This window comes from Zootoca vivipara, chromosome 3 (assembly GCF_965207765.1).
Source record: "Zootoca vivipara chromosome 3, rZooViv2.hap1.1, whole genome shotgun sequence".
NCBI lineage: Eukaryota > Metazoa > Chordata > Lepidosauria > Squamata > Lacertidae > Zootoca > Zootoca vivipara.
In genome coordinates this window covers 65069282-65209369 of record NC_142586.1, presented here as the reverse complement: position 1 = coordinate 65209369, position 140088 = coordinate 65069282, and the positions used below count along the sequence as shown (strand labels likewise).

The 140088-nt window shown below is 41.7% G+C and overlaps 1 protein-coding gene and 1 long non-coding RNA gene across 6 annotated transcripts; one reads left to right on the top strand and one right to left on the bottom strand.

The window, feature by feature from the left end:
• Nucleotides 1-18883: 18883 nt before the first annotated feature.
• On the bottom strand, nucleotides 18884-83765 carry SCAF8 (SR-related CTD associated factor 8). 5 transcript variants are annotated; one of them, XR_015948996.1, is made up of 22 exons: nucleotides 83283-83765; nucleotides 74453-74536; nucleotides 73499-73543; nucleotides 71449-71610; nucleotides 69247-69403; nucleotides 68087-68217; nucleotides 66408-66584; nucleotides 65240-65319; nucleotides 64479-64593; nucleotides 62705-62836; nucleotides 62158-62270; nucleotides 61842-62035; nucleotides 61351-61451; nucleotides 59973-60086; nucleotides 59219-59375; nucleotides 57539-57669; nucleotides 54728-54872; nucleotides 53040-53093; nucleotides 52242-52454; nucleotides 49721-51374; nucleotides 47262-47371; nucleotides 19864-20158 (listed from the first exon to the last, which is right to left on the bottom strand). XR_015948996.1 is itself a non-coding variant. In XM_035108674.3 (21 exons), the coding sequence occupies exons 1-20, from the start codon at nucleotides 83310-83312 to the stop codon at nucleotides 49735-49737; spliced, it is 3978 nt and encodes a 1325-aa protein (XP_034964565.3). In that variant the 5' UTR covers nucleotides 83313-83765; the 3' UTR covers nucleotides 18884-20158; nucleotides 49721-49734. The 5 variants fall into 5 exon arrangements, 3 of the variants coding, with proteins under 3 accessions (XP_034964565.3, XP_034964563.3, XP_034964566.3); XR_015948995.1 differs by having other exon boundaries at nucleotides 19884-20158; nucleotides 65240-65322; XM_035108674.3 differs by lacking the exon at nucleotides 47262-47371 and having other exon boundaries at nucleotides 18884-20158; nucleotides 65240-65322.
• A 29753-nt stretch (nucleotides 83766-113518) lies between these two features.
• Nucleotides 113519-114878, top strand: LOC148686279 (uncharacterized). The gene is made up of 2 exons (XR_015949336.1): nucleotides 113519-113770; nucleotides 114338-114878. It is a non-coding gene; the product is annotated as an uncharacterized LOC148686279 (long non-coding RNA).
• Nucleotides 114879-140088: the final 25210 nt, after the last annotated feature.

Genomic DNA, 140088 nt, shown 5'->3' with positions numbered 1-140088 from the left:
GTGGCAGATAATGCTGGGAAGTCTGAGCATGCTCCTTTCGTTTTTAGGTTGGAAGGAGTAGCATCCAAACCTGCAAACTGTCACCTTCAACCACACAGTGCAGAAAAGAGTCTACCCTCTTAATCCTGCTTGAATGCATAAACTGGGAAGAGCTTTGTTTTCTATAGATACAATTTGAGGTCCAGCTCATATATGCCACACAGGGTGGGCTGCTGTTTCATGGTGCAGTAGTAATACAACAGAAAATCACATAGCTTGAGTGGATCACGTGGAATGTTCCCACCATGCTGCAAGAATACATATAAGCTTCCCCAGTGTGGTATAGTGATTAGGGCAGGCATCCCCAAACTTCGGCCCTCCAGATGTTCTGGACTACAATTCCCATCTTCCCTGACCACTGGTCCTTTTAGCTAGGGATCATGGGAGTTGTAGGCCAAAACATCTGGAGGGCTGCAGTTTGGGGATGCCTGGATTAGGGTGTTGACTAGGATTGGGGAAATACACATTCAAATCGCCACACAGCCACAAAGCTCACAAGGTTGCTTTGGGCCAGATACTCTGTCTTGCCCCAACCCTGTGAGGACAAAATGGAGCAGATTGGAAGAACCATGTATGCCACTTTAGGTGCTATACACCTTGAGAGCCTGGCTGGATCAGGCCACTGGCTCATCTAGTCCAGCAACCTGTTCCCACAGTAGCTAACTAAGATGCCTATAGAAAGCCAGTGAGCAGAATATGGCACATGAGCCCTCTCTCCCCTCCGGTGTTTTCCAGCAACTGATATTCAGAAGCATGGCTACTTCTCACTATGGCACTATGGAGGTGGAGCATAGCCATCATGACTAGTAGACACTGATAGCCCTCTCTCCCCCCCCCCAATAATTTGTCTAATCCTCTTTTAAACCCATCCAAGTTGGTGGCCATCCCTTCCTCCTGGGGGAGTGAATTCCATAGTTTAACTACTCACTGTGAGAAAAAGTACTTTGTTTTAGCTGTCCTAAATCTTCTAACATTCATTGGGTAGCCAATGAATGTAAAGGAGGGGGAAAAAACCTTTTCTCTATCCTCTTTCTCCATGCAATGCATAATTTTGTAAACGTCTACCATGTTACTTCTTGGTTGCTTTTCCTCAAATCCTGCAACTTTTCTCTCTCCATCCCCTCAATTATTTTGGTGGCCCTTTTCTTAACCTTTCCCATCTCTACAAGTTCCTTTTTGAGGCGAGGAGACCAGAACTGTAAACAGTACTCCAAATGTGGTTTCACTATAGATTTCTATAACGGCATTATTATCGGCAGTTCTGTTTTCAATTCCTTTCCCAATGATCTCTAGCATGGATTTTGCCTTCTTCATGCCCACTGCCCACTAGGTCAACACCTTCATCGAGGGATCTACTCTGACCCTGAGGCCTCGCTCCAGGTCCATCACCTCCAATTCAGACCCCATGAGCGTGTCTGTAAAATAAAACCTTTTTTGCTCCAATATGCATCTATTTGCACTTGTTTACATTGAAGCTATGGAGGAAAGGGGTGAGATATATATATATATATATATATATATATATATATATATATATATATATAGGCAGTTCATAGTAAGAAGCAGCTTGCAATATATTTCAGCTGGAATACAAAAATCCTGAGAATCCACATAGTTCTGCTGTTACACAACCGAGGGAGGGAGGGAGGAAGAGGATGATCAGAATGACTGATGGGCTAGGATGAAAAAGTTATGGGAGGTTAAAAGGATTAATCATACAGGACTCATCCCAATGACCTATTTATTGAGCATTCATTCAGATTTGTTTGCACAGTGTTTGTATATTCTCCCATTATCCATTCATTTCACACTTTCTGGAGCATTTCCCAATTACTTTTACAACTACAAACATCAGTTTATTTTTTAATGGGTATTTTTGTGCAAGGCCGATAGAACGTTTTAATTCACTTCAATTGGACAAACCTAAATTTCCTCATATGCACTTGAACTCATCGCTCCACATACCAGCAATCTGGAGGCAACTGTTCACTGTCTAGACTTAGGCCAAGTTCAGTCTGACCTACCTCACAGGGTTGACATGACAACTAAAACACATTTTATTCTAGTCTTATCTCCACAGAGGCAGAGAAAAACACAATAACATAAATGTACCAGCTTATTGTTCTGCTTTACCCCTTGAAACACGGAATTACTTCCTCTAGTATTTTTAAAGTTATGCCTACTTTATTTAAAACCATTTCCTTTAGATAAAACCAATGCTGTCCTAAATACCTCTTATATCCTACCTGTCCCACAGAGCTGGTGTCTAAATGCCAAAAACTAGTAGTCACTACAATAGCAGAATAAGAGTTTATTTTGGAGTTGAAGTCAACCACACAAGGGGCAAAGGCAAAATGCTAGTTGAAGGGACACTCTGGTGTGTGGACTTCACACGCATTGTGCTGCATTGTGCCACATTTGCATTGTGTCTGCTTCACACCCACCCCTTTGCTCGCTGCCCTGCTTTGCTGAAAGGCGAATGATTTGAAAAACAAAAAAGGACGCTTCCTGAATTTATTTATTTTTTAAAAAAACCCACACAGAAGGCAGATGCTGGGTGATTATGGTTTTTCCCACACATTTTTGAAATGTCAGTCATTGGATTCACACTTCGCTTGGAATCAAAGAAGCACAATGCCTAATAGGCAGCAACCTTCCAAATTGCTATTAGGCTAATTACTTAGCTAAGACAGCTGGGCGAACTGTTGGACGGGACCCCCCCCCCTTTTTTGTGTGTGGCATGCGCAGCCTTTGCTGAGAATGCTGAAGAAAGCCCCCTCCTGGGGAACCATTTTTATTAAAGTTTTGTGCAGTCGAAAGCAAAATGTGCAAAATGGGAGAAGAAAAACAGCCCCTTTAGCAAACATAAAATCGGGTGCATCTTCAGCAGCTTTATAGTTGATTAGCAGCGCCATTGCAGCGTTATCATCTTTTCTCTCTCCGTTTTTTCCCCTTAAAGGAGCAGCATGGTAAGAGAGAGAGAGAGAGAGAGAGAGAGAGAGAGAGAGAGAGAGAGAGAGAGAGAGAGAGAGATGCCAGTACTGCATTCCCAAAAATATACTTCTCTGAACGCAGGTAAGATGCAAAAACACAGAATGAAGATGTGGATTTTAACATGCCCTTACTACAGTGATGCTGCCATTTTATTTATTTATTGGGTATGTGAGGCATTGGTCTCAAGGTGCTTGGCATTATTTTAAGGCTACAATCCATTGTGGCCTTGGTTTGGTTTAAGCCTCACCAAATGCAGCAGAATTTCCATTTGAGTAAACATGCATATGCATAATATTGGACTTCCTGGAAACCAGTGCTTTCACCATTATGCCTCTGAAGACCAGTTGCTGAGAATTGCAGGTGGGCAGGGTGCTGTTGTGCTCATGTCCGGCTTGCAGGCTTCTCACAGACATCTGGTCAGCCACTGTAAAAAGAGGATTCTGAGCTAGATGGGCCATTGGGCTTGACCCAGCAGGCTCATCTTTTTATGTAAGTCACAAAGAATTTGTATACCTAGTAGAGGGCATCTTCCCCCACCTTTCTTTCTCTCTCACACCCCCCCCCCCAAAGGCTCTTAGACGGTTCTACTTTTCTAATTTTTAGATATAAAAAAGCTGGTTCCCACAACATGGTAAACCTAATGATGACTTAGCAAGACATGTGAAGTTGCAGCTTTCTGGAGAGAAACTCAAAGCTGCTTTGCTCCTTCTCAATCATTTTGCGTTACTGGGTTGTGCAAAGCAGTTCACTGTTGAGCTGCCATCCCAAACACACTCACGAGGAAACAATTCCCGTTGAATTCTGAGTAAACACAGGCTTGCACCGAGAGGACATAATCCAGCAGTTCTGTGTGCTTAAGCCAAAGCCACTGAAATCAGTGGGCTTAAGTGTGTCTATCTAACTCTGCTAAAGGCTGCCTTCCTTTTCTGCCCGAGGGTCAGACTAAGCATTATGCTGAATGCATAGTGTGCAGAGATGTCTCTTGTTTTTCTTAAATTAATTACAGCTGTCAGGGGGTTGATCGTTATTGAGATTGCAGTGAATGGGGAAGGGCGTTTTATTCCTTCCCAGCTGCTAGCCCTCCCCTCCCCCTCGCCCCATGAGGCTGTGGCTGTATGCACTTAGTGTGTGTGTGTGCACATTTAAAGCATATTACCCCCCCCCCTACACACACCAAGAATCCTGGGAGCTGCAGGTTGTTAAAGGTGATGGGAATTGCAGCTCTGTAAGGAGTAAACTACAGTTCCCATGGTTCTTTTTTTGGGGTGGGTGGGTGTTTACATTTAGAATGTGTTTGGAGCCTATGATATTTAGTTGGGTGAGATTTGGTTGGGTGAGGCTAGCTTCCTGCCAGGTGGGTTGCTGTAGTGTAGCTTACTGTGTGGAGGTGGGGTAAAGTGTGCTTAATAGTGCAAAAGTACCAGCAGGAGCACCATATTGGCTTCTGCCAAGTGGGTTTGCACTGCACTAACCTTTCCAGACCACCTTGCTCCTCTCCCTCCCAGTAAGCAGCAGGGACCCACATGGGTTGAAGTCAGCCTAGTGGCACTGGTGGAGGAAGGGGGTGCGGGGGTGCAGTTCGCTCTGGGTGTCATTCCTGAGGGGGAGTGAATTGCCCCCCCCATCCCCTGGGACGCTCACCACGGGCGGCACCCCCCAGGATGCTAGCCCCGCCCCTGGGTGCACTGTATGTGCGCTGCTCTGGGTGCTGGAGCAGCTAGCTCTGCCTCTGTCTAGTGCATGCATGTCAAACCTGCGGCCCTCCAGATGTTTTGGACTACAATTCCCATCTTCCCCAACCACTGGTCCTGCTAGCTAGGGATCATGGGAGTTGTAGGCCAAAACATCTGGAGGGCCGCAGGTTTGACATGCCTGGTCTAGTGCAAGCATCCCCAAACTTGGCCCTCCAGCTGTTTTGGGACTACAACGTCCATCATCCCTAGCTAACAGGACCAGTGGTCAGGGATGGTGGGAACTGTAGTCCCAAAACAGCTGGAGGGCCAAGTTTGGCCATGCCTGGTCTAGTGGCTCTGGTTTACCTGGTGAGCCACTTCTGATTAGGTTTATTAAATATATATATTGCTTCCTACATTAAAAAAAGTCCTAACGTATTTTGGGTATAATATTGAGTATGATGCGTGGTTGAAATTATGGAATGAGTCATTGAAATTCACTTTGAAAGAAAATGTAATGAAAATGATGTATAGATGTACAGAAGCTGCCACTCTGGGCGGCTTCTGTTGGAAGCCGCCCAGAGTGGCTGGGGAAATCCAGCCAGAAGGGCGGGTTATAAATAATAAATTATAATTATATAATTATAATTATATAATTATAATTATATAATTATAAATAATATATTTATTTATTTAACACCGGTAAAATTAGCCAAAATGTATAGAATAAGTAGTAAATCTTGCTGGAAATGTAAAGATAAAGATGGTGATTTCTATCATATGTGGTGGACATGCGAAAAAGTAAAAAGATTTTGGGAAATGATATATAATGAATTGAAAAAGATGTTTAGGTATACCTTTCCCAAAAAAACCTGAAGCTTTTCTATTGGGACTGATGGGAGAGGAAATAGCAAAAGGAGATCAGAGACTATTTATGTATGCTACAACCATGGCTAGGACTTTATTGGCCCCAAAATGGAAATTACAAGAGACACCGACGATTGAGGAGTGGCAGACGAAAATGATTGACTATGCAGAGTCAGCAAAGTTGACCTGTGGGATCCGAAACCAGGGAGAGACAAAGTTCCAAAAGGAATGGAGTAAATTTGTTGATTATATGGAGAAAAACTGTAGAAGTTTAAAGACACTTGCAGGACTAAAATAAATCCTATGAATTGGTTTTAACTACGTGAGCAAAAAGGAACTGCGAGATAAGAGTGGCAAACAAAACCGAATGATGGGAGAGGGAGGGAAGTCACAGCTTGGCAGAGCAAAATGAACTGAGATGGGCGAATATAAGATGAAGTGTAAAAAACGAACAAACAAATTGTTTGGGTTTGTTTATTTGGAGAATTTAATAAAAATTATCTTTTTTTAAAAAGAAGAAGTCCTAACGTGATTTACACAACTGAGTTTTTTAAAATGCAATGATAACAACCACCTAAACCTATTAAAAAGTACTAAAACATAGTTTAAAAGTTCGCTTTGGCACCAAAGGGAACTTTTTTTTTACATACTGCAGGGGAGAAGGAGCAATTTTTGGAGAGGTCACACATCTGGGGATGGAAGAGATAAACACAGGCAGATTTAGGGAAGCGCAACTGGTTCAGTTGCACTGGGCACAGAACCTCGGGGGCCCCATAGGGGCTGCCACAACTATGATTTAGAATGGAGCTTGGTGTTGCACTGGGCGCCACTGAAATTTGAGACCCTGAGGTCTGCCACTGGGTAAATCTCCCAGTCCTCTGCATTGCAATCCTGGTAACCGTCACCCACTCTGCACATGTAATAAGAAAAATAAGACACACAGCTTCACACTATGCATTAAGTGCACTGTGTAGCTTGACCCCTCCCCCCCCCCGGCTCTGTGTGGGTGAAGCTTTTCCCATCACTTCATGGCTGTCCCCATGAAGTTTCACCTGCTACAGTTCTACCTGCCAGGCGGCTGTTAAAAGCAGAAGGATGGGAACGGAAAGGCAACTCTCAACTCTCAAGCTTGGTATGTATTTGATAACAAGAACCAGGACCTAATTCTCCATTCAGTCACACCAGGTTTACACTGACAGAAGTCACTTGAGGCAAATGAAATTACACCAGCATAAAAATCTGGTGTAATGGAGTGGAGAATTAGACCCTCCGACACTAATTTCTTCTGACAGAACGGGGCAGAGCTATTTGCCTGATGTTTGCTTCTAAATTGTTCCACTGATGAAACTTGTCAGGGGCAAAAGCCCCTGAAATTCATGACTTCTTTCTCCTCCATTAACTAATTCTGGAAAGGTAACTATAGTGCAGGCCACTCTCTCTGTTTCCTCACAGAAATGCTCGTAAGCCCCGAGTAAGATATGGCATCTCTAGTGAGACAAGCAAGGGGTTTTTGTTGTGTGTGTTTTTTGCTTCTATGCCCATTTGAATTTTTTGGATTTTGACAAAGACTGCTGAAGGAGGCCACAATCTGTGCCTGCCATAAAAGTGTAACTTATGTATCCTGGTCACCTTTGGCCATGAAACCTTCAGAGGGACCTTTGGGCCAGCCCTTCTCTGTTGTGTGGATTGGGCACAAAGGGAGATGACAAGAGAATGGGTAGCAGCAGTGACAGTGGCAAGGAGGACATGAGGGGCAATTCGGGGCAATTTGCCCAAAGCCAACCTGCATAACTGGAGGCAACCCTACTTCCTTTCATGGGACAAGTCGTTTACAGTTGTGCAATCTGAGCAGAAATTGAACAAAGGAAGCAACTGGAGTATGCAATTGTACAAATCAAGCCATGCCCTTACAGATGAATGAAAATACTTCCCCCCAATGTGCAAGATCCTAAATACTTCATCATAACAGGAGCATAAATAATGAAGATTGGGTTCCATAATGATTTCCCCCTGTTGTATTTCACCACCTGGATTTGCTCTGGGCTTCATCCTTCACTCCCTCCCTCCCTCCCTCCCTCCCTCCCTCCCCCCCTCTCTCTCTCTCTCTCTCACACACACACAAGGCCCATTATCTGAATGTGACTTTCTACAAGCAATTTTTCAAAGTTTCGGTCTTTTGTACATTGTATCAATCTATAATTTGTTATTAAAAGACCCAGCTAGATAAGTAGAAAACACATGTTTCAGCTGTTTAGGAATTATGTACAGTATATGAAGTGGTATAAAAACACCCTAAACCAGGCATCCCCAACCTTCCGCCCTCCAGATGTTTTGGACTACAATTCCCATCATCCCTGGTCCTGTTAGCTAGGGATCATGGAAGTTGTAGGCCAAAACATCTGGAGGGCTGCAGGTTGGGGATGCCTGCCCTATAAATAAATAAGGTTGGGAAGCTTTTTATTGCAAGGTTGTCATGTGCAACCTTGTTTCAAAATCCCAGGTCAAACCCCCCCCTGAATAAGGTATTTAAATGCCACTATGGCTAAGGCTGGGGTGGGGACAAAAGAAACAGGCGATACCTTAGGAATTTGATTTATTGCTTTTACAACACTGTCACACACCCAGGTATTCTGCATGAGCCAACACTGATGTGTCAGCACACTGCAGCATGTGCGTTTCTCAGCAAGTTTGCCAGCACATTTTCACAGTGCATTTTAAAGCAGAACATGAAAAAGGGCTGTTTCCCATTAACCTCTTCTGTACCTTCTGCATCTACTTTAAAGGGTGGGAAAACTATGCAAAAGGCATATATATACAGTACTTTTATTTCTTTCAGGCTTTCTGTATTGGGACTGATTTATGTGATACATAAATATCACATAAATATGTGATACATATACAAGGTCCTTTCCACCTAGCCTAGGGGGCTGGGTCCACACTCACCAACCCTACTGAAGAGGCTCCTCATGAGGCTAGATGAGCATTGCCCGGCTATTGTTTAATTGATTTAATATGCTGTACACTGCTTTGAGGTTTTTATTTAAAATATAAAGGGGTATAGAAAATAAATAAATAAATAAATACGCACAAGGTTTGGTCCTTGCGTACTGCTGTATCTAGCAAAATGTGAACCACACGAAATCCTTCTGTGACCACCTGAGTGCAAAATACACACACAGCTCTTGCTATTACTCTCCGTATTCTAGGAACTTCTGCAAAAGGAACAGCCATTCACAGATATGCAGCCATTCAGCAGATGGCTGTTTTGCAGTTGTGTTGCAGAAAACGCTAAAACAAAAATCACTTTCCTGGGGGGGAAAAATTCTTGAAATAGGACAGAAACAAATACAGTGGTACCTCAGGTTACAAATGCTTCAGGTTACAAACACTTCAGGTTACAGACTCCGCAAACCCAGAAATAGTACCTCGAGTTAAGAACTTTGCTTCAGGATGAGAACAGAAATTGTGCTCTGGCGGCGCGGCAGCAGCAGGAGGGCCCATTAGCTAAAGTGGTGCTTCAGGTTAAGAACGGAACGAATTAAGTTCTTAACCAGAGGTACCACTGTAGGGTCATTCATATGAGTAAAAATAACTTTCTGTTTTGATATTTTTCAGTTGTTTTTGCCACCACAAGGGCAAGTTGAGGCAGACAGCCAAATGAGATGCGAGATCAATTGTGTGAAGGACTCATGGGGTCACGAAGAGTCGGACACGACTAAACGACTAAACAACAACAACAATATATATGGTAAAAAGGACCCCTGGACACTTAAGTCCAGTCAAAGGCAACTATGGGGTTGCGGTGCTCATCTCGCTTTCAGGCTGAGGCAGCCAGTGTTTTGTCCACAGACAGCTTTCTGGGTCATGTGGCCAGCATGACTAAACCGCTTCTGGTGCACAGAGGACCGTGACGAGTGCCAGAGCGCACAGAAACGCCACTGCAGCGATACCTATTTATCTACTTGCCCTGGTGTGTTTTCGAACTGCTAGCTTGGCAGGAGCTGGGACAGAGCATCAGGAGCTCACCCCGGCGCAGGGATTTGAATCGCCGACCTTCTGATCAGCAAGCCTAAGAATCTCAGTGGTTTTGACCACAGTGCCACCCGCAAATAGCACATGTCACACCATCATCAGGTCCCGAGCAGCATCAGTATTGCAGGAATGGGAAGGAACAGTTGAACTATCCCACTCCTGCTCCCAGATACTATTTTTCATTGAGAGGAGAACCTCCATCAGCACCCACAGAGGTTTCCCTCCCAAGGCAAGTAGCAGCTGTGGGGGGAGAGGGATTTTTGTTGGGGTCATGACAGGAGGAGAGGGTTAAACTCCCCTCCCCCCATGGTGCTGATGCTGCTCTTTTTTTTTTAATGAGATGCATCAAGGAATATACAAGGAACTTGTAGCTTAATCCTAACCCTATGTGTCACATTGACTGCCATGGGACTTACTCCCAAACTAATTTGCTTGGGGTTGCAATCGGAAAGTTATAAAACCACTAGATGTGGAAGAGTTCCCCCCCACACACACACATAATTGGGATGTGCCCATTAGCAACAAGCAAACACATTAGTCATGCGGCTTAGGTTTTTTTAAATAAATAAATAAATAAATAAATATGCCCTTGATGTGAGTCAGAAGGAAAACTGGCTGAACGTGAGCCAAATTAAGCAGAGGGCAGGGAGAGAATGTGTAGCTTGATCCTAACATCATAAGCATCACATCAAAAGGCAGAAAAGCAGGAAATGCATGGGCTTAGAAAAATGGAAGCAACTGGCAACAGAAATATAAAAGAGAGAGAGAGAGAAAGTATGTATTTTACTTTAACATGAGTATCTGACCAGGGTCTTTTTTCTTTTTAAGTTACACACAAATTACTGTTTAGTATTCAATAAACCATGCCCATGTTTATATAGTGGGAAATTAAAACAATGCATGAGGACTCAATCTTCTCATAGCCATCTTTGGTTGATTTTGATTGCACATTCCAGAACACCCCATATTTTCCAAAGGCCTCATCTACATTATACATTTAAAACGCTATCATACCACTTAAAACAGTCATGTCTTTCCCCAAAGGAGCCTGGAAACAGTGGTTTGTTAAGGCACCCAACACTGTGTCCATTGCATGACCAGGAGGCAGTTCCTCCAAACCATGCCCACGTGCCCCACACCTGACTTCATAAGTAACATCAGGGGTGGATAGGTAGAGATGTGTCTGCATTGGCTTCTCATGCAGCTCATCCCTGAAGAAAGCAGGATTGAACCCCTCTTCACCAGCTGCTGCATGGAGGGGTTCAACCCCGCTCGGTGCAAGTGTGCACACAAGCTTACCATGGTTGAGCTTTGTTGTCTCGTGCTTTGATTTTATGGTTTTACATTCTAGTTTGGATTTAAATGGTTCTCATACTTACCTACTGTAAGTTGCTCAAAGAATGTAACGGTAGTGCAGCATACAAATGTTTTCAAAGAAATATACTTCTGCTGGCATTGCTGTAGTTGACCTGACTTGGAGGCAATGGTTTCCTATTATAGACAAGGCAAAGGGGTCCATTGCTGCAGTTGCACTTGCGGGCTTCACTTGTCACATGGCGACCAATGTGTTGTTAAAGATCATTTTCTCAACGTTCAAGTTATTATCTCCTTACTGTTGTCACCAGATTTGTTAACTGATCAACGAAGCTGTTAGAACCCAACCCAACCATGGAAAACCCAACTAGTTGGTGACCTTCTGCAAAAAACATATAGCAAACCATGTCTTGGTTCACTGTTTTTGGCAGTGGTTAAGCTGGTGTTAAATCTAGAAATAAATTGTTGTTTTTAGAGCCCTTTCCAGAAAATGGTTGCAGGGTACAGTCTTTGTGATGTGGGACAGAGTCATATGCAGATTCCGGGAGCTTTGCCAAGTTTTGTTCCAACCCAGAGTTTCAGGTATTCTGCGACGTCGGCACAGTGTTCCTGCACATTGTGAGGGCCGGTCCCTTCATCCACACACATAAAGGAATCTGGTAGAGAACACCTCAGGTGTCATAGTTTTATTGTTGAGCAACAATGTGCAGAGCTCAGTGGAGTGGGAGGCCAGAAGAATCTCTGAGGTGTATTTGCCTGGAGGCATCTGACGTCTGGCCCAGTTCTAGGGGCGGGCAAACCAGCAACCTGTGTGGTCTGGGGTCAAGGAATCTGATGATCATGAGGTCAAAGGTCAAGGCAAGCAGGAAACAACAAAGTAGGGCCAGGAACCACAACTGTTTGTTCCAGTGTCTGTCTGCTGCTAGAAGCTCTGCTTAAGAAGGCTGAAACCAGCTGGTTCTCATCAGCACCTTCTCCTCTATGTCCTAGAAGGCTGATCTGCTGCAGGTGGACTAGATGACCTGTTGGATCCCTTCCAACCCTATGATTCTAAGTATCTGGGACACTTTTGCAATGCTGTGTGCCTGTAGCCATTTTCTGCCACACATGCTAATCCCTTTGTGTTCAGAACTAGCTCTTCTTCTTTGGAGTCATAAGCTGTTCGCCCCCAAAAAGTCATATCCAAGTTGGAGATAAGTTACCTCACAACACCAGATAAATTATAGAAATATATATGTATATTCCACAAATGATTCATGGACAGCATAGCAGTTTCCATAACTTTCCGCCCCAAACACAAGATAAGAGTCAAAGAGAATGGTTGTGTTCTACCTCATTTCTCCGCAGCCTTCTAAAACTAGAGACAAATGCTGAATTTTTCCAGATGCGTACCATTTAATTATCTCAAAAATACATGGACATTAGAATTGGAAGAAAGAATAATAGGAAGCCGCTTCCGACCATGACAAATTGGTTCCCCTCTAACACAGGATTCTTGTTTACAGTAGCTGGTGATGGGTCTCCCCACAGACTCAGGAGGGGGCCTTTCTTATCCAGCCACCAGAGATTGTTTTGTCTAGAGATTCTGTGGAATTGAACCTGGCACCTTCAGCACACAAGGCATGAACTGAGCCACGGCTCCTCCCATCTTTCCATGACACACAAAAGTTCTCTTCAATGCCACTGCAATGAGTGAGAGTTGCTGCATGAGAAAATGCCTGTTAGCACTGATGCTGTTTTTACAGTGACAGGCCTTCCGTGGCCTTTTCTTCTCTACATTTCTGAACCCACTCTATACCTGAAGATTTCTCAGCAGTTTACAAAGCTAAGAAAATACGTGTCCAGAGGAGGGCAACCAAAATGGTCAAAGGCCTGGAAACAATGCCTTATGAGGAACGGCTTAGGGAGCTGGGTATGTTTAGCCTGGAGAAGAGAAGGTTAAGGGGTGATATGATGGCCATGTTCAAATATATAAAAGGATGTCATATAGAGGAGGGTGAAAGGTTGTTTTCTGCTGCTCCAGAGAAGCGAACATAGAGCAATGGATTCAAACTTCAAGAAAGAAGATTCCACCTAAACATTAGGAAGAACTTCCTGACAGTAAGAGCTGTTCGGCAGTGGAATTTGCTGCCAAGAAGTGTGGTGGAGTCTCCTTCTTTGGAGCTCTTTAAGCAGAGGCTTGACAGCCATATGTCAAGAATGCTTTGATGGTGTTTCCTGCTTGGCAGGGGGTTGGACTGGGTGGCCCTTGTGGTCTCTTCCAACTCTATGATTCTATGAAATAGAAACAGAATGAAAAAACCCCAATACAAATGTATGTATATGTGTGTGTGTGTGTGTGTGTGTGTGTGTGTGTGTGTGTGTGTGTATATATATATATATATATATATATATATATATATATATATATATATATACATACACCCTGAAAAGTGGCAGGTAAAAAAGCGCAATGGTTGGCCTGCTGATGGATTCACCTGTCTGGCCTGCAACCCTTAATGGTCTATTAATGAGTGATAACGTCAGGTATGACTTTAGTGATCGGTTAGCCATATCACTTTTTCCTATGCAGAGATATCCATGTAATATATCTATAATGGTTGCATCATCTGGATGGTGGTGATACTTTTAATCTCAGAAACAGCCACTCCCACATTCCCTAATTTTCCCAGATGCTCTTCTCCTAGTTGGGTTCCCAGATGTTTGTAACAGGCTTTGTTTCTATATCCTATCTTCTCAAACAGGGATGGGGAACCTTCCAGGTGTTTTTGGACTCCACCTCCCATCAGCTCCAGCCAGTATGGCCAATGACCAGGGAAGCTGGGAGCTGCAGTCCAACCGCACCTGGAGGGCTTTGGGTTTCCGACCACCCCCCTATTGCGCTGGACCTTTGAGTGACCTCTAATTGTGGTACCCCACATGTGCAAGAGCCTTCCACTTGCGCAGACTGGAAGGAAGAGAAAAATATTACATCCACTGATGCAATATTGGATTTCGGCCGTTCTGAGGCAGTGGGAAAACAGTGCCAGGGGGAAAGGAGAAGACGTAGGAGGGAGAGGTTCAGGGCCCCACTATTGGGAGAAGGCTGTCTTATCACCTGCAGTTGTTGCCCTCTTGTCTGTCATGGATAGCCTGCTGCCATTCCTGGCCTCTTCACATGTGTACTATATTCACATGGCGGAAGGAGCAAAAAATAGGGCTGTGGCAGTGCTAGTGACAAAGTGTGGAAGCATCAGTTAGGGAAAAGGGTAGCAGGAGGGAGCCACATTGCTGCAAATGCCAAATGGAGATGACTGGTCCCAGACTCTCGCCTTCTTGGGCTTGGGGTTTTCCTTCCCAGTTGCGTCTTCTAGGGACAAAATGAAGCCATCTTGCACACAAAAATCTCAGGGACCTGCTTTCTGGCCCGTCCCACCATTAAATCTGTAATTTGTTTCTCCTCTGCCCTCTCCATCTCCCTTATACTTTGCCAAGTTGAAGTACGGTGGTGTGTTAGTTCAGCCCTCACCTCTTTTCCTCGCCTCAAAGTGTAGACAGAAGCAAAATAGTCACTCAGGGTTCCCTCTCCTTTATCTATGCCTACCGAAGCATGACCTTTTATTTCACCGTTCGCATTTGCGGTTGTACTTTGGCCTTCTCTCTCCTTGCATATCTGCCCTTCCCAAGCATATAAATCAAGTGTCATAAGCAAATCCCAGCTTTATTGCTAGACTAGCACTTTCCGGTTTTTGTGGGCTTTTATTCAGTTCCTTACCAACAGGTGGTACATTTAGTCAGCCCTCAGACACACATCCCTGGGACTGGGGCTTGGGAGACTGGGTGCCTGTTATTGTATGGCTCTGCTTGTAGATATTTCTGTTACATCTGGGCCCTCTTGTATGCTGGGATGTGCGTTTTAATGAGTTGAGCAGAATGAGTGATTCTTGAGGCCATGTGTTTGGTGGGGTGTGATGAATGTAATAGTGTTTAGCCTACTCCTTTGCTTCTGTCTTGTTCATATTGTTTTATAGATTAGAATTGCGTAATCACTGATTTATTAATGATACTGGGACTTGGTAGAGTCAGCTGTTATTCACTCAGCCACTGTAATTGTGATTTCTCAGCTGAGACTGATGTTCTATTCTGTTTTTATTGTTTTACGTATTTTATCATTTGCAATGGTTTTGGCTTAATAAATAATATTTGTATTTGTATTGATGTTCTGTTCACGTTGGAGTTAAATCATGCAATGTTTTGTTTTGTTTTGTTTTGTTTTTTAAAAAATCAGCTATACAAATATTCTGAGCTCTGGAAAGCATACTGGAAGCAACTGTACAAAGAAATAAAAAGAGCTGGATATGTGGGCAGTGTGCTTTTGTTTCTCATGACTATTAAAATTATGATCTAGTTGCTACTCTGTAGATATGGGCCTGTTGGTGAAAATTCAACAGCAGTAGTAGAGTGTAAAGTGGACTTGTGAGGAAGAAGAGTGGAGGAGAGCTCCCCCTAGTGCTAGTAGAAAGCACCACAACCGTGCATAAGAAATACAACTCTATGAGAGCATAGCTGCCAAGTTTTCCCTTTTCTCACGAGGAAGCCTATTCAGCATAAGGGAATTTCCCTTAAAAAAAGGAATAACTTGGCAGCTATGCTATGAGAGGTTGCAGATAGCTGTGTAGAAGAAACTTCAGCTGTGTAGAAGAAACTCCATGTAGGAGGACCGGTCTATTGACAGCTAACATCTGTAACAGACAGGTTGAACTTTCCTGTCCAGAGGCAATCTTCTTCTGAGTGATAGGTGCTTAAATCACAGGGAGAAAGCCACCCCATCATCTTCATACCCAGTTTTTGTGCTTTCAGAAGAGACATCTGGGCTGCCCACGATTCAAGACAGAATACTGGGCTTAAGGGACTGATCCAGTACAGCAACATTTCTGTTCAACTGCAGGGCTCACTGAAAATTTTTGGAACTCAAGCCTAAATTAAAACTGAGTTTTCTTTCTTTTTATTAAAAAATAATAACCACATTGCATATTGTTCTTGTGGGTTATGAAATGAGGCCATTTTGATGTTGTGTGGTCTCTGTTTATTTGCTTTATAAATTAAAAATAGTGTGCTTCATACTGTACCCCCCTCCCCTGAATACATGACTCTATGTGGCAAAGCTACCTTATCAATATGGGACTCTTACTTCTCAAATGTCCCTTTGCAGGGTCTATTCTATTATGACGTCTGAAGAAGTGTCTAGAACCTTCTGCTCATTTTACTGTCCTGAAACTTCCAGCATTCAGCTTGACTGGATGGCCCTGAGTTCTAGTATTAAGATAGAAACTTAGAACCGTAGAATTATAGAAACATAGAGTTGGAAGGCACCCCAAGGGTCATCTAATCGAACCCCCTGCAATGCAGGAATCGCAACTAAAGCATCCATGACAGGTGGCCTCTGTCCAGTTTCTTCCTGTCCATTTCCTCCACATCCTGCATAATCATGTTTATTTCAAAACAAAGAAGTCCCAAGCTAACAAAAAAAATCTCCCGTACAATAAAGTTTATATTCACTTTTTCACAGATTGATTTCGTGAGGAAGATTCAGCATGAAAGCAGGATCCTTGTGATGGCAGAACCCACGGAAATATTTTGTGGTGGAAAAGGCATCAAAGCATATTTATGAACACGTGGCTAACTTCTGAAAGTCACTGAGAAACATTAAACTCTACTTCAAACAATACTAGTGGTTTCTTCTCCTTCTGATGATAGAGAGGATCTAGTGCCAGAAGCCTTTGGGGGTTCCAATGCCTTGAATAAGAAGATTAGTTAAGAATGCCTCATGTCCAGTTATTTTGAGAAATAGCAGAGGAAAATTGGGGGAGGGGCTCAAAATAGGTATAGGTCTGCCTGGTTTGGGATAATTCCTCCCACGCCCAGGAGATTACTAAGAAAATGTATATTGAAATATGCATTGTATCATTTGTCTGTATGTCAACAAACTTAAGGCAGCAATTGGCAGCCTTTACTTTCTGAAAGCAAGAATATCACTCTCTTTGCTTCTTACTGGCTAACGTGTTCATTATGGCAAGCAACCTTTGCAATAAAACAGCACCACAATTGAGCACTCAGCGGCTTCTTCCCATAATGAGCAAATTATGCCATTGGATTAAGTGTGGGCTTTTAAAAAATAAAGCCAATGCCACGCGTTTCAATGTGGGAGCATCATTTCTGGAGTTCCCACTGCAACCTTGAAGGCTAACTGGGCACAACAACTCTCATATCCAAACAATTCTGAATCAACCGGCTGCCTTAATTTAGATCCAAGTCTAAAATTATGTCAAAACAGATGTTCTTTTTTGAGGGGGGGGCATGACTGCCCATTAAAGAATTGTTCAAAGGCCACCCATCTCATTTGAATGTGAACATAATATTGTTCTAATTGTGTAGTATTGAGTTGATTCAACTCGTCAAAGTCAGCTGATATTGTGTAGAAAGCTAGCCCTGCCTTGCATCAGAATGTCTGAAGTTTCCACAGGACAATGCTGCTCGAAAGCTTGTTGTTGAAACTTCAGGAAGGGAGGGGTGGAGGCCAGACCTTGTAAATATTCATGGGCATTCACAAAGAGAGGCTTGCCAGATGCTGGGGGGGAAGGAGTGAAGGCTTTTGAAAAGCAGATTTATCCAGAGAACAAAAACGCCCAACCTATGCCCTTAGAATGCCATGGGATTTTCTCTTTAAAAATGATTTCTTCAACAGATGGAGTCTCCCTTCTGCAGTTCCTGAAAATCACCTCCAATAGCACAGCTTGACATACAGGACAGCCACAAAAATAAGGGGCGTAACTATTCCATGTACCAGAAAAATGAATGCTAGTAACACGAGGAATGCAATGAGCGTGATCCAAAGTTAAGCGCTCTGAAGTTTCACCGACTAAAGCCTCCCCGACTGAAATTAGTCAATTGACTTAAAAGTGCTTGGTTGGATCATGATCTAGGCTGTGTGTCAGAAAGGAATTTTTGTAGTCCTACTAACATACTTCCACAATACTTTTCATTTGTAACATTGAGGTCTGTGGGCCAGCATCTGCCCAACAAAGAACCTACTTAGCTGCTAAGGAACCCCACTGCATTGCAGATGATTCTAGGACATGGTCTAGGGTGGATGTTTTGGACTACAACTCCCATCAGCCCCAGCCGGCATTGATGATGGGAGTTGAAGTCCACAACACCTGGAGGGCACCAGGCTGACCACCCCGATCTACAGCACACAGTTCACATGCAGTACTGTCCAGGTGTTCAGCTTCAACATTGAACTATCAACCACCTAGAGCAGCCTCCCCCCACCCCAAACTCCCCTGCAGCTGTAGGTCTTTGGGGAAGATTGGCAGTGATGGGCACGCTCTTTTTCACAAAAGGCATAGGGTGCTCTGTGTTGGTGTGTCAGAAAAATAAAATTCTAAAGTAGGGCAACACCATTACCAGCATTAACTAAAGTGTCACAAAACAGCGAACAAAGACATTCTGGATTTTGTGACATTTCCGCTGATCCTAATAAAAGTATCGCCCTACTGTGGCTCATGGGGAAAAGGTTATTGTGGACCATTTTTCCATTGCTAGAGAAATACAGCACCGTATGTCATCTTGCAACTGTCTGTCTGTTTCCTAGCCTTAACATGGTACTGGCCCTGTAAGAGTAGAAGTTGAACACAGACTCAGACAGAAACAGAAGGAGCCATGAGTGTATCAACCACAGCACTGAAAATATAACAGAAACAGCACAGACCTGTTTCTGTGGAGAGTGGTAGTAGATTGGGGGTGTGCAGATGATGTCTGCCCTTTGACTGCTCACCTATTGAGAGTGGCAACACACCCTAGGTGATCTATGTTCCAAAGCTGTGTTGGACGCAGCATGGGAAACTAAACACAAGGCACACAGTAAGATTTAAAAGCCATGCTTTACAAGATGCAGACAATGGTGAAATAATAAACTGTGCATCTAAACTTTTCTTCTTCGTTTATTGTTATACAGGTCCAATGCTGCGGTCACCATGCAGGTGCAGCATAAGGGGAATGATCTTGCTGAACGATTCTGACTAATCAGATTTCAAGAGACCATGAACTACAACATTCCAAGTGACTGGCCCTTTCATTCTGAGAGAACGAAACACAAATAAGCAGATAGACAAAAATTACCATTTCACATATGGCTTATGATCATGCTTCTCCCCACCCCACCCCCCACCCCACCTGAGTTGATCATTAAACCAAGTCCACATGTTTGAGCCTGAAATGTAGAGCTTTTCTTTGGGTGCTTAATAAGGAATATGAAAACTCTTGCCTGCCGAGTGCATTTTAAAATTACTTCCTTCCCACCCTTTCCCAGTTTTATCATTACTTTTCTTTTTAGAACTTAGTCTTCTGGTTATTAATAGAGAACCGAAGGACGAGACTGGCCAAATTTTAATTTCCAGTTCTTCTGAAACTCAGAAGACTTTTCAGCTCACCAACCTGAAAATACCCAAATGTTCTCTGGGCCTTAAACCCTGAGCCCAAGACTTCCTGTGCCAGGAATTAAGGGCTTAGGAAGTGGATCACAAAACATGATGCTACTTTGGCATTACACCTTTGCCAGTGCAAACGCCCAGAACTGAGGGCACCAGTCACAATTCAAGGTCTACACAATGATTGCAAATGTGGTATTACATCAAATGGAGCCTCCTAAGAACACATGTAGAGACATGTCCTGAAAGAAAATGGAACGCCTTTGACACTGTAGCATTTTTGTTTTCTTGCAACCTGTCCTTCGATGACTAGCACGAGAAGATGCAAGTGGGTTTAAGTTTATGATTTACAGTCCAGTTTTTTCTTCTGGTCCTGCAGAAGAGCCTCTCTCTGTATTGGATGCAACCCCCCCCCCAAAAAAAAAACTGTTCCTTTGAGCAGATCATCCTCAAAAACACACACAAAAGATTTCTTTGTTGTTGTTGTTGTTGTTTTAAAAAAACTCATAGAGTTTATTGCTTTCAATTTATAAAATTAAGCCTGCCTTGGACAGGTAATACTGGTAGGTACATTCGTAATCCTTGGTTTCTACTGGAAAGTGTGTTCTGACACACAATGCTTCCTCAATATAGAACGCCAGGTTCCTTCCTTCTAATACTTCGCAACCAAGATCCGATGTGATTCCCAAAAAAGAACACTGAAGTTCTTCTCATTGAACTCTGCCAAGCTCAGCACCCGGTAAGCTGCCACAACATCCTTCATCATATTGCCTGTTGACAAAAGGAATAATTACTAATTGTCACTGGACGCATGTTTTGAGCTTTTTTTAAACAAATGAAAAACAGATTCAACATTCAAAAGCAAATACAGAAAATTCCCTAGGTTAGTATTTAATATTTTCAGCAAGCTAATAATAATGTCTGAAGTCGCGTACAGTCTTGTGTTTAAGCCTCGCTTCTGGTTGCTATAGGTGACCAGAAATTGCATGTAAGCGAGTGCATGGAATTCTATGTAAGTGAATGAGTGGGTTGGCAGAAGAGGGCTTGGTCACTCAGTCCTCCCTCTGTGACCACAAGAGAAACCAAGCTGTCTTCTAGAGCAGGGAAATCTGCCCCTCTTGGGCCTGAAAGCATAGTTCAACAGGGTAGGGGTTGGTGAGGGCTGGCAGGCTAGTAAATTTTGTGGATTTATTTACAAGGCTGGTCTATGTATTGATACTATTCGTTTTCTCTGTGCTTTCCGGACTAAACTGAACAGTTCTCTCTTCTTGCTTACTTTGACTGCAGGATTGCTACACATTTTTTAGAAGCCGCACTTCTAAGGGGTGAGCTTAAATTGTTTCCAAAACTTTCTGTTATTCATACTTTAATTCAGCAAAGAACAGTAGATTATTATAAAGAAGACCATCATACTAAGAAATGAATCGTCCAAAGAGCTTGAAAACACACCTATCACAATTGTTCCCAAAATCACTGATGAGGCTGATGAGCCTCCTGCCTCACCTCATCTAGGTACTGCAGTAACTCATTAAATGGCATCTGCATGTAGATTTTTTTATTATTTTGTCTCTTCTACGAATGAATATGAAACAAATTACAGTATCATCTTTGAACAAAAGCACTCTGTGTGTATTGGGAAGGCATGTGATAGTGGAGTTTATCTGTGACACAAATCCTGGGACCTTGACTTAAGGTTACTGTGCTCTAAACCAGTCAAGAAATGTCCACATTCAGGGAGAGGGTCCTGTTACACTGGTCCAACACATTCAAAGCTTTAATACACCTTGGCCCACCAGAAACCTACCTGGCAGGCTGGTAGCATCAGCAATGAACAGGTAGGAGTCTGAGCAAATCCTATATGGTATATATTGCATACCTGCGTGGAGAGCTTCACTCATGGGAATCAAATGCGGTTCCCCATAGCTCTATATCTTGCCTGTGGCATTCTCCCCAGGCCCCGCCCATCATGGGTCCTGCTTCAGATCCTGAGTCCTTTTGATTGGCTAAAATCTGCCCTTGAACTCTGTTAATGACCCTTGCTTCCCTGGATATAGGACAGAGTGTGGGCAGAACCGAGCTTATTGTACAATGGTAAAATTTACATTTGTTGGTCTGCCCCCCTCCTCTGCCTCTGGCCCTGCCCACCACAGGCATGTGGGCCCTGGAAGTTTGCCCAGCAGGGAATGAGGTCCTCAAGATGATGAAGGTCTCCTACCCTTGCTGCATAGCCACAGTTCCGTTGCTCCCACATCACTGGAACCACCCCACAACCCCTTTTTCTTTTGTGGTTGCTTAGAGGGAGAGGGTATCCCACAAGTTATAACTCCACTCAAGGAGTTCCCTATAACCCACCCGCTTTGCTGGTCTGATAGGCTACACGGTAAGTGCTTCAGAATCCATCCTTTGAACTAATGCAATGTCAACAGAGCCCTTGGAATCAGGCGGGGTAACAGCTAAATAGACATGCATTCAAGAGCCTAGCCCTTACGTTGTCAAAAGATATTCCAATGTAAATCAGAAGGCATTTCCCGTTCAATCAACCTCAGAGTGCAGAATAAAACGTGCCAAGGAAGCCCTTGACAGAATTGCTTTGAGACTGGGCAGGGATAGACGGCAAGGAAATAATTCCCCTTGGAAAGTTTAAAGTATCTGAAACATAATCTAAAGAATATGTTTAAATAAACAGGAATCTGCTAACTCTCCAAAGAAAATTAAGATCTATTAAAAACCCATGCACTTAGAAGTAATGCTGCACAGCACATTAAAATGTTTGGGTTAATTTCCTGTTCTGAAAAATTGCTCCATAATGACAGCTTACGGTCTTGCTTGACTCCATAAAACTAGCTCAAGAGTGCTTTTGTCAGCCTCTTTATTTCTGCATATTTCTGTACATATGCAACTGTTTTTTTTTTTTTTTTTACAGTGGGGCACCTACTAGCATGATGTCCTCCTCCTTTCTACCAAGGCCATAAAGCTGCTACAGCCCTACTCTTGCAACATAACCACCTGAGACAATTGACCTGGCACAGTCCTTTGGCTCAAGGGCTGTGAACTGCCCTGAAACTACAGAGGAAGGGCGGTATACAAATTTAATTAATAAATAACAATAGAGGCCAGTGCCTCAGCACCCAGGAAGCTGAGAGGAGAGGAGCTCAGAGTTCCTTGGCTTGCAGGAAGTCAATAGTAAATTAGCAGGTCTGCAATCCCAACTTGTCTCCCACGGAAATCCATGAACCTAAGTTAGTCAGCTCCGTTAATTTCAGTGGGTCTGCTTCTGACTAGAACTAGCATTGGATTCAACCCACAGGAAGTGCTCTATTAAATAGGACCGCATATAGTACCTGGCATGCTATGGTCCATGGGGTCACGAAGAGTCGGACACGACTAAACGACTAAACAACAACAACACATAGTACCTATGCAGAATACAGGACAGGAATATGGTATCGCACCAATAAAAGAAAAAGGTTGATGCTTCTTCTAAATACTACCGAACCTGTAGGAACAATTGATGATATGGTAACTACTAAAAGCTTAACTACTAAAATGTTCTTTGATAGTTCTTGGAAGGATACATCCGTTGGAAGGATACATCTGCTGCAGAACTCAGAGGTGTACATCCTTATGTACAATACACCATTGTATCCTTCTGGGCATAATTAAAGATGCTATATATATATATCCTTGAGGACCAACATAAGTAGCTCTTCCCTTGTTTTAATGATCTCTGTGCAGGCAGATTCTTGATGATGCTCATCTTGTAGTAAGATCAAAAAGTGAGGGCATGTTTTAGAGAGACAGTTGTTAATCTTTTTTTAAAAAAAGATCTCACTCCCTCCAGAGGCTCTGCAGGGTGTGGCCTTTCATACCTTCCAGAAGATTATGAAGATTATTTTGGGGGGAGGGAGCCTGACAATGATAAGCAGAGAATTGCTTTAATGGTGGGTTCATATTTAAGTATGTATGTTATATGTTAAGAGTTAACATATAATCACTGTGAAGAATTGGGGGTGCCTGTGGCAATTGCTCCAATGCTACTGTATGACCCTGGACTCACCAAATAGGCACTCATTTACCCTAGCTTTGGAAACTTGAAGTGTATTTTTGGGACCCGCCTCAAGTTGTTTTAAACTGTTTTTAATACTGTGTTTTAATATTGCAACTTGCCCTGGGACTTTAGTGCAAAGGGTAGAAAATTATCCGATGTAAAAATTTAAAACATTTTGTGGTTTCTATTGGTTCATTCTGTGGCCTACATAAAATATTTCTCTATTCCCCTCGAGCTGCAGGGGTGGCTGCAATTAAAAGTGGCATGATGGGTGGAGATAACTTTGTAAATAGGATTTGCATGTTCAGGGCTAGGAAGAACTGAACTAGTAACTTTCTGGAACTATTTCCTGCAGGTAAAGAGACTGCACCTTGATCACTTATGTTCTGTTTTACACTCAGATTAGTCTGCATTTGCTTAATATTTATATCCTGCCTAATCCAATGGAAATTGTTAGTTTTCCAGGCAGTCTTCATCAAGGTTGCTGCATCATGGCAAAATAAGGTTCAATGTAGGAGTGCAGACCCTTGGGGTATATCTTGACTGGAGGGTTTAGATGTGATGACTATAATTTTGTGACAGGCTCCTTCCTCCTATTAAAACAGCGGTGAGAGGATTCTAAACAGAATACAAAATGTGCATTGCCTAAGCTACTTAAAAAATTGGTTTCCATGTATTTTCTGCTGCTGAAAATAGAAGTGATATGAATTGAATTGAATTGGAAGTGATATAATCTGGTTCCTTTCCAGTGTAGAATTAACAATAATGGTTTTAACATATCAGAAGAAAAATGTGTTAGGAGAGTCCAGTATAAAATTGTAGCAAGTATGTTTTCCTCTGCAGACAAGCCACTGTCTGTCTGCATCCAACACTGAAAAGAGATGGATGTGTGAATTCAAAAAGTAACAAAATGCTTACCATCTAGCTTTTTTCACGGTACGTAGCATATGTAAAGTCTGTATCCTCAGGGGATGTCAATTAGGGTTGCTACTTATACATTCCCAAATATTATTAATGGCAAATTGTATGCTTATTTATATTTATGGATATACATAAATTGGGAAATATTACTATAATTTAAATCAAAATGCATCCTGCCCGAAAAGATAAGACTGTGATTGGGTGACCTGTGAGCCTCCTCAGTTTGCTGTGTCAGATTCTAACCATTGATGGGCACCTTTAAGGTCCTCCACTTTTATAACCAGACTTGGACAAGACAACCCGGCAAATAGAGGACCATCCTCTGTATGTAAGATACTTGGCCACCCTAATAACACATTTGAGGATATACCAGTTGAAGCAAACGTGAACAGCATTTCTGCTGAGATGCAACAAGTGGCCACTGTCTGTACTCTCCGCAAACATTTGAAGACACTTTTGTTTCAACTTTTCCAGCTGGATTAAAAGGTCTCTCTCTCTCTCCCTTTGGTTTCCATCTTGTTTTGTTTTTAAAAATCTATATTTAGTCATTCTTCCATACTGCTTTCAAAACTATTTTTAGTTGTTTTAAGATATTTGGAAATTGCTTCGAGAGGCGAAACTTTCCTAGCTTTTACATGAAACTCTATAGTGGTCATTGTCAATGAAATAATCTTACTCATATTTGTCATAATTACAATCTGTACAGTGTCGGATTACCAAATAGGCAAAGTAGGCAACAGCCAATGGGCCCCACTCCTTTTAGGGGCCCTGTGACAACAGATCAAAATAATATTGATTTGGTTTATGAAAATTATTGGTTGGTAAAATCAAAAACTTATTAGAAGATCATTTGTGAAGGCCCTCCCCACCTCCCTGAAGATTTCAACTGCCTCGGGGCCTCCAATACTGAATCTGTACTATCAGAAATACTGACAACAATATAAAGAAAATGACATTTTTAGGATTATAACAACTGTGCCATCTTAAAGTTAACAGCAGACCTGGAAGTGGTAGAGAAACCTCCAATGAGAGTCATTGGTGGAATGCAATGATTTTCAAATAAGGAAATACTATTTTTATTAGAAAGGAAATGACTAAGGGGGAACTTAGCAGGTCTTAACTGTAGCTGAAGGCGTAAGTGCAGGACGTAAGCCTCTCCCTCCCAGAAACCTCAAGTGTTGGGAGATGTCTGATTAATTGCTGACAGGTAAGTTTTAATGAAAGCCAAGTACTTATTCAAAGAATGAATAGCGAGCTTGTTAAATTTAATCCTGAGGGATGTTATTAAGAGAAATAGTTCTACAGGGAGAAAAATAAAACCAAGTCAAAAGGAAAGAGCTCCGGTGATCTTGTAGGGTTGTTTATCTGGTGTTACAGTGGTACCTTGGTTCTCGAATTTAATCCGTTCCGGGAGTCCGTTCGACACCTGAAACAGTTCGAAAACCAAAGCACAGCTTCTGATTGCCTGCTGGAGCTTCCTGCAGTCAACTGAAAGCGGCAGAAGCCGCGGCAGATGGTCGACTTCCAAAAAACGTTCGCAAACCGGAATACCCACTTCCGTGTTTGTGCCATTCGGGAGCCAAAACGTTTGACAACTAATCCATTCAACTTCCAAGGTACCACTGTACTTGTATTCTCCCAAAGGAAAAGCATTTCACTACTCTTAACAAATATACAACTTACAAAGAACAGAGTTAAAGTAAAACATTCCATTATAAATTTCATCTCTATTCTTTCTAAGGCATTTGTTTTCAAACTAGAATCACACTAAGCTTCCAGGAGTTCCTAGGAATAAAGCTGATTGACTACCACTGTAGTCTATTAATATCCTTGATATTAATATTAATATCTATTAATATCCTTGATATCCTTGATTGTCAAACAGGGTAAGAAGTCAGGCCACCATAAAGCTGACAATATATCCCAGATTGATTAATTTCTGGTTGCACACTTTATAGTTCCTGCTGTAATTGTATCTGTATTTCGATTTGGGTTCACTCTTTTTAAAAAAAATAAAAAGAGCTCTAATTGGTTAATTATTTGGGTCAGCTGCTCTGAATTTCATTATGATGAAAAGGCAGCAAGATGATCTTTAATTAGAAGAACCAAACCCTCCCCTGCTCCTGCCAGCTAATGCCACTACCGTACTTTTTACATATGAAAATATTCACCCATAGCTTTTTGTTTCTGACATTGGCTGGAATACTAAAGGGTAAAATTACTTTACTACATGCTTAAATATCTCATGAGTCTCTGCATGGAATCAGTTACTTTGAAGTAAGTTTGCTTCTTTTTAAAAATAATCAAGAATGGCTACAAAAAACTTTGAACTCAGAAATAGGCAAAAGTTTAGCTATGCGTTGCCATATTTCAAAAAGCAAAAACCAGGACAGCCCCCCCCCCCCAAATTGCAAATTTTCGATTGACTTGCCTAAGATCCATGACAAAGTGCCACCTTTTGGAAATTTCCTCTGGACATTAATTCCACCTTTGAATTACCGGTACTTTTCTGCATATGTGCATACTCGGAAGTAAGCCCCACTGAGTTCTATGGAGCTTGCGCTCAAGTAAGTGGCCATAGGACTACTTCTAAATCGATTTGCATTCTAAATTAATTTGCAGATTAAACCACACCAACATACTGCACTAATAGTAGAGAGTAGTACGGAGAACATTCTGGGAATGTGCTCAGACATAACGTTGAGTGAACTGGGGGGGGGACTTCAGGGAGGGAGGACCTAAGGAATGTCAGGTGGTGACATGGAACAGGGCCTTTTCTGTGCCAGCCCCATCTCTATAGAACTCCCCACACTGGTGATGGTGATTTGGTGCCGTCTTAAAATACTTCTATTTCATCAGATATTTGGTGGCACTTCTGAGAGAATATATTGTTTCATGTTACTATTTTTATAGATGGCATGAATTTGTTGTAATTCTAACTGCTGTCTTACTGTTTTGTTACATTTTTATGGCTTTCAGCAATGTTGTTAGCTGCCCTGCGCTCTAATCAGGATGAAGGACAGGCAATCAGCCAACCAACACATTATGACAGAAAAACTATGTAGCAGATGCAATTAACTTGATTCTAAACATTTCAAATAATTTATAGTCAAGGGAAAGAGCTCTGGCACACCTGCTTCACACCAGACCAATTACACCTGCCTCTGATGGAATGGGGTTTTCTCTGCTACCATTAGACTATGGACTTTCTACACTAGCAAGTTCTTATATGGAAGAATGTAGTCGCAGAGTATGCTTTAAAGGGTATGATTTGAAAGCAACTTCCTGAAGCTAAGCAGGTCTGGGACTAGCCAGTGCTAGGATTAGGAGCCACATGTAAACTATCTTGGATTCCATGATGGAAGAAGGTAGGGAAGAAATGAAAAATAAATAAATGAACGAGTGTGCGGGCAAGCAGGGCAGCCTGCACTGACTTTGCTTTTCTCACCAGTTATTATCAGGCATTTCCTTTAGGGGTATAAGATACTCCTAGAACCTTTCTGGTAATGCTGATGCAGAAGACTGAACTATCATCATGGACGGTTGAAGTCAAACCTCACACTACTGAAGCAATCATGGATTCAGATAACCAGGGTGAGTGAAGATTATGACAGGTTATATATGTCATATGTTTCTCTTCTCTTGCAAACAGCTTCTGATTTCATGACATACAAAAATATCTTGCTCCGCCCACATTCTTAGGCAAACCGTTCTCTATTTTGCCTGAGAGATACTGTTCCTGGCAAATCACTGGCCGGGAGGATGATTTAGACTGGGTTTAGAATGCTTTTAAAATGTTTTTATATTGATGTGTTTGCAGCCCTGGGCTCCTTCAAGAGGAAGGACAGGATAGAAGTTGAACTACTACTACTACTACTGCTACTGCTACTACTACTTATTATTCTAGGGAAGATCAGACTAAACTAGGGTTGGCAACCTTTTAGGACTAGTGGGGACATTTTGAATTTTGACAGCATGATGGGGGCACCAGTCACAAATTGGCTGCCATGGGGGACTGGCAGAACACAAATAGATTGGTTTGGAAAGCATGGCATTACATAAAACTAGAGCGAGTAGTCCTAGTGAAACTTTTCCCATAACTGTGTTTCCATACTATAAAAGGCTTAACCTGTTTGATTTAGTCCTGCCAGACAGCTATTAAAGGCATAAGAGCCCTGTTTCCTCTCAATGCTAAACCCTAGGCTGCTATCCTGTACCCACTTACCTGAGAGTAAGCCCCATTAAACACAAGGAGTCTTACTTCTGAGTACACGTGTAGACCATTGTACAGTGAAATCTCAACAAATGCCTAGTCTTTTGTTCCTGCAGAGCAGGATACATGCTTGGGCTTCTTTGCAATGCTTTCACATTTGCCCTTTGGGGACAAGGGATATTCTTTAACATCTACTCACACATATTTTGTAGTAGTATTTGCAGAATACAACTTCCAGGGAGTACCTGATCACAGATGAACCCTCCACAGAAAAGATGCATCCTGGTTGCTGGGAAAAGGGAAGGGCAAACTATGAAGATTCCAAGAGCTAGGCAATAAGACAGAGACAGGAAAATCACACTAATTGAGAGGGGGAAACAGCAGCTCTGTGGGACCCCAGGGACTCCTATTGCCCGATCTCCTGGCAACTCACTTATCAACCACAGCTCTGCTGGTTGGCCACAAAAACTGGGGGCAGCCAGGATAGCTCATGTCCCAAAAACCCCTCAAAAGAAAAACAGCATATTTTGCTTTACTTTCTAAGAGGGCTAGAGCCTTACTTTTTATTTTTAAAAAATGAAAGGTCCAAGTCTCTGGTTCCTAATCAGGCATGCCAATGAAGGCCTTCACAGGTGTCACAGTACCCATAGGGGGCTAGGCTGGTGACCCCCATCCTTAATATTTGAATAGGACCTTAATATCTATTCCAATCTGATCCGTAGTAATAATATTTTACTGAATTTTGGGTGGTAATGCAGGTTGAGTAACACACCATTCATAACATTTATACTATCTTAGCTGCCAGCAGTGCTGGTACAATATCACTGAACTCTGCTATAACATCACATTACACACACACACATTATTGTATTGGTGTAGCTGCTTGCTGGCCCCAACCAAAGCACTTCTGTACTGGTAAATAAAGCTTGGGCCAAGACCGTTAGCATTGGGCCTGTAACCCTATGCATATTTAGCCTCTTTGTTAAGTGTCACTGAACACAGAGATTATTTATTAATAAGCATGTATAAGGGTAAATATCCTAAGCACATGCATTTGGGAACACATCTCAGAAACATCAATAGGATGTTTCATCAATAGGATGTGTGCATTTATACATATTTACTCAAGTCCCACTTTGTTCTGCAAACTTGCTTCCAAGTAAGTATATGTATGATTAGGTAAAATTGTCAGACATTGTCTTGTCTTTTGTGTTAAGAACGGGATTTCTAAAGTGCAAAAGTTGAAATGGTGTTCATACACCGTACAAAAGAAAAGATGATATGTTCCAACAATTGAAGTCCAGTTTTATTGAGACAATACATTGGTGTACGCAATTCAAACTTTATTTTTACGCACCATCTATCATACATATGTTTTACAAAGTTCAATAATACAATTTCAGTGTTGATGTAAAATGAAAGCAGATGGCATATTGATTCAATGTATGATGCCTTTTAAAAATGTACACAGATTCAAAAGAACTCTCATAGTTCTTAGAAGCCCACTTCGTTCTGTCTCAGAGCTATGAACCTCCTCTAGGTCAACTGTGAATTGTTCTAAATTGAATTGGGATTAGATCTCTAAGGTCCTGCCTGAATGGCTAATCAAAACCTACATTTCCAACTCTAAACCAAAATAAATATAATGATGCTTTATAGCATACAGGTGGAAAAAAGGCAAGTTGTTAGACCAGATACCTAAATCCTCTTGCTGATGGCACATTAAACTCTCAATTGTGTAGTATCTATACAGAATAAAGTGAGGAAGGTTTCACAGCTGGTAACAAGACTAGGCAACCCATTGGGCCGTCTTCAGTCTTGATCACTTTTACACTAAAATACACATCACACTAAAGTCAGAAGATGACCCTCCCTTATAGGGACTATTCCCAACCTTCAGGTTTTGAATGCCATTACTTATGTAAGAGAAAGGCACCAATCACAAGTGGGAGACATCACTAGGGGCAGGGGGCAACAAAGCTCGTAAAAAGTACAAAAAGTTTAGAAAAATTGACTTATAAGGGGAGAACCCTCCCCCATCGTGAAGCCTGAGCACACTCAAGTGGACATGGAATGCTCATTGGCTGTTGGAGAGATGCTGAAATATTGTATCCCTTTTTATATACCCAGTTGATCAATGTGCTCTGCAAAAGAGGACCTCTTGAACATGCTATCATGAGATGCACTACAGGAATTGGCCATTAGTGTGGTGTCAACAATTCTTCGGGATACCCTCCTATTGCACGTTAGGTGCCATGTCCGCTGTCCTTTTGGTTCCTGCTGAAGACCTCTCTTTTTCAACAACTATTTTATCCCAGTCTGCATCTGTCCTGGAACTATCTTTATATAATGAATTGTTTCGGGTGTTTTTACGCTTTCCTTGTTTTATGGTTGTTCCCATCCCACTTTATAATCACATAGTTTATAGTTGTAATCTGCCCTGGGACCTTATATGGTCCCACAGGTGTAGGAAATTTGTGGTGCTCCAGATGTTACTCCCATCAGTCCCAGCAGGCGCAGCCAATGGCCAGGGATGAGAGCTTATTTCAGTGATATCTAGAGGGCCAAAGATTCTCCACATCTGTGGTAAAGGGTGGGTGAGAAATCAAATACACAAATAAACACTTTAAAAAAATAAATAAAGTTCAAGGGATTTCAACAATCTTTACAGCTGCTCTTTAAGATAGGCCAGTATTATTATCTCAATATTGCAGGTGGGAAGACTGATACTGAGAGAGTCGCTTGGCTAACACCACCAAGGATGTTCTCATGAGCCAGGGATGCCTGAGCATCCAGTCTTCATCACACCTGCAGCAAAAGGGGGACATGTTCTGAAATGAATCTGAGTTGTGTTATCTCAACACTTTGAAGATGAGACGAGGTAGATAAGATTTGTATAGCCTGAAAACGTCTCAACTTTAAGCTTTCTTGTATCAGAATATTTTGTGACAACAGGAGCTGTCGTACTGTAATTGTAATCAGAGGCCTCTTCTATGAGACCTCTTTCATATTAAAGGAGCATTTAAATGTTTTGACTTAATGCTGAGTCATGTTGGGGTACCCGACTAATGACTTCTTCTAAAACAGGTGCAGCCAACCAGGTGCCCTCCAGATGTTAGACTTTGATAGCCAATATTCAGGCATGATGGGACTATATTAATTTGTGGAACAAAGTAATAAAAATAAATGGAGAAAAACAATGTGCAAAAATTACAAAATTATGTAAACAACTTAACAACAAAATAAATAACAAATTAACAACTCTGTTTGTCCAGCAACATCAAGAGTACAATATTGACTCTCTTTGTTCTAAAGTGTATGTTTCAAGCAGTTTTTAATGTACAGGGTAGCAAAAGGCTGCATTTGCAACATAACTGAAATGTGATAACCTCAAATAAGTTAAATTTTGAAAAAAAAACATTTTCTAACTGCAGGCACATCCTTTTCATCATACATATATTAAGTGCACTTAGCGAAAGTCAGTTTCTTGAACTGAAGCTACATTCAAATACACCTTTTGCAGCAGAATCCTGGGCATGCCTACTCAGAAATGAGTTACCCAGAGTTCAGTGGTATCTGTTCTCAGATTAAATGTGTAAAACTGATACTTCTGAGCATCCATGCATTGGATTACATTGTTTAATCTCTGCTCTTCTCATTCTTGTTTCCTTTCTCCTTTTTTTGCCACCTCACACATATTTCCTACCCCAGGCAACCGCTTCGATGTTGAGGGACAGCCATCCTACTCTGTGGTGACACAGCCTCTTCTGGGCTCAATCTGGCCTGCTTTCTCAGTGGTGAAGGGGGATGCTATCCTGCTACCAGTGCTGAAGATTCAGCTGTAGTCTAGTCAGCGTCTGTATGTGGACAAATGCCACATGTCTTTGCTCACCTCTGTGAAAACCTGACAGTTTGTGGATAAGACTGGGGCCAGGAAATACACTGATTTTGGCCAGACCTGCTTCTGGGCTTGTCATCTAAGGCAAAGTACTGCTACAAGGCCTTAGGAAACCACAAAGCACAGCTATGTGGTCCCAATGTTAGACCTGGGATTTCTAGTGAAGCCCAGCTGTGAAGCTCCGACCATCCTAAATCCAGTGGTTTTGACTGGGTTTTTAGGAGCTTGAAGTCCATTGTATGGCAAATATTAGGCCCAACTGCATTTGTGACAGGTTAGTCTAGCTAGAATCAATTATGCACACAGATCTTATTGTGCAACTTTGTTTGAAACAGAAAGCTTCTTCTTACATCTGTAGTAGCATGTTGAGCATGCAATAAATTGACCAATGCTACATATTCACCTACTGCTCAACATGTAGTACCACTTCATATTTTTGATTAATATTTGTCCTCCAAAATATGTGTAACATATATGAGAGAAATGCATGTATGGTTGATTCTTGGTCTCCGCAGTGAATACACACACATGGCACACATCATATATGAAGTAGCTCTCAACCTGGATCAATAAAGCTGCAGTCATAAGAACTACAGGTTAAGTTGTTATGAATCTGGTTATAAATACCCTTTTCCGATGCTTCTAGGCTAGGGTCCACTGTAGGGCTCTGAGGCTTAAATATAGCATCCACATGTGGCAATCCAGATGTTAATCTGGAGGCAAAACATCGTATGTGAGAAATACAAACTTTTAAAATATTCCAAAGGCCAATCATTTATTAGTTGCATCAAAAGAAAGAACCACTGTAGCTGCCTTTGAATGTCATTTTCAACACAACATAACTATGTGTTGATTCAGAGATAGTTGCAACTTTTACATCAGTGGCAGCCAAGAGGCTTCCCTCCAGATATTGATTGGACTGAAACTCTCATCATTCCTGATCATCAACCTTGCTGGCTGTAGCTAATGTGAGCTGCAGTCCAAGATGTGGAGGGCACCTCAGTCTTATGTATGCCTCTTCCAGGGTCATACCAGAACACAATTTGTCTGTAATGGAGGATAAAAAGAGTCCTTTTCAATGACAATTGTAAGATTTCTTGTAAACTGCTTAAGAGGTTTTACTACGACCAAGTGGTATAAACATAGTTAATGAATGAATGAATCAATTAAATTGTACTGGCATAATGTATGCACTTGGTTCATACCCAGCCCTAAGCATCAACGGGGTCTAGATAATGCTGTGAAGGGCAGCCAACTGTGAACTGGCCCCACCTGTAGAGTGTATAGCAGCCGTCCCACCATTACAAATCTGTATTGGATGACCCAGACATCAGAGCCTCGTGACATTCCTGGTGTCCTGCTTCTGAACAGTATTTGTTTCTTGCTTGCTGTTTTTCTTTTCTTCCTCTTCTCTGATGGTGGCAGGCTTCAGAATCTTGGCAAGATGATGGGGAGCAAAAAGAAAGATTCCAAATCTATCCATAGCGCAGTTTGTCATTTGCTGGGTGCCCGTGTGTGAAGAGAGTAATAATTCCTTCCAGTTAAAAAGCTAGTCAGATGCTCTAGTCAAGCCACACTTGCAGTTTTTCCCCTTAAACTAGTCTGTAAAGTAGATGAAATATGTGAGAAATGTGATTTCCCCATGTTAAACTACTGCAATTAATGCTTACAAACCATTTATGAAACAAACTAAATGTTACAAGTCTCTACAAAAAATGATGGTGGTTAATAAATGCACCTGCCACTCGCAAGCCCACCTGAAATTTCTGTGTATTGTTGGAGGCCTCAGGAGAGCAACACTTTGTACCAGAGATTGGGGTCTAGATGAGACCTTGAGGAATGACTGTGTCTAGCCTCTCCAGTCTCATTTCGTGCAACATGACAAAAGAAGCCTATGTTATTAATCCCACAGAAGGTTAAGTATTAGGATCCTAGCCCAAGAAAGGCTAACAGCTGAAGCTGAAGAATGGGTACTAAGAGGCTTGAATTCAAAAACATGAAGCGAAAGATTAATAAACTGCTGGGAATGCTAGCACAGCAACCTTTTAATGAGGAAGTGGAATGAGAAGTCAGCCATTTAGAGGTTTTAACCAGCTAGTCCCATTAAGGCAGGGATGGGGAACCAGTGGCCATCCAGATGTTAATGGACTACATTGGCCATGCCAGCTGCAGCTAATTGGAGTTGGAAATCCAAAAATATCAGAAGGGGCACAAGTTTCCCATCCCGGTCTTAATGCAAAATGGAAGTTGGCATTCCTCAAGAAGAGGAAAACACTGCTCTCCGCACATGGTACAGCAAAATAATAGACCTTTAGCACCTTATTGCTGATATCGAAGGGTGATATCATCTTAAGTACAGGATGAAAGAGCATCAAGTTGCAGGGACCATCTTCCTCTAGTTGTGGCAAAAAGGAAAGACGCAAAATTGCTAAGATCAGTAACAGAAGCTACCAATTCTACTCATGTTTTAGTTATGTGTGGCTGCATTTTTTAAAAAAACAGATATAACCTGATGTAAAATTTGCTTTTCTGGCTTTTGGCAAGACTGCATGCACACAGGTAACAAGCAAATGTGATCCGTAAAGATTCCAGACTTCTGACAAGCTGTGTGGCAGACCACTGCCACTGGGATAAAAGTAGGGGAACAAGAATGAGCATTGCAAGACTTCAACTACTATGCTTGCCTACATTTATGAAGTATTTGAATTATTAACATTACACTAATCGTATATGCAACACCGTCCAGAGTTACATAAACAGAAGAGACTAGTCTTGCTACCAAATTGCTTACAATCTTAAATACACAGTGGGGATACTGTCCTCAACTGTGGCTTGGGTGGGGGTGGGGGTTAGAGATATATAAAAGTGTTGGGTGGGTAGAATGTATGTAAATTGTCATAATAGCTGCTGAAAGCTTGCTTACAGGCGAGGATGTGTGAAATACGTATTACATACGTATATGTAAAAATATGTTATTTCTGACTTGGAGAAACATGCCAATGTGGTGCCCTCCTAATGTTCTGAGACTGCAACATCATCTCTAACCACTGACCATACTGACTGGGGCTGCAGTCCAACCATGTCAGCAACCCCTGCCCTACATCTTTTATCTAACATCACTCATCTAAAGCAAAACGGAGTGCGTGCACACACACACCCTCATAGAAATGGGACCTCTCTCCTGTACATCAAAAATAAAAGTTGCTGCTATTCTGCACTGTGCACATAATAATTTGCTAGTAAGATAACTAGAAAGCACCAAACTGCCTAGCAACATCAATTAAAGAGGTAAATAAAGAAATCTTAATGTGTGGCCTTACACCAGGCAGTCTTTCATTCAATCCATTTCCCACCTTCTTTACCATCCTCCCTTTGGTTGCCAGAAACCAATGGAAGTAATAAGAAGGTACTGCAAGATTTTTAGGAAATGCTTGGATTTGGGTTTGGTTAATCTTTTCAGGAAAGTGTTTCTAGAATCTACTGGCAGCTACTGAGAACTCCTCATTGGCCCCCTTGCTGTCCTAAAACATGATAGATAAATAATAAGTTTAACAGGATGCTTTGTGCTGTGTAGATGTGTCTCATAGAACAAAGGATTGAGCTTACAGGTTCCCTCCCCTTCTCCTATATGCCTGGGAGGACTTCTGCCACATTTACTTTGTGGCGACTGCTGCCCCCTGGACCTGGTAGGATGGCTAGGAGGTTATGGGGGTTTGGTCAATGGGGTCAGGAAGTTTCTCCTCATATCCATCCCTTACAAAGATACTGTGAGCATTTAATAATTGCATTTTTACAAACGCTTAGTACCTAACTAAACTATGTGCTGTGATGAGTTACGAGACTCACAAAAATCCACACATGCATGCACACACGCACACTGGTATTCAAGTAGATTTTTCTCAGAGTAAACCCACTGAAATTAATTAGTTAGGGCCATTAATTTCAATAAGTCACCTATACTGTGCTGTGAGCATAATAATGATGTTAACAAAACATTCATTCTGCAACACTGAGTTGAATGAGGATGATATGGTCCAAGATGATGGATAACAAAAGCATGAAGCAGAACACCCAGGCTGCAGTCCTGACCCCGGTGCTACTACAGTGATGGTGGTGATGATGATATTGGCAACAACAAAAAATCTCCCCTGAAGTAAATGGGGAACTGAGCAACCAACACACTCTTAGGCTACATTTCTAATCCCACTACTACCGGTACAATGCTGCTGCTGCTGCTGCTGCGGATGGTGATGATAACATTGTTTAAAAAAATCTCTTTCAAAGGAAATAGGAAATTGTGCAAAGAGCATGAGAACAGCAGAAACACTTAGCAAGTCATACCTGTCTCTTATTTCAACAAAAGCCTCCAGAATTATACCCCCTCCCAACTATCAACACACATGTATTCTAGCATGTGGGTGGCATTCAATGCTAGCTCTTCTCAGAGTACAGTCCTGAAAGCGCAATGCCACACAAAAGAAGACCGTTCCATTGTGTCTGGAAGCAGGAATCTTGGTTTACAATGAATGATGGTTAATTGTTGAGTCAGGCAATTTTAAACCATAATTTATGAAGCTGGCTTGTTTAACAAACCAACGTTGTCAACCAGTATTCCTGGCTCATGCAAGATTCTTTGAAAATAAATAAATTTGGTAGAAATCAGCTTCCCATCTATACACAATACAAAACTGAGGAGGGGTTGGAGCTTACAGAAATCTGCTGGCATTAGCTATGCTATGAAGCTCCTGGTGGTGAACACCATTGAACTGCTGATCGCTGCTGGCTTGCTGTCACCGCCAATCACTTCAGGCCTCCCTTGCTAAGACATAACAGGGAGCACTTTAAGGCTCTTGATTGTTCATTGGCAGCTGCATTTCTGGCTGTCATCACATACGACATCAGGTGTGGGGCAGGTTACATGGATTGGGGGAAATAGCCACGCCAGCCAAATTGGGACCCATGCCAGACCTAATTAGGCCCACAGGCTCTCCACCTGTGTACCAAACCATGATTATAGCATTATGTGCAAACAGACCCCATTCTGGAGTCATTTATACACTGTTTTAGCTGCACAATAGCCTCTATTTCCACAGCCACTCCTAAGCTGCTCCTGGTGGCATTAACACCTCCTACTTACGTGGCAATAGTGAATTGTATAGTTACATGCAATGGTAACAGTATCTGACCCATTAAGCAGATGTGTAAAAACAATTAACAGTGTCTCCCACTGGCCCAACTGGTGGTGGCATGGGGATAGGCCTTCTCTGTAGTGGCATCCTGACTGTGGAACACTATCCCGACAGAGATGTGCTTGTGCCCCACACCAACATCATTCCACCAAAAGCTAAAGATCCACTTGTTTATCCAGGGGCTTTGGGGAAGGGTGGATTTGACTGATGACCTGTTATTCTTTGAAAGCTGCACTGCAAATTCTGTATTTTACTGACGCTATTTCAGGTTTTCAAGGTTGTAATTTTATTTGTATTCTTTGCTGATCTACGCACCAGCCTGGGATCCTAATGGAGGAATGGCAGGGTATAAATATGAAGAGTAATAAAAAATGAAAGATGTAATTATTCTGGAGGGCGGTTTGGGAGCAACCACAGTAGTGGCAGCAACCACACAACTCTTGAGGTAAGATATAGAAAGTATTAACAGGACATGATTGGAGTTTTGGGGGGATTATATTATCATGAACTAGATCACTGGTGAAAAGCTGTTGTACTGTTACCAAAGCATTCATTAGGCACTAAAAAATCTTTATACAGTATAAAATTTGAAAGTTTGAGGGTTCAACAAACTGACAAAATTTGTGACATAGCATGAGGTCCAGAATAAACCAAATAATGCTTTCTAAAGGAACTGGTTACTTGTCATATTATTTATTGTCCATTTACTTCAATAATTTATATATTGCTTACTCAGCAATCTCTGAGCGGTGTTGTCACTAAGCAATTTTGAATTGCTTTCAAGGAGACAGTAATTGTGATTTTATTTTAAAATCCCTCATGTGTCAATGCAATTTGACAAATCAAGAAATAATTAGCAATGGTCTAATGTTTTAAACTACTGTTTAAATCTGTGATCAGATTATCAACTTTACTGTTATACAAACCTGATATTAAAACCCCACACCACCAGTATGCTGCAGAAATGTAAAGTCTTTTTTAAAAAGGCAAAATGGATGTTACCGTATTATCTCCTATCTTACAACCAAAGCAGAAATTTGCTAATAATAATGTGATCATTGCAAGTCACGTTGATCAGAGACTAAACCTACAGAATTCCTGGAAATGTTTGTTAGAGTGTCTTACAGCTTTGATTTTGTTCAAGTCACATTAATCCAATTTTAATCTTATTAGTGCCTTTCAATGCTGACAGAAGTAGTGATGAAATTTGTCCTCCTAAAAGATTGGCTCACCACTTACATCCAACTGTTCACAGTGCTCTGAAGGAGGCATCCTGCAGAAATCATCTCATCAGGAGGTTTGTTCCACATGTTGTTGGAATCAGGTTTTCAGTGTGGCGGCACCTACCATTTGGAACTCCCTCCTCTTAGATAGCAGACCAGTGGTGCCTTTTCTTGTCTTTTTAGTGAAGACCTTCCTATTTCAAAAGGTCTTTAAGGGGAGATTTTTTTCAAGGTATTGGATTTGATATATATTGTACTGTGTTCTTTTATCATTGATATTCTTTTTGCTCCAAGGTGTTCCATAAGATGCACTTCACAAACAGAATGAAATAAAATGAAAGAATAAAAAGAATCTTCCAAAAAGAGAGCACAAAGGAGTCAAGGGTTAAGCCCTGAAAACAATAAAGTACTTGCATGAGAAGCTGTGTGTTGATACTGCCAGCTTTTCAGTTATCTCAGTATCTAATTGGATAACACAATGAAGTGATTAATTTACAGCTGAAGTTAGCAGACAGCATAAACGAAACTCCATGCCCCTTAGCTTATATGGAGCTCAAAATTCAGTGCAAGCATACAATGATCCACTGTAACTTGAGGTGTAACTTTAAAGAACCCCGACAGACTGGCTGCTTATATTGATCCAGGATAATTTTAAATCAACGTCTGATTAACTTGAAGTGGGGAAGAGCTACGGCTCAGTGGTAGAGCATGCCAAAGCTTCACATTTCAATCCCCAGCATCTCCTTGTTCAACTGAGAAAGGCTCTTGTCTGAAACCCTTAAAAACTTCTGTCAATCAGTGGAGAGTAACAAGCTACATGGACCAATGGTCTGATGTGGCATAAAGAAAGTTCTTGTGTCCTGGGTCAGACAGCAAACTAGTTTGCTGTCCATTTTCTTTTTCACCCCCTTACACAGCATCAAATGTGGCTGAGAAGAATCCACTAAACTTCAAGAGCAGAATTTTGGGAGGTTCATAGGGAAGGAGTAGCCTGAAAAGTTCTGGTGCATGTGCAGAATGTTGCTTTCAAGCCTTTGGCTCCTGGTTGTCTTTGGTATCTATCTAGGACAAGAGCTGAGATACTGGGTGCTACATTATACCAGAATATTCAAAATGTCCTTTATTCAACAATCACACCTCAAAATGTTAGTGTTAACCTGGGTCTTGCTAGATCAAAGGAACCAACAATTTCAGCAAACATGAGAGCAGCCATGAGGAACTAAAATGGATGACAGCAATGGAACAATCCTGCTCTTCAAAGGCTGCTTGGAAATGCTGCTGAATATAGTGACAGCCAACACATGACTTTGGTATCTGAATTGGAGAGGAAGATTTTAAAAAGGTGTACAATGATGCCGAAGGATCAGCAAGTATTACTGCATACATATGGTGAAACACTTGGGCTATTTTGGAAGAAGATACTGATATGGGACGTGTCACAGTGACCTGTGTGAAGCCAATGGTGAATGGCAGGGATACCAAGTGCACCTTCCACTAGATCAGGTTGTTAATGATAAAAAATGATGCAGAATGATTAAAAGATTAGAAGAGGGTGTACAGCTTTATTTGCAGTTTACTTTTCTTCTTCACACTACACTACAGCTACCTTTCTTTTCTGTCCTTATGGTTTTATCTCCCTATCTCCTTTCTTTTTTCTGTTGTAAAAAAAGAGGAGGAGTAGATAATAACTTTTCTCTACAATTATAAGACAGTGTAGAACAGCCAGAAAAACAGATTATATAGACTGGAGTGAGTTTTAGATGCAGGCATTGGATTATTATTCGAACTGCTTTAATAGCTTGGACAATGACGTGCCATTTCTTAGATATTATTCTGTTAGTTGCCATTCTATGCTTTTTACACGGTACTGCCTTTTCCATGGTACTGCCTGAATAGGAGGGATAATTCTGCCATATCACAGTAACCTCAACTGAAACCCCCTCCCCTTAATTAGACAGTGTAATTCCATATATTAAGAATAAGACACCACCAGTAAATCTTTAGGTAAGCTGCAGATACGCAGCTATGAAGGTCAATTTCCTTTTGTAACTAACACACACATAATTTTAGTAAACGTCTCTTCCATGAAATTGTATCATTGATACAATCATTTATATAGTCTAAAATCTCTCTTGCCATAAATATCCCATTTTCCCACAACTGAACCAAGGGTCTCCTCTTTATACCTGATTCTTTAAAATGATCTTTCCTGCTGGCCCCTGCTTCTCATTTACAACTGTGAGGTGAATTCTATTTTACTGCACAGAAAATATTTCATGAAAACGTGAAAGGCAATTAGGGGCAAACTCTACAGCAGCTGTATTTCAAGAAGCAATTGAAAACTTAGGAATTGCTTTTGAGATCACTTTCAGGCTCTATTAGAAGAGATTTTTCCCCTTAAGGGATGACAGTTTAATGCATACTTGGTTTGATTATAATGCTAGGCTATGCACACTGTGGGCGGAAGGGGGAATGGAAATGTAAGAAAAGGCATATACCATTTCTTGGCTGCCTATCAAGTTTCTTAAAAAAATTAAGGTACAACAAAACTAAGCTCTTTTACTTCTATTTTTAGCCAAACATTGTACAGGTGGGCTGGCATTAACCTACCTCTTGCGTTTATAGGCTACTGTGGTGAAAATTTTGGTTCCACTTTTCACAATGAAAGCAGCACTCTTAGTGGGTAGACAAACCCTTTACATTTTCACCTTTTTTGATTCTGTTCTTTACATGGACACATCAGTTTCCCCCCACTCTATATCAATATTGCATGTGTTCAATCATAGGTCCACCCATCCCAGATTTGTACATTTTAAAAAAACCAACCAACCATGAAACTCTTAAACTGGTCACATTATATAGGCATTTTGCATGCAGTCTTCCTCTTTTTGTATACTTTCTAATGCATTTCCCCGCTAAAATGGATGTTTTTTTGACTCAAAACTGCAGCACAAGAACCAAAATCTATAAGCAAGTCTGGCAATTTAGGTCACTGTGCTTCAGTATTTGGACTAAATGGATTACTCATCCATCCCTGCTATCCACAGCCACTATCCCCCCCCCCCCCGGGCAATATGATGCTGCTTCAATACCATTTATGGGTGCCTCCCTTCCAGAGTGATCCCAGCCAATCAGCGATGATGTAATAAACACAATGATATCAATATGCTCTAATCCCAGTTTCGGCTACCTGGCTACAAAGCCAGCTGATGGAGGGCAACAAAACTAAGCTACATACGGCAGTACATCCTGAACTAGTTATATTACATGGGTTATCCTGGTCAATCAGAAAATATGTCACTGAGGGAAAATGGGAGTCCCGTTTAGGAAGTCCTTCCTGAATAGAGGAACATTTGTTGCCTTTTGTCTTTCCCTAAAAAACAGTAAGAGTGTATTCTTTCAATGCTGATTGAAGTGTCATAAAAGCTGCCCTTTCTTTTGGTTCAGACACAATGATGACTTGTAGGTCAGCGAGTAATGGGAAATGGTTTGCATGCACCAGGAAGGGTGTATCAAAATGGACAATAGCCCTGAAGAATATAGCATAAATACACATGGCCATGGTTGGTGCTGTGGTCTAAACCACAGAGCCTAGGGCAGTGATGGGCAACCTTTTGAGCTTGGTGTGTCAAAATTCACCAAAAAAACCCCCGAGCATAACTCGGGTGGTGTGTCGCTTCAAGAAAAAAACCCATAATTTCGCGATATTTATAGTTTAAATAACAAAAATGTATAATTGGAATATATAACTGTATTTAATAAACCAAAAACTAATTTGTCAGTCGGTTTCTTTTTGGTCTTGATATTATTTAACTTGTGTGGGGTGCTGTGAACTAGCATATTATTTTACTGGGGAGGCAGGGGAAGCACACACCCCTCCAGTTTTAAACAGGTATTTTAAATACTTTCTTTTTCTGGAAGAGATGAGTAAAGGGGGGGTGTTGGGTGTTGGTAACAAAGGGGGGTCTATGTATTAAAGGTGGGAGTATTGCCAGTAAGCTCAAAGGTGTCATAGGTTCGCCGTGGCCTAGAGCTTGCCGATCAGAAGGTTGGCAGTTCGAATCCCTGCGACGGAGTGACCTCCCGTTGCTCAGTCCCAGCTCCTGCCAACCTAGCAGTTCGAAAGCACGTCAAAGTGCAAGTAGATAAATAGGTACCACTCTGGCGGGAAGGTAAACGGCATTTTCATGCGCTGCTCTGGTTCGCCAGAAGCGGCTTCGTCATGCTGGCTACATGACCCGGAAAAACTGTCTGCGGACAAATGCTGGCTCCCTCGGCCTACAGAACGAGATGAGCGCGCAATCTCAGAGTTGTCCACGACTGGACCTAACGGTCAGGGGTACCTTTACCTTTACACATGGCCACCAGAATGCTAAGTATAATGAAGCCAGATAAAGAACCAAAAGCAAGCTCAGATACCTTTTTTCAAAAACTCCCAACTGTACACCCACGTTAACTGCTTCACTTCTTCAGCATCTACACACACCTTTAAAGAGCAATTTGACAACTTTCATTAGTCACCTTTCATGTCCATCTCGTACTAGGGAATCACTGCTGTAGTTATCCACTGTTCCCTTGTATTGATGAATCAACTAGAATTCCTGGTATCTGAAGAAGTGTGCATGCACATGAAAGCTTATACCCAGAACAAACTTAGTTGGTCTCTAAGGTGCTACTGGACAACTTTTTATTTTTAAAATTTATTTCAACTAGAATTCCTAACAGCTTACATGCTTGTCGTATGTCTCCCAACAATCTGACACAACCAAATTTACACACAGTGGTGGATCTTTTGTGCACTTCTTGTGGGTATGATGCAGATAGCAGATGCTATTTCCCAAATAGCTGAGGTACACTTTATTCTTACATTTGAAAAGGTTTGTTTTCAGGTTGTGTAAGAGCCAGAATACCCTCTAAGGAGCTTAGCCCCACAGGTTCAAGTGCATCTGGAAGGGAACATAACTCAGTGGCAGAGCACATGCTTTTGCAGGTCTCTGGTTCAATTCCTGGCACCACCAATTAAATAAAAGATCAGGTACCAGATATGGAGAAAGCCACATGGATCTATGGACACAGGATAAGGAAGCTTCCTAAGAAAGCAGTCCACACCACAACACTGACCTATATAGATGCAAAAAGCAAATGGGCATGTATTTGGCATCAACTTAATTGCAATATTTTTAGTCAGATGAGCAACACAAAGACTATAGTATATATTTCAGGCGCCTCAAATGAATAAAATTACCGCCATTAAATGTAATTCAAATGTTTTACTCCTTCCAATACTGAACTAGGTAATTAAGCACCTATCAGTCGGGAAGCAAAATGAGGCCGCCCAAAAATAAAATAGTGGTTTCCCTGTACTTGGGGAAACAGGTATGCAGAAGTATATTAGTTTGCATGTTTCTTTTAAATGGTCCTGAGAGTTTCTAGGACATACAGAATGCTGAAGGCTGAAGGCATACAGGCTAAAACTTAGTAACTATTTTCCTTTCCTTCCCATCTCCAAGTCTGAAGCACAAGTGTCTTGATTCACACTGACTGGAACCCTGAACAATAGCATTTCAGCTATCAACAGGGATATTGCATGTTTTCTAAAGCTGGTGTCCACCTGTCCTTTCTTAAAACAAAAACCGCAGAGGAAAGATTGACTCTAAATTCTACTAGTGATTTTTAAAATCTCAAACTCTTGAAGAAAAACTATAATTACTGATGAGAAGTTGGTGACATGGTGAGTGAGAATCTGATGATCTAGAGCTTTTATCTGCAGTTTTACTAAACTTTAGCAAAGAGGAAACCCAGGATTTTCGGGAAAAAGAGAGACATCTTGGAGAATGGATCCTCATTGCACCAGTGATCACAGGATACTTTTTCAGGTCCTCAGTGCTCTATGATATCTAAAATCTGCCAAAGCATATTATTTGCCTGCACATCAAAATTAAAATCTGAGCAACTGGATCATATTTAAACTTCTTGTGTGCACTTTCAGGATCGAAAGAGGAACAAGCCTTGGTAATGGGGAAACAAGAAAAGATAGAAAAACGAACCATCTATAGTGCTGGAAAGAAAAAGGTTGTGGTGATAGCAAAGCAAAGGGACATAATAAAGAGCCAAGAAGTTCATATGGAGCACAGTGGGGAGAGACCCACTGTGCAAGCTGAAGTCCTTCTGCTGACTGGACCTATCAGTTGAATCACATTCATTACATTTATAGTAATTATTTCTGAAATTCTATCTATACATATACATTAGCATATGCTAATCCATGCGGGTTTTTTTTTTAATTATTAACAATGCATTAAGTTTCAGAGGGGACCAAGTTTCAGAGGAGGGCTAGGAGACTAACAAAAGGCTCAAACATCCTTTCAATCCTACATGCTTTTCTTCAGGAGGGGAGCAGCAGCCTCCCCAGCCCCCACATTGCCTAGAAATGGCAAACACCCCCACAAGCAATAAGCTTATTTAATACCAGTACTTCTCAAAACCATTTAGAACGGAGGCACCATGTTCTATGCTTCTCTAAGCACATAGCTCCAAAACTGCCCCTTACTGAGAAGCAACCGCCCCTTCTTTCCGAGGTTAAATTTCTTTGAATGTCAAGACTGCAATCCCCACTGAACTCAATGGAGTCAGTTCTGAACAAAGAATGCTATAAGAGTAATAACCAGGAAACAAAGAAAATCAAATTTTATGCTTAAAGAATCTGACAGATGTCTTAAAACAGCTTACATATTTTTAAAAATAAGTCTACTGGCTTACTCACTTGTGATTTGAAACAAGAGGTTTTAGATTAATAATCCAAATACTGTATACGCTTTGTTTAAAGTAGTTCTGATTATGAGGATATATGATTTTACATTAATTATAGGAACTATGCAAAGTGTTACCGTACTGATGACTTACAGGTTTATGAACTGCAACAGAATCAGAACCGTGCCTATGTCTAGAAAATTTATGTATGTTCAAATGTAGTCACTGAATGAAGATCAATTTTAACCAACAGAATTTACTTTCCGGGGATTGTCAATGCATTTTCCTAAGAAACTGCAAAATACTGCATGAACTGTCAGTTGTAATATTCCATGTGTATTCGTGGTCAATATGAGTTAGCTTATTTTAAACAGAATGAAACAACATATTTAATTAAACCTCATGCAGTGCTGTCAAAGTATTGAGTTCTAGGAAAATAATTTTATTGATCAATTAAATTTGCAAAATATTTTCTCTACCTATTTGGGAATCTGGAATATATTTCCTATTACAATATAACACCACATCACAGTCAAAATTAACATGCTAAAAGCCATTATACCATCAGTGAAAGAATACTGCCAGTTGCTTCACTTGACTGTGTCATATTCCTAAAAGAAAGCCCTTAGCAATTTCAACCTAAAATGCAAAGTATCTGCTATGTGTGGGTACAAAATAACAGCAAAATAACAGGGAAGAAAGATCTGTCCAGCAACACTTCCTCAACGTTACTGAACAATCTGAGTGGAAAACTTTAGTTTGCCATTAAAGCTGATGATCTAATTGACAGATTAGTCACTATATAATTCCAGTTACAGGTAGGTAGCCGTGTTGGTCTGAGTCGAAACAAAATAAAAAAATTCCTTCAGTAGCACCTTAAAGACCAACAAAGTTTTAATTTTGGTATGAGCTTTCGTGTGCATGCACATGAAAGCTCATACCAAAATTAAAACTCAGTTGGTCTTTAAGGTGCTACTGAAGGAATTTTTTTATTATATAATTCCACTTACTAAAGCTATTGACTCTAGCTAGCATCACAAAGAACAAAACAGATCATTTCAACTAGAAGAGTCAGAGAGCAGACTTGGATCCCAAGTTTTGAATTTTGTCTTAACAGAATGCTACAGCTCAGACTAATTTAAACATAACTAAAACCTTTGGTGGAAAACATACATATTGTTGAATAATAAAAGGCAGGAGTCTTGTCTTTCTTACTTAGCCTATTCTGATAATAAGCGACAGTACTCAAAAATATACCATTCTGTATGCAATTGTATTAATGTATAGATTCTAATCAGTTAAATACTAATAATACCAGTGTTGCTACATTCATTATTTTAACTGTTAAAGTCTTAAAGACCTGCAGAATTGCCTAACACGGCTCATCACTTAGGCCAAACTTTCTATCCAGAATATACCACTTGACAAACACCCAGACCTATGGAATCTGGATAACACCAGTTCCAGCAAGAATATTTAACAATCTTTCTCCCAAAATACGGAAATGCAAAGACATTCAACCTATTACATTATTCCAGATTTGCACACAAAAACCCTTCAGGATTACATGCAGGATCACACTGGTGTGTCAATAAAAATGACCCAATTCCTTCACTACAACTTGAAAATTACCTTAAAATGTGAAAGTCCAATGAATCTGAATCCATTTTAACAGCCAGACCATCAACAGTCTGGTGCATTTTTAATGTATATCAACAGACAATAGTGTACAGGTTTCCGTTCTGGAATGAAAGATAGAGAACTCAAGTTTCCTAAGCAGCAATGCAACTGTAAATAGGACTGCCCTTCCCAAACAGCAATTACTAAACATCATGGCAACAAAAAGATACCTTCTCTTAATGGCTGTGTTCTAGCTATTCATGAACTCTTTTCAAGTACTGCATTATTTCAACTTCTTAGGGAAATTTCTTAACTTTGTAAGACCTGACAGATAAGCATTGCTTCTCTCTCTCTATATAAATTATTTTCTACATACAATGTTAGTTTATTGCAACACTCTCCATGTTATTATTAAAAGGTGGGATCCAAATAGCATTGCTTTGCTAATAGAAGACATCTGTCAGCCAAATGGAAGACAATTTGTGGTGGTTGCTCTTCCCCCCCCATCAGCCTGCACTGCCTCCCTAGTTTGGTCTAGACTCTAGAGGGTTTCCCAATCTTCTTGAACATACTTTAGGATTATGCAGGAAGGGGGAATTACCTCAAATAGCCTTCCATTCTACTGATAAATGTCAGTGGAGTAATACTGAATTCCACCCATATTCTTTTACCAGGTTGTATTGTGAGAGGATGAATAAGAAATGTAGAAAATAAAGTTTGCTTTTTTTAAAAAGAGAGGACCACATGACAGCATGATGCCAACCTGTATATTTTTTAGCAACTAACAGGTCCTAAAATATTTTCATCTTTTAGTACAAAGAATCACATTTTTGGGGCTGCATTAAATTTTTAGAAACTAGTCTGCTAAAAATATAAACTAGTAGATGGTAGTACCTAATATTTCAGGAGTTCAACAACCAGATACCTGGGATTTTTTTCCCCAGCCTCATCTTACAGACATAAGATGCATAACTAATCAAATGGACATATTAGTGTTAATTACTGGCATGGTAGCATTTTATTAATAGAGTAATCTTATGCATGGCTACTCAGAAGAAAGTTTCACTCCTAGGTAAGCATGTATAGGATTGCTGCCAGGATGATCTGAAGTGGCCAGCTATTTGTTATAAGCTAATATCATTTTGTTTCATTTTGTTCTTAAAGAGGTTCAATTATGTTTTGGGCAACAACCATGGACCAGATATTCACTGCAAGAAGATAATCACAAAGTATTTTAATGCTACCACTTTCTATCCAGAACACTGTAACTATTACAAAAAAGGACAATTCAAACATTTTCTTCAATATTTGCTTCAAACATAACCACACTTTTTTAAAAAACAACAACAACTAAAATCTTACTTTACACCCTCCCTTCAGAGCATATTGGACTCCACCTTCCAAAGCAATCAGAATTTAGAAGATCAAATTTTAATTTGATTTAACTTGTCACATCAGCTTTTATCATCTTCTTGCTATCTAAAGAAGGTGAAAGACAATTTTTCATTTTATAACCTAATTCCATTTCAGTTTTATTTAACTGTCTACATTATTCTGTGAGTGTGTGCACATACACAATCACACACAGAAGCAGTGGTATCTACATACAGTTTTACACAAATATTTACATACATATGTTATACACAAACTAATGCGATTCCATGATTTATTTACTTTTAAGTAGAAAGGCATATGCTTTTGTAGCATACTTAATTGTTGCACTGGTCTTACAAGAGTACTATAAACCTTTTGCAACAATTAGCTAAAGCACAGGTCATTCAGGATTTTATAGATTGTATATAAAAAATACAATACCTAGAATGCTTATCAAACAAATAATGCTTTATTGGCATCTAAAAAAACATTAAAATGTATGTTATTTTTTCAATTTTTTAACCCACTGCAGTACGAGGAACAAATCACAGACACGTACTTTTGAGAAATAAGAGACTATAATGCAGAAATATCAAGAGCACACCATTCTCTGTATTATTTATGCTCCTTTTTTCCTTTTGGCCAAACTGTAGGAACATACAGTATCACACCTCTGCCTATGCTTTAAAATTCTGCAGCAGCCTAAAAACCTGGACAAGATACACCAGCACCTGTTTTCAAGTATAACAATTTCCATGGCCAACCTAATAGCAATATCTAAAAATTTCCATTTCTTCCATAGGAAGTCTTTGTTTGTTTGACAAGCTGTTATTTATCCTTGTGAAGTAAAAGCAAGTGGGGCAAGTTTGCGTTTTGTCAAAAAAAATGAAGAAAGAAAGAAGAAGGAAAGTTTACCTACCATGTTCAAATTAAGAACAATTTTCTATACAGGTCAGTTGTACAGCTATTTAAGTGAAAGATGAACATGAACATTAGATTAACTTAATTCTGGCAGACAAAAGTGAACTACTAAGGTCCAGTCAGCAATTCATCTATTACAGAGAGAGATGACAACTTTACAAAAGGTATCTTTTTACCTACTGAGTGATGATTATGTCCCCTCAGTTTCTGTGCTTTCTACCACTGGTTCACTTTCTAATTCAGCTTCTGTGTCACTCTTCTCTTTTTTTGTGTCACTTGAAGTTGCCAGCTTTTCATAAAGTTCTGGTTCACCCTGTACTTGGGCTGCAGGTGGTTGACTCTCTGTCTCTGCATTTTCACCATTAACTTGGGGCACACTGTCAGTTTTTTGTTGAGAAGTGCCACCTTCAAAAAATTCAAAAGCTCTTGGATGTGGAGGGGGTATCCAGTTGTTCTGTATTCTCTCTCTCCCAAATCTGTTTCCATTAACTTCTCTGCCAAAATTAAAATCTCTGTCATCCCTGTCCCTCTGCCTTTCCCAAGGTCTTCGGCGATCATCAAAGTCTCTGTGAGTGTCCTGTTCAAGTCCCCGGTTCCAAGTTGGGCCACTTCGATTTTCAAATCTGTAGTTAGTTTGACGATACCTTTCTCGGTCTTCCTGGAAGCCTTTAAGACCACCAAATGTAGGAAATGCATGATGCTCTCTTTCATCATAATCTCCTCTTTGTCCCCAGTGCTTATCTGAATTGAAAGCAAAATGGTCTCTCCTACCAAGGCCCTCCATGCCTGGTCTTCCAAAGTTCTCTCTTAAATCTATGTGTGGCCTGGCAAGATGTTCTCTTCCATCTACTGGAGGTCTTCCTAGACTTTCTCTTGGATCTAGTGGTGGCCTTCCAACTGAATCCCTCATATCCACTGAAGAGGTCCGATTAATGTTCTCCCTATTTTCCACTGGAGGAAAGCGATAGTCTCTATCTCCTTCTTGCTGAATGCTGTCATCTCCAAGTGCCAACCTTTTATCTGGATTAGACATGTTATCAACACCTTGTCTACCAGAAGTTCCAAATGGTCTCTCTGTTTTAGTAAACAAATCTCCTGAAAGGAAAGCTCTAGGTGGAGGAAGGGATGGGTCAAGGATTGCTGGAGGAGGAATGCTATGCTGTAGTGGTATTCCAGGCTGCAGGAGAGGAAATCGTGGCCCAGGTGGCTGTGACATTAGTCCTGAGCGGATATCTACTAGAGGCATTCCAGGCAACCTTTGACTAGCAAGAGTTAAATGGGGTACATTTTGAATTCCAGTGGGTGGCTGTAACCCTAAAAGTCCAGAGCCACTTGAAATATTTGGTGGTGGTAATCCTAATAGTCCAGAACTACTTGAGACAATCGGTGGTGGCAATCCCAGAATCCCAGAGTTGCTTGATACAATAGGTGGTTGGAGTGCTGCCAAAAGCCCAGAACTACTTGACACTATAGGTGGCTGGACTCCTGACAAAATTCCAGAGTTACTTGACACTATGGGTGGCTGGAGTCCCATTAGAAGGCTGGAACTGCTTGAGACAGTCATGGGCTGGAGTCCTGCCAGAAGACCAGAGCTGCTTGAGACACTTGGAGGCTGGACACCCGTCAAAAGCCCAGAGTTGTTTGAAGCATTAGGTGGCTGAACTCTTGTCAAATGTCCGGAGCTGCTTGACACACTGGATGGCTGCACAAGCCCAGAACTACTTGAGACACTAGGTGGCTGTATTCCCCCTACAAGCCCCGAACTGGTTGAGACACTTGGTGGTTGCACTCCCCCAATAAGTCCAGAACTGCTTGAAACATCATCTGGAACTGAAAGGCAAATACAAAAATTTAAGTCAGCAGAAAAAGAGAGTACATACTATAAAATAGCTAATTTCTTTTTTTTAATCAGCTACTTGTGTTGCTTGAAATTGTAACAGTTTCATCTCCGAGTTGGAGATGAAACATTTACCAACATTTATCGGTTGCTTTCTGATCTGTTTGAAATCATATTTGTAAAAAGTAAATCCAGCCTCTCAAATTTGGGGACAGACTGAATTAAGCAGGATTTGAAATAATAATAATAAAAATACTCCTCAAATATTTTAACTAGGGTGTCACACAATCAAAATCAAAAGAGGAGATATTTCCCTGTCTACCTAGCCATGTGGGTTGAGATAAAATATAAAAGAATACAGAAAGAGATTTAATTTTTTGGTGCCATTCTTTGTAAAATACCAACATGGAACAACAAATACACATGAATGCTACTGAAAATTAATGAAAGTAACATGTACTCTGATCTTATTGTAGAACACTCCAGAATGTAGGAAACAACAGGAACTATGTTCCATATGAGATAGCATGGAGCTCTAGACATTATGAATCCATCTTTTACTCCGCCAGGGAAAAGATGCAAAACGTTTCTTGGTCTCAGAGAAACACAGTTTTTCAGCAGCTGTATCTGCATCTGTTGCACATTCAAAACCAACATGTCACATAGAAAGCTAAGCTATGTGTGAGTTTTAAAATCAGGGGACATTTAATTATTTGATCAAGTACATCAGTACCTTACAATATGTGGCATTGGCTCCAGTAGTTACTCCAATAGCTACCCCTTTAGAATACCCATGTAGTTGGTAAATGACCACTCTAGTTGTACAAACTTTATGAGTAAAGTTTCACTGGGCTACTTACCAGCTCTATTTTCACTTGATGAAATCTGAAGATCTGCAAGATGGGATCCCTTTTCATCTAAATCTGACTTGTTACTTGACAGAGGAGTAAAAACACTTCCAGCAGATAATGTTGGGGTAGTAAGACTACTAGAAACAGTGCCAACTGGTAGAGCAAGGTTGCTATAATCTTTCATTGACTCTTGAGCAATTGGTAGCGAAGACTGTACAAGAGCTGTAAAACAGAACACACATACAACTTCTTACAATCCTATGCATGCCTACCCACAATGACGTTCTGGTATATTCAATGGGATTTGCTCCCTAGTATAAGTGTTAAAGATTGCAGCTTATGTTGCAGTATCACAGTGAATTCTTTTCACGTTGTATGTGCATATGATGTAATAAAAAAATCTGGTAATCCTAAACTATAGATAGCAATCACTAAATATACTATTTGCAGTATTATCAAGCTATCATTTACAGCAGCAGAAAATGAACACACGTTAACTTTGCCTTCACCTTACAAGCAAACAAATCATTTTAAGAACAGTTTGCTGTCACAGTAGCTATAATAGAGGCTGGCAAGTTTCTCCTGAGCTACAACTATTTCCATTGTTCTGTACAATTAAAAACAATTATATTATGTTCCAATATAAATACACAACACAGTTAATGTTTTTTTTAAAAAAATTCTCATCAGTAGCTCCCTCCAACAAACACACCAAATGTATTTTAAGTTGTCCTCTAAATTTTGGAGTTTGGTGAAAGAGCACTGCCTAACGGGAGACACAAGAAGGAAAGCTATAAACTAACTTACGGGTTGGAACTACCGGCGGTGGAACAGGTGGTGGAACTGGGGGAGGCAAATAACCTAGAAGAAACAAAGAATAATAAATCTGAATAAACAAAACTAGCAAAAGTTTTCTGCATAACTTATTTGTATAGAAGACAGTATTCACTGCATACAGTCGTACCTTGGTTTTCGAAATCTTTGTCTTGAACATTTTGGCTCCCGAACACCACAAACCCGGAAGCGACTGTTCTGGTTTGTGAAGTTTTTTGGGAAGCTGAACGTCCAACATGGCTTCTGATAGAGTGCAGGAAGCTCCTGTAGCCAATCGGAAGCCGCCTCTTGGTTTTCGAACATTTTTGGAAGTTGAACGGACTTCCAGAACGGATTCCGTTTGAGAACCAAAGTACAACTGTATTTGCAAATTGGGGAATCTGCAAGTGCTCAACTGAATTAAAATTATGAGCAAGCAGTATTATATAAACCAATATATTCTGTTTTGCATCTTAACCTTTTGTGTTTAAGATTGCAGTTGAAAGGTTTTATTTTATTTTATTGTTTCATCTTCTTGTAAATTGCTTTGAGATTTTTACAATCAAGTGGTATATAATTTTTTTGAAATAAAATTTAAAAATGAAATAAAGGAATATCATTTAAGCATTGTAAGTTAAAATAAACATAGGCCAGTTAACTCCAATAGCCCATCCTATGGATGTATACTTAGAAGCAAATCCCAAAGGATACAATTAGGTTTACATCCAAGTAAAGGTAAAGGGACCCCTTACCATTAGGTCCAGTCGTGACCGACTATGGGGTTGCGGCGCTCATCTCGCTTTATTGGCCGAGTGAGCCGATGTACAGCTTCCAGGTCATGTGGCCAGCATGACAAAGCTGCTTCTGGCAAACCAGAGCAGCACACAGAAATGCCGTTTACCTTCCCGCTGTAGCGGTACCTATTTATCTACTTGCACTTTGACATGCTTTCGGACTGCTAGGTTGGCAGGAGCTGGGACTGAGCAACAGGAGCTCACCCTGTCACGGCAATTCAAACCACCAACCTTCTGATCGGCAAGCCTAGGCTCAGTGGTTTAACCCACAGCGCCAGCCGCATCCCTCTAGCCCATTCTATGTATGTATACTTAGAAGCAAATACAAAAGGATACAATGAGGTTTACATCCAAGTATGGATCTTTTAATTAGAACAATCTATGTGAATTTATGCATAAATTTATGTCTAAACTAGCTGGACCTGTCACGTGTTGCTGTGGGTTATTTGTGTGATTTCCCCTACCCTGTGCCGATCCATGACGTATCCCTGTGATTCCCCCCCCCCATCCCTGTGAATCCCCCAACTCTGTCCTGATCCATGACCTATTATGCCCCCTCTCTCCCCCCCAGCTTATCCCTGTGACTTCCCCCCTCTCCTCCCCCTAACCCCCCCACTTACCCCTGTGATTTCCCTCCTCTCCTCCGTCCAAACCCCGCCCCCGGTTATCCCTGTGACCTGTTCATTTTGCACACGATCATTCCCCCAATGCGTGTGTTCTGTAAAATTTTGCCCTGTCCCAACCCTGACTCCCCTACCAACGTGTGTTATGTGAAATAACATTTATTCTACCCAAAGGCACGGCCCAGTTGATTCTATACTGTGACCTCTGCGCACGCAATGCCTAAATTTTTATATACAGTATATAAATTATATAAAGGTAACTTACCAGGAGGTGGATGTGAAGGATTGAAGCTTGCTCTCATGAAGGGAGGTGGAGGAATTGGACTATAGCCAGGAGGAGGGACAGACATTGTAACAGGAAATGTTGGTGGTACTAAACTAACTGCTGGCACAGATGGAGCTACAGGAATCTGTTTAGGAGGAAAGGAAAGTATGTCTTCACTATTTACATAATCCCATTATTTTAAGGCTATGCAGGTTTATTGGGAAGTAAGTCCCACTGAATGTAGTGGTACTTCCTCTGGTAAACATGCCTAGTATTGGGATGTTTAAGTAATACTTAGAATCAAAATCTACACAATGACAATAGTAACTATGGTCTTCAAAAATGGGAAGTAAAGGCTGTTAAGCCTGCTCTATCTTGCAGTGTCACTTCTTAATACATTTATTGTACACTGCTCTGATATACTCCACTGAACAGAGTAATCTGGGACTTTGGGTCCCCTACTCTGTCACTTACGGTAACAGCCAACCAGCACTATTGTACTGTATCAATATTGCCTAAAAATCATGTCTGATTAGCTGAATTTCCCCAACATTTTGGAGCATAAGTGAATACAGAAAGTTCTTAACACAAAAAGCTAACCCCAAGGTATTTTGGTTAATTGAAAGAAACAAATGATTAAATAAGAGAAAAAGAGATCCATGAAATAATTAAGCATAAAGCATAAACAATTAAACTCACAAAAACAAACTCCCAGGTTTGAGGAGACCCCGCAGTGAGCAGAGCAGAATCTAGTAACAAACGACTGGCAGGGGATATTGCCTTTTCATCATTAGTGCACAATGAACATTCACAGGAAATCCAATTTTCAAACTCATCCAGAGAGAAAATAGGAACTGGATGTCTAAAAGCAACCACTTATCCTTAGATGTTCAGAGGAGATTCTTGTCACACTTGCCTACCACCTATGTGCTTAGAGTATTAAATGGAGCACCCTCTACTGAAGGATTTCCTCTGGTCCATTTTGTGGTGATTGTTAAGAGGCTGAAATTAAGTGCCCATGCTAATGACTGTGAGTGGGACCTCCACACAGAAAAGGACAATCATCATCTTTCTGCACTGAAAGAATCATCACCTGGATGCTAGGCCTGCTTTCAGTCTTAGGGATGTATTTATTAAATAAATATCTCTTCAGACCATCTTAAACCTGCAGCATATTTTAGGGTGTTATTGGGTTGTTGTTTTTATTTTGATTATATATTTATTGTGGTTTTTATGTTGATCTTTTCTGTGAACTGCCCTGAGACCTCTGGGAATAGGGAAGTATATAAATTCAATCAATCAATAAAATCATCATCATCATCATCATCATCTCTCTCTCTCTCTCTCTCTCTCTCTCTCTCTCTCTCTCCACAGGTTGTGCTTTCCTTCAGATGCACAACCTTTAGACATAAAAATGGTTAAAGGTGGTAGTAAGTGTCACTTTACATTGCATAGATAATAAAAGATACTCATAATTATGGAGTACTAATAATTGGGTGTTTCTTCAACTCACATGGGAAAGTGAGCATGCAGGGAGAGAGATTTACTGTAAATCAGGGGTGGCAAAATGCTGGTCCATGAGCCTAATCTGGTCCACCAAGCCTATTCTGGCAGCCCTCTAGCCCCTGATCACACAGCAGCTCTAAACAAAGCCACTCTTCTCACCATCAGTGAACAGATAGGAATGCTCCAGAAACAAGAAGAAGCACAATGATGTGATCGATGTTACCTGGGTACACAGCAAGTTCAGGAAACATTGGAGGAGACTGTTATACACTTTCCTGTTTCTGGAGCACTCTGATCTCCCCATTGGTGATGAAGACAAGGGGTTTTATTCTGTGCCATCAAAGCTAGAATGATTTTGATCCTGTTCATCCTTGGGGAATGTGTGTTGAGTTGGAGGTGAGTTAATTCTGACTTTTAAATTATAATGGAAGATGGGGGTGGTGTAATGTCCACTGTCTCTATTTGGGGGGCTTACTCTACTGTCATCCCCTGGCAGCAGGTCATTCCCCACTGCTGCTGGGGAGATTGGGAGCCCTCGTCCTTTGCCAGACTGGCTATATCAGTGGTCCCTTACTAGCTGAGTGCTCTCTTAAGCAGGCATCCCCAAACTTTGGCCCTCCAGATGTTTTGGACTACAATTCCCATCATTCCTGACCACTGATCCTCTTAGCTAGGGATCATGGGAGTTGTAGGCCAAAACACCTGGAGGGCCGCAGTTTGGGGATGCCTGCTCTTGAGGGCTGGACCTGTAGTCTATCTGTTTTAGCATATATCCCCTTCCTCCTGCAGTTGGCAGCCCTTCAGCTTATTGGATAGCAATCTTCCTGGACAACTTGCTTTCAGACCGATGGGCATAGCCAAGGGGATGCGGTTGGGAGGAGCTGCTGCCCCAATCAAGAAAATAAATAAAAATGCTTAACTGACCAATCGTGTCACAGATAGCTCAGTTGTGCCCCCCAACATAACGCCTGACTATGCCCATGCCAAGACTCCATAAGAGAAGTATCAATTCTTCACTTTCTTCTTTTCAAATGGTGTGGGGGATGAGGGGGACTTCTCTTACAAACTGCAAGGGGGCAGAAACCTTAAGAATAGCCTCTGCTAAAAGGGAAAGCAAAAACTGCCTGGCTTTGCAGGCTGCAGAAGTCAGGCTTCTGTGCTAGATGGCAGAAATAATTGAGAAGGGTAGAGTAAAAACTTTTGAAACCAGAACATTTCAAGTCCTGCTTACTGACACAGAAGATAACCCATTCCATGTCCAACTACCTTGAGAAAAGCAAAGACAGAATTGAGTCCAATTCTAACCTGTAACATAGTGACAGACTGTGTGAAAGTTTCTGTTTGGGTTGTTACGGCTGTGGTCTTGTCAACTGTTGTAGTCTGGGTTGTTTGCACCGGCTCTTTCGTGGTCTCTGAGCTTCTTGCAGTTTCCCATTCTTAAGAAAAGAAACGATATAAGATTTAATTATGTTTCAATAAAGAAAGAAAAGGACGATTGGTCTTACCTGAATAGTAGGTTTATTAGGTGGATGATGTAGTATTCAGACTGGGCTGTTCCTCTTGTATGAGACTCAGACAGGAGCAAATAATTGTGTGAGGTAGACCGCTTCCCAGTTTTTCAGACTCGCCAAGCAGGAGCATGGTCACAAAAATCTAAAACTAAATTAAATACAAGTGCCTACCTCCCCCCGGCTAACACGTGAACAAGAACAAGAGTAAAGAAAATTAACTCCCCATAATAAAATTCAGACATATATAGCATCCACCTCTTGATAATGTAATGCAAAAGAAATAATAATGTCATATAATGAATAAGAAACTGTTAAGGAAGCAGTACGTGGTTGCTGCAACAGGTAGCCAGCGCTGCAAAAATCATTGAGGAAAATGGCAGTCCAACAGCAATGGCCAGCAACAGGAAATAAAGACCAAAAGTAAATAATTAATTTGAAACAGAAGTAAAACACTGAACATAGAATAGTGAAAGACATTTAGCAGGGAGACAGGTTTTTTTTGGGGGGGGGGGGTTACCTTAACAGAGGAGAGGACAAATCAAAGGGCTGACAGCAAACAGTAACAAAGACAGGACAAAGTATCAGACAAACAGTTTAAGAAGAGCAAGATTACAAAGTAACTAAGAATAACAAAGGAAGGAGTTACAGAGGGCTCAGCTGAATAACAGCCAACAAAACAGTGGTCTGTCTCCCACAATTCTTTGCTCCTGCCTGAGTCTCATGCAAGAGGAACAGCCCGATCCGAACACTTCATCGTCCACCATAACAAATAGAAAATACTAAAACATTTTCAGAATACTTTCCATGAAACCTAAATCTTTTTAATGACTGGAGAGTAAGGAGATATGCTCAGAAAAACTGCCTGGTCAGAGCCAATTCATGCAAACTTTTATGCACAGCTAGATGTGAACTACTGTACTAATCTTGCTCTTTGAATCTACAGTGAAGGCAGTTAACAATTTGTGCCTGATAGTTTTAGAAACTCTTATATCAACAGTTTGTTGAAAACCATTGACTAGAGGTTTTTTTTGTTATACCATCCTTAGAAGATCTAATATGGACAAGTTTTAGAGCACAACCCTACATGTTTACTCAGAAGTAAATACAAGTGTGCCCTATGGAACTGACTCCTTGGTGAATTGGTTTAGTATTGTCAATCAATCCTAAAGAAGCTTGCTCAGTAAGTCCTACTGAGCTGAATGGGAGTTACTGCCAAAGAAGGGTATAGAGGACTGCAGTCTTAGTCTGGCAATCATCCTAGTGCAGGATAGAAATTTTCTAGTGACTTTAGAAACTGGACACTTATGATTCAGTCTGACTGCCAACTGCTAGCTGACCTCTTAATTAGTCTGATAACAAAACACCTGTCATTATCATTCTAATGGGCACATTAAGTATATTGGAAACACATTTTTCTATAACAAAAGATGAAAATAAATTTGTAATTACAAGGCACTCTATAAACCATTCTTACCACTATTTACTGTTTCCTGGTCAATCATGCCTCCTTCTGCAAAGCCATCTAAATCATCCAATTTAACTTTTTCCCAAGGTATATATGAAACTCCAACATCTGCATCCCAAAACTGTTTGTATTCAGTTTTCACACCTTTGTTTAAAGCCCATGCAATCTGAAAATAGAATACAATTCAATAGTTTTGGAAATAAATTACAACCAACATTTCTACCAGGCTTTTGATCTCCTTTCAAACATACTAACCAACAGTCCTAATACATTGTTCATAAGACGGAAGAACTCACTATGCAAAAGCCTTCAAGATATCCAAATTAAAGGGAATTCCTTCACCATCATGCACCTTAATTACTTTCCTCTCCCGAGTTATACTTTCTACAACTTTATGATCAAGTTATTTAGCACAGACCAAATTCTTTGAGCCTTTTGTCCTCTACAAAAATTGTGTTGTACTTGCTTGAAGTTCTTCCCCTATACCAATCCCCCCAAATGATGCTCTAATGTAGATACTGTTACCACCAGCCATAAAGTTATATTCACTGGTGTTCTTGTTGATTTCCCATTTTGAAATATTCCACTTTTAATTCTAGTCACTGTCTTGACAAGAAAATTATTCTACAAAGTTATCGAGAAATTCCTATTTTTTCTTAGTAACTATAGGTATTACCAACCATGAAATGTTATATTCTTCATTGTATATGAAAGCAAGCAATTACTATAATTTATCTTGAAGATGAATAATATGAAGATGTACCTTAATCATTTTAGATCCAATCTTGTAGGATCCAGAGCTTAGTTTCTGAAGAGCACGATAGGCATCTTGTCTATGGACCATACAGACATACGCACAGCCCCTGGGAGGGATCATCTATAAGCAAGAGTCAAGTAATATTAAAGTGTAAGCTAATGGCTAGGAATCAGGAATGATCATCATGGTGGGGCAGTGCTATCCTCTCAACTCTGGTGTTGTTGCCACAAAACTGACCTTACCACTGCCCTGCCCCAGTACACAGCAGTGACACCAAGTGTCAAGGTGACTCCACAACACTGTTTCAGCTGTGATCCAGTCTCCACCACCACCACATACACACACTTTATGACAGTTTCCTGTCCTTCAACACCCACTAGGCCATTCTGGAGGGTCAACCAGGACTTTGAGTGACGTTTCAAGAACCACAATGAGCTGCAGAAGCAATGGAGAGGCAGGCAAACCTGCCTTGTTGTGTAAGCAGAATTCCATTTAAATTCCTCTAGAACTAGCTGGAAGTACAGCTACCTCTATGTAAAAAGGTAAAGGGACCCCTGACAATTAAGTCCAGTTGCGAATGACTCTGGGGTTGTGATGCTCATCTCGCTTTAAAGGCCGAGGGAGCCGGTGTTTGTCCACTTCTGCAGACAGTTTTTGTGGGTCAAGTGGCCAGCATGATTAAGCCACTTCTGGCGAAACCAGAGCAATGCACAGAAATGGCATTTACCTTCCCGCCAGAGCAGTACCTATTCATCTACTTTCACTGTGTGCTTTCAAACTGCTAGGTTAGGAGAAGCTGGCACCAAACAATGGGAGCTCACCTCATCACGGGGATTCAAACCGCCGACCTTTTGATCGGCAAGCCCAAGCGGCACAATGGTTTAACCCACAGCACCACTCACATCCCTTACCTCTATGTAAAGGTAAAGGTACCCCTGACCATTAGGTCCAGTCGTGGATGACTCTGGGGTTGCGGCACTCATCTCGCTCTATAGGCCGAGGGAGCTGGTGTTTGTCCACATACAGCTTCCGGGTCATATGGTCAGCATGACTAAGCCGCTTCTGGCGAACCAGAGTAGTGCACGGAAACGCCGTTTACCTTCCCACTGGAGCGGTATCTATTTATCTATTTGCACTTGACGTGCTTTTGAACTGCTAGGTTGGCAGGAGCTGGGACTGAACAAAGGGCGCTCACCCCGTCGCAGGGATTAGAACTGCCGACCTTCTGATCGGCAAGCCCTAGGCTCTGTGGGTTAGACCACAGCGCTACCTGCGTCCCGAGTTACCTCTATGTACTAACCCTTATTTTCTACTAACGAGTACACAACTGTTCAAACAAGATTATGTTATTTTTAAAAAGGCACATGGTGATGATTTCACTTACATTTATAGATTCTATTTGTCCAAATTCTTCAAATAAATTGGTTAAATCTTGCTGCGTGGCTTTCTTGTCCACCTGACCAACCCAAAGTGTAGTACTGCAGACTGTAAAGACAAACATTGCATAAATTAAGTAAGAGTTTGTTGCATATGCTCACTTAAGCTGGAACCTTTTACACAGGCTTTTACCACAGACAAGCTAAAGCAAGTTGGGGCCTTGCACAGGGCGTGTAATGTATCAAACCAATAAATACAATTGTTTAATTTAAGCAGAGAATTCTACTCTTAACTAACCCCTACAATAAAGCATGTAAAATCTCATGCCAAAACTAATATGTACTGTAAACACATTGTATGAAAGTGAATTAGGAAACATTGGGGAAAAATGTCCCAAGAAATCAGTCTCAACCCTCTGCTTCTTTTGAAAGAATGACTAATAACAAATTAAATATTATTTTGTTCTTAGAAACGTTAAACTGGAAGCAGATGACTTACCACTTAGTGTTTTCGACCGTATAGGAGGCAACCCTTTTTTCTGTCGTTCTTTTTCCCTCTCTCTAGCCCTTCTTTCACTTGAGTAGGACCTGGAGGACTTCCTCTTCCTTTCCCTTGATCTAGAGCGTGAACGCTTTCTATGTTTGCGCTTTCTAGAGCCAGATCGTGACCTGGACCTTCTTTTTCTTGGAGACCTGTAAAATAATCAGTTCAATGCTGCTAAGAGAACACTCGTAAGAAAAGCACAAAACTCATTTTGGTTTTTGAAATTTGGGACAAAAAAACCCCTACTATATTAAGAAAATTGCAAAATTACCTTGAGCGGGATCTTGAACGTGTTCTTGATCTTGAAGGAACTACAGGTTTCTTTTCCTCTTGCTCAAATACCTCTTGTTCTACAACTTCTTGACCTTCATCTATGTCCATGTCCTGAATAGAGAAGAAAGAGGGGCTCACACCAAAGTACAGGGAAACAGGCTCACAATAATTTCGCAAAAGCAATCTATATGCACAAAATGGCTTGCATATGAAGGCCTTATTCCTCATTCGGGTTCTAAACGCAGAAAAGAGTGATGTGGGGAAATCCTCACATGCAGAATCTGAGGGTATATGTGATATTCTCTTGTGGCACACATATTCATGAAATTATCACTTCTTTCAGAAAGGATAGCAACTATCTGTTCAATTAATGGGGAAGACTTCTTAGGCCCAGTATCATATCTATAGCATATTGCTGCCCAGGAAGACCCTAACAAAGGCTAGTGCATTCATCCTTTATTTTAAAAAAATTACATTTCTGATCTTGTAAACTGTAACCACAGAGATCACACTTCATAGATGTAAATAGAAACAGCGAATTTCACCTGTTGTTGAACATCCATTGAATTGTCAATATTTGTTTCTACTTCTAAAAACTGCTGGTGGCTGCTGTCTTGTGAAGGTGATGCTGAATGCTCAGAACCAAAATTCCCTTCTTGTGTTTCCTCAGGACTTGCCTGGAAAAAGAAATTATGCAAGGTTAATATTTCCATCTGTTTTACCTGAAACTGTACTGGTTTTGCAGGAGGCATGGTGTACATATGTAGCAGCCCAATTTGGCATAAAACTGTATCATTATTAGAATATTTGTTGGTTTGTTTGTTTTTGCCCAATTATGTGAAAAGACCAAGAGAAGAGCTGTTGCAATTCTAGTGAGGAATCGAAACATTAATATTATGAACTGAGAAAAATATTGTAAGATGAACTTAGAATGCAAAGTTCTGCATTTTAAGGAACTGTTGTATCAAAAATTACATTTATTGTTTATTTATTAAATTTATATACTGCCCTTCATCTGAGGAGGGTTTTACAGGGTGGTTTACATAGACAGATATGTTAGAAGTGTGTTAGATGTCAATGTTTGGTGACATCTAGTGGAAGATCTACTCATGTTTTCTCTTGAAAAATGAAACCAGTATTGAAGAAAACCAATACAGTGGTACTTCTACTTACGAATAACTCTACTTACGAATGTTTCTACTTATGAATGGAGCTCTGTCCGCCATCTTGGATGCGGTTTTAAATAGGATTTTTTCTACTTACGAATTTTTTCTCCCATTGCATTCCTATGGGATTCAACTTACAATTTTTTTCTACTTACAAATGTGCATTTGGAACGCATTAAATTCATAAGTAGAGGTACCACTGTATTAAACTAATTCTCAACATTACTACTCTGTTCAGCTGTATATGATTTTTAATTCATCCATCTCAAAGTTTGCCAACACCTTTTCACTATGCAAACCCATTTAATGACTATTTATAACTAGACCGTCGTGAGATAGGTTAGTTTTACCCTACTGATAATGTGTTGTTGCGATCGTAATCCTGCTCAGTATGAGAGGAACTGCAGGTTCAGACCTTTGGTGTATGTGCTTAGCTGAGGAGCCAATTGGGCGAAGCTACCATCTGTGGCATTATGACTGAACACATCTAAGTCAGAATCCCCCCTAAACATATTTATAACTATTATCTAATTCCCACTTTATTGGTGTTTCTGCTATCAGAATATTTTCATCAAAACAATCCATTTTCTTTCAAATCCTTTCCTAGTCTCTCAGTTCAGATACTCTTTGTACAAGTCCTTTGCAAAACTATGTAAAATATATACAAAGTAGGGCGGCTATGCTCCAAATTCACACAGTTATGAAGGGATGTTAACTACCAGTATTATTATGACACTAGAAAAAAGGCCTAAATTATGAAAGCCTTTCTTCATAACCTTCTGACACCCCACTTGACTAGCCTGAACCTTGGACTTGAAAGCTGCTTAAAGAGAATGTTATTGAGATATTGCTACATACTCCAGTTTGCGTTTAAGCCACTTTCACCAAACCCCCGTCCCCAAGCACTTTCTGATCTCAGGGAAGTGCTTCTTGGTGGCAACTGATCAGAGGAAATCACTTCAAAACAAACACACACAGTTGCATGTGTGCCTCTTTGTACTGCTGCCTTCACTATGTGAAAAACATTAAAAGCAAGTTATAATGCTTTTATGATTTTATGATAAAGAACATTAAAGTAAAACTCACTTTTGCTAACTAGAAACATAATACTAAAAAGATGACCACCTATTGTCCAAAGAACAAAATGTTATACCTTTGGAGGTTGCTGCTCCATAAGCTGCTGGCGGAGATGTTCTAGGTTTTGTTGCTGTAACTGTTCAGCTAGTTGGTGAAAAAGTGAGTTGTTCACAGATTCAGACACAAGAGGCCTAAAACACACAATCAGAACAGTCAATCAACTTCTTACTAAGTAATAATAATGTAATAATAATAATACAAAAACAAGTTCGGTAATAGGGCTGTGCGATAAATCGCTATATCGTTGAAATAACATTGTGATAAGTGCTTCAACAAGGCAATATACTGGTGAACAAAAGGTGGAGACTTGACAGCTTCCCAGGAGGTAGCTCAGTTGAACCTATACTTTACAGATACTTTGCAGATTATCTGCAGGCACCTGGTCTCCTGCTTTGTTTGCTCTCTCACCTTTACGAAATGATAAGCCCTCACACAAACCAGCACTCTTTCAACTTCATGGTATCTTTCCACTTAGAGCTCAGCTCTATTATTCAGAGCCTGCTAACAATCCAAGAGGGACAGCCTCTGTGGTTTACTTCAATATAAAATAGGTACATTCATATAAAGTGGTTTAGAAGTGCTTTTAATTAAATACTGCTTTTAGATTATCACTTATTAGCTTAATAGGCCCATATAGAAATGAGCATTCTGTCTATACATGCAGCCCCTCCGCTTTGCAAGCAAGCAAGCAAAGCAACCAACCAACCAACCAACCAACCAGGAAGTCTACTTTTCACACTATTTCCACTTGGTATATAAAATGAGGTGAAGTCTTACAGTTGGGAAGTTGGAGTTTCTTTTTTAGGTTCTTCATTAATGTCAGCTTCTTCACCAAAATCGCTAAACCTATCCATCAGCTTCTAGGAGAAAACAAACAATGCATTAGAAATGCACTATATCCACAAACTATTCAAGATGGCATGTTAAAAGGAAGGCAACACTAGCTTTACCTGTTTATTTTTGGCCTGTTGAAAATGTACATTTTCATATGTCTGTATATATGTTACTTACTTGGCATATGAAAATGGTAATACAGATAACCCCTAAATAGCATGAGACTAATGAATACAACTTAGTTCTTTGTATGGTTACATCTTATGCCTGGGTTAAATGTGATGTTTGAGATGCTAGAAAGAACAAGCACACCTCAAACAAATGCAGCCAGTCCCCCATTTAAATTGGGTTACTTATACATACGTATAAAACCAGTGGTATATTTAATTTAGGTTACCTTACTGAATCAGGAATCTGTGTCCCAGGTTTATGCTGGTGTACTGACACATAAGCAACCATCAACCAATTTAAAGCTGGTACCAGCAGCATAGAATTATGTACGGGTAAGCTGTTTCATATGGCTAGGTCAAGGTTTAGACCAGTCAGCATAAAATAGCCTACTGCATTCATAAGCAAGTTCCTGGGATTGCAAAGAAAGAAACTCAACTGTCTGTTACCTTAAAAAAGTAGATTTGATGAAAAACTAGTTCAGTGATCCAGCATCCAGGTCTGTGCATGCAATTCCCAACACTGGGTCAATAATTGCATATTAAAGCACCAGACAAGGTGTGAATATGGATCATCTGGTTGCAGGTATAGGGAACTTTATCCAGATACCCCCACCATCCCCATATCAGGAAGGGGCTTGGATTCAGGCTCATCTCTCTTTCAATCTAGGTGACATTTTGACCCTTCGATTTGTTCAACCTATTTCTAGATCAGGGCCAGTATCGCTGAAAGAAGATGAAAGATTCAGCATATCACTTCTAAAATATTTTTAAGAAACGGACATATTTTAATTAAAAAAAATTCTATTAACATCAAGAGATTTAGAAGATATTAAAAATCTATTTTGAAAACAAAGCAAAAGGGAAACAAGGAAACAAAATCATTGGAAATGTATTCTTCAAATTCTAGCAACCTTTCTCAAACTTGGTAGATCAACTTCTACCTTGTTAAAGGAGACACTCTGTTCTAGTGGGTTAAGTGTATTGGCAGCAGCGGCAGCAGCTGTAAGTTGTGCAGTGAGGGCTTGTAACTGAACGACAAGACCTGCATCCAGTGCTTGAAGTAATGATGGCTGTGGTTTCTGTTGTTGCATTTGCAGTGTCTGTATTAGTTGTTGAAGCTGGAATGAGAGGAAGAGGAGAGAAATGACATTTTTGCTAGTGTTATGTACACATTGATAAAATAAGCATATATTTTGACTTGGAAAATCAAGTTTCATTCATGTCCAGCTATTCTTAAAATGTGCTTTGATAGACAAGGGATGCACCAAAATAAAACAAAGCCCATTTATATATGCATTATTATTTATTGTATTTGCTTATATTTTATACATAACATTCAACTCGTTCAAACAATTTTCAGAAAACCTTAACTGCTTCCAGAGAAATGCTGAAAGAAAAAAGATGGATATCAGGGCTCTGCACCCAGTCTGGCCAAATCCCGAGAGCTGATTTAGGCTGATGTGTAATCCTGTCCAGATCAGGCTGAAGCAGTTACAAATCACCACAGGCAGGATAAGATTGTCTCAATCAATTTGTACAGATTTGTACACACTCTCAAAAAGCGTGTCTCTGAAACACTGCAATTATTAATTACAACACCATAGAATTATGAATTACACCATACATGCTGTGGTGGTGAAAGGAGAAACAGAGGAGCTGAACTATGCTTCATGAGAGCTGCAGGGTATGCCTAGAATACTATTACCCCACCCAACACTCTTCAATCACTGTGTGTGTCTGTGAAAGTTTTAAATGCATAACTCTTTTGTAGGTTCTGTTTCTTTAAAAGTGTTTGGGGGCACAGGGTGGCATTCATTCAGTTTGTGCTTATTTTCTATCCTTTCACAATCAATGCCAGTTCCCTCATTAAAACAAAAACAAAATTTCATTACCTGTCTTATTTTTTATTTTAGTCTCTTCTCGTAGGTAACAATTATCACCACCATTATTAATTAATTACACATTATTATCAGCCAGCCAGCCAAACATTGTGGGCATAGTCTACTTAACTTAGCATTATCATTATTATCAATATAGGGCAAACATAGGAGCACAAAAATTGACATAACTGACATAATTGACCACTCACTGTTTTTTATTGAAAAATTATTTGCTTTTTTTAAAATAAAAAATGTAAACCTTAAAAATGACTAACATGAAAACCCCTGGAGATAGCCACATAACATTTTACAGAGTTAAACTCCTCTATAGGGGCTACCAAATCTCCATATTTCATATTCCTATGTTAAAAAAGAGTAAGAAAAGTTACAACTGTTCTTGTTTTGCAATGCAAAGGAATTTCTAGAGATTTCCCTAAAATCCTGGTCCAGTTAGACCAGGTCCAAGCCATATTTACAAATCATAAAACACAAATCAAATCAGGGTGAGATATCTCATGCATGACTCTTTTGGAAACATGCTGACATTTATATACAAGGGTACCTATCATGCTGGCATTCAGTATCACATCCAATACCATTATTTGACAAATAGAGAATAAATTAAAATAGGGGGGGAGGAAATACTCTTGGACCTTTCATGGCCAATTTAAACTATACAATAAGTAAGGTAGTTAATTACCCAATTCTGTGATTTTGTTTTAAAGCTGACCACACTTTACCTGTTGGCCTTGTGGACTCTGCAAGATCTGTGCTACAGCAGTAAGAGTATCTGTGTTAGTTATCTGAGACACCCAAGGATCAGGTAAACTTTGGACCACATTGGCTGGTGTAGCAGGTGTCACAGGCGTTCCTGCAATCAAGGGGAAAGGCAGGAAGCATGTAATAAAAAGTATGTAAAGAGAATGAATGGGGAAGGGAGAAGACATACAAGAGCCAGGGGTTGTTCTTTTTTAGCCTAGGCTGTGCATCTATATGTAAAAGAATACTGTAGCTGCAAATTGCAAAAATACAAACCAACCAAAATTCTCTCTCTCTCTCTCTCTCTCTCTCTGAACATAGCTTCAGCAAACCATGTGAAAGTCAGGCCTCCCCAACAATTAACTTATTCTGATTTTCAAGTTTTAGCACATTTTCAGTTTTATTTTATTGGGTCTCCTGAGATGACTGTGATTAAGTGGTATACAAACTGTTAAATTAAAAATAAAATAAAAATTAATGGAACTACCTAGGATGACAACTTGTACTTGACCCATATGATAATCCTACAGGCAAGGACTAAGAGCAGCACAAAGTAACACTATTTCTTGAACAATGCACACAAAAATACACCAGTTGAAAACCATCAGACAGAAAGGGCATCTCATCTTTATCAACCATCCAAATTTGAAGCAAAAAGAACTTAGTTAGCACCATCACTTCATATCCCTATATGAAAGCCTTGGATATGTTTACACACATCCCTCCTCTCTAAATACCACCCAGAGTTCAAGATCAAATTTCAGCAAAGAACAAAAAATATGGCCTGAGGAGGTATGGTCAGAACATTTGGCCCCTGGACCTGAGGTTCTCCACCCTTACATTAACTAGATATAATTTGATTCAAATCCTTTTAAGAAGAGCTATTGTATAAGGGTCCTTACTAAATAAACTTCTTTTCCTTATCAACTAACTACAATTTATCACAGTAGTACCTCAAAGAACAAGATACAGTACTTGGATTAAAATATCAAAAGACTGGACTGTATATGAAGTTCATCATTCCTACAGACATAAAACAGGCAGGTGTAATATATCAGCCTTTGCCAAATTAAAACCATGAGGAAGTATTAACGGGGAAACAGATTTTCACAATGGAGAACATTCGTAACATTTTTGTTACCTGGTGTATTGTTACTCATAGTAGCAGTTGTCCCAGGCAAGACAGGGGTCACGACTGGAGGAGGAATTCCCGCTGCCATATCCAATAGAGGCTGGATAATTTCACTTTTGAACACATTATTCTTCTGCCACAAATTTAGCACTCTCACAATTTTACTCTAAAAGGAAGCAAGGGTAACACAACATTTTATATTGGAATTTACATCATACGCACACCCTACTGTTCCAAACTAAGTGTGGAATAGATGGCTGAATTTGGATGATTCTCCAGAATATGGTTTGGAGTGGTTGAATGTGTTGAGGGCTTGTGTGCTCAGTTTCCCTCTTGAATGTCAATTCCCTCTACCATTTCTAGGTTGCTTTATCGCATGCTTGCCAAACCTGCTTCAAATCATGGTGTTATGGTCTACAGCTCTCATCATGCCTGTCCATTAGCAATGCTATCTGGAGCTGATGGCATCTGCAGGGCAGACAACATCTGGGTGCACCATGCTGGTTACCCTTAGACTGGAAGTTGCGACTCATCTACTTCACATGTCAAGGCAAATTACAGTTACAGCAACCTGGAAATAAATGAAGGAACCAGTGGCAGTGGCAGAGAAGTCTATGCCATGCTTCTGATCCTCCAAACTGTTTCAGAAAATTGTTCAAAAGAAACCCACAACATTATCAGATATAAAGGAGGATTTTTTCAAAAAATCAGTTGTCCCTTAACCTGCAGCTCCCTCCTGCATGTTCCCTCCCATGCTGTTCCAAAGGGTCCTCAAACTCTACAGGTGAAACTCTGAAAATTAGAATATTATCGAAAAGTGCATTTATTTCAGTAATGCAGCTTATTATTTTTTTATTATTATTTTTCCAAATGCTTTCTTTTGGAAATTCCACAGTAATAAAACAAATAGTTACAATAATACAAAAATGAACATCACTATTACATTTCATTAATTACATTCCATTTATAATTGACCCGCCTAATGTCAAATAATTACAATTACAACAAATAAATGCTTGACATATCTTGCTTTGCATGTCATGCATCTATCACATATATTGGTTTCACCTTTTAAGTTGCATTACTGAAATAAATGCACTTTTCGACGATATTCTAATTTGCCAAGTTTCACCTGTAAAGCAAATGGGAGATGGAAGGGGTTTTTGTGTGTGGCAAAAATCACCTCTTCCTCATTTTGATCCAGCCTCAACTGGATCAAAGCGTAAGCAGAGGGACACCATTAGATACAACCCCTATCATATACAAAAGATGAAACATGAGACTGATGTGCTTCACATTATGCTTGTAGCTAGGCTGACTTGAATGAAATTGGGGGAAATGAAACAAAAAATCCTAAATTCTGTCTTTTAATATAAATAGTTGTGCCTTTAAGCTCCATGCTAATTTAAAGAGATGAACGCTTTATGCCACTGACATAAGCCTATGCTTGATGAAAGCCCTCAGTCAGTAGAGGGACTCCACCGGATACAACCCTATGTGGATAACACCATTGGATTCTTTTTCCTTGCTAGTATTTTTAGGGTTGTTGAGAAGCTATACTGAGAAGGCTTTTTTTCTGGCAGATGAAGGCAACAGCCACTATGCTGTTATTCCTTCATTAATAGTTTGTCTTTCATAGAATCAGAGAATCTTAAGAGTTGGGAGGGACCCAAGGGTCATCTAGTCCAACCTGCTGCAATGCAGGAATCTCAGCTAAAGTATTTACTACAGATGACCAGCCAAACTTATTTAAAACCTCCAAGGAACGACTTACTTGAAAAATAAGTCATGAGTAACATGCCATTATTATTATTATTAATTATTATTATTATTATTATTATGAGATAATGCAACTGCAGCACTTTGAACAAGCAAAAGCATTATATAAGAATTAATAATATCCATGATATAATAACAATGTAAGGATGTAGAGAACAGTGATAATCCTGTACTAAAAATACATAAAAATCACTATACTTCTTTCCCACGTTCCACAAATAGTAGTACAAAATTTCCAGTCACTATTTTAAAAAGCTTATCAATGATTGCCACACCTTTCTCCCAAATTCTTACTGGCAATGTATGTCTATTTTTCCAGAGACATTGTCAATAAATACATTATCACCCACAGAACTAAAATGAAATTTACATATGCTGAACTTTAATTACTGGACTGTCTGGGGGGAGGAGGAATAGAGATGATCACCATACCTTGTCATCCCCAGGGCAACGGTATAAATTCTGGAAAGTGTTAATTATGTTATTGCTAAACCTAGGAGCGAACACATCCTTTTCTTGCCCAAACTGATGTCGAGACTGTCGAACAATAGAGTCAATGACATATAAGCCAGGCACCTTGTATTCTGGTTTACACTATGAAGGAATATAGAAAGAAAACGGTCATTTTATATGTGAATCTGCAAATAGTAGAAACAATAGTAGCAAATTACAACAACTGACCTAATTGCAATACTGTTTCAACAGTTCAATGTACTTGGGTAACTGCAAAAATAATGACAGACAGGATGTAGTGGGGATTCTTCTTTATCTATAGCTCTCTTTTTTAAAAAGTTGTATTCCCATTGGTTTACATAGGAGGCTGCCTTATAATAAGTGAGACTATTGGTTCATCTAGCCCAGTATTGTTTACAGTCACTGGCAGCAGCTCTTCAAGGTTTCAGGCAGGGTCCTCTCCCAGTCCTACCTGGAGATGCTAGGGATTGAACCTTGCACCTTCTGCATGCAAAACAGATGCTCTACTACAGAGCTCTGGCCCTTCTCCTATGAAGGGTTCAAGCTTTCAAACTATCCGCAGAATGAAGGGACTTTGAGTTACCTCATTCATTCACTCATTCATTTCTATACTGCTCTTCATCTGACGATCACAGGGTAATTTGCAATATAAAACCACAAAAATGAACAACCCAGTAGCAAATTAAACCAATAACTATCCCCACCCCAACAGTTTAAAAGTCCATAGATTGCTTAATTAGCCAAAGGCCTGGAAGAAGAGGAATGTTTATGCCTGGCACCTAAAGATATATAACGAAGGCATCAGGCAAGCCTTCCAAGGGAAAGCATCCCACAAGTAGAGAGCCACAGCAGAAAAGGCCAGTTTTCGGGTTGCCACTCTCCAGACCTCTCACGGAGGATGCACTGAAAAAGGGCCTGAGATGATGATTGCAAGGTCCAGGTCAGTTCATATGGCAAGAAGCGGTCCTAGAGGCATTGCGGTCCTAAGCCATTTAAAGCTTTATAGGTCAAAACCAGAACATCTCATTTTGAAATCTACCTCTGGTATAAATACGGTAAGTAGATCTATACCCACAGAGGTTTCTGTGCATGTAACTGTGGCCTCCAGGTCAGACATATACCACCACCACCAGCAGCAGCCCGCTAGTAGAAAAGCATCTCTATCCCATCCTAACTCTGCCAAGCCAGGAGACCTGGAAGTTGGAAGCACCTCCTAAATCTTTAAAATTAAAGTAGCTTAAGCAACTTATTCTTCCAATAGCAGCCTAAGAATAAAAAGCAGTGGGGTCCTTTTTTATTCCTTACTTGCTGTATAAATTACTATACTTTGAGTGAATCGCACAACATTGCTCACAACACAGAAAACAATGCATCCATGCAACAGCTTCAGCTACTGAGAAAGTTTTACACTATTTTTCTTTAAAATATGGATGTTTTCCTATCAAAATGATGTGAAATGAACAGTACATATGAAAGTTAAAGTAATTCATATTTAGCTCTCAACATGCAACCAACAGCTAACTTGAAAAAGGAAAGGTAGCATGAGAGTAGTTATTGTGAAAATAAAGATTTTTAGACTGTGATTTCTATGCACATACTCTGAAGTAATTATTGACATCGATGGCTCTTATGCATATACAGTGGTGCCTCGCTGGATGAATTTAATTCGTTCCATGGGTCAATTCTTATAACGAAAAATTCGTCTAGCGAATCCCATAGGAATGCATTGAATTTTTTTCCCCTTAGGAACGCATTAATTGAATTTCAATGCAGTCCTATAGGAAACCGCGATTCGCTAGACGAATTTTTCACAAAACGAATTAGTCTAGCGAGGCAACCTCCGCTCGAAAAATCTCTTCGTTAAGCGAAAAATTCGTCTTACAGGGCATTCGTCTAGCGAGGCACCACTGTACCAGTATGTATTTTTATTTGTCTTTAACAATCTATGAATTGATTTGATCAAGATACTAAAATATTACTAATATTATGATTTTGTTTGGCAACTTACCTTTTGTATGAATTTTTCAACACTTTGTACAACATGCTTGTAGAACTAAAAGAAAAGATTTTTTTTCATTGGTTTAAACATATATATATATATATATATATATCACTACGCTTCTTGCTTAGTGATTTCCTTATACATTTTCTGGGTTCAGTCTAATCAAGCACACAAACAATGACCACATGTTGAATACAACCCAATCCTTTCCCCATTGAGAACATGCAAGCAGCTCAAGGTGGGCACTGCAGGGAATGTGGGAATGTTTCTAATCCTCCATTCAGACCTTTCTATGTGCAATATGCAATTTACTTGTGATCCTATTCTTTGCATTGTCCCCTAAGACTACTTTAATGCACATCCACATACTAATGGGGGGTTAAGGTGGAGAACGAGAGGAGGATGAAAATCATGGCTCTAAGGAGGTCTGTGGACTTCTCTACCTGCTGATTTTGCACTTGTACTCATCTGGGTTGAACACCAAGTATCTACTTGTTTTCCCCATAAATAAAGGATACCTGCCAATACCTTTTGCTCAACACTTTAAGCTACCCCGAGTAAATTGATTGCTGGTTGTTAGTAAGGCTGCAATACTTCTGCTGTTTATCATTTCTGCACTGACTTCTTGATGGGCAAGTGTTGATAAGACTGAGTTTCTGCCCTGGACTGGTTTTGACCCATAAATGTACATAATGTATTTTATGTTCCTAAGGTAGGAAAGTGATTTTTGATATGTAAAGAGTACATAAAGAAATAAGTATTGCACCCCACCACTATTTTTCCAAAAAATTCTGTCCCTGCCTCCAAATACCCCTATTTTCTCCCATGGCTTTAAAAGCCCCAGAACTTTTACAGCTCAAGTAATCATAAAAAGATCAGGAAATTATAAACACTACAGTGCACTAACAAAGACCACTACCAGTTAAGAGACATATGTAAGGAGTAAAACCAGTTTCCTACCTTTATAGCCTTGATTGCTGCCTTAGTAATCTGTGTCATTTTAGCCTTTGAAATAGGAGGTTTGTAGTCATTCAGCGAGTAGAGCTGAAAGAAAGAAAAAAGATTGCTGTAAATAGTGCCTGCAAACAATTTCCATGTTAACAGCACAATACCGACAGATGGTTCTCCAAAGGAACCTGGGAAAGGAAGCTAACCTAAGGAGAAACTCAGCGTAGGAAAGTAGACAAGTATTGGCTTTGGACATGGGAAACTTAGGTTCAACACCCTGCAAAGTTATGAAGCTTACTGAGAGTTCTACTTTTGCCATAAGGGTGAATAGATTGGAGTATTGGAGCAAATAAAAAGGCAGGGTCAGAAAAAGCATTAGAGAAACTAAACCTGTCTCCTCCTCCAATGACCCTGGTGTCTGCAGAAGGTACAGATCCCAGCCCACACCAATCAATGCTGCCAAGTGTAGCCTGTTTCCTTTCTTTCATAAATCACTGGAGCTTATCACTTTTGTAGAAGAACATTAAGCAGGCATAACTGAGAATTCCACAAATTGCCCACCTCTATGTGTCTGAGACTGCAGTCCATTTAATTGTCCCAATGAATTTTATGGGAGCCACTGACAACTAAGAATGCCCTTAGATAAATAAATATCTCTTTCTACATTATGGAGAAACCCTGAATTAACTTTTAATATCATATATATTTAATATATACAGACAATATGCAAAAAGCTGTTCCAATTAATTATATTGATAAAATTTATATCCCATCCTTCATCAACAAATGATCATAGCTGCCAAGTCTCCCGTTTTTCACGGGAAACCCCCGGATTTTAATCCGTTTCCCGCTGGTCTGCCTTATTGAAAAAAATCCCGGAAATCCCCCAGATTTCCTACCTGCCAGGGAGGCTCCATTTTGGGTGCTGGCACCGCCCGATTTCCGGTGCCCAGACATGGGTAGCGCGGCACCGGAAGTTGCTTCTACGCATGTCCGGAAATGCGTAGAAGCGACTTCCGGTGCCGCTCCACCCATGCCTGGGCACCGAAAACTGGGTAGAGCGGCACCAGAAGTTGCTTCTACACAACTTCTGGACATGCGTAGAAGCAACTTCCGGTGCCGCTCTGCCCGATTTTCGGTGCCCAGGCATGGGTGGAGTGGCACTGGAAGTCGCTTCTATGCATGTCCGGAAGTTGCATAGAAGCAACTTCCAGTGCCACATTGCTGCTGACCCCGCATTTTTCAGCGGGAGACTTGGCAGGTATGCAAATGATTTCAGTGTGGATCACAACAATAGAATACATTATTTCATAACTTTTGCTGATCCAATGACCGATTTGAGGTGTTGAAAAAAGCAAAATGGACAATAACACATTACATTAAACGTTGATGACCAGACATCCACTCACACACTAAGACTTCCACCTGCAGCCCCCTGCACCCCTCTGGATGTGCTCTGGAGGGTCCCCCAATCATCTGCAGATTTGGGGGCCACAGGGTGGAGTGGAAAGGGGAGTCCCATTGCCCAAGTGGAAGCACATTCTGCAGGCACCTTTGGATGCAATATTCCTAAATCTCATGGAAGCACTAAGATTCCCAGGTAGAACAGATTTTCTTGGGCCAGGAGACTTTTGCAACTATTGTTAAAAGTTGTAAAAACAAAAAAAGCACGGGACTGAGTGAGGGAGAAACTTTCGGAATAACATCGGGACATCAGCTCCGCACAAGGCATGACAGATAGCAGCAACAACCAGTAAAGATAGACATAATATTTTACAAGGACAGGAAGAAACAACATGGGCAGAACAAATGGTATACACACGAAAAACAAGGATACAGTAGGAGATCTTCACTTGTAGACTTATAAATCATTAAATGTGTCAATATGAGTAGAAGTTATAAATATTGCAACTGTTGTATAAGGGATTACTATTATGACTGGAACATAATTGAAAGCAATAAGATTTTGGAATGCAGAAATAAAGTAAATCATCAACCCATCAATTCTAGAATGCAGGGAGCCACCTAAATTATGCAATTTGGTATTTGAATGATTGATACTGGGAATTGCATTGTAATTTGGCATTGATATAATGAGGCTATTATTGGATTATTGTAATTGAAAACTAATAAAATTATTAAAAAAAGAACAGATTTGTGAGAAATCTGGAAACACTTTATTTGTTTGTGTGTTTGTTTCATACACAAACAGTAATTGTTCCCACCAATGAAAATACATGTAATATCCCCGAAATTAAAAAAAGAGAAAAGAAAGAATAATAATATTAATACCTCATGTGAGTTCCCTCCTCCAATACTCATCATCCCTTAAACATTAAATTCTTATTTACATTGCATCTTATACATCTCATCTTTAATGTTCTGAATATATTAGTTTTTCCTATGTCTACTTTACAAACTTTAGTTTAAACATACCAACATGTTTTCCTTAGAACAGTGTTTACTCATATACTCTTCAAAACATTGCCATTCTAGCCTTAGTTTCTAGTTTGTCTGATATCTTATGGCTGCTGTTAATTTCACCATTTCTATAAATTCAGATAGTTTGAAAATCCAGTATTCCTTTGTGGGAATAGAATTTCCTTTTCAATTCTTTACAAGTAAGCACCTGGCTGCTGCTGCTGCATATAAAAAATATTCTTTTCTTATCTTGTGGGATGTCCCTTCCAATTAGACCTAATAGGTATGCCTCTGGCTTTTTAACTATAGAAATTTTAAGCATCTTTTTTAATTCCTCATGGATACATCCCCAGTATTTTTAAACTTTCTCACAGCCCCACCAAACATGCATCTGGAAACACTTTTATTAGTAGTAGAGACAGTAGTAGTAGTTAGTTGTTTGTTATGAAAAAAAATGTTGTTCTCCCATCTATCCATAGATCAATTATCATGCTACTCAGATTGTTCTTCACAACTAGAGTTCCAGGTAGCTATTGTGTGTGATACCTTTAATTTTAAAACTCCACTACAGGCAACTCCCCATTTGTGTGCATCCAAGTCCCATGTGAGCACTGACAAATACACAGTTTTCTGTGCCAAAAGGGGCCAAATACTATCAACTGTGTAGCTAAAATATAGCAGGATAATTGATATAGAACTGGATGAGTGGAATGCCTGAGGAAAAAAAACATTCCAGATCCTTGAATATCCTAGAAGCCTATAACTGTAACTTTTGGAAAATCTATGTCTATAGGTACTTTTGTACTAAACTTTTTATCTGATATTGACATGACCCACTCACTCATTTATTCCTGATAACACAGACTACTGCATTCCCCTGCAGTTATTCTCTCAAACTACTGCATTACTGCATTTATTACCAGGTGTCACACTAAGTTTTGAAAGTGCTATAAGAATTTTTTGGAGCTCTTGTCCTAATTCAAATCACAACTTGTAACAATTGTAGAACACTCTTTTCACAGCATTTCTAAACACATAGTTTAGGATTGTGCTTTGTGACATGTCTCATCATATGTAGTATTATGACCTTCTGAGAAAAGAGGAAAAATGAGAAGGATTTCCTCACTTAAATTCTGCACCTAATCTGTCTAAGATTTCAAGAGGAAAGGCAAAAACAAAAAATGAAGCAACATTGACAAATCATTTGTAAATTTGCCTTTTTTCCACATGGGACAGCAGCTACAATAGTGTTATAGGAGAAAGGAATGTGCAGATGTACCAATAGTGGTTAGTGGGGATATATTTTTTACCTCCTGGAACAGAAGCAGCAATTGCAACAAACTTATTTGTTTACACCTTGAAGCATCCCAAACTTATAATTATCTAGAGAGTAATTCATCTTATTGATTTATTAAATTTATATCCCATCCTTCCTCCCAAAGGAACCCAGGGTGGTAAACCAGCCAGATGGGCAGGGTATAAATGTTGTTGTTGTTGTTGTTGTTGTTGTTGTTGTTGTTGTTGTTGTTGTTATCTTCTTCTTAAAAACAATTCCAATAAAGATGCAGGCTGCGAAAAGCTTGCAACATAAAAGGCCGGTTGAAAGAGGAAGGTCATCAGTAGGAACCAAAAAAAGACAACAGAGACTATGCCTGTCCAAGTCATGATTTCTTTTTAAAAAAATCAATTATCACTTGCAGACAACAGCTTCCAAGGTAACTACATCCCTACTGACTTCCAACTCTCATTCAGCATGAATAGGGCTCACTGGCAGAAGGTGACATTAACTATGCACTGTTCTGCTAACTTTCAGTACTGAACGAATTACTGTGGTATCACACAGAATGGGAGAAAGCTCCAAGCCAGCAATCAATCAAACTGTAGTTTTGTGTGTTTGTGTGTGTCTGTCCTGAAGAACAAAAAGGAGCAAAATATTCTGAGACTACTATGACTGTGTGATAGTTTAACTTCAACTTGTTAACATTCTGATTTGGTACATAACTGTTGTAGATCAGCCTCAGTTGGGCCAAGCATCTGTAAGTTAGCCCACTACTGCCTTTTAATTATTCCATTCTGCATAAAGACCTGTGTAACAGTCAAAAATCTAATCATACTTGACCAACTCATACTTGGCATAATTAGACAGGTCTTATAATAAAAAGCTCATTCCCACCTAATTCTGCCACAAATGTCTCAGACCTAATAACAAAATTCCACACAAGAAATAGCAAAGAATGAATAACCAGTTGCTAAAAAGGAGTTATAGTTATTGTTGTTTCCTTAAAGTAAAGGGTAAAGGGGCCCCTGACCATTAGGTACAGTCGTGTCCGACTCTGGGGTTGCGGCGCTCATCTCGCTGTATAGGCTGCAGACAGCTTCCGGGTCATGTGGCCAGCATGACAAAGCTGCTTCTGGTGAACCAGAGCAGCGCAGGGAAACACCGTTTACCTTCCCGCCGGAGCGGTCCCTATTTATCTACTTGCACTTTGATGTGCTAGGTGGGCAGGAGCTGGGACGGAGCAACGGGAGCTCACCCCGTTGCAGGGATTCGAACCGCCAACCTTCTGATCAGCAAGCCCTAGACTCTGTGGTTTAACCCACAGCACCACCTGGGTCAACTGACCAAAAAAGAAGGTCACTTATCTTACATCTCTGTTTTATTGTCCATTAATGGCTCAAAAGTGTCCGGACTGCCGAAAGGTGGGAGCACCATTGCCAATGGTCAGAATATGCAGAATCCTAGGCTTCAGTAGAATTCAATGAATTCAGTATGACTTATGGATAGGTACGTATTGGATCACACTGTTAAATATTAACAATTGAATACTGAGGAAACAAGTTGTGAAAAGGCATGCTTACTGGAAGGCTAAGCAGCATAACTGTTTATTGCTGCTCCCGTTCCCCTGAAGGTCACAACCTCATCTCCAATCTCTTAAGTATGATAGTGCTTTCTCAGATGTGCATATATCCAACTGAGTTCTGCCTTGCTTTTTCCAATTCACTGTTCAAATTATGCAGAGAGACAAAGCAGAGTCCACAAATAGTAAACCTGCAATGCTGCTCCAGATGGCATTGAAATTAAGTGAACAGAAAAGAATGTAGGGTACATGTGAACTGACTAAGAGTCATGCAATGAGAGTGATAGAAAAAGTGTCCCCAAATCTCCTTACAAATCTTGTAAGTCTGCCACTTGCATGTATTTGTTGACAGATGTCAAACTTATACACATGTGCCACACATACATTTCTTAAATGATGTTGTTTGTATGTGACAGTTTCACAATGTGAAACATGAAGTTTTCCACTGGACTTCATCGACCATTTGAAGTTACATACTATATATGTAGCATAAAGTTACACAAGCAACATGCTACATACAAATTGAAATGAATAAATGCCCTCAAGCTGTTGTGATAATGGACTAAAAATCCAGCAGTTTATATAAATCCACAAATGGCAGGTCATTGATGTCCAGACAGTTTCCTAGAATGCTTAAAGGTACTGTTCCTCTGCTAAAGTTCAATAAGAAATTAATATCAGATTATAATATCAGATAAAATGCTGGAGAATACATCAATGAAGAAAAAGGTTTTCCAGCTTCTAAAAATGTACAATTTAAAATGATGTTTATAGTATTTGCTTCCAAATAATGTTGTTTCCAAATCACTGTGAAATTGCTGAACTCTTAAGACCTACCGTATCTCAAATATTCTTTTCCTGTATTATGTAATTAACAGACTACTCTAACAGTAACTATTGACAGCACACTAAAAGAACCTGGGATATCAGAAACACAGAGTAGGTAACAATTTATCCACAAAATAAAAAAGAATGCAATATCAAACTGAGGGTGGTTGCTCCAGTCTTTCATTCTCCATTTTTCTTTTCTGTCTTTTTGAAAGGTGGAAGGTATTTTGTGTTGTTTTAACAATAATTCCAAGAACTGGAATTCCAGAGGATCCAAAAACAACTGAAGTAATTTGTCTGTCAGGTGCCTTTAAAATGAGAGTCACCTCAGAGGCCTCTGCACAGGTTTCCAGACTGACTCCTCACTTCCTGATGCCAGTGTCACTTCCAGATTGTGAGCAGTATGCAAAAAAAACAAAAAACAAAAAAACCCCTCACACTGCCTTCCTGAATTTATGAATGCTCTTAAAAAGACCACTACTGTAGCAAAAGGTACGCTCTATGCTTTCCCTGCTGGTCACTGAAATATCATTTCTGGCAATCATATTTGAGGACTCCTGAGCTAAAACTACATGCATGCCTGCTCAGAAGTCCACTAAATGCAATAGTTCCAAGGAAAAGTGACTGCAATCCTATACATAGTTACTTGGGAGTAAATCTCATTGAACTCATTGGTGCTTGCTTCTGAGATGATATATACAGGATTGCATTGATACTACATGTGAAGAAATATGAACACTTGAAATCATTTTAACTATTATTTTAAATTATTTCAACTATTATTAACATTATAAGCACCAGAACATATAAAACATTTTACACCGATGTCTTCAAAGAATATATTTCTATGGTATTTAATTTCTGTCCTATGTAAATTTTTATTTATGGTAGTCTAATTCAAATCATACTTTTCTGTAAGTCCCACTGTTTTCGTTGCAAAATCTATACTGCAACTGCAGCTTTTTAGCCCATTCCTATGCTTGTTGACTCAGATGTAAATTCCACTGGGTTCCATAGGGTTTACTCCCAAATTATCGTCACAGGATTGCAGCCTTGCCATACAAGGTACCATGAATGCACTCTTTCAATATATTCTATCATGCAATACTATCATATTCATAGATGTAGGTTTGTTTTGAAAACTAAATATACATACTGGTTTTAAAAGCTGGGGTTTTGTTGGGAAAAGTACACCTTGCAGTATCATGCAGTACTGTCATATTCATAGATGTAGGTTTGTTTTGGAAATGGAATACTGTACACATACTGTGCTGGTTTTAAAAGCTGTACTCTATTGAATAAAGTACATCCTCACACTGTGCATAGTTAAAACTACAGAATTCACTCCCACAGGAGACAGTGATGGCTACCAACTTGGGATGGCTTTAAGAGAGGATTAGACAAATTCATAAAATAGGACTACCGACAGCTACTAGCCACAATGGCCGTGTTCCACCTTCACTGCTGGAGGCAGTATGCCTCTGAATACCAGTGGGTCAGAGTGCTCTTGCACTCAGGTCCTGCTTGTGTGCTTCCCACAGGCATTTGGTTGGCCACGGTGAGAACAAGATGTTGGACTAGATGGGCCATTGGCCTGATCCAGCAGCTCTTCTTATGCTGGTATAGCAGTTCTGAACTTTAGCCCCTGGTTGGTAAGCAACAATGTGTTTGGTTTCTTCTTTCTACTTATTTCCCTTGAAAAGCATGTACTTTTTAACAGTAGTACATCACTTTTCTAAATAAAGCTGCATGCTATTTGTACAACTGGAGTTTTAAGATAATACAGCTTTATTGTGAAAAACTGATTTTATTCAAGGACACGTGACTGTGCAGGTTCTCAGCAACCAGTGTTTCCTTTCTTTCCAGACCAAATATTTTTTAAAATTAAGCGACATAAAACACCAACGTGCATACAAAAAAGACCTTCAGTTTCATTAGCAAGGTGGCTTTTTTTTTACAGGCTAATGACTTCTACTGTAACCATCTGACCACCTGCCCCTTCTATTTGGCATAATAATATACTGCACACGGCGTGTCAAACCCATTCGGTACCCTCCTGAGCAGAGGGGGGATGTTGTGCATGTGATGCTTGTTGCTTTAACAGGCTAACGGAGATGCAGACTTTTATCAGGCCTCTTCCACCATCTGCAGTGTTGCTGTCTCGATATCCCAAAACATAACCTACAAAAGCAAAGGCTGGTACAGCGGGTTTTAGTTCTGACTGCAGCAGAGCTAGACGAGCATCATGGAGGGAAGGGGGAGGGCGGCGGCGGCGGCTTATTAACCTTCCCCCCTCCCCGCCATAATATAGGCAGTCACGATGGAGGGGGCGGCGACACACGGAAGGTGCTCGGGCAGTATTTAAACAAGGACGGGCAGGCAGCATTTCAACGGGGCAGAGAGAGAGAAGGTGAAAGGGAGCAGGGAGGGCAGGAGAACACGGACCAGAAAGGGAAAGCAGCCGGTTTCTTATTTTCACCTCTAATTCCCTCCCTCCCCTCGCCTGTATTTCATCGTTTATAGGAACCACCCCACCTCCAGACTAAGGAAGAGAGCGCCCCCCGCCCTCTCCCTCTTCTTCCTCCTCCCTCCATCGCACCGAAGGCCTCTCCTTTCCTCGTCTCTCTCGGGAGGGGAGAGGCCACACGGCGACTCCCCGCCCGCCCCTGGGCCTGCCCCCGCCGACCAGAAGCGGGGCCCCTGCCGCCGCCCTCCGCCCGCCCCTGGGCACAGACCTCGCTGTTGAAGGCTTTCACGGCCTCCATGTTGTGGCGGAGGGAAGAGGCTGGCGACGAGCTGAGCGGGAGGGGGGACGGCTCTGCTCCCTGCTGTGGCGGCGGCGGCCGGTTTCCTTCAGAGGCCTTCAGGCCTTGTCGCCATGGCGGCGGCGGAGGGGTGGCGGGCGGGCAGTCGGGTAAGGGAAAGGGGCTCCTCCCTTGCTCCGCTGGGCCGCCCCAGGGCAGGCTCCGCTGGCGCTGCAGGGACAAACACGCAATAGCTGCGGCGCGGGCACCAATATGGCGGCCGGGAGGGCTCTTCGCTCGCTTGCAGCAGCAGCAGCAGCAGCGCAGTTCTCTCTCCGAGAGCAGCCGAGATGCCGGCCAGAGCGGCCCCTAGCGGGCGACCGAAACGCCGGGCAGACAGCCGAGAGGAACGGCGGGACACCAGAGAAAGCGAGAGACGTAGAGCGGCGTCCCGAGTTCCGCCACCTCCCCCCCCTTGGCGGACTACAGACAGCTAGGGTTAAGGACGAGCTCCCCTCGCAGGGAAGTAGGAGGTAGTGCAGCTTGGTGGGCGGCGGCGGCAGAAAGAACGCAGCTCTGGGTGCAGAGGCGCGCGCAGAATATCCCTGTTTTGGTAGCAAGAGATGCGAGGGGACAAGAGAGCTGCCACCGCCAGCCGCGTTACTGGATCATGCGCCGTTTTGCTCTCTTTCCCACCCTCCTCTCAGAAGTCCCATCGAGCTGAATTCAAGATGGATTCCGCACCCAAGGGGGGGGGGAGGAGAGCGTTGCAGACTGAGGCTGCAATCCTGAATGCGCTTACTCGGGAGTAAGGGTCACTGGAGGCAATGGTATTCACTTCTGCATAAGCACACATAGGATTGCTCTTTCAGCAATATCCTTACCGGATATGCCGTTACAATGTAGCTGTTCTAAACCTGCTCTTAACAATGTTTATGAAACTGACCATTTTTGCAGTGCAGGTACATGTATTCTCAAGAATTAAGTCCTGCGTTTAACAAGACTTACTCCTGGGTAACTGGCACCGTAAATTGGATTTGCAGCCATAGTTAAATTGTAGGTTTGTCTGAATTATACAATCTTGAATAGTTACAACAGAAAACTGTAGACACTCTTCTACACAGAGTATTCAGTAAGAACAAAAACACAGGAAGCAACAAAAATGCATTTTTTAAAACAACCAAAAGGCAGCCATCCTTTTTGTCAAGCTCATTTGACAAATGATTGGTTGATGTTTTCTCTGAAAGAGTCGGCGATTGTGTTATAGCTGGAGGTCTTCCTTGGGTGCTTTGAATGGAAAAAGCCACCAGAGCTGGGAGGGCGACCACCTCCCTCCTCCCAAGCTACATGTGTTCAAAGGAGCAGCATCTGGGGAGACAGAGTTGGACAGAACTGAACTGCTGCTGGACTCCTAAGGGCACCAAGTACCAGGTGCCTGATGTTGGGTTTGTCAAGGGTGTGTATGCTGCTTGCCTTCAACCCATAGCTGCCAAGTTTTCCCTTTTCTCGCGAGGAAGCCTATTCAGCATAAGGGAAAATCCCTTAAAATAAGGGATAACTTGGCAGCTATGCTTCAACCTGCTGTGAGCATAAGAACAACACTGTTAGCTCAGACCAATGGCCAGCACTAGTGGCTAACATGGGAAACCCACAAGCACAACCTGAGTGCCACAATGGTCTCCCCACATATAATTCCCAGCCACTGGCATTCAGAGGCTTACTGCCTCTGACAGTGGAGGGTACAGCCCAAACCCATCATGGCTTGTAGCCACTGATAGCCTTATCGTTCATGAATTTGTCTAAGCCCTTTTTAAAAGCTACCCAAGTTGGTACGTAGCTATCACTGCTTCTTGTCAGAGTGAAATTCATAGCTCAGCTGTGTGCTTTGTGAAGGAATAGTTTCCTTTTTGTTTGTCCTGAATCTCTTCCAACATTCAGCTTCCTTGGATGTCCATGAGTTTTAGTATTATGAGAAAGGGACAATGTGGGCAACTACCCCCAACTTTCCCAATCCACATTCTCCACACCAGGCACAATTTTATGCAACTCTGTTTGTGCTAATGTGTGTGCAGATTAAATGATAAAGAGGATAGCAACTTTCAAGTGCAGCTGGGAAAATATGCTGGATATCCAATTTCTAATATTAATGAGCAATCAAGAGTCAGACATGACTAAACAACAACAGAAGATACAGTACCCCTGGTACTTAATACCTTATTGATTAATGCTTTTAATAATGACCTCAGAATAACAAAGCTATGACATTTTAATAGCTTAGCTATTAGTCATGAATAAAATGTAATAGCATTACATAAGTTGAAGTTTTTTGTTTTTTGTTTAGTCCTTTATTAACTGATTTTGGATTTCTGGACTGTAATTATTTTTCTTTGAGTTTTGTAATGGCCAACACAGCTAAATAACACAAACTGAAATGTTTACATGATTTTTGGCACATTTGGTGGAATTGTAATTAAAGCATTCTGGTGAAAGATGCTTTTTATATAGTTCCATTTACAATTCATACTCAGAATAGGCCCACTGAAACCAACAGACATGACTAATGTAGGTCCATTAATTTCAATGGGTCTGTTCTGAGTTGAACTTAGTTGGATACAACCTCTAATCTTTTGGAACTGATACTGCCTGGGCATTTTGAGTACAAAGAAATGATGTGAATCAACATTAAAAGAATAGCAAGCAAAGATGTGGAAAATAACTGAAACGTGTGCTGTTTGCCATCTAAGAAGTGGTAAATGGCAAACAACTTTAAAACATTTGGGTTGTATTGAATGCATGGTTACATATACTGTAGATTGGATAGAGTTTAAATATCAACAGAGTCTATGTTTGATATGACTATCATTTGTGTACATATTTATTCTGTATTTTGAATCTGTACATTTGTATTCATTGTACACTGGTAATTATTTTTAAAAGAACAAAGAGAAATGGGAGCAGAACAGTTTGTGTCAGTTTTCAGTGGTGGCTGGTAACATTTTGACTTGGTAAGGCTGAATTGATACCGTAGCAGTATTCCTAATATCCAAAATTCACATGGTTTTGTACCCCAGAAGCACTTGGGAGGGGGCTTTTTACCATAGCGATACTATTGGCTTAGGAGTGACTGAGTGCTGCAGAATGTTGATTGGCCAGAGCAGGAGATTGACAGAAATGTTTCCAGAGCTCTGAGTTCAAAGGGAAGAATGACATTGTACCACATGTGGGACAGGAAAGAGTGCATTGTTTTGAAATTTGGGAGGTGAAGAGCAAAGAGCTTTCACTGCCAGCTTTAGTGGTCTAGTTATATAGAAACTTCATTCGGATACATTTTTTGAAGCTGGCAAACATTTTCTTATTTACAAATTCTGTTTCTATGAAGGTTGACTGTAAAGATGATGTCAGTCTGCTACACATTTACAGTGTGTCTCAAATTAGCAAGGACCTGGGATCTAAGCAAACATGGATGTTCGCTGCAGAGTGTTAGGAAGTATCACAGAATCATAGGGCTCACTCTGTAGTATTGAAACAACTGGTGTAGAGGCTTCCTCCTGGCTCTGTGAGCTGCAAGTGAGAAAATAGTGCCCGTGTGATAAGAGCATTAGAATTCTCAGCTGTTCTTTCAACTGTGTACATGCTTTTAGACTACTAACTACTATGACTTTTAACTGGCCAGGTGAGTTGTGGGTAAGCTACCAGATGCAAAACAGCACAAATGATGGTGTTGCCCTGATGAGCTGCTTCCTCAGCTCCACAGCACATAGGATCAGATGTGTACGGTTTTCCATAAGGAAGGAGTTTATATTACTGCCAGCTCAAGACTGGCATAAAATCACCACTCGTGTCCTGGTCCACCAGCTGCCACCACAATTGCATCATTGGGTCTTTCCCCATACATAGCACAGTAGCACAGCTTGTACTGCTGCCTTTTAATAGGAAAAGGGTAGTGGAATAAGGCAAGTATATGGTGCTTGTATTGCAATATGTTTCTTTTAGTAGCTAAAAATAATTCGTAGGGTTTTGCTTGCTCCAATAATTGTGGCCCAGAACTGAGAGTGATTCCAACTAATCAGAATGTTTCCATTGTGTTGCCCATTTAATAAGTGGTTTTAGAGCTGTTGTGGTATCAGTGGTACGGGGGCTTTCAAGTTTGATTACTGAGCTCAGCAAAGAGCTCACTAAAGCTGCAATTTTTAGCATACTAGGGAGAAATCCCTATTGGACACAGTGGAATTTACTTGCCGATCAGAAGGTCGGCGGTTCGAATCCCTGTGACGGAGTGAGCTCCCTTTGCACGGTCCCTGCTTCTGCCCACCTAGCAGTTCGAAAGCACATCAAAGTGCAAGTAGATAAATAGGTACCACTCTGGTGGGAAGGTAAATGGCATTTCCGTGTGCTACTCTGCTTTTGCCAGAAGCGGCTTAGTCATGCTGGCCACATGACCTGGAAGCTGTCTGCGGACAAACGCCGGCTCCCTCGGCCTATAGAGCAAGATGAGTGCCGCAACCCCAGAGTTGTCTGTGACTGGACGGTCAGGGGGTCCCTTTACCTTTAAGCACAAATAGGATTCCATTGTAGATGCAGCAGGCAAGCTGCTTGCAGCTCTTTCTCCATGGGTGTTAGGAGAAGAAGCCTTGACTGGGTTGCTGAAAGGGTTACTGACAAGATATGCAAAACACTTTGAAGGTGCTTGCAGCAATACAGGAATATGAAGTGGTTAATTTTAGAATCCTTGCCAGACACCGCTGTAAGAGGTGGTGATGAAGACAATGCAGAAAACAGTCCTAAATGGTTCACTGTGAGGACAACAGCACCATCTAGTGGGCAATCCTGTGGGTAACGAAGAAAACCTGTACCTGTTTTTAACTCATATTTATTTAAATCCTTCTCAAGGTTAACGGAAGGGCTGCGTCTAAAGGAATGAGTGGCACTCACTAACAACCAAATTCAGAGCCTAACTTTTATACATTTGTTTATTACATTTCTCACCTGCCTTTCTTCCCAAAGGACCCCATGTCAGCAAAAAGATCAGCCTTAAAAGAATACGGGGTGTGGAGCATATGTAAAAACAATCATATAAGAGACAGGTTTGCGGAATAGGGAACCCGTCCCCATTCAGATGCTGCTGAACTGTCAAATTCCATCAGCTGGCCATCCTGCATAACTACTGGTCAGAAATGATGGGAGGCAGCAGCTTCTGGGGAACCGCCCCTTCCCCATCTCTGCAATAGATAACCATCAATGTCAGCTTTTTAAGATGGAAATGTTCTCCTGTTCCTTTTGAGAGAAGACCACATCTGCCACCAGTGGCTCTGGTACTTTTGCTCTACAGTGGTACCTCTGGTTACGAACGCTTCAGGTTACGAGCTCCGCTAACCCGGAAGTAGCTGCTCCTGGTTGCGAACTTTGCCCCAGGATGTGAATGGAAATCGCGTGTCGGAGGCGCGCGTGCAGCGTGAGGCCCCATTAGCGAAAGCGCACCTCGGGATAAGAACGGTTTCAGCTTAAGAATGGACCTCCAGAACAAATTAGGTTTGTAACCAGAGGTACCACTGTATTTATCAGCATCATGGTGTTCAAAGTTCTGGTTTTGGCATTTTAAAGTCCTAAATAACTTGGGACTGTGTTACCTAAAGGACAATCTCACCCCATATATCTCTGCCCAGAAACTGCTCTCCTCAGATGGGGACACTGTTAAGGGTATGGAATGCCCCAAGGTATGCTTAGAATGTATTAGAAACAGTTTGTAGCATTGCAGCTGCAGGCTTATGGAATCAATTACCAAGTGAAATAATACAAGCATGTAGCTTTCCTTGAAATCTGACTTGGGTCATCTTATGGAATAGTAACTGTGTGGCCTCAGCCTTGTTGATGGTCCCTCCCGCACCCAGTCCCATGCCACACCACTTCTGAGTTTTATTCTCATCTTCTGCACTTATTTGTGGGATTTGTGTGATGTTATGTTGCTGGAAAGGTTTTATATTCATAAAACGGATGAAAAATTTTGTGCACAACTGACTGGCCTAACAACAACAACAACAACAACAACAACAATGTATTATTAGTATTATTTATACCCTGCCTATCCGGCTGGGTTTTCCCAGCCACTCTGGGCGGCTCCCAACAGAATATTAAAAACACGGCAAAACGCAACGCAGAGTGGAAATAGAGAAAGATAAAAGAACACTGCTTATGTATGGAACGGTGGCGGGAAGAATTATAATTGCAAGGAACTGGAAAAACAAAAATGTACCCACAATAGCGGATTGGAGAATGCTAATGGTAGAATATATGCAGCTAGCAAAAATGACAGGCAAAATGAGAGGGCTGATGAAACAAAATGTCTGTAGGGAATGGGAAGTATTTGAAGAATATTTAAAAAATAATAATGTAATAAGAACTCCATTGGCAAATCTAGACTGAGCCTGACTAATTATTATATGAAATGACAAAGATGATAGAGACTATGAATAAAATAAGGAAAAAGGTAACTAAGATAAATAACTGTGCGGAAGTACCCAGTTAATATATAATGCGGCAAGTATAATTGGAGGTCAAAGGAAAGTAGAAATAATGTAAATAGTAGAAAGAGAAATGTGTTTGTATTAATATGGGTGTTTGAATCTGTATGTTTTGTGATTGTATCTGTGTATGCATGTTTACTTTACTCTTTTCTTATCTTTTCCGTTTTTCCTTGATTGCTTTTTTGCTTTTTTGTAAATCTTCATTTTAATCATTTTAATCAATACTTTATTTAAAAAAATAAAAATAAAAACACGGCAAAACATCAAACATAAAAAACTTCCCTAAACAGGGCTGCCTTCAGATGTCTTCTAAAAGTAAGATAGTTGTTTATTTCCTTGACATCTGATGGGAGGGTGTTCCACAGAGCGGGCGCCACCACCGAGAAGGATCTTTGCCTGGTTCCCTGTAGCTTTGCTTCTCGCAGTGAGGGAACCGCCAGAAGGCCCTTGGAGTTGGACCTCAGTGTCCAGGCTGAACGATGGGGGTGGAGACGCTCCTTCAGGTATACTGGGCTGAGGCCGTTTAGGGCTTCAAAGGTCAGCACCAATCACTCAAGAACAATTTGTGGGTGGAGGGGAGGCTCCAGAATGAACCTGGCATGAATGTTCCAGTCAGTGCTGGTGTGCCAAATCAGTTTCACACAGTGTTTATGCTCTGCCTGTCCCTTATGTGGAGAAAAATTGCTACTTGTGTTGTGATCCTGTGGGGGATGCCTCTTGGGACATAGCTGGGTGGCTGGTGGTTGGCTGGGCAGCAGATACATACATCTTAGTTGTTATGCCTTTTGTTTTCCCAGCTCGAGGTGAGGCCAGGAAACAGGCAATAAGATCAGGCTGCCTAAGAAAGAGAAAGCCTCCACCCTAGTTTTTGTATTTTGAGCAATGGGTGTGGGGGAGAATAGCAGCTGGCCTCATGAAACTCTGCTTGCATTTGTGCTGCCCCTGCTCCTTTCATTGCTGCTTTTCAACAAAGAGTAGGGAAAGGAAGGAACTGGCAACAACAGCAGTAGCCCTGTGACCAGCCAGGCAATGCAGGCTCAGGCTGGGCTAACAGGCTTTATGGAGTGCAAAGTGGTCTGGAGACAGTGGAAGCAGAAGGCTAATTTTAAAACTACAGCAACAGAAACAACAACTGGATGGGGGGAAAAACATTTTGAAAGTCGGTACTGAAGCCAGAAGCAGCTTAGTCATGCTGGCCACATGACCCATAAAAACTGCAGAGAAACGCTGGCTCCCTCGGCCAGTAAAGCGAGATGAGCGCCGCAACCCGAGAGTCGTCAGCGACTGGACCTAACGGTCAGGGGTCCCTTTACCTTTACTGAAGTGAATTGTATCTCCTGGATCTGTGCAGCTATGCCTTCTAGTGTGGGAAGAACATAGGATGTTCACACACATACAAAAAGTGATACCCACAGTTATGTTGAAAGTAAATGGTGCGTACATTGTTCACTCAGATGTAAGACCAAATGAGTTCAGTGGGACTTACTCCCAAATAAGGGAACTTGAAACTGTACCCCTGGTCTGCTAGGAGCTCTATGTGTTGTACAACCAAGGTTCCATCTTTTCAAGCAAATCTTTTTACATGAAACAGACGCTTTCGTTCCAGGCGAAAAACTGCAGATAGCCAGGGAGCTATAAGGTCTGGGAATTTTCTGAAATTATTTCTGACAAGTACAATCTGGCTGTAGTTGCGGCTCTCTGCCACTGGAATACGTAGCTGATCTGGTAAGCAGTTGCGTTTATTCTGTAATTTCCTGAACAGATTTAAAGCAGGGTAAAACACTGAAGCACACCAACACTTTGAATTGTGCTCAGAAACGTACCAGGAGCCAATGCCTTGGACCAGTGTTATATGGTCTTGGCGGCCATTCTGGGTTAGTTGTAGTTTCCAGGTCACCTTCAAAGGTAGCTCCACATAGAGTGCATTGCAATAGTCCAGGCGGGAGATAACCAGAGCATGCACCACCCTGGCGAAACAGTCTACGGGCAGGCAGGGTCACATATTCACATTCCTTGCTCTAACCACTTTTGTATCTGGCCTGACACCCCACTGGCGTGTGGCCCTTGGAAGCTGCCCAGAAAGAAACGTAGCTCTTGGACTGAGGAAGGTTCTCCACCCCTGCTTTAAACTGCTGATGTATCCCAAATGGACAATAAGTCTTGCACAGTCTCACTGTGCTCTATCGGTGATCTGAAAAGGGCTTCTGACATCATAGCTCTAATCAGCTCAGTCCCTATTGAACAGAATCTGGCCTTTTAACCCTCCCTGAATGTGCCCTTGCCTTGTTGGCAGGAAACACTGTTAAGATAACTCAGGAATGAATGGTTTGGCAGGCACAGGAAGGCCTCCTTTTATTTCCTCTCCGCTGCTCCTTCCATTACCAGACAGCTTGACCTGCCTTCACATTTATGGGAGAGTCTGGCAAAGGTTTGTTGACATTTCTTTTAATGTCAGTGATTCCATACAGTCAGTATTTAAGGGTGTGGGGAAAGATCAGCAAGTGCCTATCTTTAAACACAAGGCCAAGAGAATGACTGCTATATTTTACATTCCTTTGCAGCTTTAAAAGAGTGCCGTAATGTTAAAAGCCAGCTCCTCATAGGGAATGTATTAGCAACCGGCCTTTCTGTTGGTGGTAGCCTGGAGTCAGGGCAAGTAGTGAGGACTGAGGAGAGAGAAGCTTTAACTTTTTCTGTAAAACTGCCGTCTATAGTTGCCTAGGAAAGGGAATTTCAACGCTGCGGCCCCCCAGCTGTTATATAGCACTACAGCACTTTATTGTTATAGATTCTTGCTGTTCACAGTTGGTACATACTGCACAGAACTGCTTTGCACAGAAAATTGTGACAGGAACATTATTTGGAGGCTGCCCTGCAAGATTGACAACTCTTTCCACTTAGAGAGGTAAACAAGCAGTGTGTAGCATTAGGTGGTAAAAAATATTGTATTCATTGTTGGTTTGTTTGTTTTTTAAAAAATGGTTCTTTTTAATTTGTTGTTACTTTTTTGTGCTGGGATGTTATGGAATGATGAGGAAAGGAAGCTTTCAATAATAAAATGTTTGCAAATATTATAACTTCTGTGAGGGAAGCAAGTTCTGGGCAGTTTTTTTGGGGGGGGGGGAAATCTCACACAGCCCCAGGAATGGGTGAGGCAGCTTGTAGAGAGGTTTATTACTTAAAAGCTGATGGGAAATTGATTCCGGGAGGTAAGGAAGCTAAGGGATAGGGGCTGCTGGCGTTATGAAGGAGCAAGAAATTAGAATTTTTTTTTGGGGGGGGGGACATATGTGCAAGACAGAGCACAGAAAAAGAGCTCATAAAAGGAGGGGTTATAAAAAGGATATTTGGGGTCTACCCTGTTTCTCATATTTTAAGACATACCCATAAAATAAGCCATAGCAGGATTTTTAAGCATTCAAGGAATATAAGCCATACCCCGAAAATAAGACATAGTGATAGGCACAGCAGCAATGCCAGCCGCGGCAGGAGGAGGAGGAGGAAAAAAATAAGACATCCCTTGAAAATAAGCCATAGTGTTTTTTTTTTGAGGAAAAAATAAATATAAGACGTGTCTTATAATATGAGAAACACGGTAATAAGAACAGGAGAAGCTTTATATTGATGGTGTGTCAGGTCGCTGAGGGAAATCTTAAGTCAAGGAAGCAAAGCATATGGTTTGGAATCTGCTCCACCCCGTACGACATAGAAAGTTGAAAGTTGCCTTGTACATCATCTAGTCTAGGCCTGGTGGGAGTGCGCAGCCAGGTTGGGCAGTGCTCATGACAGGCACAAATGGCCAAAGCCCATTGATACTTGGCAACCCAAGGGCCCACAAAAACCTGGAGCCACCCCTGAATCTGGCTCTGTATCCAACCCCATGGTGAATTCTGGAAATCCAGAGCTGGAGCTTCCATGGCAAATGGTTCCCCAGTCCCTGCTTAAAGACCTTCAGCGATGAGATACCCACAACCCCTCTATATGCCAGTAATAGGTCCCATTGTCAAACTGCTCTATATATCATCAGTAAATTTCTTCTGCTGCTCAACACTCATATAAACTAAGCACATTAGGTCTAGACCTGCAGAGAACAAGACTTTGCCCTCTTCTGTGTGACAATCCCTTTACTTATTTGAAGAGTGCTATCTTGTCCCCTGCTTCAGTCTTCTCTTCTCCAAGCTTAAGTATTGTATACTGTACCTAGTTCCTTCAACTGATTTCATACACTACTTTCATGCACTAGGTGGCAGCACTAGTACTGGGGAAAAAATCAATCAAGCAGTCCTAAATTACCTGCTATAGTAAAGGAGAAAATATTTAATGGCTTAATTGAATACCAGTGTTAAGATTATTTACTTTCTGATGTTATTTGGGATACTCAGTTTTAAATCAGTGACAACAGTGATTTCAACATGGTGGTGTGATTATAACGCTGCTTAATTTGCCCAAGATGTCCTTTGGAAGCAACTGTTGAAAAATAGAGTACTCCTGATAGCACCTTTTGCTCCTGCTAAACTGGTCGGGACACGAGTGGCGCTCTGGGGTAAATCACAGAGCCTAGGGCTTACCGATCAGAAGGTCAGCGGTGCTAACCTAGCAGTTTGGAAGCACCTCAAAGTGCAAGTAGATAAATAGGTACCGCTACGACGGGAAGGTAAATAGCGTTTTTGTGTGCTGCTCTGGTTCGCCAGAAGTGGCATTGTCATGCTGGCCACATGACCCGGAAGCTGTACACCGGCTCCCTCGGCCAATAAAGCAAGATGAGTGCCGCAACCCCAGAGTCAGTCACGACTGGACTTAATGGTCAGCGGTCCCTTTAGCTTTAAACTGTGTACAGCTTCCACCCACTTTTGAAATAAGGTGTATTATTAACTATGACACTATGCAGTCATTTCCCCAACCATAGGCCATATCATAGGGATGAAAACATAGGAACAAGATCTTTCAGCCAGATACCAGCTTTACCTTCATATCTACCTAAGCAGAACCACTATAGGGCCTAATGATGCCAGCCAAGACATCAGAGGATTGTTCACTTGCTTCTCTGCCAGCAGTGCTCTTCTGCATTCTATGTAGGGCAAACTGGTCAGTGCCTATGCAAAAAATATCAATGGACAGAAATCTGACAGCAGAAATGACAGTATTCATAAACCCAGTGCCTTTTTTTCTTTAAAAAAATGTTTAGGGGTACTCTCAATTTGACTCAAGAAAATCATCATTTTATAGTTCAAATGCAGGAAAATAAATACAGTAAACGGACAAAAGTACCCTCGTCGCTGGACCTCAGTGTCCGGGCAGAACGATGGGGGTGGAGACGCTCCTTCAGGTATACTGGACCGAGGCCGTTTAGGGCTTTAAAGGTCAGCACCAACACTTTGAATTGTGCTTGGAAACGTACTGGGAGCCAATGTAGGTCTTTCAAGACCAGTGTTATGTGGTCTCGGTGGCCGCTCCCAGTCACCAGTCTAGCTGCCGCATTCTGGATTAGTAGTAGTTTCCGGGTCACCTTCAAAGGTAGCCCCACGTAGAGCGCATTGCAGTAATCCAAGCGGGAGATAACCAGAGCACGCACCACTCTGGCGAGGCAGTCCGTAGGCAGGTAGGGTCTCAGCCTGCATACCAGATGGAGCTGATAGACAGCTGCCCTGGACACAGAATTGACCTGCGCCTCCATGGACAGCTGTGAGTCCAAAATGACTCCCAGGCTGCGCACCTGGTCCTTCAGGGGCACAGTTACCCCGTTTAGGCCTAGGGAGTCCTCCACACCTGCCCGCACACACACACTCTTCATGTATCTGATGAAGTAGACTCTAATCTATGACTGTTTATGCCATACAGTAATCAGATCTGTTAGCCTTTAGGGGCCAAAAGACATTCTCATGTTTTTTCAACAAGAAGCGCTCAAGGCAGTTTATCTGAATGAGATTGGATGGTCTATGTATAGCTATAAAGGTGCTGAGGATGCTTCCCATGAGTAACGACACCGGATCACCTTGAGTAATATCTACAAGGCTTTATTTTACAACTATGTACACGTCAGAGCAAAAGTAACCATGACTTCTCAGTCCGAGTCAGAATCCGGAAGTGGCTGTTTTCACGACCGCCTCCAGCAGAGTAGCCTTGGGGCCCTAAGGTGCCTCCTCTCTATCCGTCGCTTCTCCCCTCTAGAAGCTTCAGTGAATTGGCCTGGGCATGTGCAGATCCTATTTCTGTGACTGCAAAGAGAGCCATTTGAGTAAGAGAGGCACTAGATTGTAACCTGGCAATCTTAGTTTTCAGTGACCCATTCATGGGGCTAAGGGAATATCTTTGGCTATGTCAAGATGCTAAGGTATTGCTGCCAACTTTTGATTCAGATTGAAAGATGCACATTAAAAAGACACACATCAAAGGATGCTTCAGCACCATCTACTATTATATGCTTTGTCTTGTTTGCTCTTGTTTATAAAATCCCAGTATGCCTTTATGCAATGTCATATGATGCCGTCACTCCACCATGGGTGCAGTTTTAGAACCATAGCAAAGCAATCACTGTTATCTGCCAATTTCTCTTTTCAAAATAGAAGCATAAAGAGCTGTGTATGTCTTCCGAACAATTGCTTTGGGGATTTTTTTTCTCAGCCCATCAAAGGTCAAGAATGCACAGTGGTTACATTAGCTCCTGCATTTCAACCTCTACAGATGACAAATTACCCAACACATGCATGCAACTGTTAGTTAGGACAATAAGAAAAATCCAAATGTTTGATCATCCAAAGGAGGTGGAGGAGAAAGAACATTTCAAAATTAGAGGTTTTGCTTTCTATTGCTCCTTACTTTGTTGGGGCTGCAAATTACAAAAGTAGGTTTTGAATCTAAGGACGATGCTTATCTGGTTGAAAGAAACCACTGGTGAACACTTGCAAGTTCCTTTCCATACCTGCTTCTCCTGGGACCAGATTATGCATGATATTCATTGGATGAATGAAATTAACATGCTTAGTCTTTTAAAATTTAAGTAGCAGTCATAAAGAGAGGGATGATGAGCTGGGCCATGGCACATTGACAAAGTGGGTGGGTGGGTGGGTTAACATTTTTCTCCCATCCTGTGTTCCCAAAAACCAATTTGGGAGTCAGGAAGGGATTGGAATCATAACATAGGTGTCTGGGTTTTTTAATTTTATTTTTAAATCTGGTGTAGAAGGCCTGAGTTGGATTGGGAACATGGCATGTGTGTGGGGGGGGGGGAGGTTTCAATTCCTGCTTCATCTATGGTGAAGGTATTTTTGCCTCAAGAAATAAATACATGTTAGGTTTTCTTGTTTTAAGTAACTGGAAGAGAATAAGATGTGTTTAGAACCGAGTGTTCCATTACAGGGTTTTCAAAATTGTGCAGTTCAGTCTTTTACAAATGAATTGCTGGAGCTGTTTCTTACAAAGATGTCAACAGTTTCTTCTCTCCAGACCATGATCAATATGGCCTCCTTGTCACTATCGTTGTGCTTCTTAAGTAGGACTGCAGGGGAGCTTGATGCAAAGATCTGCCTGCACGGAAGAATAATTAACTTTAGGCCCCAATCCTATACACACTTACTTTTTAGTCAATATGTATTGCACTTAAGTCATGCTCAATGATCAAAAGGTACAGCTTACATACAAAGTGTTTCCTACTGATAGAAACTGTGCTGAAGAGCAAAATAGCATAAACATAAGAAAAGCTCTCTTGGATCAGACCAGTGGCCCATCTAGTCCAGCATCCTGTTCTCACAATGGCCATCCAGATGGTCTCTGGGAATCCTGCAAGCATGACATGAGCTCAGTGGTCCTCTACTCACTTGTCATTCCCAGCAACTGGTATTCAGAGGCATATTGCCTCCAGCAGTGGAGACAGAACATAGCCATCATGTCCAGTAGCCAATAAGAACATATATTCTTAATGGTGTTTACACTCTTCTTCAGAGAAAATCAAGGTCCTAAGTGTGCCAGCTACTTCATTTAAACTTAAATAAGTTGTTTTTTCTATTTTTACGTATCCAAAATGTTCTCTTAAGCCCTGGTTCTAATCATAAGCACCCAGGCTCTTTGCTGTCCTGTGGGTGGCAGTAACAGGCAATTCAATCATGTGAAACAGTTTGCCCCAGGTGTACAGGTATGGTTTACCCTGAGAGAATGGTGGAACACGCAAATATGGAACTTGTTTCTGTCCATTCCACTTCCCCACGCCAGCCACTGCTGCCAGTAAATCTAATATAAGAACTTCATGGATTTGGAAATCTGCATTAGAACTGTGGAGAATAGGGTGGCAACTGTATTGCTCCTTAACTTTCTGGTCTAGTACCTAGTTCCTTTCTGGGCTTCCACGGAGCCTAAAACTCATTTTTTTAATTTTAAAAAAAATCTCAGTATAGCATCATTCAGTCTATCTGAATTCTTAAGAACATAGGAAGCTGCTTTATATTGAATAAAATTTATGCACACTTTTCCTCTGCTCTTTTGGGCGACAACCTGTTCTTTACAGCTCAATCAGAGCAAACTTCAATCTGTGGAAAAACCAAATTGACATTTGCTCCGCTTGAGGGCTAAAGAGTGTTTTCTGGAGCAAAAAAACAAAAACAAAACAACCACAGAGCTTTTAGGTACGAACCTGTGCCTGGAGAGAGTGGGGCAAAAGGTACCGGCAATTGTGGATAAACCCCAAGACCTTTCGTCCCTCTATCTTACTGTTGTGTACACTGTCTGGTAGCAGCTCTCCGGGCTTTCAGACAGCTGTCTCTCCCAATTGTACAACAGGAAATGGGCCTGGGACCTTATGCTGTGACCCTCCACGCCAGATTATAATCTTCTTATAAAAATAGCGAAGCCACCCTAATATTGTTCCTGTCCATGCTCTCAGATCAGTCAGATCAGCTCATTTGTGCACCCTGCCTGTGTCCAAGATGGGGACTGGTAAGATGTCCTTCTCCATGGCTATGCCAGGTTGCTGAGCTCCCTCCTCCCTCCTCCCTCCTCCCTTCTCAATGTCCATCTATCACCTCCTTAAGACATTTTTATTTCAGCAAGAACTTGTCTGCTTAAAGCTTGTTTTAGTTCCTGATCTGCTACCCGTCTGTGTTTAATTCTCTTTAACTTTTTTAATTTAAAAAATGTGGTTTTCATTGTTTTTAATTGTTTACTTGATCTGGATTGATAGCTCCCTTGCATGCTTTTAAAAAAGTACAAAGGAAGGATAAAAACTGATAAAATAAATATGCATCAATTGCCTGGGGAGCAATTCTAGTAGCACAGAGCTGGGGCAATCGTGCGTGGGCAGTGAACGATCCAAGACTAGGACTGTAATAAAAATGCAAATCAGAATTTATGTGGCATTTAAAAGGTAAAATGGATGGGAATCTAAAAAAATAAATACAAAAGGCATCAAGCATACAAGCTTTCTAAGTTGCCTGGTCAGGAGAGTCCCAAAACTGCTCTGTTTCAAGAGATAAGTGCTTTGTTTGCAAGTCATTTTCATCCACATGGCTTCTTGGACAAAACAGCAATTTGATCTTGCTACGCCATCTGGAAGGGCTGTAACTCAGTGGTAGAACATCTGCTTTGCATGCAGAAGGTCCCAGTTTCAATCACTGGCATCTTCAGGTGGGACTGGGAATGTCCCCTACCAGAAACCCTGAAGAGTCTCCGGCCACTTATTGTGGACAATACTGAGCTATATGAACTATTGGCCAGACTGGGAATAAGGCAGTTTCCTATGTTCCATAGATGAAAGAATCACCTCCTTTATTTGAATATTTCTCCTTTATTTGAATATTGAAAACACCTCCAACCACTGGCCTGCAGAACATTGTCATGTGTGTGTGTTTAAAGCCAATACAAGGACTGAATGCAGGAGAAGATTACACTTCATTCATCGTGGCAAAGAATGCAAAGGAGTTTTCCGAATCTTGCACAGTGTACAAAAGCTCGAGGCGGCGACTTCATCTGGTTATATGACGTGCAATCTACATTTGACACCTACGTGAGATCAGATGTGGGAATCTTTTCATAGGAAAATAAATAAGACAATCAAAGAAACTGTTGTGAGACTGGGAAAGGGAGAAGGCTTTGTGACTGTAGAAAACTGGCGCTTGTTTGAGTAAGCTGACAGACTTTCAAAATCCAGCCAATTTCCTCCACAAGGATCAACACAAAAAGGAGAATGGAGAGAGCACGTGCGAGAGGCACATAAAGGGATAAAGTGCAGAGAGTGACATCTTCTCAATTAACCTAAAAGGAGGCAGGAACCAGAGAAAATGATTTTAGCTGAGGGCAACCCAGTTCCTGCAGAATAACCCACAAGGTGTGGACTCAGCATGCACTTTCTATTGAGTGGCTTTAAAAGCAGCTATGACACACACTCTCTTTTTTTTAATGAAAGTGCATCAAAGCTGGTTTGGAGGAAAGCACATAAAAATGCAGTGGTGCAAAGAGTCAGTGGATCTGGCTGTTAACCAGAAGGTTGTTGGTTTGAGCCCACCCAGGGAAGGCTGTGGGTAGGATTGCATAATGTGGCCCATACAAACACAGAGAAAGGGTTGATTCACAAAGTATCGCTAGAATAGCAGTTATGAAAAACATTTCTAAGGACCACTTGAAAATTGCTGGGGGGGTCTTGATGAAGTATTCAACACGTGTTTTGTTCCACAAATCAAAATGCATACATAGCTCATACATAACTTGCAGCTTTACCTCCCAGTCCAAGATGGCCTGGGGATGTTACTTACGAGTGCTCCTTGAAGAACTGGACGTTGAACTTCTCACAACGAGCTTTGATGACTTTGGCAAGAGCTGAAGAGCCACAGAAGAAGACATGGATCTTCCCTTTATTTTCTTTTGCTAGTCTCTGAAATCTCGTTCCAATCTAGGCACCCCAGCTGGGTTCTGGTCTTGAAGCCTGTGATGGAGTCTTTCTTCTTTTTGGCTAGAAGATCTAATGCCGTCTGCAGGCCAATAGCCTTCATGTCATTCTTGCCAAGTGCATTTCCAAGAAGCGGTTGCTAGGGTCTTCTTCAGTCTGATTGATTTCCAGCTGGGTCAGCAGGCTTACAAACCGTTCAAATCTGTTGATTCAGATTAAGTCCACCTTCAGGAGAAACTCCTGTGGATGTTGACAGAATCTACGATACCTCAACACCAGCCATTTAGAGGCTGTGAAGCAGATGCATTCCATATGTGCTAAAACGCAGAGTGATCCACAGTGGTCCATCAACTGCTGTCAACAGGACTGATCACAGGACACAACAGGCACTTCTGCTAAAGGCATGCAGAGTGTTTTTCCGACACACACTTGTCCTCTTAGGATATCTATGGGTGTTTCCAGTCTGTGCACAGATCTTTCACACATTTGGGTAGATGTGCTTAGTGCAAAAAGGGTGCATCTTCATAAGCCTGCAAACAAGTGGGCACATTGCAATAAACAGCAGTGGTTAACTAGTACTTTTGTGCAAGAAATCTGCTTTTTAAAAAAATGCCTTTAAAAATTCGTACAGTAAGAAAAGTGATGGAGTGGAGCTTGCAGAGTAACAACCACTTGGTGTCAACATTGTATAACCTCTGTGCAAATTTTGTATGAACAAATCAGGGGAATTGCTCAATATACACTTCTTCTCAAAGTGAACCTAGTTCTGTTTAAATTGAACAGTCTGAAATTGCCACAGAATGCACAGAATTAGATAGAATTTCCAATATGGAGACTGTAGTCTGGGCCTCTGCAGACCTTTCCAGGGCTTGAGCTGAAATACTATCTACCTGCAGAAATCTCCAGCCTTAATTAAATGGATTCTGAGAACAGGGCTTCTGGGAGTGCAGTTGCAAACAGTTGGAAAAAGATGCAGGATGTCAGCTGATGGGGTGATGGATTAGAACTAGAGGATTTTGTTTTGTTCCAAAAGCAGGCGGATTAGATGGTGCCCCAGTTGACTCTGGCTGGTGGGATTTAAGGCAACAATAGGGCAACTGTCATGTAATTGTTTTCCAAGACTGCAGACCCTTCCTCTTTCTCTGGTCATGTCAGTGTAGTAAATACAACTCCAATGATTTGTATGGGGAAAGGAAAAGAAAAGTATACTGTATACTGCACTGTACTGTACAAAAGGAAGAATCCATTGTATGGTGGAGCACATCTGCAGATCTTAGTGTCCCTAAGGACCAAACTAGACATGATGTTAATTGCATAGGTAAAAGTAATTGTTGCTGCTTTAAGTGCAAACAGCATGTGCAGCAACAGCGGGGGAGTGGTGGGCGTCAGGAGGAAAAGTTTAACCCTTTCCCACCCACCATGATCCCAATGAGACTCACCTCCCTTAAGCAGCTATTTGCCCCTGGAGCAAAGCATCCCCTTAGTGCCCATGAAGGCTTACCTTCAGATGCAAATAGCTTTGGGTGTGGTGAGGACTTCTCATCAGTACCACTGTGGAATGGGGATGAAACTCTCATTCTCTGTCCCCATATAGTACCCTTGCTGCTGCTCCCCACCCCACAGCTACAATTTGCATTGGGGAAAAACCCTAATGTTATGCCTTCTTTGCCCACATTGCAGCTTGATATAGGGAGTCCAAAAATCTACAGGCAACTCACACCCCTTCCAAGGGCGAGACTGCTGTTTCTACATAACCTTACAGCAGCCCCAGTTGCAACAGCAAAAGACTGTGTGCACATATAGGCGTAATCCCCTGCAAGAACACCTGAAAAGAATGTGCTGAGTGGCAGTCGACTTAGCTTTGAAAGCAGTTTTTCAAGCATTGCTTTGTTATGCTACAATAGAAAATCAGGCTATGGACAGATTGATTCTTTTCTTTTCACTTTCCTGGGAAGTGAGCGCTCATTTTAAGGCTGGTCAATTAAAAAGATAAAATCACATTTGGGTTATAATCTAGTCTACAAAAGCATTCAAACTGTTCTTAGAATGCTAGCAGAGGGAATCCCATGTCCTTTCCCACCTCCCTCAAAGGATGATTCACTGCACAGGGAAGCTGGCAGTGGATTCAGGAAGCCATGGTTGTATCAGTGCTGTTCGGCTGCCAATTTTTTATGAAAGGGTCCCAGAAACATTCTCCCCTGTACGTGAGAGAGCCCAAGTACAACATGTACGCATGCACATAGGAGCAAAGGCATCCTTGCAAAGAAAGGGAAACATCCCCAAGTCTCTGTCTCCTTTCCTTATTTAGTTTCAGTAAACAATGATATTTAAGGAGGAAAGTAAGGCCATTGCATTTTTAAAAACTTTCCCAACTTGTTAACCTATGCTTGTCAAATCCCAATTTGCATGCATGCAATTGGAGTCATATTTTTGAAGTACATCACCCTTTCTAATGCATTTTACAGCACCCAACCCTTCCTCTGTGCGGTCCCCTAGTGATGCTTTTCTCGTTAAAAGCCACAAAACCAGAAGACATGTTGGACCTGCAGTTTCTTTTGCCCATCTCTTCCATTGCTCTCTTTGCCAATGTCCTGCCCTATGCACTATAGCAGGAGCAGATGACCTTTTGGAGTCTGACGGCCGCATTCAATTTGTTGGCAACTTCTGGAGGCTGTTTACCAGCGGTGTGCAGGGCCAGATTCTTACTTTTGAACATTATGTAACATTCCAGCCTTGCAAAAGTCAGGGATTATTAATTAATTAAATTTATATCCTGCCCTTCCTCCCAAAGGAGCTCAGAACAGTCCGTGGTGGAAGGAGAGCAATGTTTAATTCCACCCAATACTACCAATTTTGCAGGAAGGCATATGGGTCTCCAGAGCACAGTGTTTGCCCTTTCACTGAATTAAGCATGCCATAGCCCACTGATTTCAGAATCGGCCGATAAACACACTGATCAAATGGGAGACAAAGCAGCTGAGATTTCATCCTGCTCTTGGTGCCAAAGCCAGCCCTACCATTAGGCAGAGTGAGGTGGCTGCCTCAGGCAGCAGGTGCTGAGGGGTGGAGACCAGACCAATCTGTGTGTGCTGTGCAACTTGCATTGAACTCTCTAAGGTTCAGGGAGTTGCTCTCAGGTTCAGTGGGAAATGTTATCCTATTGTTTTTGTTGAAATGCCAGTATGGGTGGCTTTTGTACATGGAATGGGGTGAGGTGCCACCTCATCTTTTGTCTCACACAGCAAAATAATTTGGGCTGGACCACAGTTTGTGCTTTTATCCACCTGAAGTGGCGAGTGTTTGTCATACTACTTGCCAGGAAGGAGAGGTTGAGTGGACAAATGGTCCTGAGAAGAATGGACAGGAAGAAGCATGGATACCTTATCTTCTGCTGTGCTCTTTCATCTGGCTCAGACCAGATGTCTGATCTTGACTTCATTTTGCCTGCCTCTGCCTGTCTCCACATTAACTCTATGGCTACAGGCTCTGTCTTATTATTTGGTGCCCTTTGATGAGTTACCTTAGACTTACCTGGTTTGCTGGCCTGGATCCATGGGCCATGGGCAGCTCTGGTGCTCCCTCTGACTCCTATTTCAGCTAACTTCTTGATCTGAAGTGAGGGCACCCATGGCTCTCTGGATGTTGCTAAAACTACCATCCCTAATGATTGGCCATGCTGGCAGGGGCTGATGGGAGTTGGAGTCCAGAAACATCCGGGCGGGGGGTTTACAAGTTAACTACCGCTGATCTAGATCCTAATACAGACTGAATTTAACTGGGTGATGGCCGGGGCCATGGCTTAATTCCTTATGCATTGTCTGCATTTTTTTTCTTGTTTAAAAGGGTGTCATGAATGTTTTCAGTGACGATGATGAAGGCTCACCAAGTTTTATAATGAGAAATCTTACAAAGCTGTAACATGCATATTTTTCAGTGATACAGTTAAAATTCATTGAAAAGGGAAAAGAAGATGAACGATTTCCTGGCTAGGGATCAATAAAGCTATTTGAGAGATGAAAAGCATCCAACTGTCCTTTCCCCAAAGATCTTCTGTGGGATCTCAGCTTCCTCTCTATCTCAGTTCAAGCTGCTTTATTAAATATCAAAGAATATTTTTTTAAGGTTTAATCAGTTCAAAGGAAAGCAGCAAATTGATTTAACCTCTTCCCAGATCTTCTGCACATTGGGACACATTTCCCCATCAGTTCTCACGGAACACTAAGCAGAAGAAATAGATAGTTAACAAAATTGAGGCCAGCTTGCAAAGCACATGTAGCACAATGGCTGCTCTCTGCATGTACGCTGTCTACAGTGATGCTTAAGTAAGTGTGCCGAGGATTGCAGCCTTAACCGCTTTCTTATTGCTCTAATAGGACACAAATCCTCACTGTACTTACAAGTCCCAGTTATCTCACAGAGGGATGCATATAGAGGCACAGTATTCATAACAAATCAAGTTGCCTGCTTGCAATCCTACAACACCTTGAAACTCTCCAAGGAAGTGGAAGTCACAGGAAGTGGCAAGCAGCATGCTCCTCTGTGGTCCGGATCTGCTGCCCCTCCAGCTGCCCACCTAAAGCAGGCACCCCCAAACTTGGCCCTCCAGATGTTGTGGGACTACAACTCCCATCATCCCCAGCTAACAGGACCAGTGGTTAGGGATGATGAGAATTGTAGTCCCAAAACATCTGGAGAGCCAAGTTTGGGGATGCCTGACCTAAAGCAACTGGCTCACTCAGGTGGATGATTGCAAGCTCGGAGGTCACTGACGATTCCCATGCTGAGGACTCATTGCACCAAGGGGCGCCATCCAGAATGACAATCGTTGTCAATAAATAAATAATGCCACACACCTATACCAGTTGGTATCTCATTCTTGTCATACCTTTTCTCTATTTCCACTGCCCCTTGGGACTGGTAGAATGGAAACCAGGAAGACCAACAGTAGAGGCAATGACAGGCAGAGCCGCTCTGGTTTTGCCCGCATCCTCCTTCCACAAGAGCAACACTGAGGCTAAGAAAGAAGAAACCAATAGGCAGTGCTCCCCCTGTACTGGATGCAAGTAAGAAGTCAAGCAGGTGGGGTCTGGCCGAGGACAGGATGAGCTTAGTAGGGCAGTGCCCCATTCACCCTAATGGCCCAGCCTCCATTGCTTCCTTTTCTTATGGGTTCCAAATCAGATTCCTGCAAGTAGGGCTTTCATTGTGGGTGCTCTGGCCAGCAGTTCAGCCTTGATGAAAGAGCATTGGTAGCCCATAATAGCCAGTTGGTGGTGTGCCTTTGTGGGAGCTAAGATGATCCCAAAAGGTCGGGTGATGGTCAGAGGGATTGGTATTTCCCCATACTGATTCATCACTTTGTTTTAATCATTGAGTAGGAACAGAAGATTTAAGAATATGAAAATTACATGCCATAGCAGCTTTTAAAATGAGGCGTCAAATGTGGAATTGCTGGTGTCAAATGTTTTTATCTTCGGTTGCTACTCCCATCTGTTTTGTTGCATGTTTCTGTTGCTATAGCCTTTGGCTAAAAGCAATGAAAGTTCTCTCGTGTCAATCTATATTGCTTCTTTAAACATTTTTCTGTTCTGCTGGCAACACTGACACACCAACAGTAAGGGTTAATTACCTTGAATCTACGTGCTTTCTTGTTCTGCTAACCACCTTTCATAATCTCTCTCCCTCTCCCACAAAGGGGCTTGGTATAGTTTGTGACAGACTGTATGCTAGAAACACTTTTGGGGTGGGGTGGGGTGGGGTGGGGAATGCCTTAGGCTTTTAAACCTTTTTTCTTTTAACCTCTCCTGATACAAACACATTGGAAACACATGTTTAACACTCTTGCTTCCCAACATGGCTTTACCGTAACTATCAGGGTTGACCTTTTAAAGAATGTAGACTAATTCTTAATTGCTGGCATAGGCCTGACAGAATAGAAAAGTTTTCAGAAAGCGCCTGCGGAATTGCTGTTGGCAGAGTATTCCACAATACTGGGCCGATGACACTAAAGGATCCATTTCTTGTTGTCAGATGAGCCTCACCAGTTCAAGGAATGACCAGCGATGCTCCTGCAGATGATCTCTGTAGTTGCACTGGGATAAGGGGCCAGGCCACCCCTGACGTACCCTGGGCCTAAGTTGTTCAGGATTTTGTAGCAGAAGGACCTTGAACTTGAACTTGGCTTAGTAGTAGATGGGCTGCCAGTGCAGATGTCACACATTGTTGGCCAGGTACCCCCCTCAGCAATCTGGCTGCTGCATTCTGCACCAGCTGCAGCTTCCAAACCGTTTTGTTCTAAACAGAAGTAATTCCAATGTCATTGCAAGCATGATACATTCATAGACACAATGGCTCTCATCTGCCAGCTCTAGTGGCACAGCCATCAGTGACCCCAGTACCACTACTCCCCGGGTATTTCTGTAGTTGGGGATGAAATCCCCATATGCTTCTCACAACCACTGTTTTATGAGCGCAGCACACAAAGGCGAGGAAAGGAAGCAGATCAACACAGCAACCACATAGCGTCCTGGGCACACAGTTCACACAACTCTGTCTGAAGGAAAGATAATCAGCCAAATGAAGGGACTAGGACACACAGCAACAGCGGCCACGTACCCATACACACAGTGCTGCGTGCATCCCATTAAACCATAGTTTTAAATTAAACTACGGTAATGTGAAGCAGCAGGGTGCTAGACCATACTGCTTCAAAAACCTTGCTTTGCTTCTCCCCCACCAGAGGAATATGAAGAAGGAACAAATGAAAAGTCAGCCTTTGGTATGCTTCCTTCCTGGTGTATTGAATAAAGGAAGCTGGGAGTAGTACTGTGGTGGCCTTTGAGCCGCTTGCAGCAGCATATCGGTCATTTACTTTAAACCATAGTTTACTTTAAACCAGGGGCGTACCCAGGATCAAAACTAGGGGGGCAAGGGGCGGGGCCAAGGCACGGGAGGGTACGCCCATGATTATAAGGATATAAATATTTACACATCCAGTAGGGGGAAGGGGAGAGGGGTTCTATTAATTTCCAGCTAGCCATATTTCAAATACCTAGTCAAGACCTTTTCTCTCTATTTCTCTGAAGTATATCAGTATTTTACAGACGGGGGGGGGGGAGCAGCAACATATTTACAGTCTTAGAGAAACAAGATAGCTGGCAGTCTTCTGAACAATTTGTTGCAATTTTTGGTTAAACAGATGGTACCCGGCAAATCTATTACCCGTGCAGGGCAACGCCAGGACCCCGGCGGAGCGCGCAGCCGTGGGCGAGAGTGGCGCTGCTGGTGGGTAGAGGCAGAGGAGCACAGCCCAGCGGAGCGCGAGTTCGGCGTTCCTGCCCGCCGCGCCCTCCAGCTTCCCGCCGCGCTCTCTGGTTCCCCGCCGCACTTGGCCTTGCTGGAGGGCATGACGGGGAGCTGGAGGGAGGATGCGGCACGGTGGGCGGGAACGCTGAACTCGCGCTCCGCCGGATTGTGCTCTGCCTCCGCCTCTGCCCACCAGCCCCGCCGGCAGCGCCACTCTTGCCCACAGCTGCGCCGGCCCTGCTTCTAGGGGGGCAGCTGCCCCCCCGCCCCGCGCTGGGTATGCCCATGCTTTAAACTTTCATTTAAGTAATGTGCAAGCCAGACCACTGGCAGCAATGGCCTCCAGAGGCTCCCTGGGTTTGGAATCAGGAGTTTAAGCCCACTAGCAGAAAAGTAGGGGAATTCCTCCAATAATCTTTTGCATATCTCAAGGCAGGAGGTAGAACCAGTCATGTCAGGGGCAAAAGACCTCCAAAGGCTCAGATCCACACTACAAAGGCCACAGAGTTTTCATCATGACTTGAATTATTTGACCTAGGTTCAGGTATGTAGGAATGCCAAGGTTTGATTATCCAAAGCATTGAATCACATTCATACTTTAATCATATTTGAATCACTTTCATATTTATCTGATTAGTCTTGGCTGCCCATCAGTCAGGGAAGAAAAATTTTGGCCAGTGAAAAGAATGCAAGAGGTGGATCACAGAGGCTTAGAAAATGCAAGGTGAACTTTAGGAAGAGCAGAGGTTGTATTGTTGCTTTGACCAGAAAACTCTTACAGCACAACCCTATCTATGTGTACTCAAAAATGAGACCCACCGAGTTTAATGGAGCTATAGAGGTAGGTAGGTAGCCACCACCAATTCATCCCCCATCAGTGCATATATGAAGCTGGGATTCTTTTGCCCCAAATACATGCATCCCTTTGCACACTCACCAAATCTCATTTGACAGTTTGTTGCCCCATTCACCCAATTTGGAGAGAGGCTTTTGGAGTTGTTTGTTAAACAAGGAGTTTTCAGAAACCTGAGTTTTCTGCATCTAGAACAATTAACTGGCATCTGTAAACTTAGCTCCCTTACTTGCTCAGTCTTACACTAGTTCATTCATGAATGTTAAAGGATATTGGTCCCAAATCCCAATACAGATACTTGGGTGTGCGGTTCATTTCCACTGCTTGCTTTCTGCCCTTTAAACAGTCATGAATCCAAAGCAGGATCTGTCCTCTTTTCACAGAGCCATTAAGTTTATTCAGAATGCTTTGATGATGGACTGTAAGTATGACAATCATGTAAAGAAGAGCAGGGAAGCACTGGCAAACCAGGCACCCTCTGACATGTCACCTTCCCTGTCTTTATAGCTTTCCCCCATTCAAAGTGCTAAATCCTGCATACTCAGGGTCTTAAATCACATGTGGGGAACCTGACTGATGGCCAGCCAAGACTAAGAATCAGATAAATATGAAAGTGATTCAAAGTTTTGGATAACAAAACCTTGGAGTTCCAACATACCTGAATCAAGGCCAAATATTTCAAGTCATTCTGAAAGCTAAGTGCTTGAATGCTCTGTTCTATTAACATGTTGGGTTTGAGTCCCAGAGCTTGCTCTCTTTGGCCTTTGACATGGCTGGTATCCCTCCCCCAGACATGCAAAAGCTTATTAGAGGCAATGCCCCCTTCCCCCAGGCGTTGCCACCACAAGTGCAGGAGGCTCCCCATTTCAGAAGTCTGCTGTTCAACTTATGAACGGCTGTAAAAATGGGGAAGGTGACACATCAGAGTGGGTGGTCCTGCCAGCACATCTTCCATGCATGTTTAATTGTTTATCCTCACAGGAGGAATGCTCAAATAGGACTTTTGTCAACAATTTTTTTAAAGCTGCAGTGCACCCATTTCTGTGGGTCTTGAGGCTCCCAAATATCATAAAAGTTTAGCAACCCCTCTCTTGGCTGAAGCCATTCCAATTCATCCTCAGCAAGCCTTGTTCTTCTAAATGTTTGACAATTCTAGCTTTAATCATGCTTCTACTAAATTTCCTTGGACAGAAGTTAGGCTCTGTAATTTCCCAGCTGTCCTCCTTGTTAAAAATTGGATTCACTGGTTTGCAGTCCTCTGATAAGGGAGCCGATGTTAATCATATGCTTGCATATTTTTTATTAAAAGACACGTAATTTAACATTTCCACCTTCAACCCTGTTGCAAAAAATAAGAGCCATTTGGCATCACCCAAGTTATAAACAACCGCAGACCTTATTTCTCTGCTGTGGGGTCTGTGACCTATCCGTGTCTTACATGCATCCACTTCACATATGCTTGCCTACACCTAGCAACTAATTGTAGTCTTGTTAGCTTTTCATTTTGTCTGTTTGTGCCCAGGTTACATATGTTTGCAGGCAATGTCTGCCTCATTTGCAACCTTCCTTTAATGAGCTGATTTGTTTGAAACTTGACTATTGTCTGTTTACAGAATCTGGAGGGCGAAGTTCTAATCTGCCCAAACAAATAATGTGGCTGTGCTGAAGGAAGTGGTTGGTGTTGGAAATGTTCTTTGGATATATGAGCCTCGGGCAAGCATTTCACCCTTGCTTGGGGTGGGTTGGTGGCCAATGAGGCTGAGAGGGATAGGGGCAATTCCATGATGTCAAAGCTAAAGTGAGCTCAATCCTCTAAACCACTACAGAATTTTTCCTTACCAGGGTCCATTAGGTAATTTTAGCCATTGGATTTAATGGTTTTATGCCCTCCCTGGACTTAATGGACATATGGGGCTGCCTCCGTAGATGGTAATATATATTGATTCACTTATTTCAGTGGTAAGGCAACTTTCCTGTATTTGGTGGTGGTGGGGAGGTAGTTTCCTCCTGCTTATGCTGCTAAATGGCGCCCTGAACTCCTGGTCTGAGTGCATCACTACCAAGGGCAGGTTGGCCATCCAAGCAGGAATTGTCCTTGGCAAAAGCAAGTCTCCTGAGGCAAAGCTGTGGAAACGCTGTGCATATGGACTAAAGACTCCAGAGCCCACTTTGGCCCCACACATGCAGTCCTTTTGAGCAAATAGGGCTCTGTGGCCAACACACACAACATGCGGTTCTTTCTGTCTCTGAATGGCAGGAGCAGAGTTCACTTCACAAGCACATCCAACCTATGAGCAACAGGTGGATGCTGTACCTTGCTACCTCATTGTAAGGGGCTGTAAGAGAACCATACCTTTCGGATGCAGAGCACCTTCAAAAAGATGGTAAAATAAAAAATGGGCCAAAACTTAAAAGCCCTCAGATTCCAAAGGATTTGGTCTGGGCCCATAGAATATACACGAAGTAGAAAGAAGCATTTATTATTTTATTTAGAAATATTTGTCAACCACTCAATCACAAGACTCCCTAAATAAAAGTATTGTTAACACAGCAAACTGTTTAAAAAAACCCCAACTGGAATACGTAAGATAATTATCAGTAACACATAGATAAAATCAGTACAACATTTTAAACAAGCATAGATAAGCATGTAAAAATGCAGTGCTTTCTATAAAGATAATTGAAAGAAAATTAATTACAGTACATAGCATTGCAATCGTTCAAAGAAAACATTCCATAGCCTGCATGGTTTTCTCCTCCACATGAAGAAATGAAGTCCGAAAGCTGACAAACGTACTACTAATCCCTGCTCTGAATACATCCAAAAGCTACACAAGGGCTTTCCAAACTATGTGTCGTGACACGTTAGTGTATCGGCTGCGGTGTGTACGTGTGTCATGTGAATACTCCTCGCTCTTCTCCCGGGGCTGGAAAGGGGTTAATTTAACCTCTGGTTTCCTAGTAAAACTGAATCACTGTGTCGCAAAATGACGCGTGTCTAAAAAGTGTGTCACCAACATGAAAAGTTTGGAAAGCTCTGAGCTACACAGTAAGGGGTTCGGCGGGTCAAAGTTTGTGATTCAAAGTAAACATTCACTCTGAAGAAAGGAGAGGTCAGTTTTTTGAAACCTCCAAACCTGTAAAAGTAGAGGACATGCGGAAGAGGAAATGCCTGATCCTTTAGTATAGAGCATCCCACCAGTCCTTGTCTTGATGACACAGCAGGCTGAGTGGCAGAACTAGCGACTAAATGGCTAATGGCTAAAACAGGGTGACTCAGATCTTGATTTCAGAAACTGCACTGCCTAATAGCCAGTGATATTCTAAAATACTATCTAAGTCACTGCTCAAAGACAAGGAGAAACAAGAAATAGTTAACTCACTGCCTCCCTGATCCACAGTACCACAATCCTTGTGATAGCAATAATTGAACACTTCAGCATCTTCTTGTAGGCGTCTATTTTCCCAGCATAATCTGGTCTTCTCTGAACTATTCTACAAAACTGGAAACAGGACTGGGTAGCCAATATGGTACCCTCCAGGTGATGTTGGTCTACATCTTCCATCTTCCCGACCATTGGACATGCTGGCTGGGGCTGATGGGAATTGTAGTCCAACAAAGATCTAAGGGCATCACATTGAATGAAGAATTATGGAGAGCCTTCTCCAACTTTTGATGTAAGGTTGCCATGCAGATAATTATTTCCTTGAAAATGGGCTTAAGGACAACAGCTTCTTCACAAATATTACTTCAGTGATCACCACAACAGCCCTAGTAAGGTAATATGTGTGGTGTTACTATTATCACTATTATTTCAACCAATAGTGGCCTATGTTGACAGTTTGGGATAAGAACAGTTGCCTTCTGGATCCAGTAAGTTTTCTGTCGGAGGGCCCTGGAGCTCATGCATAGAGGTGCTAAAAAGTACTAGAATAAGTAAATGACTTAACCTCCATTATGTGATGGGGAAAGTTATGTTTTGAAGATGAGAAATGAGAGGAGCTTTGCCTATTGTGACCAGTTGTGTGAATTTTGCATGGCTCTTTTCTGGAGCATTTCAGAGAATTCACACTAATCTCTTAGTGTGGCATCACCTACACTTATAGTCTTTCCGGTACGTCCTTAAAACATTTTTGTTTCAGCAAGCCTATCCAGGTATGCAGAATTTACATGTGCTTTAATCCACTGTATTGCTGATTTTAATTAGTTGTTGATAGTTTTAAAATACCTGCTTTTAAATTTCTTTCATTGATTTCTTTTTGTAAACCATTCGGAGGTCTTATTGCTATCAAGCAATATATAAATTTTGTTAGATAAATTAATAACATAAATAAAATCTTCATTATGAAGATTCAGTGGACAGCATTTGTTACGGGTGGTGTTCATTCTGCCCCCAAAGAAACAAGTAGCCAAATACTTTGTAATAATGAACACCAAGAAATATTGTTAGCAAATGCCCCATTGGTTATTCAGAGGCTATGTCTGTACATACTCGGTACCTCTTGGCTCCAAATATGATGATCATTCAAACTCGGAACATCTGCCTTAATTGTGCCAGTTCCTGATGCTCCATGGGAAAAGGGCTGAAGTATTTTATATCTTCATGTCATAATCTCTCAATTATTATTTACACAACAGGCAATAACTGTATTTTATAAGTCTCATTTCTTCTCTCAGACAGGAAATACCTCTGCTTACTCTTCTCATAAAGTATGACCAATGATCTCAGCAACAGACACATTTGTATCTCCGATCTGCTCTGACATAGAGCAAACAAGATGTGAAAATCTCATTTATTTGGAGGAAATCTGTCTATTTTCCAGGATGCTTTGAAGGCTTTAAATACTTTCCCCTCCTGGATGAAGAATGGGGGCCTTTTCAAGCAATCGTGTTTTAATGTAAACACTGTGCAGCTGTTAACTCAGAAGGGTGAGGCCCAGTAATCCTTTGTGAAGGGGAGCACAGTTGCTAAATCAGGGAACTGTCATATTTTGTTCCTGGTAAAATGCAAATACATACCTATTTTAGCACTTCCTTTGTGAGCATAGGTTATATTAGAGCTTGGATTGCATGAATCTAATGAAGACCTTTTTCTTCTTGTCTATGACATCACCAGTGACCAAGCAGACGAGTCCTGCTTCCATTTCATTTCATTTCATTTGTTCTTTTTTCTTTTTGATAATCTTTATAATATATGATAATATCTGAAATATTTAATAGATTCTGACAACTGAGTTGCAACAGTACTTCATAAGTGCTGTGTTAGCTTCTCACCGTTCCTTGAATCAGGGAATGTCCCTTTGAACTAATGAAAAAATATTAGATTAGTCATACTGATGTTAAAGTTTGATTTTGAAATGCAATTGTCAAAATTTATGCTCAGTTCTCACCATCAGAATCTGAAGTGCTACGTTTAAAAATGTGCTGGTCAGAATTTAACTTTTAAAAAAATGTTTTAAAAAAACATTTCTGATTTGGTTTTTTTAAAAATTACAGTTATAAAATCGAGCCACTGTTTTATGAAATTCTTTGAAGATAGTCACTGGGAAAGCTGGAAAGATTTATGATAAATACATTTCTGGATGTATTTTTTAAAAAGAAGAACTTACTGATATTATTTTGGAACTTGTCCAATGCGGCTCACTCATATACCTACCTGCTTTTTACCAGTTCAATTATGGGAGCATTTTTATTTATTAATAAAAATTTCATCCCACTGCTAGACAAGGCTCTTCCGATAAGTGAAAATGAAAGAAAAACACATACCATTGAACAATAAGAATGTACCAAACAGAGGTTAAAAGGAGTTGCAATATGTTGTGTTGTTATGTCAGTAAGGACAATATAATGATGATGATGATGATGACGATGATGATGATAATTTTATAGACCGCTTCACAACATGAAGCCACTGAAGTGGTGTGCACAATAAAAAAGCAGAATAAAACACACAAACATATGTTCTAAAAAATAAAACCAACCATATAATTTTTAAAAACACAACAGTTTAATCAGAAATAAAAATATATATTCCACAGATGACTGGGTTGCATTCTTAGGTGAATATGGATCTCTGCTCTAATGGGAGCTTTTGCCCAAGCAAAGAGTAGGTGCAGGATGCCCTTTATCCAGATTGGGACCCCAAAAGGGAACATAGGCTAACCCCTCCTCCCCTGATTCATCAAACCCCATGTAATTTGGCCCTGACCAGGTTTGGAATCCCACACTCAGCTTCAGCTTTCAGTTCCCACAAGTTTTCATCTGTATGTGAAGTAAGGACATAACTGGCAAGGGCACAGCAAGCTATAGAGCAGAATTGGATGTGTCACTACAAGCCTTATCTAGCAAATCTGTGCATTGATTGCTACAGCTAAGATGGTATCAGGAAGCATTTCGGAAGTAGGCTGGGCAGATGAAGTACCCAGGATGTCCCCAAGCCTTTCAATGATCTTGTGATGAGATATGCTGACTTCAGATTCATGCATAATGGAAAGTGCTGGGATGGGCAAGGAAAATGTATTTGATCTAATGTGGCGACATGTACATGAATAGTAAGAGTGATGAATGGAAACATTCCCAAAGTGGCAGGTATGTAAATTGAACTGGGGCTGAATAAATTAAGGGAGGAGCTTCCCCATTCAAGTATTTCCAAAATGCTATGAAGCACTTGACTAATTGGGCAGAGCCCTGTGGTAAGTAGGTGGGTACTGGGCAGCCCTTGTGAGAAGAAAGAGCATGAGGGGTGGAGCATCAGGTGTGGTCAGTTACTCACAGATGTCGGAATCTCTTCTGAAAAAATTGCCACAGGTAATTAGCCAATATATCTGTGAACCTGGATTTTTATACTACCAAAAACAAATGCAGGGCTGGCCCACCCATGAGGCCGGGTGAGCCGACCACAGGATCCATGGGGCAGCGGATCCCAATGTAAATCTTTATTCCTCTCTTGCTCCTAATGTAGATCTTCTTTCACCACTTCTTCCCTAGCCGTAGGGGACACCATTTGGTGGTTTGCCTCAGGTGGCAAAATGTCTTGGGCCAGTCCTGAAAGAATGTGTCCACACACTGATAAAATATAAAATGGGAAGGGGAACTGTCGATTATATATCTCATATCACTTTCCTTTGAAGGTTGTTCTTTTAAACTTCACTATGTGGGCAAAGATTTGGGGTGGGGGTGGGGAAATACAGCATGTTACAGTTGCTTCTCACAATTCAACACACACTGTACAGTAATGGAGAAAGGCAATTACTTTGGATTAATTTTTTCCCAAATGCAACCCTACTTCTTTTATGGAATGATCAGGAAAAAAGAAAAAGGTGCATCCCAAACAGCTGGGTGATTACAAGCCTGAATTAAAGCTGTCGTGCTAAAAAGAATTATGTTCGCAGATCATGGGGATGCTTTGGGAATTCAGATAAGTAAGATGTTTAGTTAAGAATTCCAGTCCTATGTATGGTTACGCAGAAGGAATTCCTTCTGGATTATGTGGGAGCAGGGCTTATTCTCAAAGAACTGCAGCATAAAGCTATAAACACAACTGGAAGGTAATAAACAATCATACTCTGCCTTTTCTCGACATGTGAACCCCTTTTACCCTCATCACAATTGTGTGCGGTAAGCTAGGCTGACTAAAGATGGTTGGTTTGTTCCCAGTTAACTGAATGGCTGAGCAAATATTTGAAGTGGGGTCACCCCAGTCTTGGCTTAAGTCCTCCGCCAAACATTCTCCTAGTCCACTCCCCTTCCCCTCCTTTCCCATTGAGGGTTTGACAGCTGTACCTGGAGATGCCAAGGACTGAGCTTGGGATGTCTTGGAGGCATACCATGTGCTCTACCACTGAGTTGAGCCCGTCTTCCAAATCAGGCAGCATCTGCCATGTACCATGTAGGCAGTGGGAACTGAATGTCAATAAAGTTTTATCATTTCAACAAGTTGAGAAGAAGCTCGTGTGCGCGCCCTTTTTTTGGTTCCAGTGAGAGGGCATGGATAATGTAATAATAGAACGGGATTTCTCTTTTATATAAAACCAAACATATTTATTCTGATTTATACCTTTCATGTGCAAGGGTGGATGAAAGGGATGGGTTTCTGTCCCTGAAGGCCACATGTCTTAATCCTATTAGAATATAATAGAAAAGAGGAATTAGAAGAACACTAATAGAAGATACCAAAGATGTCCCATTTATAACCTGCTTAAGTATATTATGTAATGCACATGCCCCAGTTAAATGAAAGATTATATTTTGAAAAGATAAGATGTATTTCCTGCTTACAACCAGAAAATGAGTAAAAATTAGATTTTATTTTTTCACAAGCAGGAGAAAGATAGGATCTGTAAATGTGCATGTGCGTGCGCGCGCGCACACACACACACACACACACACACAATATGCAACCTGCCCTGCATCCAGGGAGACTAATACAAAAATATCTGCGTAACTTCTCTTGGATTCCGTTTTAACACTATTGCAAACTGCAGATTTGGGGGGAACTGAATCACACGCTATTCTCACCTGCCTGCATCTATTTTTTGCTGAATATCCGGCCTGATAACGAGTTCTGAAAAAACACGAACATTTGCCCACAGCTTTGTGACATTTAGGTTGGTACTAATTGAAGTATTAAAATACTGTTGTGGTACAACTCCCATAATCCTTGACCATTGGGCCATGCTGGCTGGGGAGTTGTAGTCCAACAACATCTAGAAGACACCATGTTGGCTCTCTTTTTCATAGAAAAATGTAAGCTGCCATTGGTTCATCTTCAGGCATGGCCAAACTTGGCCCTCCAGATGTTGTTGGCCTACAACTCCCATCATCCCTAGCTAACAGGACCAGTGGTCAGGGATGATGGGAATTGTAGTCCCAAAACATCTGGAGGGCCGAGTTTGGCCATCCCTAACTAGCTCAGTGTCTGCAATTGCAGTGGTCCCTCGACTTACAAACTTAATCCGTTCCGAATGCACATTCATAGGTCGAAAAGTTCGTAGGTCGAAAAGCAGTTTCCCATAGGAAAAAAATATTCAGAAAAATTCGTAAGTCAAGGAAACCGCATTTAAAACCACCAACGGTTTCCGTTCGGATGTAGAAAAATTCATAAGCATGTGGCCATTTGTCCCGTTCATAAGTCGAAAACATCGGATGTCGAGTAATTCGTAAGTTGAGGGACCACCGTACTGGTGCCAGCTTCCCAGGATTGCAGCCAGTGTCTCTCCAAGCAAGACCTTGGAGATTCCAGGGATTGAACACGAGACCTTTTTCACGCAAGGCAGATGCTCCAGCACTGAGCTACAGCCTTTCTTCTGCTGACATAAATATCATCTGGATTTTCTTTGCTGCATTTGGCAATACAATGTCTGACAAGCTCAGTTCCAATCTGTGGGAAGTTTGTGTCACAGTAAATTGGTGTCATAATGCATTGTCCAGACTGTTTCTTTCTTTCTTCATCCTCTCTCTTTCCAAATCCCATTCCCCATCTGATCTAAATTCCCACAGCTAAACTACTGATTCATGCAATGAATCTGATCTTATCTCAGCTACTGGAACTATTTCATTTTTGAATATGTACAATAGTGCGCCTGGATGATGTTCCTGCAACATTCTGAGAGTGTGCAAGATTTTCATTTGCTTCACTAATGTGGCAAGGGAGGGTTGACTTTGTGATAGGGCTATTAGCATAGTGGCATCTGGCCAAATTGGGCCAAACACGTGGTCAAAGAAACAATCGGCGAAATTAGTATTAGAAAGAATCCACAGCAGGTTAAAAGACACAGTGGAAAGGTAGACTTTGCCATTCGTCAGATCAGGGACAGGGAACCTTTTTCAGCCAGAGGGCCACATTGGCTCATGGGAATATTCTGGGGGCCACATGCCAGTGGTAGGCAAGGCTAGAGGCAAAGTGGTTGGAGCAGAAGTTTTCTACATACCTGTCCCCTATCCAGACTAGCAAGAAGCATTATTATCAAAGTTCAGGGACACTTCCAGCCAGGCTCAAGGAGGGTATAGATCCCAGGTAGAATTTTGCATGCTGCTTATGGATTTTTAAATAGTAAGCAACTTAGAAGTGCTTCTAAATTAATTAATCAATATAATCAGTAGTTCAAGCCTCTGCTGTAAGCATATCACCTCCATTCCAGTAATGCTCTGAGATGATGTGAGGGTGCTTATTTAAGATGCTGGGAGTAGATTCATAGGCTGCTCTGGTTTGTTGCACAGGACTGGTTACCCCATTTTTCACTGAGCTTCCTCATCCTCCACCAGAAGAAAGGATGCATGGGAGATAGGATTTTGCAACATTTTTAAAATCAGATTCCAACAATGTTAAACGCAAAATGTTTGGCCTTGAAATAAATAGAAGAAAACAGCTTGGCAATCCGTTTAACTGAAACTATCTGTAGAAGAAAAAAGAAGAAGAAGGTGATAATTTTAAATTACTACTTCTGCTTGCTGCCCAGGCCCTGCTAACCCAGTTATTCCTGTGTGATGGGAGAAGTTCATTGGTTGATATTACTAAGTGGGAGTAGAAGAGGAAGCAGCAGGACTGAGGCAAATGTTTGCTCTAATTTTGCCATTTCTTCCACCTACACAGATGTTGTACTGTACAGGTCAATTAACAGCAGATACAATTAATGCCCCGTATATCTGAAATTAAAGTAGTGCTTGTTGATCGCCAGCTTGATTCATTTCCTGAATCAAGTTGTTATTAGATTGGTGGAGATTGAAGCTGTTATTAGATTGGTCAGGAGCATCCTGGACCCTGATATTTCAGGGCTCAAACCATGGGAGATGCCATGGGTGTGGGACCTAGCAATGTCACAGAGGATGGGCCCCACTGATGTCATTAAACATGACGCATTAAGCATTGACCACAGCCGCTCAGAGCATGTCATTCAAATAAGAAACACAAAGTTTAGGAAACAAGCAAATATGCCAGTGGTTGGAAATTAAGACAGAATCCTTAGCTAAAAGGGGGTGTTCCCAGGTCCAGCTGAAGTGAGGGGTAATTCCTTTTCATCTTCTCAGGATACCTGGGTCAGGTAGGTGGTCTCTCCTACCTGGAGACTCAAGCTCTTCCCCTACCACCTGGCAGGTGGCAGGCAAATCTGGAGGCTTCAGGTCTGGCAACTCTAGTTATGAGGCTCTGGACTTTGGCCTTGAGGTCAAATACACTACTGAAAATACACCACATATTTTCAACCTTTTTAGACCCAGACCCACTTTTAACCCAAACATGCATTTGGGGACCCATTTCTTAATCTTTTGCCATATGTTTGCATGGTAGTAGTGCTCCTGTTGCAAACCACCTTGGATCATGCCACAACCCACTAGTGTGATGTTTCTCAAACTTGGGTCCCCTGCTGCTGTTGGACTACAACTCCTATCATCCTTGACCACTGGTCCTGTTAGCTAGGGATGATGGGAGTCGTAGTCCAACAACAGCCATGAACCCAAATTTGAGAAGCACTGTACTAGTGGGTCCCAATTCACCAGTTGAAGACTAGCGAGCTACACCATAGTTTGCCCTCCATGAGTGATGACACTCATGCAAGCTCCTGCACAGGCCCCTCAAACTGAATGGGAAATTTTAAATGGCTTTGATGAGGGCTTTTAATGAATCACTAGATGTTGAACAATAATCATGAAGCAATTTGCTTTTGGCCTGCATTACAGTGGCAGCCTATTAGCAGAGACACTTCGTATTCATTGTGGATGTGATACCGGAGGTTGGGGTGGGGGTGGGGGTGGGGCGAATCTAGCCATGGTTAGATGAAATTATTTTTATGTTAGGTACATATGTGCACCCCTGAGCCAGGGCAGGAAATCATGAATAAAGGTGGACTAATTAGAAAGTTTAAATTAATCATTTTGTCAAAGGTTTTTGCTTAAGTAATGCATAAAAAGAAATAAAAGTGGGTGGAAAACATTACTCTCACTTCTTGGCAAGACAGTTTACTATTGTGTATTTAGTTCTGGACTATTTAGTCATGGTACATCTTATTAGGCTATTCTTACAGTAATGAAATTTCCTCTGCTGTCTCGGCAAAACTGATATTAATCCACATCCTGATGCAATTATATCACCGAGAAACCCATCTTACTGGATATATCTATTCTCTTTCTTCCTTTTCCTTCTGTACAACAGTTGTTGTTTAAATTTATATACCCTATGGCTATTAAACATATGAAAGAGAGTTCAGGCTCTCTATAGAAGCAAGCGGTGGGCTTTAAAATGTGTACACACACACACACACACACACACACACACACACACACACACACACACACACATTCTTCCCTTTAGTTTCTGTCTCCCAGCATACTTCCAGAGCAACAAACACTGTATTTCAATTTGCAAAACATAACATTCTTGCACATGCAGAGTCATATGTGTGAACAAGTGGGGGATCCACGTACAAGGTCTTCCCCATACATATACTAGCTCACAGCAAAGCATGATGCTACTGTGCTGGGCACACTGCTGTATGTCAAGCATCGTGTTTTTTTCATACACCCCGGTAGCTGGACCGACAGTATACAAAGCACAGTGTGCAATCACTTCCACAGGAAATGTGAGTCCTGCTTTGCAGAGGGTGGGTTGGAGAGATGGCGAGGATCAAGAGGCAGACTTGGCATTCCAGGTGACCTTAACAAATTGGAGAAACGGGCCAAAACTAACAAAATGAATGTCAATAGGGACAAATAGGGACTAATGCAAGGTTTTACACTTAGCCAGGAAGAACCAGCTGCACAAATATAAGATGGGTGTGGGGGGGGGGGCACCTGGCTTGCAAATAGTATATCTAGGGGTACTGGTAGACCACAAGCTTAACTTGAATCAACAGTGTGATGCAGCAGCAAAGAAAGCTAATGCTATTCTAGGCTGCATCAACAGAAGTATAGATCAAGGGAAGTAATAGTCCCACTGGAACATGTGCAGAGGAGGGCAACCAAGATGATCAAGGGTCTGGAAACCAAGCCTTATGAGGAACAGTTGAGGGAGTTTGGTATGTTTCGCCTGCTAAAGTGGAGACAGAGGAGATATGATAGCTATCTTAAAATATCTAAAGGACTTGTTTTCTCCTGCTCCAGAGGCTAGGGGACCCAAACCAAAGGATTGCAGTTACAAGAAAAGAGGTTCCAACTAAACATCAGAAAGAACTTTCTGATGTTAAGAGCTATGGAACAGTCTCCCTGGGGGGACGGGGAACTTTCCTTCCTTGGAGGCTTATAAGCAGAGCTTTGATGGATATCTGTCATGGATGATTTAGCTGTGATTCCTAGACTCGATGACCCACAGAGCCCTTTCCAACTGTACAATTTTATGATTCTATGGTTAATATTTAGTGTGTACAGTAGATGTTAAAGGGGATCCTCTTTAGAACAGGAGCTGACACCTCTCAGCTGTTAAGCAATGTGTCAATGGGCTATAACTGGGGAAGTGGATACTGTAATTTAAGTTCTTATTTCCTGGTCTCTCAGGGTATACGTTTTACAGTGCTCCTAATTCTTGTGCCTACTCTACGCTCTTTTATTCTAACCAACCAACCAACCACAGCTGGCCCCCTCCCATGGAAAATTGCTTTGAAGCAAGCTATCTCCTCCCAGAATCATTATGCCTCATAGTAAAGAGCTTTTGGCAGTAAAACAGAAGGCAGATGTTTTCTAATGTACAACACACTCCCTTGCCAAGTCCATGCGAACAAGGTAAATAGAGGCCTTTTGAAAACAATGGCTGTGCATTTTGTGGATGGTAGCGAGTGCCCTAGTCATCAAAAGCAAACAGTTTTCTGGCTGAGGGTGGGTGCGACAGCTGTTGGAGCAAATGTTCCCATTGCTTAAGGGTCTTCCACACATCCACAATAAGATTTTTTTTTTAAGAGACCACCCAAACATTACAAATAAAACAAAAAACAAAAAAAACTTGGAAAAGATCCTGAATAAGCATAGGGACTCAGTGAATATTTTTAAATAATTGCATCCTCATTGCTCTGATATTGCTGATCACGAGGATGACAGTTGTCTTGAGGCACCGGACTCAGACAGAAAGGAAACTTTATTTCCCCCTGTTAGGCTGAACTTCATTTGCACAGACTATGAGCAATTACAACTTGCATTCAGTGTCTGCTAGTTGATTCCATTTCAATATGACTTTCAATGTGTAAAGTGGTTTGTTATAACCTGTCAGAGATGGTTGCAGCTACTCATGAGTAAAGACGCTCTACTGCATCTTGTCTTTCAGAGTTTTATTGTGCATACTATTTACAGTGCAAGAACATCAGCAAATATGACTGCTCAGTCCGTGTCAGAACCCTGCAATGGCTTCTTGCGGGTTTTCACCCAGCATAAAAGCCTGGGCACCCCAAAGCGGCATCCCCTGGCCCTACGGGTGGGCGCGCGCCTCAATTCGGGCATCGGAGGGAAGGGCTCCTGTGTCCGAAAGCCCTCTGTGCTCTGGTACATGAGATAGCACTCTCTCCACTCCGCTAACTTCCTCATTCCTTTCTCCTGACTCGCTGCTTGTGGTGACCCTGGGTGAGGAGGATCGGTGGGGGCTCTCTGTAGAGAGACCCATTGACACAACCCTTACAGCCCGATCCTAAAAACGCTTAGAAGGGAATAAAAGCAAGCAATGGTGCCATTACTGTTTTGGTCCTCAGCGCAAGGACTGGAGTCTGGTAGGCCACTATTCTTGCTATTTTCAGATGCTAGAGGTGTCTTACCCAAGACAATACACACAATTGGTGGCAGGGGTGTGTGGTGGTGGCTGCAGGTGTGTGGTATCAACACCTTTCTTTGCTGGGGTGTACTGGTTGTTTTACTGGTTGTTCATTCGGTTGGCAAATCTGAAATCAGATTAATATTCTTATCCTTATCCTTATTATTGCAATGCCTTCAACCCGACTTTTCCTTTACCTGCAAGAAAAACAACACTTACCCACTGCATAGAATTATGCTGTCAGCATTCCACTTCTTCCTATTAATTTCGCCTTTGGGGAATGGTAAGAGGTGGAAATGTTCATACTAGGACTATTAAGTGCTTAGAAAAGCATGCAAAATGGCCTCTCGTGGCACTGCTTGGAAAAGGCTAAAAGAATACATGTTCAACTTGCATGAAAACTTTTCACCTTGCCAGGGAGGCTAAAGGTATTATTTCTACAAATGAATTAACATGTGAGCACACATGCCTAGGTAATATATACACATTCTAAGTACAAAGGAAGCCAGGTAAGTGTGCACTGGATAGCAGCCAAGGTTTCTGCAATCTCTTCATTTTGTTATTGTCAAATCTAGTTGAATAAAAGAAAACTGGCACAAAGGCATATTCATAATAATAATAAGAGAATCAAATTAATACGTCCTGGCTTGTGCTATATCAAAATTTCATCTCATATGCACAGGGTAGTATTCAATTAAGTTTTACTCAGAGTAGAACCATTGTAATCAATGGACTAACCTGGGTACATTAATTCTGATGGGCTACTCTGAGTAAAACCTAGCTGACTATCATCCACATTTTTTTTTAAGGAGTTCAAATGTATCTCCTCTTATTGCCGCCAAGGCCTCAAGATTACTAAACATCTGTATTTAGTTATAACAGGAACTATTTCAAACTTGACTTTTATTTATTAATTTATTCTTGCATCCAATGCTTTTTTAATTCCTTCTTCTTTTTCTTCTTTTTTGGAATGATTCCCCTTTGACATACATTCCTTGTAACAATTAAAAACATCAACCGAAAACCTACTTGACTGAATTTAGAGTTTGGTTGGTGGATAAGGATTTGTTTTTCATTAACTGCACCAAATACAGCTTCAGGTCAAACTGGTGTGTTACAACAGTGGCTACAAAATAAAAATAGAATGGTAGCTGTCTAGAGTTCTTCCCCTGATAGGGCCACTAGGGAATTATTGCTCAATCAGGGGAAGGCCCATGGGTCAGTGGTAGAATATGTTCAGAAAATCATAGATTCATTTCTCCCTTCCCCACTTAAATACCCTCTTGATATTCTGGAGAATTGCTACCAATCAATAGAGACAAGCCTTCCTTAATCTGGTGCCTTCCACATGTTTGGTCTCCCGTCAACCTCAACCAATATGGCCAAGGGTCAGGGATGACGGGAGTCCAGTAACATCCAGAGAGAAGCAAGTTGATGAAAGCTGCCTGGTGTAGTTGATACTGGGCTAGCTGTAAGGTTGTTGTAAGCCACTGAGTACTTGGTTGTAAATAGATGATCAGGCTTGGAGAGACATCTGGATAAATGCATCATTCAAATCAGTATCATTGCCATGAATTGGGAGGCGTCATGAACTGGCAGGATGACGGGGAGAAGGAAGAGGAACCTGGCGAGGGATGTAGCAGGGTCTGGGACACATCGAGGCAAACTGGGGATAGGGAAGGAGAGCTTGGTGTAGGATGTAGTCACAGGGTGACAGAGGATGGCAAGGGGATGGAGGTCAGAGCAACAGGACCCATCACCAGAACTAGAGTTGCCCCTGTACCCATGAACACAGCAGGCTCTGAGGCGGAGGGAGAAGTGGAAGGGACGCTCTAGGAGACCGAGGCACTCAAGGGCCCCCAGTCCAGCTCATTAGCTTGCTTGTTAGCTCTGGGAGGAGGTGTGTGATTCCTCAGCTGAAGTAGGCTTGGAACAGGTGAGGGTCTCATGCCTCATCAAGCCCAGATGCTGCAGTCAGCATGCAAAGTATAAAAGGGAAGCAGAGGTGAGTTGCTGTGTCTGCTCAGCTTCCAAGTTGGTTGCACTGTGGCTTGGATGTTCCAGCACGCTCTTCAGGACTGCTGGTGTGGGGCTGACCTCCAGGTGACCTGATCCTTGGATTGGCTGCAGAAGCTGGAACCTGGCCTGACTGGAACTTTGGACCTGTTCGCTTGCCAGATTGTATGCTACCATCTGCTGTGGAATCGTGTACTCCAGTGGGGCTTGCTGCCAGGCACACTGAGGTTCAGGGCACTTGGTGGTGGTGGTGGTAGGAACAGCACCATAGCTGTCCAGCTGTGCTTTTTTAACCTCGTGAAGAAGCCATCAGAAGAACTTGGGTAATTTCTGTGTTAGTCCAAAGAGATCTTATTTACTTCTAATCCAGAAAGAGGTTTACCTGCATCTTTCACTGTGTGGTTTAAAGGTAGAAAATTAAGATTGTCATTTGAGAGGACTTGGGGATAACAGATCATTAAGTTCCCCCATTTAATCCTGTTATTTTTTTGCCAATTCTGCTGTGAGGGTTATTATTTATGCTAATGCTTTATTTTTATTTTTTAAAAATAATTTTTATTGAATTTTACATAGAGGAAAAAAAGAAAAAGAAAAGACAAAGAAAAAATTAAAAAAGAGATACAAAAATACAAAATGCAAAAAAAAAAAGACAATGTATATCCCCTCTTGCTTCTTCCAACATCTTTATGCTAATGCTTTATTGGCATGTCTTGTTTCATTGCTTAGCTGCCCTGTGGATCCTGGTAAATGAAAAGGTGAGGCACCAATCTTTTAAATATCTAAATAAATAACCTTCCTGGTCTGCTTCCACATGTAGATGTGGCCACCTACACAGTTTAAATGAAATGTTGGACACGTGGAATGCTGCCCAGGTATGTTCTCCTTACACACCCAGAATCACATGAAATAGGGCATGAGTAATGCAATAACTAGCAATGATGTGAGCCACATTGTTGTTGATGTTTTGTGGAATTCCGTGATCTTGTAATCTCCTTTTCCCTGCCAGGTACAACAAAAATTTTTTTGACAACAAAATTAATTTATAATGCCTGTGACTTGAATGAGGACTGAGTAGCCTGATCTCTAAATATGGCACTACAAGTGTGCTTGTGCTTAATTTCATATTAAGTCAGGTCATGGATCCATCTGTTTGCTTTGTATTGTCTACAGCAGGCACCCCCAAACTTCGGCTCTCCAGATGTTTTGGACTACAATTCCCATCGTCCCTGACCACTGGTCCTGTTAGCTAGGGATCATGGGAGTTGTAGGCCAAAACATCTGGAGGGCCGCAGTTTGGGGATGCCTGGTCTACAGCCTCTCATCAGCCTCAGCCAACATGGGCAATGGCCAGGGATGATGGCAGTTGTAGTTAAGTAACACTTGGAGGGCCATAGGTTCCCTATCCCAGCAACCTTTGCAACCAAGGGAATCCTAGGACCTTTTGTATGCAACTCAACTACTCTACCACTGAGGTCCAGCTCTTCCTTGGCCCAGTAGTAATAAGTGCCACTAAAACATTAACCAGTAATATCACCCCTAAAAATGATAGTACTGAGTGACATCAAATGGATATTCTAAAGCAAGTGAGATTGGTATACTGCCCTTCATCTGTAGATCTCAGGATGGTTCACATTGTAGTGTTGGGAGTCACAGATAGCTTTGGCTACTAACACTTTCCCAACTCTACAATGTGAACCACCCTGAGATCTACAGATGAAGGGTGGTATACAAATTTAATAAAGAATAATACAATTCTATTCTCCTTCCTCCATGGGCCTGTCATTTGCTCTCCTCCTTTACCTGATGTGTTAGCCTGGAGATCTGTTGATCAGTTAGCTGCTGACAGGACTATGAAAGGAATGGGTGGAACCTGTCTCATGCCTGAGTGGGAGACCTAAACTTTAAATTCCAAAGGGCCTTGCCCAGGTTGTGATACTGGAGTCCTAAGATGGTTGTATTACTAGTTTTCAAGATTCTCAGTGGGGAGCCTAGGTCATCTAATTATATTTTCCTAACATCCAGCCAATCCCAAACCATACATATATTCAACCCAAGTTAAAAAGAAGGTATTAATTGGAATTTTGGCGGGTAGCCTACAGGAAGAGAACTTGTGTGAATGTGGGGCTTAGGCTGACAGATGTGGGATTGAATTGGTCAGTTTCCAGTGGTTAGTGACAGCCTTGGCTTGTTTTACTTTATTCTAGCGCAGTGCACAAACATATACAGCTCAACCTTAATCGGCATAGCATGCATTTGTTTAAAATATTGAGTATCGGTGCCGCAAATTTTTACCTCTCCACAGAATTAGGTTTCCGTTGAAGGCATCTGGCACACATTATCTCCTTTATTTTGAATTACTGGGTGAAGACCTTTCTAAAACACTGCTTACAAACCTTGCACATGGAGCATGATTTTGCACAGCGTTTGTCCTTTGGATGCATCCAGTTTCCATTAACACAAATGTTCTCATGTGAACCTGAGTGTTTAAAGACTTGCTTTGGTAACAGAGACAACGATATGCTAATGCTCTTGGATCTCTTTATGTCATCAACTGGCATGTGCTATTAATTAAACAATTATCTAATTTTATAATAAGATGCAAATTGACAACGCCCCCATTGTCCAGAATGTTCTGTGATGATATCATTGGGTTTGGTGATCTCTTTACGTTATTTGTATGGTTCCTTCTCCATCTTTGTGTTATCCTTGTGGGAGGCCATAACTCAGTGCTAAAGCATCTTCAATCTCCAGTGGCTTCAGGTAGGGCTGGGAAAGACACCTGTGTGAAACTATCTTAATTTTGAAAGCACATCAAGTGCAAGTAGATAAATAGGTACCGCTCTGGCAGGAAGGTAAACGGCGTTTCTGTGCACTGCTCTGGTTTGCCAGAAGCGGCTTAGTCATGCTGGCCACATGACCCGGAAGCTGTCTGAGGACAAATGCCTGCTCCCTCGGCCTATAGAGCGAGATGAGTGTGCAACCCCAGAGTCGTCCACGACTGGACCTAACAGTCAAGGGTATACCTTTACCTTTAACGTTGTTGAACCTGCCCTGGGACCTTATGGTGAAGAGCGAGGAAGAAATTGTATTTATTTATTTTATTTTAAACAACAATATAATGAACAGACATTGAATATTCTTTCCATAGATCTTATGGTCTTCTGTTTCCTCCTATTTCAGTGGCATTTCCAGTTGCCTACTGTAACGCCAGGAAGACTACAGATGGTTCATTCCTTTCCAACCTAATCACTCCCTGATAATTACTTTCTGTTCATAACATCAAGAGGCCAGGTAACGTGCATCATTTTGCCTAATTTCTTTCTCTCTCAAATTCAGGCAGGTAGTGATTTGTTTGCTTGTTCTCCTCCCCAGCCCCGCCCCAGCCCTGTTTTGTATATTATTGCCATTTATAAATCATGTCATGTTTTCTTTAACTTCTTTGATCTATTTGTTAACTTCTTTGATCCATTTGTACATCAATGGACCTATTTTGATCCACTTGTGGTGGGTGGACTTTTGCCAGCTTCTTCCTTCCACCCCAATGCCAGCTCAGACCACGGAGACGTCATTGCATCCTTTCCCACAAAGAAGAGGAGACTATTCATTATCGCTGCAACAGCTGTCCAGCAAACCCCAGCAAAAATCCTCATTAGGGATGCATCCACACCAGAGGGTCCTGAAAAGAAATTCTTTCTTCCCAGTACAATAGTACAACTCTGTTGAGTCACTGTTGAGAAATCCAGCTGTTGCAAGGAATGCAAAGGATTTCTGGGGGGTGGTCCCACATAAATACAAAGCCCCCAGCATACAAAAAATGTTAATCCCTCCTGCTGCCACACCTGCCACCTATCCATACTATCACATGTTCATGTTGTCTTGACTATGACAGCCCTGGCCCATTCAAGCAAGCAGCAACATATGAAATGTCACTAGTGGAGCAGCACTGGATCTCTGAACTGCAGAGCATCTGGTTTGCATGTAGAAGCTCCTGGGTTCAACAGCCAGGTGGGGCTGGGAATGCCTATTGTCTGTCATTGTAGACAGTGCTGAGCTAGATGGAGCAACCAGAAGACTGTGTTACAGAACATTAGGCCTGGTTTTTTAAAAAATAATAATAGTTTTTTTATTGATTTTTCCACATTTTTAACATCTTCACAGTATTCATTTTTTATCTCTACTTATTAGGTTCTTTTGAACCTTTGAACTTCCCTCCACCCCTCCATGGTTTCTTTCTTTATCCCATAATCAACTGCATCTTTTACATTTTACAAATCATAAGTAGAATATAGTAGAATTTCACATTCCTGCCAGTGTCTTTAAATTTTTACAGTGATCTTTTAAATGAAACAAAATAAAAAAATTCCTTCCAGCAGCACCTTAGAGACCAACTAAGTTTGTCATTGGTATGAGCTTTCGTGTGCATGCACACTACATGAAAGCTCATACCAATGAAAAACTTGGTCTCTAAGGTGCTGCAAAAAGGATTAGACCAGAGCCTTCCAAAGTGTGTGTTGTGACACGTTAGTGCAGGGGTCCTCAAACTTTTTCAGCAGGGGGCCGGTCCACTGTCCCTCAGACCTTGGGGGGGGGGGGGCGGACTATATTTTGAAGAAGAAAAAGAACAAATCCCTATGCACACAGCACATATTGTATTTGCTGGCACCAATCAAAGCCCAGCCCCCTTCCTCCACAGGGCGGGGAGAAGCCATGGGGAGGGAGGGAGGGAGGGAGGGAGGGAGGGAGGGAGGAGGCGCTGCTGCCGCTGATGTGTGAGGGAGAGGGAAAGAACGCGGGCTGGCACAGCCCGAACAATCAGATCCATGCCAATTCCTGGACCGTTTAAGGGCCGGATTTAGAAGGCTATTGGGCCGGATCTGGCCCCCAGGCCTTAGTTTGCGGACACATGCGTCAATGTGTCAGCTGCAGTGTGTAGGTGTGCCACACGAACGCTCCTCCTGGGGCTGCAAAGGGGTTAGTATAACCTCAAGTTTGCTACTAAAACTGAATTACTGTGTCGCAAAATACTGCATGTCTAAAAAGTGTGTTGCCAACATGGAAAGTTTGGAAAGCTCTGGATTAGACACATGGAGGAGGGTGAGGCTCTGCCATCGCAGCTGGAGGCAGCAATGCTTCTGAATGCCAGTTGCTGGAAACCACAGGAAGGGAGAGGGCTCTTGGGCTCAAATCCTGCTTGTGAGTTTCCCACATGCATCTGATTGGCCACTGTGAGAACAGGATGCTGGACTAGCTGGGCCATTGGCCTGATCCAGCAGGCTATTCTTAAGTACGTTTGTTCTCAGACAGTGCTCTCAGACAGATCATTTTTATTTCTTGCATTGAGTATAAATCAAGCAAAGAAGCAGCTTTTGGTTGTTGAATTTTATGCTTCATTTTATTTTTTTATGTTGACCCACTGTTTTATTTTTTTATTGCGGGTAGGTGCCTTAAAAGCTGGAAGTGGCTTGGACCTCTCTAGACCTCTGAGAGACTCTGTCTCCAGATGAAAGGATGAGTTAGCAGATGATGCAGAAAACATTCTTAACTCTCTGGTGAACAACTGCTAATCAGACCAGATCATACTGTGCTAGAAGAGCCAACAGACTAACCTGGTATAAATCAGATTCCTGTATTAATGGAATATGTTCTATACTCCCAGTCTGAATCCATTTAAATAGAACAGTGACATTTCTCTAAGGGTAAATATTAAATTACCTAGGAGGGTTCATTTTCTCTTATGGACACATATCTATAGTACATGGATTTTGAGGCACAGTATTATTGTAAAATAAAAAAATTCCTTCAGTAGCACCTTAAAGACCAACTAAGTTTATATTTTGGTATGAGCTTTCGTGTGCATGCACACTTCTTCAGATGAGAAGTGTGCATGCACACAAAAGCTCATACCAAAATATAAACTTAGTTGGTCTTTAAGGTGCTACTGAATAATTTTTTTATTTTGCTTCGACTCAGACCAACACGGCTACCTACCTGTAACTAGTATTATTGTAATTATCTATAAGGCGTATGATCCCCAAAAGGACTATTCTAGTTAGCAGCTGGGTAGATTAAAAGTGTCATCAGAACCCCTCATTGATCTTTACTGGTTCCCACACCGCACCAACAGTTTCCATTGGGAATTCTCTCGTTTCATCTGAGATACTGGTGTGCCAGGATAAATGAAGTTCTGAAATATAAGCTGCCCTCTGTATCCTTTGATGAAGTAGGCACACACACCTAATGTTGCAAATCCATGCTTATATTATTTCCAGCTGCTTTTAAAACCCAGACCATGGTATTCTGATAAACATTGGATAAATGACTGTGTTATTACCCTAGCCAGCAATGCTTCTGAATTTTTATATCATATTAAACCTGTGAAAAATGAACCCTGTAAGATTTTATGTAATACATTCAGTCTCACCCTATAGCCTAGCATTCCTGGTTCCAAACCTGATCAGGAAGTCAGTCATTGATTTTTGTGGGGAATTTCTTTTCTTTTCTTTTCTTTTTTGCAGAGAGTGTTTTTCTCCTACCCCAAAAACAAAACTCTCATCGATATGATTTAACTTGACAGTAAAAATGGGACTGACCTGACCTATGGCACTGTGGTGGAATGGTCTAATGCTTTAATCCACTAAATCACCATGTCAGCTTAGTATCTTTTCCCCCAAAAAACTGCTATGCACAGAGCTGTTCCCCCACCTAATTTCATGTGACAACCCAATAGATTTTAACCTCCTCTCAAGCCTCCCTCTCTTTGATGTGTTTGTGCTTATGTATGTCGCATGATTGAGTGAAATTATGTTGGAGCTGCATGTGATGTACTTAATGAATGAATACTGCACTAATACTTTTAGGTAACATCATATCATGTGTCAAACAAGAAACTTAACCATTCAAATGAATTATTTTTAACTGACCTAGAATCATAGAATCATAGAGTTGGAAGAGACCACAAGGGTCATCCAGTCCAACCCCCTGCCAAGCAGGAAACACCATCAAAGCATTTTTTTATTTTTTATATATTGTTTTTATATATTGGGTTGCATCCAGTTCTAGCCTGCTCATGGTAAACCCATTCTCTATTATGGACAGGCTGGCTGCATCTAAAATGACGGTTGTACCTTGATTACTTTTTGTTCCAGATGTTGCCGTTTGGACACCAATAGCTCATCTGAACAAAGAGCAGAAAAATTTAGGCTTATAATTCAATTGGACCAATGTATTAAAAAAATCTTTATTATATCTCCACCCATCATTTGGCAGTTGGGGCATTCTAAATGTAAGTAGCTATTATGAAGCAAGCCAACTTAGCCATGTGTTGGAATTGCTGTTACCCAGAGATGAACATAAGAGAACCCAAGGGTCAACACCAGAGGATATAGAAATTGATGGTGTTCCTAAGTGGGTATTGGGATTAATGAAAAATAAGCTTCCATCATTGAGTTGGCTTACTAACCCTGTTATTTAGGAAAAAAATGAGCAAATGTTTTAACCCCTTGAGGTCACCTGTAATTCTGATACATCAGCATTCTTTATTTAAAAATAAAAACAGATTATAAAATTTGAAGGTATGGAATGAACACCATATTATCTGAAAAATTATTATAGGAAAGGGCAACCTCTTACAATAGCAGAGCTGCAAATACATTTAGAAAATAATGGGGATTTGTATCAGGATGCCAAGCAGTCCGCTATTCATTGCTGAGAACAGCTGTGTAAGGAGGGCTAGGAAAGGAATTTGCTCTTTCTGAATGCAGCTAGCCTTCAAAATTCACACTTTTCTGAATTTTGGGTTGCAGTTCTCTAAACTGATCTGCATAAAGGGGAAAGTGTGCAAAAAATGTGTACGTTTGTCAAAATTGCATACAAACATGTATATTAGATTAAACAGCACATATTTCTAACAATTTTTAAACAAAATTGGATGCATGCCACGCCCCCTCGGGCGAGCATCACTCTGGGTACCGGAGCAGGTTGCTCCGCCTCTGCTTTTTAGCACGAAAAGTAGTTTTTTTTCTCATTCGGGAATCATGCAAGTGTCTTCAACATGCTTTTCCCCCAATTAGAATTGATTCTGGATCCCGCCTGCCTGTTCCTTTCAGATTCCTCTACTTTTTAGGCATTTGAAAATGCTACCCTTGGTTAGGTTAGCCAAGACTTTTCCTTGGGACACATAACCCAGGAAAATGAGGAAGGAAGTGTTGGTCGCAATCTTGGTAAATGCTCACCTACAAGGTCTTAGAGCAGGCGTGGCTAGGACACCACCACCAGGGCCATCTACTGTACATCTGTTTTCAAATGGACACGTCGCATGGTAGTGTAGAATCGACCTGCAATTAGCTTTTCTTTTCAGAATGAAACTAGTTTCTCAGTGTTTTTCAAGGGCTTTTAAAAAAAAATTCAGATCTTGAATGTGTGTGGATTACATAGAAAAAACAAGTACTCAGTCTCCAGTGATTTGAGTGTATGTAGTGGATGCAGCCTGATCCTTACATCAGAACTGTAGCAAAGCTGTATCAAACTCATGTTAAAAAGCTTGCATTTTTGGCAATGTTCTTAAAAACCCTCACTTAGCAGCTTCAAATGAAACTAACTTCATGGCAGTTCCTATCTCTCTGATGTTCTCCATTAACAGACAATTGTTTGCCTGATTCTATTACTGTATTCTGAAAAATTGCCAGAGGTTTTCAGAAGCATTGTTTAGTCCCTGTTTGATCCATTATAGGTAAAGGTAAAGGGACCCCTGACCGTTGGGTCCAGTTGCAGACGACTCTGGGGTTGTGGCACTCATCTCGCTTTACTGGCTGAGGGAGCTGGCGTACAACTTCCAGGTCATGTGGCCAGCATGACTAAGCTGCTTCTGGAAAAGCAGAGCAGCACACGGAAATGCCATTTACCTTCCTGCTGGAGCGGTACCTATTTATCTACTTATCTATTTATTTGACGTGCTTTCGAACTGCTAGGTTGGCAGGAGCAGGGACTGAGCAACAGGAGCTCACCCTGTCGCGGGAATTTGAACCGCCGACCTTCCCATCGGCTAGCCCTAGGCTCTGTGGTTTAACCCACAGCGCCACACGTGTCCCTTTGATCCATTATACTTAACTATTTAAATAGATGAGGAAGGCATCTGAATCAATTACATGCCATGATCAATGTTAATTGACATAGAACACCGAATAGCATTCAGATTTATTCTGCTTGCATCCAGGGACGTGGTAGAATATAATTAAACACCAAGCACAAGTTTTATACAGCAGAAAAGAAATTGGGCAGGTGGTGGTGGGGAACTACATAGACCCAAAACACCTGCACAGTTAGAGGCCCTCATATCAGGACAGTAGGCTCAAGTCTTGCAAGGAGAACCATGATGATAGGACAGAATTCTCCTGTAAGTGTGCCTGCAAATACAGTAGTGTGGAGTGCACCCTCCCAGCCAGTTTTCCATCCCCACCTCCCCGAACAGTCAAGTTTTAAGGCATTCAGAGTGATGGTGGCAACACCCCATGCCTTAGAAATCAGGTTGCATTGAATTCCTGAGCACTCGCAAGGCATCTGCTTCAAGGTTGTGCTGAAACTCATATAAAATAGTACTTCGGTTATTGAAAAGGCAGAAGCAGCAGCTGGGAGGAGATACTGAACAGTCCCATGCCTGTGCTTTGCCTTGAAAACTGTCTCCCTCTTACCAGCTGTTTTTCTAATGTCAGGGATTAGTTTTGGTCTTTGAGGCCAACTGGGGGAAGGAGAGAGGAAGCAGTTTCAGAAGGAAAGCAGAGGTTGAAAGAGTTCAGCCCTCGCCTCCTGCCTCCCGGTGCTTTCAGTTGCCTCTACATCTCTTTATACCATACCAGCAGTAGCCCGGATTCTAATAGAAGGTAAAAAGGTAAAGGACCTCTGGGCGGTTTAAGTCCAGTCAAAGGTGACTCTGGGGTTGCAGCACTCATCTCTGCTTTCAGGCCAAGGGAGCCAGCGTTTGTCGACAGCTTTCTGGGTCATGTGGCCAGCATTTTGTCACCCCCTCCCTTTGGAATGGCACCCAGGGCGGACCCCCGCCCCTTCCTCGGGATGCCCCTGCTACAAAGAGGTTAGAGCTGGTTGAGTAACAAAAGAAGGCACACCATGGGCAGCTGATGACAACCACTGGTGGGTGTCCCCCATATAGTGCATATGTTTGGATTAGTTCAGATAAACTTGAAATTGTTAGGATGTTTACTCACAGTTCCTTGGGTTTTCTAGAAGCACTTGGGTTTGCAAAATCTGCTCTCACTGAAGTAGAACTTCCTCCAGTTGTGTGTGTGTGTGTGACACTTTACTGAAGGGAAATAGACCACCACCACCACCCCCGCCGCCGCCCACACACAAAAGTGGGCAGTAATAACTGGGCAGTACGGAAGTCAGGATGCCCCTAAATATGAGTTGCTGAGAACCACATGTGAGGAGAGTGTTGCTACATTCATGATCCTGGCCTATGAATATTCAAACCTGATGTGCATATGTTTCTGGCAAGAAAACCTAAGGCACTGGGGGGACTGTAAAGGTCTAGGTCAAGTATAGCACAGATTTACCCCCTTGTAGCACAGTGAGCCTAGCCTTGAGCACACAAGGTCAGCAACACACTTGGTTGTCAATGTTAAAAAACCAATAACGCCAGATCTCGGAAGCTATGCTATAAGGCAAGTCTGGGTAGATATTAGGTTTGTAGGATCTTCCTCTTTTTTGGTAGAATTCTGATACAGTGGTACCTCGCAAGACGAATGCCCTGCAAGATGAATTTTTCACAAGACAAATCCATCTTGCGATCTGATGGTGACTCGCAAGACGAATTCGTTTTGTGAAAAATTCATCTTGCGAATCGCGGTTTCCCATAGGAATGCATTGAAATTTAATTAATGCGTTCCTATGGGCAAAAAAAGAAATTTCAATGCATTCCTATGGGAAACCGCGATTCGCAAGATGAATTTTTTGCAAAACGAATTGACTTGCGGAATGAATTAAATTTGTCTTGCGAGGCACCACTGTATCCACCTATTGGAGTATGGTGCCAGAGACTTAAAAGTGAATAATTCTCAACCCAGGAACAGTCTTTCCACACAACAATCCACTCATCATCACCTCAAACATTACCGTGTTTCTCCTAAAATAAGACGTGCCTCTAAAATAAGCCATGGCACGATTTTTGAAAGAAAGAAAAAAAAAGACACCCCCCCCCAAAATAAGACGTGTTGGGGTATTGTCTCTCCTGGGTCCCGCTGGGTCTCGCTGAGTCGCTCCGCAGCGCTTTGCCCCACAGCGAGCCCTTCAAGGCGCCGCTGCTGGCCACCAGGTGCTGCTGCGGATGCGACGTCGGCTCCTCCTTCCGCTGGCCGCCGCTCATTGTCCTTATCGGCCGCGGCCGCCTCCCTCCCTCCCCGCCGGGCCGCTGCTGGGTCGGGGCTCGAGCGGGAGCCGGCAATGACAGGCGCACCGCCGCCGCCTCCCTCCCTCCCCGCCGGGCCGCTGCTGGGTCGGGGCTCGAGTGGGAGCCGGCAAAGACAGGCGCGCGCTGCTGTCTTTGCCGGCTCCCGCTCGAGCCCCGACCCAGCAGCGGCCCGGCGGGGAGGGAGGGAGGCGGCCGCGGCCGAAAAGGACAATGAGCGGCGGCCAGCGGAAGGAGGAGCCGACGTCGCATCCGCAGCAGCACCTGGTGGCCAACGGCGGTGGTGGCGGTGGCGGCGCCTTGAAGGGCTCGCTGTGGGGCAAAGCGCTGCGGAGCGTTCCGCCTGGGAGGACGTCGGCTGCGGCAGCGGCGAGCCGAGCCTCCCAGGGTAGTAGCTTTAAAAAAAAAGACATCCCCTGAAAATAAGCCATGTTGTGTTTTTTGGGCAGAAAAATAAATATAAGACGTGTCTTATTTTAGGAGAAACACGGTATTTATTTCAACAGTACAATTTAGAGTGGTGGGTGAATAAGAAGGCAGCAGCAACCTTTTTTTTGTTGCTGCTATTGTTAAATAACTGCAAGACAGAAATGCTTATTGATGTGCTTCAAATCACCCATGAGATTTAGCCATAGATCCAGTTCTGCATTCTGCCCACTCTTGCTATATGGCAAGTGTTTGTGGCTTGAAGCCATGAAGTTAATTGCATTCATGACTGGTAGACAAACTGAATAGACAGCTCCTAGATAAGAGTGCTTCACCCTGATCCCTAACAGGCACCCCAGTTCCCTTGATATAGAATTGCAGCACTTATTTACAATTTAGCAGTGTATATCTGATACGTATATTAAAATGCTTCTTCCCTTTTTGCACTTTTAAAGTTTTTAAATTAAGAAGTTGTATTGTTTTTTTAAAAAATGGGACGCAGGTGGCGCTGTGGTCTAAACCACAGCGCCTAGGGCTTGCTAATCAGAAGGTTGGCGGTTCGAATCCCCGCAACAGGGTGAGCTCCCGTTGTTTGGTCCCAGCTCTTGCCAACCTAGCAGTTTGAAAGCACTTCAAAATGCAAGTAGATAAATAGGTACCGCTCCGGCGGGAAGGTAAATGGCATTTCTGTGCGCTGCTCTGGTTCGCCAGAAGCGGCTTAGTCATGCTGGCCACATGACCTGGAAGCTATACACCGGCTCCCTTGGCCAGTAAAGTGAGATGAGCACCGCAACCGCAGAGTCGTCCACGACTGGACCTAATGGTCAGGGGTCCTTTACCTTTACCTTTATTGGTTTTAAAGACATAAAATAGTAACTCTTTAAAGCAGACATTCCCTTTTACTCAACGGTTAAATAATTTGCCCTGGTTCCCATTAATGCAGCAGACAAATGCGGGAGGAGTCTGCAACTGAAAACAGCATAATTAAACACCATCTGGTAAAACTGCCTTCAGCTAAACTGCTGGTGAAGCTCTTATTTGTTTAATGCTTAAGCAGAGCATCACACCCACTGACACCCAGCTGGCAAGAAACACACATGTAAGCGGTTGTATATTTGGAGCTCCTGGCTAACCACCTTACTTTGGTTTAATGCCACAGGCCACATACTTTTTGATCAGTTGAGCTAACCCTTGTCATACAGCACTTTGAATTACATTGGTATTAATGTCCAAACTATATTTGATATTAACAGGGCCTGGCCACTTAAGAGTAAGTCCCACTAAGTTCAATGGGGCTCGCTCCCAGGTAAGTAAGTACTGTGTAGGGTTGTACAGTGGTACCTCGGGTTAAGAACTTAATTCGTTCCAGAGGTACGTTCTTAACCTGAAATGGTTCTTAACCTGAGGTGTGCTTTTGCTAATGGGGCCTCCTGCCGCTGTGCCTCAGGCGCACGATTTCTATTCTTATCCTGGGGCAAAGTTCTTAACCTGGAGCAACCACTTCCTGGTTAGCGGAATCTGTAACCTGAAGCGTCTGTAACCTGAGGTACCACTGTGTTTGTCTAGGCTTTGTTTTTGTTTTTTGTCATTTAAATAACAGCCATGGGGGCAGATGGGCATGGAGATGTGATTAGGATTGGCTAATCCTTTCATTGTGAAAGCCCATAGCAATTTTGTGAAATGGAAAGCATAATTAGCTCACCCTCACCCCCACCACATGGTCCTGATCTCCCTGTGGTGCTAAATGTATTTAGTGTAACCTGCTAAATGTATTCACACATTTAACACTACGACTACAGGAGTGACAAAAACTGAATATTGGGTGACCCAAGCGTCAAAGATGTGACTTGACTTGATCCTCCTAGGAAAGTTAGTGAAAAAATGTTGTTGTTTTTAAACCAAGGCTTGGTGCACACTATACAGTTAAAGCACTCGCTCACCTTTGGATCCTGGGAACTGTAGTTTACCCTTCATAGAGATACAATTCCCAGCACCCTTAAACTATAGTTACCTGCATTCTCTTGGGGGACTGTGAGTGTGTGCTTTAAATGTTTTGTGTGTACACAGCCAAGGTTGTATTTAAGAGGCAAGCCCGATGGCAATTCCAAAGCAAAGCATCATTCAGTGATCTGATCATTCTTAGCAAGCAATGATTGTTACAGAAATGGAAATATTTGATGATGACATGTCAGACCATCTTATGCCTCAACAGGGTTGTAATCCATCTTTAATCTCCCTCTGCAACAAACAAATAATGCTGCCCTCAAGATATATAGCGTTCTTCACCAAGCACATACTATGAAGGTAAAACAAATGAACACAAAACACACACTGAGCACAAGAAATTTAGAATTTCCTGAAAAGATTTTATAAAAGGATTTTCCAGTCCACTGGCCTTGAAAGAAAGAGGCAGTTGTGTATATATTTTCCTCCTTTGGGGTTTTCTCTTCTTTAGAAATCAAACAGCATTCACAATAGGTCCTTGAGCTTCCTCTACTTTTAAGAGGATAACAACATTTAGAGATATAGCAGTCATGAAGGATATGATCATTATTTCCATTCACAAGGCATTTCTCTTTAAGTACAAAGGATACCAACATTGTGGCCAGGAAAAGAATTAGCCAGAGCAAAGGCTGAATCTAACTACAGTCAACACTAATAAGGCAACAT

Excerpts from the sequence above, each read along its gene's own strand:
- SCAF8 (XM_035108674.3), bottom strand. The coding sequence starts at position 83,312 with ATGGAGGCCGTGAAAGCCTTCAACAGCGAG. Across the intron at positions 71,611-73,498 it reads TTGAAAAATTCATACAAAAG|TGTAAACCAGAATACAAGGT; the intron begins GTAAGTTGCCAA and ends ATTCCTTCATAG. Across the intron at positions 53,094-54,727 it reads TCCTTCACATCCACCTCCTG|GTTATTTGCCTCCCCCAGTT; the intron begins GTAAGTTACCTT and ends TGTTTCTTCTAG.